The sequence below is a fragment of the Phyllostomus hastatus genome, unplaced genomic scaffold (genome assembly GCF_019186645.2).
Source record: "Phyllostomus hastatus isolate PE091 unplaced genomic scaffold, TTU_PhHast_1.1 phas_contig_198, whole genome shotgun sequence".
NCBI classification, from domain to species: domain Eukaryota; kingdom Metazoa; phylum Chordata; class Mammalia; order Chiroptera; family Phyllostomidae; genus Phyllostomus; species Phyllostomus hastatus.
Window position 1 is genome coordinate 7,509,489 of NW_025333715.1, and position 136,407 is coordinate 7,645,895.

General features: G+C 61.0%; 4 protein-coding genes across 7 annotated transcripts; 3 read left to right on the forward strand and 1 right to left on the reverse strand.

Annotated features, from left to right (window-relative positions):
• Window positions 1-1,990: 1,990 nt before the first annotated feature.
• Window positions 1,991-4,360, forward strand: LGALS2 (galectin 2; the record flags this gene model as incomplete). Its single annotated transcript, XM_045834864.1, has 3 exons — window positions 1,991-2,250; window positions 3,271-3,430; window positions 3,598-4,360. Coding segments are annotated over 3 exons (567 nt in total), but the record flags the coding sequence as incomplete, so codon positions are not given.
• Window positions 4,355-11,570, reverse strand: CDC42EP1 (CDC42 effector protein 1). 3 transcript variants are annotated; one of them, XM_045834861.1, is made up of 3 exons: window positions 11,418-11,570; window positions 6,441-7,201; window positions 4,355-5,524 (listed from the first exon to the last, which is right to left on the reverse strand). In XM_045834861.1, the coding sequence occupies exons 2-3, from the start codon at window positions 6,901-6,903 to the stop codon at window positions 4,899-4,901; spliced, it is 1,089 nt and encodes a 362-aa protein (XP_045690817.1). In that variant the 5' UTR covers window positions 6,904-7,201; window positions 11,418-11,570; the 3' UTR covers window positions 4,355-4,898. The 3 variants fall into 3 exon arrangements, with proteins under 3 accessions (XP_045690817.1, XP_045690819.1, XP_045690818.1); XM_045834863.1 differs by having other exon boundaries at window positions 6,441-7,130; window positions 11,418-11,553; XM_045834862.1 differs by lacking the exon at window positions 11,418-11,570 and adding an exon at window positions 7,734-8,327.
• Window positions 11,571-43,524: 31,954 nt separating this feature from the next.
• On the forward strand, window positions 43,525-68,386 carry CARD10 (caspase recruitment domain family member 10). Of its 2 annotated transcripts, none has more exons than XM_045835051.1 (21): window positions 43,525-43,722; window positions 43,871-44,122; window positions 44,994-45,131; window positions 46,613-46,938; window positions 50,748-50,945; window positions 51,827-51,982; window positions 52,590-52,715; window positions 53,867-54,058; window positions 55,278-55,412; window positions 55,710-55,825; window positions 56,622-56,650; window positions 57,083-57,209; window positions 62,250-62,409; window positions 62,841-62,952; window positions 63,411-63,654; window positions 63,845-63,914; window positions 64,927-65,029; window positions 66,164-66,322; window positions 66,418-66,533; window positions 67,057-67,172; window positions 67,371-68,386. In XM_045835051.1, the coding sequence occupies exons 1-21, from the start codon at window positions 43,575-43,577 to the stop codon at window positions 67,600-67,602; spliced, it is 3,255 nt and encodes a 1,084-aa protein (XP_045691007.1). In that variant the 5' UTR covers window positions 43,525-43,574; the 3' UTR covers window positions 67,603-68,386. The 2 variants fall into 2 exon arrangements, with proteins under 2 accessions (XP_045691007.1, XP_045691008.1); XM_045835052.1 differs by having other exon boundaries at window positions 67,060-67,172.
• A 2,370-nt stretch (window positions 68,387-70,756) lies between these two features.
• MFNG (MFNG O-fucosylpeptide 3-beta-N-acetylglucosaminyltransferase) lies at window positions 70,757-83,258 on the forward strand. The gene is made up of 8 exons (XM_045835104.1): window positions 70,757-71,272; window positions 76,292-76,340; window positions 76,654-76,756; window positions 77,166-77,319; window positions 80,162-80,247; window positions 80,499-80,664; window positions 81,357-81,442; window positions 82,473-83,258. Exons 1-8 carry the CDS (start codon window positions 71,021-71,023, stop codon window positions 82,537-82,539), a joined length of 963 nt encoding a protein of 320 aa, XP_045691060.1. The 5' UTR covers window positions 70,757-71,020; the 3' UTR covers window positions 82,540-83,258.
• The last annotated feature ends 53,149 nt before the right edge of the window (window positions 83,259-136,407 follow it).

A 136,407-nucleotide genomic window follows, 5' to 3' on the forward strand; every position in this document is an offset into this window, starting at 1 on the left:
TGCCTGTTTGTTCTGGGTACCTGGGAGGAAGGGACCAAAGTCTCCTTTTATGGCCTCGGGGGAGTTAATATGTAATGTCCTGGGGTATAAGCGGGGCCAGGCGGGGAGCGCCCGGGTCCAGGCCTCCAGCGGTCATAGCGCCGAGACCTGCCTCTGGGAGCAGCCACCATGTCAGTGAGATGCTGGCTTCCCCGCCACCCTCCTCCCGGATTCACCCACATCTTTGCCTGAATGGGGACAGGACGCTAGGGGAAGAGTGTCACTGGCCCTCTCCAGGCCTCAGTTTACCCTTCTGTAGAGTGGGGGAGTTTGACAGATGGTCTCCACAGCCCTTTAGCATTCCCGCTCTCTGCTTCCTCCGCCCGGCGCTGAGCCTGTCTCTTCCCTCTGTAGCCTTGCTGTGCTCATCCGTAAGATTAATAGCAGCAATAATAATAACTACTGACACCTACTGAGCTTTAGAAAGATAGAGAAACGGAGGCTTGGAGATTAAGTTGTCCAAGGTCATCATCTCTAACTTGCAGGGGGCTGAGTGGACACTCTGAGGTCTCTGATTCTCCGGCTCTGCCGTAGCTCCCTGTGCGGTTTTGGGCGAGTCGAGGCCCATCTCTGAGCCACAGGTTCCCACGTGTGGGGAGGATTGCAGACCCTCTTTTGGGCATTAGGGGGCATGTTAGCTTCCTGTGGCTGCCGCAACAAATCTATTCCCTCACACTGCTGGAGGCTGCAGGTCTGACATTGGGGTGCTGGCCAGGCCACGCTCTCTCCGAAGGCGCCTCTCTGGTCTCCTCCAGCTCCTGGCAGTGGCCGCACCCCGGGGCGTCGCTCCGCTTGTGGCTGCAGCTCTCAGCCTCTGCCTCTGTCTTCACTGGGCTTTCTCCTCCGTTTGTCTGTGTTTTTGGGTCCAAGGGTCTCGCTTCTTACAAGGACCCCCATCCTACTGGATTCAGGTCCAACCCTAAATCAGTAGGACCGGATCTTAACTGGGTTATGTCCTCAAAGACCCAAATTCCAAATGGGTCACATTCCCAGGTCCCAGGTGGACTTGAGTGTTTGGGAGACCCTATTCCAGCCAGTACAAGTGGGGTGCAGAGTGCGAGTGTGACTAACGTCGGGTGTGGGGGGGGGTCTGGTGTGGAAAGTTTGGCGCTCCCCCCCGACTCCGGCTCTCAGGAGGAGCTGCGGGGCCCAGACCCTTCCCTGACTCTCTTCTCCTCGTCCCGCCACCCAGGAGGGAGGTCCAAGACCTCCTGGGCCAAGTCTCACGTTAGGGCAACCAAGGACCAGGAAGGAGCGCAGCTGGCCCCAGGTCACTCAGCCAGTTGGGGGCGGAGCAGGCACTGGCTAGAGCTGGACCACTGACAGCCGCGCCCAACCCACCCCAGCCCCGCTCCTTCTCTCTGCTCCTCAGACTTTGTTGTTGCGGGTGATGGGGATGCCTGGCACTCCGGGCCGTGGCTAACAATAAGTCACCGTGATGGCGGTCGCCCCTCAGTGTGCCGGAGCCCGCGCCGGGACCTGGCTATGCATGGGGCTCCCCAAACACGGTCTCGAATTCTCCCAGCTGGCTTGGGGGTGGACGCTGTTACCCTCAGGGCCTCCATGCGTGCGGTCACACAGCGGGCACGCAGCCACTGGTGTCCAGCGAACACACCCAGTTAACCCATTTTGTGGGTGAGGAAAGGGAGGTTTGGAGAGGCACTTAGATGGATGTTTCAGACACATGACGTCTGGAATTTTATAGATTTCTACTTTTGGATGGACCAAGACCCACATGCCTCTCATGGTCATTTTCTGTTAGTAGTTGGCTCCCCGTCTGTGCGGGAACTAAACACGCCCCCGAGTTGGGGATCCCGCAAAGGGTGTCGGGCCTTTACTGCTTGAACATGCTCGGGGACTGTGAGGTCATCAGGGACCGCTCTCCCCACTTCGCAGATGGGCAGACCAAGGTTCCCTCAGCCGGGCCCTGTGGCGAGGCTGGGATGGATGAGAGCAAGGCAAAACAGGCTGCGTGGGGGGCTCTGGCTCTCACGCTCCCCCGCTCTGCACCCTCCTGTGGGCCGGGGGAGAGAGAGACCCCGGGGCCGGGCCGAGGTGGGATAAAACCCATGGAAAGCCCCTGGGTACTTGCGAGGTTGGTATTCTCTGGACTGTTTCTCTGCTGGTGCAGGGGCAATTTGAGATTATGAACATGGACATGAGGTGGGGGACAACCCTGACGATCAAGGGCAAGATCGCCAATGATGCTGATAGGTGAGCAAGGCGGGTGGGGTGGGGAGAGAGGGGGGGCTGTCCACAGACCTGGACCAGGCTGGGAAGGTGGGGACGGGCCGGGCGGCCCCATGGGATGGCCACAGAGGAGGGCGACCTCAGGCCAAAGGGGTCTTTTTTTACATACTTGCCCACTCCCACAGCCCTGCTGGCTTCGGGAAGCTCCTGGAGCTCTGCCCAGCTCCCCAGGGGCCAGGGGCCTCTACTGAAAGCCCAACCCCCCGCCAGGGACACCACCCTCTTTAAACAGCCCCGACGGCAGGAGGCCAGCAGTTCACACACGTTATACCAGAGGCGGCCACCAGGGGCGCCAGGAGGTCTCGTTTGCATCCTCTCTGTTAGAAGCAGGTACCTCTCTCTGTCCACCCGGCGGGTTACCGCTCAGCGCTAGGCTCTTACCTGTGTCCGCATTTCATGGAACTGATCTCCATCACCTTTTGGTTGGGGAGGAGGCAGGCAGACGCACCCCTTTCTCCCACTTCGATCCCTCAAGGTAACGGGAAAGTGGGGGGGAGCGCTGGCCTGACACGTCCCAATGAAGGCACCCCATGACCCAGAATGTCCCCCTCTCAGGGAACTCTGAAGGGCTCACGGGGCCCCTGCAGTGACCCTACCGAGAAATCCCACTACCCCTGATCGCATACTTCTCATGACAGGGAGCTCCCACCTTAGGTTGACAGCTGTTTGTGGCCAGACTTCATAGATGTTCAGATAGCTGAGGACAGCAGTTCCTCTCCCCCAGGAGGGACACGCCCAGCTCCTGAAACTGCCACCACCAGTTGCCCCCCTGTAGAGAGCCGCGGTCCTGTGCTTCTAACGCAGTGTGTCCTTCAGTGCCCAGCCTGACCACCTCGGCACCTCCCCTGCTTTGAGGCACAGACCTCAATGAATACCACCTTTTCTTGGTGATGCTTCCGGCTCGTGGCTAACAAAGGTCCTAAGACCCGAGCTGTTTTACCCAGGGCTATCCCCTAATCCTCACCTGCGACCCTTCCCCTGCGGGTTTTCGATTAATCTGGGCCAAGGGACAGACACGCTGGATCTGCATTTCAACCCACGTTTTGATGTATCCACCACAGTCTGCAATTCAAAGGATGACAACAACTGGGGGCAGGAGCAACGGAATCACATGTGCTTCCGTCCAGGGTCAGAGGTCAAGGTGAGGTCAAAGAGAAAAGGGGCCCGAGGACAATGTCAAAGGGGGGAGCCCGGCTGGTAGGGAACCCCTGCCGAGACACGCGCTGGCACTGTTGGAGCTGCCGGGCGCCGCCACAGCCCGTTTCCAGGGGGCCTCCTGCCCCGCTGACGGCCTCCCTCCCGCTGCAGCTCACTGTGACCTTTGAGAGTGACAAATTCAAGATCAAGCTGCCAGATGGGCACCAGCTGACCTTTCCCAACAGGATGTGCCACAGCCACCTGAGCTACCTGAGCGTGCAGGGCGGGTTCAGCCTCTCCTCCTTCAAGCTTGACTGAGCGGGCAGCACCTTGCAGCGGCGGGCCCCTGCACTCCCAGCCTCAAGCTCCTCCCCAGTCCCTTGGGAGCAGCAGCCCCTGGGTCCCCGGCTCCCCATCTGCACTGCCTGCCCCTCTGACCCCGTGTCCCTCCCCCAGTGCTAAGAATAAACGTAAGAATCCACCTTTATCCGGTCTTTCTGCAGCAGAAATTGCGGTTAGCGTTTCCCATGCACTTGAATGCTCCCGGCTTCCTCATGATACAGAGGACGAAGCTCAGGCAGGTCAGAGGACTGCCAAGCTGGGATTGCGACACACTTCCAAACACCTCTGAGCACCCACTCCCGCCTGCGGGTCCCCTGTTATCAGCAGAATAAGTGCCAAGCTGCCCCGCGGGATTAGAGGCCGGCGCGGGCTCTGGGCACCTGGTGCGATAAGAGCTCCCACCTGGGCCCTTATCTCAGGGACATTCATTCCAGCCAGGTTACTCATTACCCCTGTCTTGGCCCCTCTGAGCTGGGGCGTTGCGCTGGGGCCCTTGGCTTCCAAACCCAAAGCTGAGGGCACTTAAGCAGGTGTTGCTGCTGCTGTACCCTCAGATCCCTGAACATCTTGCAGGACACCTTTTACCAAAAAAGCCTTTTTTAATCAGAACCCAGAGGCAGGTCTTGGGTGCACAGGAAGGGGGGGAGGCCACACCTGATTTTCCTTTGAGGGCTCTGGGACAAGTCGGGGTTGGGGTGGGGATGTGGGGGAAGCAGCCCTAGTGAGGGCGGGGGGCGGCAGCTTCAGGAGGAGCGGGGCAGGCGGTCCCTTAGGGAGGAGACAAAGGCCCTGTGTGGTGTGCCTGCTGCCCCCCCCCCCCAGCACGGACAGCTTCCCCAGCACAAAGGCAGCACTGTGAGGCTGGGCTGCCCAGCCAGTGGGGGCGGGGCTGAAGGAATGGCCCCTGGGTCCAGAGTGGCAGTTGTGGGGAAGCAGGTCAGCCCAGCAGGGCCCTCGGGAACACCCAGGTCCCAGAGTAAGCCTGGCCTCCCTCCCAGGTCTGTCCGGCAGAGGCGTGGAGGGTTTGGGGACAACTCAGGTTCTCCCAGTTGTCAGATGAGGGGCTGGCTCTGCCCTGGGCTCTTCACGGTGAAGAGGTGGGGCAGGGTCCTGAGCCCACGCTCAGCTGCTCACACCTTGACCTCGTCGTCGTCGTCCTCAGCATCGGCAAACGCGAAGGCGTTTGTCTGCACCGTGCTGGGCACGGGGGCCCTGCTGCCTGCCTGGGGTGCATCCCACTCTTCGTCCAGGCTCTCCCAGGAGGCCCGACCCTGGGGCAGCACCTTCACCAGCTCCTGCCGAGCATCCATCTCGGTATAGTGCCGGCTGCCCCTGCCGCCGCCCCAGCCTGCACCCCAGTGCCTGCCAGGGGCCATGTCAGCAGGCGCACGGGGGCATTCTCCCACCAGGCTGGCCCTCGCCTCCGCCACTGGGCCCAACACAGCGGTTACCCCGTTGGGGCAGCGTCCACGGAGTGGAGGGCTTGAGGCAGGGGTGGGAGGGTTTGCGGCAGGGGCTGGGGGGTTTGCTGCGGGGGCTGAGGCTGGGGTCTCGGCTGCAGAGGCTTCTGAGAGGCTCATGACCCCCAGCAGCTCGCTGAGGAGAGAGGGCCCAAGGTCCAGGTCCAGACGGAAGGACAAGAGGGAGTCAGAGCGGTGAAGCTCAGGTTCGGAGGGGAAGGAACTGTCACGGTCTCGGTCACGGGGCTTTTCCGCCCGAGGCACGCGGGAGATGGTGCAGAACCCGGAGTCCAGGCCTAGAAGAGAAATGGGGAGTGGGGTCAGAGGCGGGCCCCTGACCATAAATCGGGGAGGGGAGGGCCAGGACCAACCCCACCTTGCTGTCTGGACTCTAGCAAGTCACTGCCCCGACCTAGACTTAGTTCTCCCACCTTTCCGACATAGGGAACCCCACAGTCTCTCACGTGATCCTCCCATCCACCCTGGAAACCGACAGTGCACATCATCCTTTCCCACTTTGCAGATGAAGAAAGTGAGGCTCAGCCGGGAGGGGCTTGCCCAGGGCCACGGTCTGGCGTGGTGGAACCAAGCCTGGAGCTCAGGTCTCCTGGCTCAGTTCCCACTGTAAACTTGGCCTTGGCCCCCTGGTCTTCCGCCATGACAGTGGCCAGTGGCTGACAGTGAGCCCACAGTATGTGAGCTGGTCACAGGGATGGAACCAGCAGCTGGGATCTGACTACATAGAAATCACGGAGTCAAAGGATGCCCTCCAAAAGTCCAGCTCCTGGCCCCAGGACAGTGGGGCTTGAGACAGCTGGGTTCTTGTGGACCAGCCCTCAGTGGGGTTCCCAACAGTGACCCGCAGGGGGAGCACAAGAGGTAGCCGCCGGTTGTGGGGCAAGGATGCAGAGCAAAGAGTGGCCACCAGGTGGCAGCAGGAACCCTGGCTTCCAGGTGAGCTGTCCTGCAGAGACCCACCAGGACAGGAATGGCCTGACTTCTGTCCAGGGAGCGGCTTTCCAAATTAGTCAGTGTATTTTGGGGAGTGGGCTGGTTCCCACCCCTTGACCTTTCCCCATTTACGGTCCTGACCTCCATGGTGATTACCAAACTACTGGTGGGGAAAAGACCTCACTTGGAGATTTGGTTGAATCATTAAACCCTCTGGGTCTCACAGCATCTGAAAAACGGGCAAATAACCCAGGCCCTCACCGTAACTGGAGTGGCCGTCCGTGGAGCCGGCTGGGCTGCTGTTGAAGCTGAGCTTGCTCACCACGAGGCTGTCGTAGGCAGCCTGGTTGAGTTGAGGGAGGGAGATGGCGTTCTTGATGATGGGGGAGACAGCGGGTGGAGCAGGTGAGGGCGACGGCGGGGAAGCTAACCGCCGGGGCGGCACCCCCACCCTGCGCACTTGCTGTAGCTTCTTGGCCAGGAAGCTGCGGGGTGAACGGTGGGTACCCCGGGAGCTGCCCCCGTGGTTGCTGAGGAAGGAGGTGTCGCCAAAGACGTCCCCGCCGCGGCCCACGTGCATGGTGTGCCGGAAGTCCCCGAGTGGGGGGCTGATCATGTCTGCAGTCAGCCGCCTCTTTCCCTGAGAGCTGGACACCCAGCCCACGGGTGACAGCTTGCCCAGGCTCATGACGGGGGTTCCTCCAGCTCCCTGGGGACCCGGCATCAGCTCTGGCTGATCACAGCTGCTGGTCCATGCCCGGCTGGGGCAGGCGGCGGGTCCACTTCTCCCTTCTCTCCTCCCCAGTGCCAGGGGGTGGACGGAGACCACTCCTCTCCTCTCCTCTCCTCTCCTAAGGTGCTGCCCCCAAATACTGAAGCTGCTGGAGGTCCATGGCTGGTCTCTCCCTCTGCGGCCTGGCTCCTGGACCCGCGGGATCAGCTGCTGATACTCTGTCCAAAAATAGAGCAGGTACAAGTCGAGCCTCAAGCGTGGGCAACCCCTCTTTCACTCAGGTGGAGACCTGAAAGAAAGGCAGAAAGGCGACAGTAGGCCTGGGGGAACCTAGTTCCCATTCGGAACAGCTAAAGAGAATACACCACGACAGCCAACCAGGGTGGAGCGGGGCTGGCAGGCGCGGGGCAGCGAGTCACCGACGCAGTGCGGAGCCGCGAGGGAGCCTGGGAAATTCGGGGCGGTGCACTCGCGCATGCGCGCCCATCGCACAGGGCTGGGTATGGAACACCTACTCCCACTACGTGCGGACGACTGGTGTCCGCCGCTCATTCCACCCACGCGACGGCCCAAGGGAAGCACGTCAGAGGGGAGAACCCAGGCCGAGGAGTGAAATGACTTGCCTGAGGCTACACAGGGGGAAACGGTGAAGCAGGGGCCCCTAAACCCAGATCCCGTGTGCCCCACGCTACACTGCCTCCCGCTGGCAGGTGGAAGAAGTCATCTCTTTCTCTGCGTGTTCAATTGTCTTCCACTCGGACTGGCCAGGAGGGAGGGGGCGCCCAGCAAAGCCCTTGTGGATGGCCGTGTAAACAACTCACGCAGAGGTTCCTCAGGGCCCTCCCGCCTTCAAGGTGCTTCCTGAAAAAAAGGATCCTGTGGCCCAGTGGCTTTTTCCAGATGTCTCCTGCATGCCTGGGGCTCTGAGAAGGCCCGCAGGAAAGAACTTTATCCAGGAAAGAACTTTGTCCGTTCGTCACAGGGAGGTGGGAGCCTCCGGTGGTACTCAACGCTATTCCTTGGCCAGTCCCTCCCCTCCTGGTCTCCCACCGCCCCAGTCTTCTCTGAACGCCTGTTGGTCTGACCCTGGCCTTGCTAGTGTCATAGGAAGTGCAGGCTGCAGGACACCGGTGGGCCCACGGTCCATCCCCGGTCTTCCCGTGGTGCAGAGAAGGGCCACACTTGCTCCAGGTCACATGAGGAGAGCTAGTCGAGACTTGAACTCAGAGCCTGACTCACGAGGCCTCTGACTGGCTGCTGGAGCCCAGTCTTGTCTCCCCAGATCGGCGGCGCCCTCGGAGGGTGGGGCGCCTGCCTGGGTTTTCTTCCTCCTTCCCAGCACCCGGCTCGGTCTCTGCACACGGCTCTGCGCGCGGTCTCTGCCAAATCAATGCTGGTTTCATCAGATCCCCAGGTTGCAGGGTAACGTTCATGCTACTTATCAGCCCTTGCTACCTGCCGAGGGAGGGTACGTAGGGAATTCAGCGGCCTCACCGTGTGACCTTGGGCAAGTCACTTACCCCTGTAGGCCCTACACCTCAGCTGATAAAAGCCGATAAGAACCCTTAACAAGAACACCTAGATCTGAGTCTCAAGTTTTGTTTTTTTTTTAACTTTGCTGCCACCTCCAAGCATAAAAATCCCAATACTGCCCTTTGAATGTTATTTGAAATTCAAAATAGGTTAAATAACAAGATAAAGACAAAGGAGGTGATAGAACAAAGCTTGCTTTGTTTTCTGACTGCATTCTCTTTCCTTCCCACCATCTGATCCTCCCCCATCCCTGACTCCTCCCCTGGGGGGGGTGTTCTGAATCATCCCTTTCCCTGGCACCCCTGGCACCCCTGGCACCCCTGGCACCGAGAAGCCCTGGTGGAATGTTGGCTGTAGTCAGGAGGCACGCGGCAGTTGGCCCGCCATGACGTGATGTCACCTGACTCCCCGACAGCCCCGCGGAGCTGCGGGGTTAGCCCATTTCACGGGCAGAGCCCAGGGGCAGAGGAAAGGGGCTCAGCCAAGGTCACACGGCAGGCGCATGGCACAGGCCAGGCTTCCCCGTTCTGCAGACGAGGGGTGAATGTTTGGAAAAAGAAACTGGGGTTGGGGGGGCCACTCTGAAATGTCATGTGGCGGGGTCACTGTGTCTGCCACATGGCCACCCCCACTTCTCTCCTAGCCCCACATCGCCCTGGCTTCCTGCAGCGGCCCCTCCTGTCTCAGCAAAAGGGGCTCCAGCTCCCCCTGCACCCCCGTGGCCGCTGTGACTTGGGAGAACAGCTTCTGTTCCAGCCTTTCGATGGCCCCACCTCCCAAATGCCCCTGGGCACCTCTGAAAGGTCTCCCACTGCCCGCTGCTATAGAGGGGCCCCCGCCATGCCGTGGGGCCCAGGGCAGGGCACTAACCCTGGGGACCCGTTTTCCCCGAGTGGAAAGTAAGAAAAGCCCCGAAAGCTGCTCCCCTCCCAGGAGGGCTGTAAGAGTGGAAGGTGCTGTGATCGAACCCCCAGAAGCCGGAGCAGGGTGGCTCTCGGTTTGAACCCAACATCCTTATACCAACCGCTCTCACTCTGGGGACTCTGGTGGCGGCTGTCTGGCCCTTGGTGCTGACCACAGGGTATGGCCAGCGACCAGGTGTGCCCCACCTGGCCCTGGAGCAAGCAGGACTCTGGGTGCCCTGGTGCAAGACCTGTCTGCCCTCATTAGCCCTGGCACGCCACCTGCTAATGCTCACGACACCGTTTTACAGATGAAATAAACTGGGCACAGGAGGGAATTAACTTGCCCCAGGCCGCACAGCAGAAGGGGCGGTGCGGCTGGGAACCTCCCGGGATTCCACCAATCAGCAGCACATGCCGGGGAGCGGTGAAGACCCCAGGATGATGAGGGAGAGTGGCTGGAGGAGCCCGCGCCAGCCCCTGAGCTGGGGAAGGGCAGGTGTGGGAGGCAGGGGAACTCAGCTCCGCAGACTCAGTGCGCCTGTGTCCCAGCCTCGGTGTCGCAGGCGTCCTTATGTTTACCCTACAGAAGGCAGGCCAGGGCCCACGGAAGTTTACTCAGTGGTGGTGACGACCGCAAAGACGAGGTTTGAGGCGCCAGGCCGGACCACGCATTGGGAGACCAATAGGGGCCGCTGTGGAGACGCCTGTGGCCGGGGGGTGAGGGTCTGGGAGGGGGCGAGGAGCGGGTCCGACTGCAGGGTGGGCAGAGGCCTTGGCGGCGGCGGCGGCGGCCGCACCCGGGTGCCCACCTGGGAGTCCACCGCAGGCTGCGGGGTCGGCCAGCGGCGCCGCCTCTCACCCTGGAGGCCTGTGGCGTGCTCACAGCCCCCTCCCCGCCAGCGTCCGCTGGGTGACACCACCCCTCCCAAGGGGCAGCGGGACCCTATCTTGGTTAGGGCCCTTGGAATAGGAGGTTAGCTCCTTGGGGGCCTGGCTTCTCACCCTTCTCAAATGCCAGCTGTTTGAGGGGGAGAGACGTGGAAACTGAGGCCGGAGAAGAGCAGCAAGCTGTCCGGAGTCGGCGCGGGGACTCCGGACTAGGAGCGGGTTAGGGAGAGGGAGCACGGCGGGCCGCAGGGGAGGCAGGAAAAAGGGGCGAGCGAGAGACGCCCCCAGCCCCAGCACCCGAAGTCAGCGCCCAGTCCGCCCTCCGCTCGGCGAGGCGCAGCGGCTGCGGGCCGGCCGACCGGCCGCCCCCCCCCCCCGCCCCCCAGTCCTGGGCTCCCGTCCCCGCGCCGCGCTCTGCGCCTCCAGGCCGGTCCCTCCGCCTCTCGGAGCCACCGCGTCCCGGTTTAGAACGCGGGCTTGAGACTTCGCGGGTCTTGAGTGGCTGGGGCAGGCACAGACCGTCCCGAGGGCGGCCGGGGCTGGAAGTCCGGGAGAGCCTTTGGCCATCAGACATCCCCTCGGGGGCAGCGGGTTAGAACGCAGAGGGTCGCTCCGGGGGAAGGGGACAGCCGGCCGCCTCGGCTGGAGGGGAACCGGACGGGATGACCTCATCCGCCGCTCGGGCCTGGAATGCAGCGGTTGGGGAGGGGGCAGGGTGCTTGGTCCATCTCCCCAGCGCTGCCCCCCCCCCAACACATACACTTCCCGCTCTGCGCGCCGGCCCAGGAGCCCGACATTCCAAGACATTGCCCCCTCCCGGTTCCTTCCCTTCCCTTCCCTTCCCTTCCCTTCCTTACCCAGGGAAGGAAGGAGCAAAGACGGCCCTCTGCTCGCCCCCTCCTCCTGCCACCCGGTTTACCGCTCCCCCACTTCTCTGCCGCCCTCCGTTCGCCGGCAACAGGGCAAAACCACCCAAAACTTGGGAGCGTCCCTGCGCGGCTTCGCGCCCGCGCCCCAGGCCTTCCTGTTGGCACCCGGGCGCCTTCGGCAGGAGGGCCCCTTCCCCCGCCCCAGCCCGGGGAGCCTAGGAGGGTGCAGAGTGCCCGCGGGCGCCGTGTCTCCCCCGCCGCGCCCACGCCCACCTGGGGCTGCGGGACCCGCGGGCCAGCGCCTGGTTACCTTCTCTCGGCGAGGGCCCCGGGGCTGGGGACGAGGGCGGACGCGGCGGCAGTGGCGGCGGAGGCAGCGCGTCGCGGCGCGCAGCCCGGGCGAGTCGCTGGGCCGGTCTGCGCCGCCCTGGCCTGGGGCTCCGCGGGCTGGCTCCGGGGCGGGGGCGGGGTGTGGGCGCGCGCCCTCCTCCCGCCCCCTCGTCCTCCCGCCCGCGGGCGGGGCCCCTCCCGGGCACCCAGCACGCCGCCCCGAGCAGCGGCCCGAGCTAGATAGAGGGGGAGTGGCGGGGCCGCCGGGCCAGCCGTCAGGGGCAGGAGGAGCCCGGGAATGTGCGGGTTGCCTGGCTGGGCTACTCGGGTTGCCTGCAGCCGAGCCCTGCCACCCCACCAGATCTCCGCGTGGCCTGGGGGCGCTCTGACCTGAGGCCTGGCTCCCGGGCTCTCCAGCCGCGCCCTGCGGGATTTGGGGAACTGCGAAGCCTGCCTCGGAGGCCTTGCAGGCCGGAGAGATCAGCTTAGACCTCGAGTTCTACCAGCGGCGGTGACCACTCCCTTTCTCCCAACCGCCGTTCCTTTCTACCCCATACACAAGCCCCGTGGGGGCCAGGATGCAGACTTGAGCCAGACTGGGGAGCGGGCCACGGCAGGCCACGGGTAGAGTGGTGTGGCCTGGCGGTCAAGGACATACTCCCTGGAACTCAGCGGCCCACCTTTCTATTCTGCCCCAGCCATTACGTGCCTTTCCCGGGCCTTAGTTTCCCCACCTGTAAAGTGGGAAGATAAAAGCCAGCTTCAGATCTTCTGTTGCTAAGTGCTCTCTACCCTGTCAGCACCTGGCCGGCTTGCCGAGCAGGTCAATGAGATCACACCTCAGACAGACGGGGTCAGAAAGGGTTATTGAGCACCTACTCAATCCTATTGCTGTGCCACTTGAGCAAGTGCTGGAGTTCTTTGTGCCTTGGTTTCCCCATTTCCAGCTGCGCAAATAACCTCCTCCCTTGATGGACCGCATGAGGATTCAGGAAGACGGCGAAAAAGGACCAGCAGTCTGTGCACAAACCCTTGTCTCCTGCACCTGTGTGTGAGCGCGGCCCCCAGCCCCCGGCCCCCAGCCCGGCCAGTGCACACCGCCTCTGAGGGTCAGGGGACCCGCTGTGCAGAGGACCCTGAGCCGCCCTGGGGGAGGCAAGAGAGGCCCCTGCTTCCTGCTTCCTGTTGTTTTGCTCTCCTGATACCCCCCTCGGACTGTGAGCTCCCCTCTGGCAGGCAGGCGGCCCTGGGGGGCTGTCTCTGCCCGGTGACCCCTAACAGGCTTGCAGGGGAGGGGAGGGGCTCACCAAGGACTCCTGGAGGAGGTGATACCCGACTTTCGGTTGTTGTAAAGGATACATAGGCAGAGGGAAGGGTGGTGGAAGAGCCCACACACGCTGGCAGGAGACGGCCCTGCAAAGGCTTGGAGCTGAGGGCCACCTGGAGGAGGCAGGCGTGGCTGGAGGGGACTTGGCCGGGCCGGGGGCCGGGGGCCGCGCGCCGCGCTCACACACAGGTGCAGGAGACAAGGGTTTGTGCACAGACTGCTGGTCTTTTTTTTGCCATCTTCTTGAATCCTCACGCGGGCCATCAAGGGAGGGGGTTATTTGCACAGCTGGAAATGGGGAAACCGAGGCACAGAGAATTCCAGCACTCGCTCAAGTGGCACAGCAGTAGGATCGAGACGGCAGTCAGTCGGCGCTCTTTCCCTGGGGTTCGGCTCTGTCCCAGGGAGAAGTAGGGGTCGTCTCGGAGGCGCTGAGGAGCGTGGGGGAACGGGGAGGGGGCTGCACGGGACAGGCAGGGACCAGTGGGTGGCGGGCACAGTCGGGGGCTGGGAGAGAACCGGGCCAGGTGCCCAGCCCCACCGGAGCAGGGAAGGGAAGCCAGCAGGCGCGTGATCGGGTGCGCATTTGGAAGCTCCTGCGTGAGCGCAGAACCGACCGGAAGGGCAGCGATGGAGGCAGGAACCACGCATAGCAGGAGTAACACGGGCATTTATTGGGTGTCTGAGGCATACCTGGCTCTACAGCCTCTTACGTGCGTCACCACCTTTAATCCTCATGGGAGCCCCATGAGACCGCACCGTACCTGCCATCGGGTCCCCTCTGCGGAGAAGGGAAGTGGCTAGTCCGAAGCCACCTACCACTGCAAGACATCTGTGCGTCCTGGTTTGCCTAGGACAAGCCTGGGTGAGGCCAGCTATCCCAGCAAAATCACTACTAGCACCTCCTTTCACTCTCAAAGGTGACCTGGTTAGACAATAAACTACATGTCACTCTAGTCCGAGGGTCCCCAGAGCAGCTGGCAGAGGAAGCAGTTTGGTGTGTCAGCGACCCGGAGCCCAAACCTTGGCCACCGGCTCCCCAGCCGCTGTGTGACTGCGGGCAAGGCGCTTGGCCTCTCTGGGCCTCCAGTTTCTTGTCTATAAAATGGGTATCATCTTTCCAGGGCAGATATTGGCCACTTGCGGGTACTTACCACTCCTTGTGAGCCCCGGAGAGACAGCTAGGAACGCAATCTTAATGAAAACGGTTACGACCTGGCACGCACTCCCACCGTCCCCTTTAGCTCTGGTCTGGGGGCGGGCAGGGACCTTCCCATTACGTGCCAGGCTCTCTGCCTCTATTAGCTCACCGCGGGGCAACACGAGAGCCAGGGATTCTTTGTCCCGTTTTACAGATGGGTAAACCGAGGCTGAGAGGAGCTCCCATCCCCTCTTTCCAGACAGAAGCACCTCTCTGTGCAGGCTGCGTTCCTGTTCTTGGAAGGTGGGCCGAAGGGAAGGTCTGGGCACCCCTGTGAAGGGAGCAGGGGCAGGCAGTCCCCATCTCCCATGGTTCCCTCCTCCCCCAATTTCCCCAGGGTCCCCTCCCTTCCCCTTCCACGAGGCTGTGCGCAGGAGCGCAGGGGTTAACCCCGGCTGAGCTGTAATCACCGTGCAGAATGCAGAACAAATGCTTGCCAGCTGGGACTGGGGGCTGCTAGGTGGGACTGGCTGCCTGAAGCTCAGGAGCCCCCACCTCCTCCCCTGTCCTGGAGGAGCCAGGCCCCTTGGGCCATAATCCCAGAGCTCAGCTGCCCCCTCAACGCACCCCTGCAGGCTGGGTGGGCTGAGGCCCAAGGCTGATAGGAAGGAGGCAGTTTCTGGGCAGGCAGTGCCCTGTGGAGCTAGGGTGAAGGGGGCAGGGCAGAGCTAGAGAGGGGAATTTCTCCCTTGGGGACCCAGGAATGCCAGTGGCTGCCCAGCAGGCTCCGGCGAGGCTTGGGGTGGGAGCCGTGAGCCAAACGGGTTGGCTTGGCCACGTCCCCCAGCCCAGCCCAGCCCAGCTCAGCCCACGTACCCTTCCCACTCCACAGTCGAGCTGCGCCTTTGGTCAGTTTAGGCGTCTGCCCACTGATGGGTCCGCCAAGTCCTCTATCTCATGAGTGTCCACTGGTCCGTCCACCCCCAGACGCAATTGCCAATCTGTCTGTCCATGCATTGCCCACACGTCTGTTTATCCACTACCCACCCCTCCACCCGTCCGTTCACCTTCCATTCATCCATGGCCCTACGACCCACCCATTCAGTCACCTGACCTCACACCCGCCCCTCCGTGGACCCACTGCTGACACCCCTGTCCGCTTATCCATTCAGTCCTACCCACCCACCCACCCACCTTCACACCCACGCACCTTCCCCCACCTCCCTGTATATCTGCTCACCCACTCTATCGGTCCAGCAACCTTTGATCCACTGCCCACACCTGCACCCACCTGTCCACCCACGCGGCCCGCCACGATCCACCCCTCCTCTCCCTGTCCATCCGATAATGCTCTTACCTCGACTCACACCGGCCTCTGCTGACCCCACGGGACTTCCTGCACACCCTCATCTTTCTCACACGCAGAATCTTCGCTCACCTTCAGCCGTAGGTCACCCTTGGGCAACACATCCTTGAAGCTGCTTTGAAATGTCACCTCCTCCTGGAGGTCCTCCTTCAGAGCGAGCCTCTCCCCTGCATCCAGTCCGTCCTCTGTCCTGGCGTCTGATGCCCTGCGAGGCCCTTCAACAAGACAGTGATGTCTGTGCCTGCCCCTGGCACGTCTGGGGAATGGATGGCCCCGGCCAGCACAGGAAGGGGGTCCCCGTCTGCTAGAGTGGACTGTAACCACTCTCAGGCCAGGTGTCTTCCCCCTGGGACCGCTCCAGGGACTCCTGGCAGGGGCTCAGACACACCCGGGCATTGCAGGGGGAAGGGGCGGTGTTGGTGTCTCCAGGTGGGTTGTGCTGGGATGAGTTCCGCAGCTAGGGGAGACAGGCAACAGGCCAGCGGAGCTACCCCCCCACATGCTCCCACCTCTGTTACCCAGCGTGCATTTCCTCTCGGGCAAACCCCAGTTCCAACCCGGGCTTGGCCTCTCACTAGCGGAGTGACCCTGGACAAGCTGCTTCCCTGCCTGGGCCTTATTCGCATCATCGTCTGCGGTGAACTCTGAAGTTCACTGCCTGACCTAAGGCTAATGGTCAAGGAAGGGGAGCTATCGCTGTCACTGTTATTGCCGTTTTCCAGGAGGCGACTGCACTGAACACACGTTACGTGAGTGCCTGCTGTGGGCCAGGGCTGGGCCGGGCGCCTGGTGAGGAGGGAGCGGTGAGAAATGCATAGTCCCCACTATCCAGACAGAGGCCGGGATATTGGCGGGGATGAAGGGCCAAAACAGCAGTAGAAGGGACCAGGGAGGCAAGGGATTGCCTGAGGAGGTCCAGGGAGACTTCCTGGAAGAGGTGGCATTTGAGTTGGGACTGTGTCTTGGGGTAAGATTGCTCACAGGTAAAGCGGGACTGGAGAGGTTAGAAGGTGACCTGGGAAGGGTCTATGTGGAGGAGGGGAGAGAGGCCTTGAACTCAGTGCTTTGGGAGGAGGGGCGTTGGGGGCCCCTTTGGGACATGGGCTAGGCTGGGCCACCGTCCTGCCCCCGGTGATGGCTGCCCTCAGGGGTCACAGGCCCTGGGGTGCCTTGGATCCTCGATAGGAGTTTCCTCATTAGCAGAGCCCGGGCAGCAGGCCGGCCCCAATCTTTTTTGCTTTTAGTTTTTTTTTTCCCCTTTTCCGGCTGACTCTGAGAACAGGAATGCACTGTGAGGGAACCTGGACGGAGACCCTTCTGGAAGGAACTTCAGCACTGTAGTGGCTCCCTCCCATCCCAGAGCCCCTACAGTCCACACCTGGTGGGGTTTCAGGGCCTCGAGAGCTTTGGGGGACACGGAGGCCCCAGAGGGTAGCGGGGCCGCACAGCGAGCCTGCAGTGGAGCCGGGAGTCCCAGCGGCCCGCCACACGCCCCGCGGCTGCCTTCAGAGTGTGGGTGGCATCTGCTGAGTGCCTGCTGTGTGCCACCTCCCAGCCTCCCAGCACCAGACAGACGGGCTCACAGGCAGTTAAAACTCGGGCAGGGCTTCCAGGAAGGCTGCCCGGAGGAGGTGGGATGCGGTTTTACACAGACGGCACGAAGCAGAGGTGTGAACGTCAGGCTGGGTGCACTGAGCCTGAGCATCTGGCATGAGTGTGTGTCAGCCGGAGTGATGACCCGGACGCTGGAGGCCAGGCGACGGCAGGCTGGCCCCTGTCTGCCCTGCCTGGCTGTGTCCGAAGGTGCCGCCTGGGTGTGAGTGGGTTCTTGGGAGCCACAGGGCCAGGATGGGAGGTAATCCCCAGGGTATTTTGGAGGGCGTGGCCCAGCAGGGACAGTGGGAGAGCCCGGACAGCAGGGGAGCGCGGTGGTTCCCGGAGGCGGCGGGCAGCTGTCAGGGCCTGAAACGCCCCTGAAATTCCAGGCAGGCTCTGGGACCTGGCCGGCCGGGTGGAACAGTTTTCTCAGCTGGAGCCTTCCAGGCCGCCTGCGCTCTGATTCCCTCGCTGCTCCGCAGGGAAATGGGGGCGGGGAAGGCACCCCCCGCCCCGCCCCCCCCCCCCGCCCCCACCAGGCTCTCCTCCTGGAGAAGAGGACAAGAAGTTAGACGGGGACCGAGGAAGGATGCAGGGGCAGTTCCTCCAGCCCACCCCGAGGACAGTCGGATGGATGGACGGAGGGGGTGGGGCGTGGGGGCCTGAGGCTCCTGTGGTTGCAGAGGGTGGGGAGGGAGAGCCCGAGGGTCAGGCCCAGGAGACCCCGTCCTCCCAGGGGTGATGGCTGGGTGGGGGGGCTCTGCAGCGCTGGGCCTGGCGTTGGGGAGCCCGGAGGGAAGGCCCAGGGGAGGGTCTGCAGGAGATCTTTGTTCTCAACGGGAGGGGGCGTACGGCGGAGAGAGGAGGGGCGGGGGGGGGGACAGGAAAAGTGTTTGAGGAGCAGAAACAATGGCCTATTCTCTGCCGTCCAGCCTGGCTCCAGAGATAGGCAGTGGGCGGGGGGCCAGCCCTGCCTTGCCCTGACCATCGCCAGCATCACCTCCTGCAGCGACCCAGCCCCTGCGGCTTCACGTGGTCCTCTCCGTGGGGGGAGGGGGGAACGGGGGCTCCTTCCTCTCCCCCACGACCACAGCCTTGTTCCTGGACACACCGGTCCGTCTGTCTGTTCTCACGAAAGCCGGCCGGCTTGGGTTGAGGAAAGTTTTTCACGTACACGATCTTGCGTGGTGAACGCGGAATCAGGAGGGAGAGCAGCCGGCGGTGGCACCTGCCCATCCCTGATGGAGCCGGGCGGCTGGGTGCTCCTGGTCCACCCCCCCACTCCTGCTTAGCCCCTGGTTTCCGTCTCCCTTTCCTGGACTGATGATAAGAGGAAGATGACCAGAAGGGAGGGGGAGCTAACACTTAAATAATTTTCAGGGCTTCCTGAGCGCCGGGCTGGGGCTAGGGCTCCGGGCTCATGCCTCACCGGCCTTGGCTCTAACCCTCACAGCTCAGTTGCGCAGACGAGGAAACCGAGGCCCAGGAGGTGCAGTTGCGTGCTCGGCCTCCCATCACTTTGACATGGTCCCCCTGGATTCCAGCCCAGGTCTGGGGCGTCCCTAGCGTCCTGCTGCCTTGAGGGCAAAGGCTCAGAGGCCACGAAGGGACCGCGGTGATCTCCGGAAGGACCTCGCGTGTTGCACACACGCCCGCCTGGGGCCGGACTTGCCCAGAAGCGCCCCTGGCCGACGGGTGCTGCCTGTACTTACACCTCTCTGGTGACGGGGGGCTCACCCCGAGGGCAGCCCTGCCAGTTGGAGGGGAAAGGGAGCAGCAACCAGCTCCTCATCAGCCCTGCCCTCTGAGCCCCCTCCTGCTGCAGGGGCTGCGAGCCAACACCCTGAGCCTTCTCCCTTTCCCAGTGTCTGTGCGGGAGCCGGAGACCTGGCTCCCGCTGGTCCCGGCTGTGGAACTCGGGCTAGTTTCCCTGTGCCTCAGTTTTCCCGTCTGGAACATGGGGATGAGAACGGGCGATGAATAAGACGGCTTGGGAAGGAGCTCCACAGACCCAGGCTGGGGGGTGTCGCCGTTCACACCCCTGGTACTTTCCTATGTTATTTCGTGAACTTAACTGTCACATCACAGCGGGCCCTCACTAAGCACCTACTCGGGACCTGGCAACAGGGCACAGCGTTGCCTGTGGTCTCAGGAGGTGGAACCCCAGCTCGCAGAGGGCGACTCGGTGGCTTGTACCATGTCACGTGCAGCAACCTGTGCGAACTCACGAAGACGCTGCCACAGCCTGGTGGGTGAGCCGAAGATCTCCGGGTTGGGGACCTGCCTCCAAGAGGCGGTGTGACCCACTTCCGCACCTTCTGCAGGGTGATGGCCAAGTCGGCTCTCACCGGGCTGTCCCCCAGCCCCGGGGGGACCCTCGGGAGTTAACCGGGCTGGCCGCAGCCCAGACAAGCAGGAGGGAGCAGCTCACATTGCCTGAGGGCGGGGAGTGGGCAGCCCCCCCGTAGGTCTCTGCCTCTACCTCTGCGGGCTGGTGGGCCACTTGCACCTCTGCCAGCCTTGTGTTGACTCAGCGGCCTCTCTTCTGCCCAGGCCTGCTGGCCAGAGCTCCCGTGGGGAGGGTCAGACCACATTCTTGTCTGGCTGGAGCCTGGGGGCGGCTGGCACCCGCTGGTGGAGCCTGCGTGCTGGGCTGTGGATACTGGGACAGACGCTGGGGTGAGACTGGAAAAGGTTTTTTGGGGATCGAGGCCAGGGACCCAAGGGGACACCGCAAGATGAATGGCTCATCCCGGGAACCCAGCCGCTGGGCAGGCGGCCCGGCTCTCCCACTGATGAGCTCGGTGGTCTCGGCGAGCTGCCACCACGCCCTGTGTCCGCCCCCTCCCTGCCTCAGTCTCCCTGCCCGTCAGATGGGTACAATGGCAATAAGCCTGGCTGCTTATTATAGCTTTCGGGAGGATCAAAGGAGAAGAACCAGTTGGGCAGGAGTGAACACCCTTTGTAGTTCGAGGGCCCAGATGCGGCAGCCAGCCGGGCAGCCCAGCCTCCCCTGGGCGGGGTGAGGGGAGGGGAAGGGACGCAGGGGCAGCTGGCAGCTGTGGCACGAGTCTGCCCGACACCCCTGCCTCCTCCCCGGGGCAGGCTTGACACTGTGACAATAGCAATAATGACACCACTTTCTGGATGTACAAAGCCCTTGAGGGTTGGCAAATTCCTTCCATACCTATTATCTCAGGTCACCCGCCACCCGCCACCTCCTGCCTCAGGGCCTTTGCACTGCTGTTCCTTCTGCCCAGCACACTTTTCCCCCTGAGGAGTGAAAGGCCGCCCCCTTCTCAGCTCAAGTGTCACCTTCTCAGAAGCCTGTCCGACCACCCACCTAAATCCCCTTCTCCCCCCCCCCAATTCGCCCCCCCCGGCAGCCTCCCTTGTTTACGTGACAGAACCGTCTCCCCCTGGACGTCAGGCTCTGTGAGGGGCGGTGACTGCCTCGTCCATCGCTCTGTCTGGAGAGCTCTGTCTGGAGATGGGCCACAGCCTTCGGGGGTAGCTACTATTGTCCCATCCTACAGGGGGGAGCGTGAGGCTCAGAGAGGGCAAATGACTTGCCCAAGGCCACACAGCCAGGAAGGAAGGGAGCCAGTCGGCGGCTCTTTCCAGAATTGCAGGCCCCACAGCTGCACTGCCTGTGCCCTCTGCAGGGCTCCCTGGTCCCGGTCACAAGGTGGAGGCCGCGCCTCCACCTTCCTTACGCACAGGAGGTGCGGTGCACACACAGTGTCTGTTTCGTGCACGGTGATCGGGACAAAGGTTTGCTTTGCAGAAGAATAAGCCACTGGGTCCCGCATACAGGGTCCAGCTGCCACCCCAGCAGGCCTCTGGGCTAACAGCTCGGGCCGGAGGGGGCACATCCCAGGGCCTCCTCGCCCTGCCCTGTGCAGGCAGCCCGGCCGGCCTGTGGCCCTCCCAGAATTGCATCGGCAGCTGTTGGGTGGCCGGATGCCCCACCCCCGTGCCTCTGGGCCCTGAGCCCAGGCCAAGGCGGATCTGTGGCTGGCACTGCTCCTTCGGTTTGGGGTGGGAACACCGCAGGGATTTTATAAATAAAGGGCCTTGAGACAGTGGCCTGGCCCAGCCGGCCATGGGGCGGGGTGGGGGCCAGACAGGGACAATGGGACGCTGAGGCTCGGAGGCTGTCTACCCACAGGGAGCAGCCAGGCCACGGGAGCCCCATTCTCCTCGCCCGCCAGTGGCGTGGCTCTCCTAAGTGCACTCCCTCCCCACCTATCCTAAACAATGGTCTCACATATACGGAGCACCTACTGTGTGCTAGGCCTCCCTGAACACAGGGTGGGAACCTCCAGCCACTCTTTCCTCCAGCTGTGCTGCTCTGCCCAGAGTGGCCCCTCTCCTCCTTACCCAACCGCAGGGCAAATTATTATTGAGCGCCTACTATGCGCCAGGCAAGGCTGGCCTCTCCGTGCCTTTCTCCTTTGCGCTCACACTCCCGCGGGCCTCTCCGCATCTCGGCCGTTCCTGTCTCCCTCTCTCTCCCTTGGCCCAGCTAACAGGAAGCAGCCGGAGAGGTCAAGGGCCGCTGGGGCTCCAGAGCCCAGCATCTGCACACACAGGGGCCTGTCTGCAGGGGTGGGGGGGGGCACTTCCTGTTTATGAGAATCACAAAGACCCCCGGGGCGGTGCCTTGGACGGGCGTCCTGGCAGCCCCTCTGGTCTAGACCTCAGTTGCTCCCAGAGAGGCCCCCACAGGTCCGCGAAGGCCCCAGGCAGCCCGCTCGGACCCAGACCGCTGCCCTCCCCCACTGCGGGGAGGGCAAGAGGGAGGAGGGCCGAGGAGTCTAAGGAATGTGGGAGTCGAATGTCCAGAATGTCCGCAGGAAGCATCCCGGCTCCAGGGCCCCGCCCCCCCAGTCTGGGCGCCCTGCCCCGCTTTGATGGGGGAAGGGCCGAGGGAGCGGGAAGGAGATGGCCAGACCCCATCCTGCCCCCGCTGGGGCCACAGGGCTGCGTCTCCGGCTGGAACAGGCCCTGGCGGCCGCAGCCTCTCATCTGCCGGGAGCAGCGGTGGGGCCGCGCGCGCTCCGTCAGCCTCGGTCTTGGAATTCCCCGGCTGCCTCCGAGCCCCACTGGGGCCAAGACGTCTCTTCACCTCCAAGAATCCCTCCGCTTCCAGGCCCCAGATCCAGGCAGGGGCGGGGGCAGGGGCAGCAGGAGGGGCGGGGCTGGCCGAAGGGGCCCGGGGTGGCCAACAGCCCTGTCCTCCCTGCCACCCCCCAGGCAGCCCTGGCCAGTCCGCTCCGTGGTTGCCCAACAGGTATTGATTGACCAAAGGCCTGAGGGTCAAGGCCGGCTGGAAGAGGCCATACAGAGGGAACCCCTTCCTGTCTCTCTTCCGCTACCTAACCCAGAAGGAGGTGAGCAACACCTGTCTGTCTCCGCTCCCCGCTCCCCCCGCACCTGGAGACAGACTCTCAGGACACAAGGTCGTCAGTGCTTGACGCAGTCATTCCCTAGAGGGTGGTGGGTGATGAGGAGTCAGAGAACACAGAGGAGGTAGTCAGAGAGGGCTTCCTGGAGGAAGGTGCCTCTCAACATAGAAGCCTGAAATTGGGCAATGCCCCAGGAAACAGTCTGGTTAAAGGCGCGGGATTCCCCGAGAAATGCTAGTAACTGGAAGAGGCTGGAGGAACATTTGAGTGAGGGAGTGAGGGAGTGAGAGATTTGTAGGAGTGCAGGGATGGGGTGGGGTGGGGTGGGGGTGGGGGATGAGATCATTTGTCCTCAAAGCCTGGGCTCTGTCTCTGGCTCTGGAGCGCCCTCTTTTGCCCCAGGCCAGGAGGTGGAGGGCAGTAGCGTCAAGAAGCCACCGGGACTTGGTGTGGCCGACTGGACATGGTGAAGGGAAGGGCCCAGAGCCTGGGACCGGGACCCTGGCCTCCCGCCCTGCCAGGCCGCCCAAACTGCAGGCTTTCCAGCTCCCGAGAGGCCTGCTCTGGGCTGGAGCGAGTAAGCGCCGCCCCAGGGCGCGGGCCGCTGGCACAGGCCAGCCTGTGGTCGGGAAGAGTCCTGCTTCTGCCCAGTTCCAGCTGTGTGACCTTGGGCAAGTTGTTAACTCCCCTGGCCCATTTATTTCCCCCTGTAAAATGGGGCCAAAGGCAGGACCTGCCTCGGAGGCCTGTTGGTGGATGGAATTGCTTCAGCAAAGCCCCTGGCACTCGCCAGCGCCTATTCCAGTGAACAAGTATTATTACTAATTGGGGAAAAGAGAAACTTGGTTTTCCTCCAACAACATGCTGACAGGTGGGCGGAAGGTGTGTCACCAGGCGTCTTCAAAACGAGGCTTGATACTCAGTCCCGGGATTTCCAGACTTGCCTGACCCAAGGGACCCCCTAGGCTCTCATTTAAAATAGCCGCTCCCCACCCCCACACTCTGTCCCGGCAGGTCCAGGCCGGACAGGCCTCGGGACTTATAAGGAAGCCCCAGCCGATCAGAGACAGGTGTGGGGAGCATTCCTCTCTGATGACAGCAAGGATTCACTCCGAATGCTTCCTCCTTGGGAACCCATTCCTTCTCAGGACTCTTGAAAAAAAAAGCCGCTCTTCACCGAGCCCTTCCTGCGTTAACTCCTAGGACCTTACAACGATGGACACGTAGGTACCTAGCGTTGCTCCCATTTTACTGATGGGGAAATCGAGGCCTACGGAAGCTAAGAAATTTGCCCAAGGTCGAGAGAACACTGTCCCTGACTTGTCAGGAGTTCATCTGAGATTTGAACTTGGACTTGGGCCCTTAACCATTGGGTTGTAGTTTCCCCACCTGCCTGGACCTTTGGGACACTGGATGCGATGTCCCCAGGTGGCTTGGGGTAGGAGCTGGGAATCGATACTTACTATACTCCTTTGTCCTCTAAGGCTCCTACCCTTGAATCAGAGAGTGACTGGTCCCGCTGTAGACTGCCCAGAGACGCGGGGGTGTCAACTTCCCGAGTCCTGCTTCCTTCCCACGGTGGTGGTCTCAGGGACTTCCTTCTCCCTGAACTGGTTTCTCTGAGTCTAAAATGGGGACACAGCACCTCCCTGGGCGTCAACCCTGAGCTGCCCAGACCAGGGCTTGGGAACTGTTTGGGTTGTTGGTTCTTGGCGACCTGGGAGTGGGGAGGGGGGGCAGGCTAGGAGCTGCTGAAACTCACCTGCATGCAGGGCTGGGCCCCTTTCCAGCCGGTGTCGGGGGAGCCTGCAGAGGCTGGGAGGTCATATGGGGATGGCAAAATTGGGGGTGGCAGGATTAGGGAAGGTGGATGAGGAGGTGGCTTCTCCTTTCCTGCCTGACACCCTAACACACCCTGGCAGGCCTGTGAGTGATTCATCAGCTTTAAGCCCTAGTTTCATCGGTAATCAGGAAGCAGGCCACTGGGGAGCCTGGGGCATTTTCAGGGGAGCCCCAAGCCCTCCCAGAAACCTGGGAGGGGGCAGGGGGAGGGGCCGGGAGGAGGCACAAGGTCTGGCTCCAGAACATTTGCATAATTTATTCTTCCCTTTGAGGGGGAATGAGAAACTCCGAACCTCCCCCCCAGACCCGAGAGCCCTGGAAACCATTCACTCATTCATTCTAGTTTATCAAACCCCTCACACTGTGGCAGTTAGCATGGACCTAGGCAAGTGAAGCGAAGTTTTCCAGGAGCTTCCTGGTGGGGAGACCACCCTGTACTCGTGTTGACGAAATTCAGCATCCACGGAGGACAGCGACGGATCTGGGACCGGGCGGTTGTGGCAGGGATACGGGAGGGTTCCAACAGTCCGGTCCCGCAGTTCCGAGGCCCCCACCAGGACCCAGACAGTGCAGGCTGGGTGAGGATTCTTCCACCACTTCCGGAGGGTCCTTCTCCCCCACCTGGGCGTGAGTTCTCCCACCTGTGAACTGGACACAGTAACGGTGTCGTCCTCCTGATTCTTGGGAGAATTCTAAGGGTTAACACACGTAAAGCAGGTAGCACAGCGTCCCGTGTGTGGTCAGCCTGGTGATGCGGTAGCTGTCGCCGCCGCCGACGGTCGGCACCGCAGTAGGGGCCGCCTGAGACACGGGTCGGAGCGGGAGCCTGGCAGACAGGGAGAGGGCATGGGGTCAAGGGCACGGCCTGTGCGAAGGCCCCAGTGTGCAGCTCATGGGTGGGCTCGGGTGAGGGCGGGCAGGGGCCTGCGAAGTACTGTCACTCCTCGAGGACATCCTCCTCGGGGCAGCAGGGAGCTGTGAAGGCTCGTGGGCAGAGAAGTGACCGGGGGACGTGAGCACCGAGGCCACAGAGTGCTGATGGACCGCAGGGGCAGGACTGGGGCGGGGAGGCCAGTGAGGAGAGGTGGCGCAAGGGTCCTGGTGGTGAGGGATGGGGGTGCCTGAACAGGGGAGGGACAGGCCAGGAGAGGGGGACTGGTGGGGACACAGAGCTGAGCCCGCGGTGATGGACAGCAACCAAGCAGACGCAGAGCCCCAGGTGGGCAGGGAGCCTGGGCGAGCTGGGAGCCGCTGGGGCTGACGCACTTGGGAGAGGGCGTTTAAGGGCGGCCTTGGAGGGTGTGCGTGCGGGTTGCCCGGGGGACCCACGAGGGGGCAGCAGCCCTGAAAGAGGGCCACCAACAGCAGAAGTTGAGAGTTGTGAGAGAGCCTGTGTGTGGAAAGCCGTGGGTGTGGTGGGTCAGGACTTGGGGGGCCCTGGGCGCCGGCTCTGTGTCCGTGGTAAAGACACTTGTCAGGTTCAGGGCCCACTGGGGACAATCCAGGAATGGGTCATCTTGAGATCCTTATCTTAGTTACATCTGCAAGGACTCTTGTTCCACATAAAGTCCCATGTACAGCTTTCAGGTGAACTGCTCTTTTCTGGGCCACCATTCAACACACTACAAGGTCCTAAAATAGAATCCCAAACTGTAATCCCAGATGGAGAGCATTTCCCCTCTCCTCTCCTCCTGGCCTTTCCAGCCCCTCCAGTCCTGCCTCCTAGAGCAGGGACCCCGAGTTCACCCTTCCACCCCGGCCCTGCTGTGGGACCTCCTGCGCAAAGGTACGCAGTTTCCTCCGGCTTCCCGGCTTCCCTCCCGCGATCAGAGCCCTAGGCGGCTGCGACCTCGGGGACCTGTGGGGAACGGGCGCCACCGTGCGTCCGCCTTGCAGCAGTGCGGGCGGAGGTTCCGGCCGCGTCCCTGCCCGGCTGACCGCAGGTGCCGGCCACTTAGCGCGCGCGGTCCGACAGCCGCTGCCCACTCTCCGGGTTCTGCTCCTCACGGCCTCAGCATGAGGTGGGGTCATTTCCCCCATTTTTTGAAGCGAGGAGGCCCTTCTGAGAGGGACTGTGACACGCAAAGGTCACACTACCTTCCACTCCCATCTGACTCCGAAGCCCCCACCCTGCTACCCACCAGTGAAAACCAAACACGTGCACGGCGTTGCGGCGGGACTGGCAGGCGCCTGCGTGCCCTGCGACCTCTCAGGGTCTCCGTTTCCCCATCTGTGAGGGGGTGGGTTGCACGGGAGCCCACCAGGATGCCCCTTAACAGTTCTTAGACCCCAAGAGAAACCCTAAGAACCCCAAACTCAGCCTTTTGCAGAAGTGCCCTGTGGATGGCGCTGCTTCCGCGTACTTTCGAACATTGGTCTTTTTTTTTCCCCCCGCAAAATTGTTTTTTTCTAAACGTTTTCATTTGTGCGAACTCTGATAATTTAAAACATATACTTACTGGGTAAGAACTTGATGCAGAGACCCCCTCTGAAAGGCAATAAGCTGATGGCAGTCTCATCCACGTTCTTCCAGGGATGTTGTATGCTAAGCAGATACATGAGTACACCCGCCCACACACGTGTAATTACCGCCTCTCCCCATTGTCTAAAACCAGAAGGCAGCAGCCCTGGCTGGTGTAACTCAGTTGGCTGGAGCGTCTTCGGGTAACGGGAAGGTTGCGGGTTGATTCCCAGTCGGGCCGTGCGCCGGGTTCCATCCCCCGAGGGGGCCTGTACCATCCTGGTTGGCCCGCCTGTGGGAGGCCACTGAAGGATGTTTGTCATATCGATGTTTCTCTGTCTCCCTTGTCCTGTCCCTAAAAGCAGTGAAAAAATGTCCTCCAGTGAGGATAAAAAAAAAAAAAGGTGGCTGCAATATATATTTCTGCACCTGCTTTGGTCACGTGATGATGTGTTCGCACTGACTTTGTATGACTACCTATAACCTATTTTGGGGCTTGCAATGTTCTGTTCAAATGTAACATATATGTGCACAAAAATCATACGTGTGTATGGAATGAACACAGCATGTACTAGTGCCCAGACAAAAAAGAACGCCTCGTGGGAGTCCCCTTGTGTCTCCTTCTAACTCCTCACAAAGGGAACCGTGGTGGGGACCTCCCCGCCCGGGATCTGTTTTTGCCCTTTATGGGACCAGGCCCTCCTCTCTGGGAAGCTTCTTTCTTTCAACATCATGCCTGTGGGTCCATCCGTGGTGCTGCCTGTAGTTTGTACAGTAGTTATTCGCCTTGCTGTGTGGTTCTCCACTGTGTGACTATACCAGGTTTTATTTGATCCACTCTACTATTTTAAAAAATATTTTTTAAAATTTATTTTTAAAGAGGGGGAAGGGAGGGAGAAAGAAAGGGAGAGAAACATCAGTGTGTGGTTGCTGCTCACACACTTCCTACTGGGGACCTGGCCCACAACCCAGGCATGTGTCCTGAGCTGGAATCAAACCTGTGACCTTTCTGTTTGCAGGCTGGCACTTAATCCACTGAGCCACACCAGCCAGGGCTGGTCCCTTCTACTATCAGTGCACAACTGGGTTTTGCAAAGAGTATTGCTATGAACGTTCTCGTGCGGTGCATATCCTTTGGTGAATGCGTGCGCAAATTTCCGTTGGGTGTATACCTAGGAATAAAATTGCCGGGTGAAAGGTCTGCGCACGTCCTGTTTCAGCCAAAGCTGCCGAAAAGTCTTCCAAAGCGATGATGGTAACAATGGATACTCCCCCCAGTATGCTGTTATCACCACCACACCCGTCTCACCCAGCGTGGGCTCATCTGCCTTTTTCACTGTGGCATTTCCGGCAGGCGCAGCGCCCTCATTGCCTCGTGGTTTTCATTCCTGTCTCCCTGAGCACTGACGCAGCCGAGCACCTTCCCGCGTGCCATTTGGCCATGTGGGGTATTCTCTCTGATCTGTCCAAGTCTTTTGCCCACTTGTCTATGGAGGCTTCTGCCTTCTTCCCGTTGACCTGCAGTTCTTTGTATCTTTCTGGTAGACGTTTTTTTGTTGTTGTTGTTGTTTTTTTTTTTTTTTTTTGCTGTGTGTATGTGTTGCAAATATCCTCTCCCACTTTCTGGGTTCTCTTTGAACTGTCCTAAGTGTGTCTTTCATTGAACAGAATTCTTAATTTCCATATAGCCCAATGCATCTCTTTTTAAAAAATGGTTAACGCTTTTGGTTTAAGAAACCTTTGCTTGTTCCAGGGCCACGAAGACATTTTCTTCTAAGGCTTTGTGGTTTTAGTCTTGCCCAGCTAGGTCTGGGATTTACTTCTGTTTAGGGTGTGCGGGGAGGTGTGTGTGTGTGTGGGGTGGTGTGGTAGGCTGAAAAACCGGCTCCTGCAAGATGGGCGCATCCTAACCCCAGGAGCCTGTGGGTGTTACTTGTGTGGTGAAGCGTTTGTCAGTGTGATTTAGGATCTTGAGAGGGGGCGATTAGCCTGCATTTATTTCCTAACTGGGCCCTAAATACTATCATATGTGTCCTTACAAGAGGGAGGCCCCTGGCTGGTGTGGCTCCGTGGATCCAGCAACGGCCTGTGAATCAAAGGTTGCGGATTCCCAGTCTAGGGCACATGCCTGGGTGGCAGCCGCGTCCCCAGTAGGGGGCGCGCGAGAGGGAACCACACATTGATGTTTCCCTCTTTCTCCCTCCCTTCCTCTCTCTGAAAAGAAATAAATAAAGCCTTAAGAAAAAAGAGGGAGGCGGAGGGCGTTTTTACACGCGCACAGAGAAGCCCACGTGAAGACGGAGCAGAGAGAGGTGGAGCGGTGTGGAGTCGCTGGCCTTTGGATTGGGCGCTACAGCCATTAATCAAGGAGCGCCGGCAGCCCCAGAAGCTGGAAGCGGCGGGCAGTGATTCTCCTCTACGGCCGCCAGAGGGAGCTCGGCCTTGCCGACGCCTCGGTTTTGGCCCAGGGACACCGACTGGGGACTTCTGGCCTCCAGAACTGTAAAGATAAAAAGTTCTATTGTTGTAAGCCACAAGTTTGTGGTGATTTTTTTTTTTTTTTTACAGCAGCACAGGAAGCTCTGATGGGGTCAAGATAAAATATGCTATCCTGTTGACCATTATACCATCTACCTATTCAGTTGACCCAGTGCTAGTTACTGAAAAAAATCGTCCAACTCCCGCTGCGCGGCACCCCCGCCTGGTCACCCCGCTCTAGTGCGGGTTCGTGTCTGGGCTCCCTTCTGACCCATTAGTTCGCGGTTCCTGTACCCACACCGCACGCAGTTCCCGTCCTTACAGTAGTGCGGGTGTCCGGTGCGGTAAGCTCTCTAGTTTTGTCCTTTACTCTTTTATATAAATGGGTTTGCCTTTCATCGCCTTGTCCGTTTTAGAATCAGCTTGTTCGTTTCAAGGAAACAAACTGGGATTTCCACTGGGGATGACGTTGAATCTGCAGAGTAATCTGAGAGGACCCGATGTGCTTATAACATTGTCTTCCAGCCCGTGGCAGGGATGCGTCCCCAAACTTACTTAGGTCTTATTCAGTTTCGCACGATGACGTCATTAACAATTTTAATTAAGATGTAATTCACATACCTAAAATTTTCTCTTTTTAAAGTGTACACAATTTAGTGGATTTTAGTATATTTGCAAAGTTGTACAATGATAACCACTATCTAATTCCAGAATATTTCCGTCACTCCCAAAAGATTCCCCAGTCATTAGGGGTAGTTCCCTATCCCACCCTCTGCCCCCAGCCCCTGGCGACCACCAGTCCGCTTCCTGGTTCCGTGGATTGACCTACTCTGGGGAGTTCATAGAAACAGAAACTACACTCTATGGCCTGTCGTGTCTGGCTTCCTCCACCCAGCGTGATGTTTTCCAGCTTCACCCAAGTCGTAACAGGTGTCAGAACTTTATTCCTTTTTTATGGCTGAATAATATTCTATCACACACATTTCGTTCACCAACACATCAGGTGATGGACATTTGGGTTGCCTCCACTTTTGGCCTTTTATGAATAATATTTCTATGCACATTAGGTGTGGGTTTTTGTATAGGCATATATTTTTAAATTATCTTGGGTATTTTACACTGGAGACTGAAATTACTGGGGGTCATATGGTAATCCCGTATTTAGCTTTTCTGAGAATCTGCTGAGCTGTTTTCCAAAGTGGCCACACCATTTTCCCTTTCCTGCCAGCGGTGGGAGAAGGTTCTGATGTCTCCATGTCCTGGCCAGCACTGATTGTCATTTGGATTATAGCCATCCTACTTACTGGGTGTGAAATGAGATCTTGTTGTGGTTTTTATTTGGGTTTTCCTAATGACTACTACACAATAATATTTTGTAGTTCTCCACGTAGGGGGACCTGCCCGCCTTTTGTTTAGTTTATTCCTAGGAATTTGATAGTTTTGATAATCTTATAGATAGTTTCATTTTAAAAAAATAGATTTCATTGCCATGACTAATGTGGTTCAGTTTGTTGGGCCTCCTCCCGAAAAATGAAAGATCATTGATTTGATCGCTGGTCTGAGCACATGCCTGGGTTTTGGGTTTTGGGTTTTGGGTTTGGGTCCCTGGCTGGGACGTGTAGGAGAGGCACCGGATCGATATTTCTCTCTCACAGTGATGTTTCTCTCTGTCTTTTTCTCCCTCCCTTCCCCTCTCTCTGAAAATAAATACATACAATCTTTTTAAAAAATTTTGTTTTAATCATTGTTCAAGTACAGTTTTCTCCCTTTTACTCCCATTCCAGCCCACCCACCCATCCCTCCCCACTTCCCTCCCATTACCACCCTCCCCCTAGCTTTTGTCCATGTGTCCTTTAAATTTGTTCCTGTAAACCCTCCCCATTCTCCCCTGAAATTCCCTCTTCTCTCCCCTCTGGTCACTGTCAGCCTGTCCTCTATTTCAGTGTCTTTGGTTATATTGTGCTTGTTTCTTTGTTTTGTTGTTTAGGTTCCTGCTAATACATACAATCTTTACAAAGAAATTTAGTTTTTTTCAGTGTCGTTGTAGGTTCACAGTGAAACTGGGTGGAAAATACAGAGAGTTTCCGTGTGTCCCTTGCCTCCACGCACGCGGAGCTTCCCCCACTATCATCAGCGAAACTACATGGACACGTCATCACCCAAGTCCATGGTTTGCACTGAGGGGTCGCTCTTGTTATTATATATTCTGCGGATTTTGGCAAATGTGTGAGGAAACGCATCCATCACTGTGGCACCACACAAAATAGTTTCCCCTGCCCTGAAAATCGTCGGTGCTCCCTCCGCTCACCCCTCCCTCCCTCCCACCCCTGGCCCCCATCGGTCCCTTTCCTGTCTCCATAGTTCAGCCTCTTTCGGGACGTCCTGTGGCTGGAATCACACAGTGGTAGCCTTTTCAGGCTGGCTGCTTTCACTGAGGAGCACACTTCGGGGGTTCTTCCACGCCTTGTCATGGCTCTGTAACTCATTTCGTTTCGGTGCTGAGTAATGCTTTGTTGTCTGGATGTCCCGCGGTGTGTTTACCCGTTCACCTATTGGAGGGCATCTCGGTCGCGCCCATGTTTTGGCGATTACGAATAAACTGCCATACACGTCTCTGTGCTGGCTTTTTGGTGGACACAACTCTTCAGCACAGTTAGAGAAATACTGAGGAGTGTGATTGCTGGACCATAAGGTCAGATGATGTTTAAGTTTGTAAGAAACTGCCAAATTGTCTTCCTTTAATGAAGTCTAGCTTATCCATTCTTGTTTTTAAAGAGTGAGTTTTCTTGTTTCCTCTTTTATTTGTTGATTTGAGAGAGAGAAAAAGAGAAAGGGAGAGAGAAAAATAGATACCTCGATTTGCTTTTCCATTCATTTATGCCTTCATTGGTGGATTCTTGTATGTGCCCTGACTCAGGATCAGATCTGCAGCCTTGGTTCTCACCAACGGAGCTTCCTGGCTGGGGCCACCTTGTCAGTTCTTCCTTCCACGGATCGTGCCTTTGGGGTCGGATCTAAAAACCCATCACCAAGCATAAGGTCGTGTAGCTTTTCTCCTGTGCTATCTTCTAGGAGTTTAATGATCTCAGTTTTAAAGTGTTGTTGTGTATTTGTGGCCAGTGGGGAGAATCTAGCTGCTTCTGACATTGACCCCACCTCTAGTGAGTTGGCTGCAGTCACTTGCTGAGCAGACGCGCAGAAGTCTGTCTGCCCCTCCTGTCAGCTCCCTTGTGTTCCCGACACTCTGAGGCTCCGCCGTTGCGTGCACACACACACTCGGGGTGTGCTCTCTTCTTGTCTGAAATGTGCCTTTTTTGTCGACAGCGCTGCTTGTCTTAACGTTGTCACCCGGTCACACTCAGCGACAACACAGTTCTTTGGTTATCGTGTGTGTGGTTTATCTCTCTCTCCTTTTGTTTTCTTTTTAATTAATTAGTTAGTTATTAGAGAAAGGGGAAGGGAGGGAGAAAAACATCAATCAGCAATCGTATGCACCCTGGGGATCAAAGCTGCAACCCAGGCAGGTGCTCTAACGGGGAATTGAACCAGCGACCTTTCACTTTTCAAGAAGACCCCTAACGAGCACTGGGTGACATAGCTCAGTGGATTGAGTGCAGGCTGTGAACCAAAGTATTGCAGGTTCGATTCCCAGTCAGGGCACATGCCTGGATTGCAGGCCACGGCCCCCAGCAACTGCACATTGATGTTTCTCTTTCTCTCTCTTTCCCCCTCCCTTCCCTCTCTAAAAATAAATATAAATAAATAAATCTTTTTTAAAAAACAGCCTTTCCAAATTGAATGTAATTGAAAAAAAAAGCAGAAGACCCCTAACCAAGTGTGCCACATTGGCCAGGGGTCTGCCCTCTTGTTTTCAACCCTTCTATCTGCTTGCCTGAAGTCAGGGCTCTTGTAAGCAGCATGTGGTTGGGTGTGTTATTTTTATCTAGTCTGATGATATTATCTTTTACTTGGAATATTAAGAGTAATTAAAAAAACCTGAAGGTTTCAATTTAATCAGCCTGACTTGACTCTTTGAAATAAAAGATGAATTAGGCTGTTTTACATTTTCCCCCACTTCCCAGTTACTATTGTTTATATTATTTTTGCTTTGTTGAAGTTGATAACATTTAAATTCTATTTTGTCACCATAACTTCTTCACTCGTTCAGTTTTTTTTTTAATCCAAACTGTGTTTCTTGGGGTGGTTCCCCACTCACTTGATTTGGGGTGCTTCTGTGCTGTTTTTGCCTGAAGGGCGCCCTCCTATCAGTCTCGCAGTGCCCCCTGCAGGCCGGTAGGGCACAGCGGACGGCCGGAGCGCAGAACCGCGGTCTGCCGTGGCGCTGGGAACGGTGCTAGGGCTGCAGCGCCCCCCTCCCCGCCCCCCGCCCCGGCATTTCACGCCCGTGAAGTAGGAGCCGGGACTGTGCACCAGGCGCTGCTTCTCGTGTTTCCTCTTCTCTTCTGCGGAGGGACGAAGGAGGTCCCCAGCAAGACGCACGTTGTCGCCGTCGTGATGGGGAGGTCGTCACCATCACCACCGGGAAGGCTTCGCTGGTTCAGTTTTCATTCTCTGTGGAAGTGGATCCGACGCTCGCCTCAGCCCCCTTCCCACAGCTTCTGCATTTCTGGGTTCACGTAGAGTCGGCGCTTAGTCACGGCCGCGTCGGTTTTTCAAGAAGGGCTCACACGCCGTAGTTACTGCTTTTCACTGAACAATGGGAAACCACTTCAGTAGCGACATAAACATGTGAAATAAAGCGAAGCCAAGTGAGTCAACAGCAAGACACGCCCAGGGTCTCCCTGTTGGGCATGGCACTCGCTTTCATCTCTCCTCTGATCCGTCTCAGCGACAGCAGCCCCTGGTGAGATTTTATTTGTAACGGTGGTCTCCACCTCATCTCCCACAGACAGGCCAGAGTTAGCTAGACCACTGAGGGTGCTGGTGGGGACGTGGGACGCGCACCCACCGTACAGGCACGCCAGACCTGCTGAGGTCGAACCACGCCGGCCCTACCACCAAGCAAGCGCACCCCTGGGAACGGACCCCACAGGGAGGGTGCATGCGTTTATCAGGAGAAGGGCACCTGGCTGTTCGCAGCCTCTGAACAGGAGCTACCCAAACGCCCATGAAACACTGCAGCCCCGGCCTCAGTGTGGCTCAGTTGGTTGGAGCATCATCCCATGCACCAAAAGGTTGTGGGTTCGATTCCTGGCCAGGGCACATACCTGGGTGGAGGGTTCGAGTCCAGTCGGGGTATGAGTGAGAGGCAATTGATTGATGTTTCTCTCTTGCATCAATTTTTTTTCTCTTGAATTGATGTTTCTCTCTCTCCCCCTCTCTCTTTCCCTCTCTGTGAAATCAATAAGCATGTTCTTGGGTAAGGGAAAAAAAAAAAAACCCAAACCCACTGGAGCCACACGATGGGACACTATTCGGTGACGAGAGTGGACCACGTATGAAGACGCACGCCCACACGGAGGATCTCACTGACACGTGAAGGAGAGATGGGAGACGAGGGAACGCACGCTATATGACGATTCCGTCCTCGTGGAGAACGGAAGCGGGGGAGACCAGTCCGCGGCCACGGACGACAGGGGGACTGGGGGAGGCCCAGAGCCGGGCACTGGAGACGTTCAGTGTCTTGACTTGGGTGCTGATCGCTTGGGTGTGTGCGTAGATGAAAATCCACTGAGCTCCCACGTGAGGTCTGTGCATCTTACTGTGTTTTATACCTGAGTAGAAAGTTTTGAAAAGCTTGGAGACCAGCCCTGGTTGATGTGGCTCAGTGGATGGAGCCCTGGCCTGCTAACCGCAAGGTTGCCTGTTCGATTCCCAGGCAGGGCACATGCCTGGGTTTCGGGCCAGGTCCCCAGTAGGGGGTGTGCGAGAGGCAGCCAATTGTTATATCTCTCATGCATCAATGTTATTACCCTTCTATTTCTTGCTCCCTTCCCTCATCTAAATAAATAAATAAAATATTTGAAAATATTTAAAAATAAAAAGCTTGGAGATCTGCTTTGTACAGGCAGAGCGGGCTCCCTGGCTGACACCTGGATCAGCCCCGGTCACTAGCGATAAATTTTTCTTCATCTTTTTAATCCTTATCCAAGGATATGCTTATTGATTTTAGAGAGAGGGGAAGAGAGGGAGAGAGAGAGAGGGAGAGAAACATTAATATGAGAGAGAAAACATTGATTGGTTACCTCTCTCACACGCCCCCAACGGGGGACCTGGCCCACAGCCCAGGCATGTGCCCTGACCGGGAATCAAACCGGTGACTTTTCGGTTCACAGGCTGGCATCCAACCCACTGGGCCACAGCAGCCAGAGCTAAATTTTCTAAGAATATCTGGTACAGCATTTTCCACTCCACGTGCTCTTCAGAACTCTGCCAGTCTTCCGTCACAAGGTGCAGTGTATGCCCCGCTGTCCCCTCCCCCTCCAGCCGGGGCCAGTCTGTGACTGCTTTGACCAATAGAGTGTGACAGGGGTGACACAGGCTGACATCCAGGGCAAGGTCCTAAAGGGCGATGGCCTCTTCTGGTTCTCTGGCGACATGCACCTTGGGAACGGTCACATGGGAAGCCGGCTGTCCCGATGCCACCGTGCTGCAGACAGCAGGCAGTGAGACCCCAGACAGGCAGGCACAGTTGCCCGAGCAGCCCCAGCTGCCAGCCACTAGCCGCCCTTTGGGCTGTGCCAGCCGCTGCCGTGTGAGCAGAGACTGGCTGTCCAACGGCGGCATCGTGAGCTGAGTGCATGGCGGTTGTTTTATGCTGTGTCCTGGGGGGGTTGATATGTACCTGTAGGCAACCGGAACACCTGGTAACCACCCCCGGGGCTTCCTCTGGGCCCTCTCTGCCCTAGTCCTGCCAGCTGCTCCCAGCCCACTGCGTTCCCTAAGGCAGGGATGGGCTTCCCTGTCCGTGGTGCGGAACCCGCCCCAGTTCTGCCAGGCCCAGTTTCTGGCCCACCTCTTCCAGGAAGGCTTCCTGGTTGCAGTGCTGGTCCGTGTTGAACAGCAAGTCAGTTGTGGGGGGGGGGACGGTGGTGATGAGGAGGGCTGTGCGTGTGTGGGGGCTGGAGGTACAGGGGACATCTCTGTACCTTCTACTCAGTTTTGCTTTGAACCTAAAACTGCTCTACAATAAAAAGTCTATTAAGAAAATAAAACAAGCTGACTCCAAAGCCAGACTGAGTCTGGGTTCAAATCCCGCATTTCCCACTTCTGGCTGGATTCCCTCGGGTAAGTTCCTTAACTTGGAGCCTCAGCTTCCTCCTCCATAAAATGGGATCGTAAGGGCGGCTACTTCCCAGGTCCGTTGTGAGGACAAAAGGGACAGACCTGTGGACAACACTCGGCATGACCCCTGACACAGCGAGCACTCTGCCACATGGACGATTATTGTTACTGCCCCAGACCCCGGCGTCCTGTCCCCTCTGAGCGCTGGGCGCTCACTCCGTGTGTGAGACGCGTTGGAAACCTAACACGTGCTATGTGCTCGCCCATTGGTTCTGCCTGTGTCTCTGGAGTGCCGGCGGGGTGCCGTGCACGGGGCTGGGCTCCGGGGGGTGCGGCAGTGCGGAGGTGGGCACCGCCTTCGCCATCCGCAGCTTACATTCTATTCAGGGTAGAAGCAGACAAATGCATCAGTTGACAGATTTTTGTGAGAGCTTCGGAGGGCGGAAATAGGAGGGGGAGACGGAAGAAGAGGGGGAGGCCGGGGAAACCTCCCCGGGGAGGGTCCATCTGTAAGCCGAGACTGGACGGTGAGAGAGGAGCCGGTATCAAGGAAAGGGGGCGGGGCAGGTGGTAAGGTTCCTGTGGGGCCAGGTGTGCTGGCCCTGAGGCAGGATGAGTGAGGGGGTGGGGGAGGCCGGGAGCGGGGCGGGGTCTGCTGGAGCCTGGGGGCTCCCTGGCACACAGAGCCCTTGTGGACTGCAGCCACAGCCGGCGCTGCACTGGACGCCTGCCGTGTGCAGGGCGCTTCCCGGGTCCGACCTTGTTTCAGAGCCCGTACTGGGCTGCAGGTGCACTTTATGCCGGCTGCCCCCACTGTGTGTGCGGAAAACGAGGCCCAAAAAGGAGGTCCTGCTCCCCAAAGCCCAGCACAAACAAGGGTTTTGAACCCGGCCCTGGAGGGTGTGGCTCAGTGGATTGAGCCCCGGCCTGCAGACTAAGGGGTCGCGGGTTTGATTCCCAGTCAGGGCAGGTGCCTGGGTTGTGGGCCAGGTCTCCAGTAGGGGGCGTGAGAGGCAACTGATCGCCGTTTCTCTCCTTCACTTTCTTCCTCCTTTCCCCTCTCTCTAAAAATAAATAAATAGAATCTTAAAAGAGAGAGGAAGACTTAAACCCAGCTTCCTTGTCTGTGCCGAGGCTGCCTATTCTCTCAAGAGCGTGTTGAAGTCCCGGGGCAGCTCTTCGGGGGGCTCTGCAGGGGCTGGGGCGGGGGGTGGCCCCCGGCCCTGCCTTCCCTTGCCCCCTCCACCCTCGGCTGCTGTGGTTCAGGGCAGGAGGGTGGGGCATAGAACGAGTGACTCACCCTCACCACTATCAGCATCAGTGGCAGAGAGATTTGTTCCCGTGTGTCTTTGGGGTTCCCACGGGGTTCGGAGCTGAGCGGGGCAGGGCAGTCTCCGGCCGAGGGGGTCCGGCCGAGGGGCCCGGCCTAGGCCGGGGGATGTGAAGAGCTGGGAGAAGACAGAGAAAGGGGCCAGAACTGAAGCCGGGCTTCTCTGCCCGGCCTCCCTCACTGTGGCCGTGTCACCTGGCCGCATCACGGGCCCTCTCCATGCCTCAGTTTCCCCCTCGGCACCATTCCATTATCAGAGGGAGAGGCCGGTCCCGTAAGTCACTGCCTCTCCCCCTGAGAGGAGACAGTGACTCCGAAGAAGACAAAGGACACCACGGTGTCCCCCATGGGAGCCCGAGCTGCCCGCCAGTTCTCTGGGGAGGACGCCCCAGCAGAGGCGGCCACCTGGGGCTGCGTCCTGGAGCCCAGAATTCCAGAGAAAGGGCTGGGGAATCATCCGGGCTGAGTCAGTCGCAAAGGGCAGACTGGGGGACCTGTCTGCTCTGAGTCACTGGGGCCCCACCGGCCTGAGGGCTTGTTTGACTCTCTCTCGGCTGCCTACTGGGACCCACTGTGAGACGGCGCAGACCACAGTTCAAATCCCAGCCCCGCCCCTTCAATGAGACCGTGACCCTGGGTGGGACCCAGCAGCGGAGACAATAGCGGTCGAGTGGCTCAGGGAACGGCTTTCAATGCTTGGCACCAGGCTGGTGCTCAGTGACAACAATAGCCAGCAGTTCTGAGAACATGTCATATACAGGGCGTGTTGTGTACGCGATTACCTAGAATTAGCCCCGTGCAATCTTCTTAATAAGCGCTGCTCCAAGGGATAAGAAGAAGGAAGCCTCTGCTCTGCCCGGGGACGTTGGAGACTGAAGCAGAGGGCGTGGCCACTGAGGGGAGGGCGGTCCGGGGCGGCAGACGCAGCCCTCTGCCAGGCCCAGGGTTGGGGAATCTCGTCTTATGCTCCCCCAGGGCCCCTCATTCCTGTCACTTGCTGGAACTTGCCCTGCTCATCGGCCCTGCTCACTCAGTCCTCATGACTCAGCCCCCACCCCCCACCCCGCCACATACACACAGTGTGTAGGGATGAGTGCGTGCGTGGGTGGGTCCTGCCCACAAGGCAGGTGAATAATCCTCCCAAGGGCTTCACTGAGAGGACTCCAACCCCATGCCCGGTGCCGAACCTATTCCGTCTCACGCAACCCCGGAGGGCGGGCCTGTTACTGCCCCTGGTGCCAGTGAGGAAGCCAGGCCCCCAGCAGAGCTGCAGCACAGGACTCTGGAGGACGGCTCCCGCAGGCCACGTCTTCCTCCACCGCCCGGCCCCGCTGTCCCTGCCTTGGAGGGCCCGGGGCTCACGCCGGCCACGGCCGCCTCGGGCCTCAGCGTCTCCAGTTCCTGCAAAGCGGTGGTGTTTCCCCCTCAGTTTTATCGAGATAGACCGGCATATACCATTGCATTTATTTCAGTTGTACAACATAATAATTTGATTTATGTATTTATACGGCAGAACAAGAGGCAGTAAGTTTAGTCAACATCTGTCACCTCACATAGTTACAAAGTGTTTTTTTTTTCTTGGGATGAGAACTTCCAGACTTACTCTCTTAGTAACCTTCAGATCTACAACACGATGCTGTTAGCTGTAGGCGCCGTGCCCAATGCCACGTTCCCCGAAACTGTTCACCTCGTACCGGAACTCGGGGCCTTTCGGCCCTCTTCCCCCATTTCCCCAACCTCGGCCACCGCCACTCTGTTCTCCGTTTCTGCGTTCATTTTTTTTTTTGTTTCGATCCCACAAATAAGTGAGATCACACAGGATTTGTCTTTCCCTGTGTGACTTATGTCACTCAGCAGAAGGCCCTCGTGGACCATCTCTGTTCTCACGAGTGGCGGGCTTTCTTTCTTTGTCACAGCTGCTGTCCAATGGTGGTCTCTTTTTTTAAAAAAAGATTTTATTTATTTATTTTTAGAGAGGGAAGGGAGGGAGAGAGAGAGAGAGAGAGGGAGACATCAATATGCAGTTGCTGGGGGTCATGGCCTGCAACCCAGGCATGTGCCCGGACTGGGAATTGAACCTGTGACGCTTTGGTTCTCAGCCCGCGCTCAATCCACTGAGCTACACCAGCCAGGGCTCAATGGTGGTCTCAAAGATGCTTCCGGCGTAGACGCCTGTCACTGATTACAGCAGAACTCCCAGCCCACCCCCTTCCGTCCCCAGCCCCACGGAACAGGTCCCAGGGAGTGGACACACCTCGCAGAGGCGCCCTGGGGGGGCACGGAGCAGTGGGGAGGGAAGAGACATTGAAGGGTGCATCCAGTTGAGCGAGGTCATTTAGATCGAGCCTGTGCTCCGGCGGGGAGAGGGAAGTTGAGGAATTTGCCCGGGATCACAACACACTGATTGCACTGGGATTTGAACCCCAGGCGGCCTGGCTTTCGTGGTGTGCAGCCCATCAAAAGGAGTTCTCCCCAGCCCTGGATCTGTTCACCAGTCTGCTGTTGAACACCTACTATGCACCAGGTCCTCTGCGGGGGTGCTGGTGGGACCCAGGCCCTGCTCTTGCTGAAGAGACGGCCAGAAAAGTGCAATCTGTCTGCGGCTGGAATGGGGGCCCGGGGTTGACCATGCACCCACATGTACATGTAGCAGGAGAGATAAGTCAAGGCTCTAGTGCCTGGGATGTGGTCAGAGGTTGCCGAAGGGGAAGAGAGAGGGGCCGGGGCCAGGGGCACCCTCGAAGGGGTGAGTGGAAAAGCAGATCCCCACCTCCGCGGCTCGGTGGGGGAGACAGTGGTAACTCCGCATGATGACTGACCCGAGGGCAAACCACAGCCGTGACCCTGGCCTTCTGTTCTGTCTCTGGCTCCTTGGTCCACCTCCTCTCTGCCCTGCTCCATTCCCCATCCCCGCTGCTCCTGGAACATTCCCGACCTCTTCTGCTGACCAAGGACCCCTCTGTCCTCGCAGTGGGAGCAGCGACGGACAGTTAGAGATGTGGAATGAGTGCTGGGGGCGGGGGTTGAGTGGGTCCGTGGGGACCGCGCAGGGGTGCTCTGCCAGTGCACACGCTCCTGTCCCAAGGAGGGAGGTGACACTTAGTGGGAGACCCGAAGCTCTAGAAGGACCCCTCTGTGCCAGGAGCCGCAGGGCAAGCATTTCGGGCAGAGGGAAGAGGCCGGGCCACGGATCAGCTGCAGGACAGAGTGAGGCCCGCGAGCCAGTGGGGCAGCGGGAGAAGGGGCTGGGGCAGCTGGCACTTGCGTTTCATTCCAGTCGGCCGGGGCGCCTTTGGAGGGTTTTAGGCAGGAGAGGAAACTGTCCTGTTTTTCGTATCTGCCATGACGAAGTAAACGCTTGAGCTAAAGCCGACCCCAAACTGTTGTGTTTTTAAAGGGATCCCTCTGGCTGAGGGTGGCCTGGGACCAGAGCCCCGTGGGTGGGCGGTGTGTGGCTTGGACCAGTGGGGTCCGAGGTGGTGGGATGTGGGCGGCTTTAGGACCCGGGCACCTGCTTTGCTACGAAGCAGGGAGAGAACTGGCGTCCGCATGCCCAGTTCCCAGATGAAGGGGCCGCAGCTCAGAGGCAGAGCCTGCCCTGGGGGACTACTATGCCCATTTTACAGATGTGGCCATTGAGAGGGAAGGCATTGGTCGACGAAGACACAGTGAAGGTCAAGGACAGGTCCCTAGGACACTTTCTCGGCTTCTAGACAGTCCCTCTCTCTGGGTGTGGCTGGCCTTTGCAGGAGGACATGGAGGCTCGAAGAACAGCACTCCTGGCAGCCAGCCAGCCTGGGACAGGACTCAGGGCCTCCGGCACGAGGGCTAGACCCCTCGTCTCGCCGCCACGGTCCTGCCTCCCTGGTGCGGCTGCAGCAGGCCCACAAGAGGACAGCAATGGAGGCGACGCTTACGTGCACGTCTCCACGCTCCGTGCTGTGGGTGCCCAGGCCCGGATGCCGGTGAGGAGGCTGGGCTTTGCGGGGCAGCGGGTGCGTCCCCACGGAACCCCCCCACGGCTGGATGTCCGCTCTGTGTGTGTGTGTGTGTGTGTGCGTGTGTGCGTGACTGCCTGCCTGCGAGCGAACATGTGAGCCTGGCACCCACGGGAACTGCAGCTTCCTTGGGAGTGTCGGGCACCCAGGGGCATCCCGCTGACCCCTGCCAGGGCTCCGAGTCCTCCCACTTCGCTGTGCCTTCTCTCTGGGCCCTGCTGAGGCTTCCTGATGAGAAAATAATTAACCGCGGCCTCTTTTTCTAAGGCTCCCACCCTGCTCTCCTGGCCAAGTTAAAACTTCCCAGGAACAGGGCTGCGGCTGGGAGGAGCAGGAGGCCGAGGGCACCGGGGTCACAGGGAGGAGGGGTGTGCTGGGTGGGGTGGGGGGGCTGGTGCGTGCCTGAGCCTGGGGCTGGGGAGCTGGCAAAGGGGCCGGGGCCGGCCTCGCTGTGTGTGCATCGGGGCAGTTTCCTTGCCCGGCTGGGCCTCCGCTTCCTCCTCTGTGGGCTGGGGAATTCGCACTCGACTCCAGCACTCCCAGAGCTGGATGGAAACAGGTAATCCCCAGGCACAAACAAACGGCAAAGAGCCCCCCCCGCCAAAGTTCTGTGGGCGATCAAGTTTGGGGAACGACACCAGGGTCTATCAAGTCAAACCAGTGTCTTCACCGCAGGGCCTTTCAGAGCTTTTGTTGGCTGAAAACTAATTTTTTTTTTGATAAATCATACACTGGTCCATGACAGTTCTGGGGCCTGGGGAAGGGGTTTGGGATACTTGCAGCGCTTTCCTGCGCCAGCTCTGCCGGCTCCCACGCTGCTGTCGGCGGCAGGCACGGCCGGCAGTTTCCAGTGCCCAGAGAGACGGTATCATCGCTCGTATCAGCAGACAGGGGTGCAGACTGGATCATGCCCAGTGACCGTGCATTTCCCAAGGGCGGAGGGGGGAGTGTGGGTGCAGCGTTTCTCACACTCACTTGACTTTGACCACACACTGGCTCCCGGGTGTTTGTGGGCCCGGCATCTGGGGGAACATTCTTGGGGGAATGCGGGATTCTCGGTCCGTGTGAGGTTTTGTGTAGGTGGGGAGCTAGCAGCGTTCTGAGAGTTCAGACTCCCCTTCCCCGAGAAGGTGGCGGTGACCTCTGTCCCGGGCTGGCCACCCCAAGGTGGGAAGGTGCCGGAGCCGGTGGTCCGTCTGGGGACACTGAGGCCAGCCCGGGGGAGGGGTGGGTCGGAGGGCCAGCCAGGGTCAGGATGCCATGCTCCCAGGCGGTGTCCCCACAGGCAGGGCCTCCGTGGCCCACAGCTGCGCGGGCCGCGGGAGAGCTTTGGCTGCGGGTGCGGTGGGGCGGGAGTTCTCCGAAGCCTGGGGGCCCTGGCCCCACTCTTCAGGGTCATTTCCTGGGAAATGGAGAAGTAGGTAGGAGTGTCACCGTGTGTGGCATATGTACAGGGTGGGTGCGGCGTGTGGGTCGGGTAGGACCACTGTGCTGTAGGAGCTCTGGGCGTGAGGCGGTGCGCCGGAGTGTCGCCGTGTCCTGGTCGGACACTGTCCTGGAGTGACCTTCCCGTGCGCGGTCCGGTCGCGTCCTTGCTGCGTCCCTGCCAGGTGCCAGCCTGAGCCTCCCGGGGGTGGAGAGTGGCAGAGGGGACCCTACGGGGCCCGCGGAGTGGCGCCTGCTGACCGGGAAGGTGTGTCGTGGCGTGCGGGAGGGTGTGAACGAGCGTGTCCCGCTCCGCCCCACGCTGAGGCCGGGCAGGTGTGGGCGGGCCGCCGACCCCGCGGAGCCTGGCCCGGAGAGCCGGCGGGAAACAGGAAGCTGGGGGAGGCGCGGCCGGACGGCGGGGAGGCCGGGCGTGCGGGCGGGCGGGCGGGCGGGCGGGCCGGCGGACGCGCGGGGGGCCCAGCCGGCCGGACTCTCGGCCCGGGCTCGGGCGGCGATGTGGGGAGGCCCGGGCAGTCCCGGCGGCGGCGGCGGCGGCGGGGACTGGGGCGGAGCCGGGGGAGCGGGGGACACCGCTCCCCTGCGCCGGCGGAGCCGCCGCCCGAGCGCAGAGCCGGGAGCCCGAGCCGGCTGCGGCGCGCGCGGTGAGTCGGGGCCGCTGGGGGCGCTGGGGCCGCGGACCGCCCGGCCGAGCGGGCGCGGGAGAGGGGCGCCGGCGACACCGGGCGGTCGGGCGGACAGGCGGGCGACGCCCCGGGCACCCTGCTGACCCTCGGCGCCTCTGACCGGCAGACCCCGAGGACGCGGCCATGCCTGCAGGGGCCGAGGTGAGGGAGGCCGAGGAGGAGGCAGGGGCCGGCTCCGGGTCCGAGGCGGAGGAGGACGCGCTGTGGGAACGGATCGAGGGCGTCCGGCACCGGCTGACTCGCACCCTCAACCCCGCCAAACTGACGCCGTATCTGCGCCAGTGCCGGGTCATCGACGAGCAGGACGAGGAGGAGGTGCTGAGCACCTACCGCTTCCCGTGCCGCATCAACCGCACCGGTGAGCCGTGGGGGTCGGGGTCGGGGTCGGGGTCGGCCGGGGCCCAAGAGGGCGGCGCCCCAGACCGCCGCGCACCCAGCCCTGGGCCCCAGGCCAACAGCCCTGGTCTCTCCAGGCGTCGAGGGGGGCGGTTGGCGTGCCCACCCTCCTGCCACCTCCCGAACCACCTTTACGACCCAGCAGGCCCGGGGCGCTCCAACCGGCGCCTGGGTTTTGTCTGCCTTGGGGCTTCCTCCCACTTCCTGGGCCCACGTGAAAGCCGGGGTTGGATGTGGTCCGCAGGGCACGGGAAGCCGGGGACCTCAGGCTCACAGCTGGTGGGCTTGGCATCTTCCCTGCCCTTTGATCTCAGTTCCCTCTTCTCCTCCCTCCGTGAGCCACACACTCCTTGGAGAGTCATTTCCCCCCCAAGTGCTCAGGACCCATCTCCGCTCAATGAGGGTGTCCTGGGCCGCAGGATGTGACTTTGAACCAGGGCAGGCGAAGGGAACGAGAGTCTCATGGACTTGCAGGAATTGGACAATGGGAGAGATATTTTACGTTGCTTTTGGGGACAGAGGGGGCTTCTGAGTGTCACTGGGAAGACAGGCAGCCTTTGCTGGCCCTGCGTCTGTGGGTTGCAGGCTGGGGGCAGGCTGGGTGCGGGGTGTGGAGGCGCAGGTGCTGTGGTGGGTGGTGGTGGAGGGGTCCTGTCTCTGCCGGCCGTGGCAGACGGACTCTCCTCACGATGTGCTGAGACAGGCCCCTGCATGTGTCAACGGCTTAAACATTTGGGGAACGTGGGCCCAGGGACACCGTGGGGGAGCTGGCCGGTGGGCCCCGCGGGAAGCTCTCCCCCTTGACCCCTGGGCACCCTTCTGCCTGGCCGCAGGGCGCCTGATGGACATCTTGCGCTGCCGAGGCAAGCGGGGCTACGAGGCCTTCCTGGAAGCGCTGGAGTTCTACTACCCCGAGCACTTCACGCTGCTCACCGGCCAGGAGCCCGCCCAGCGCTGTTCCATGATCCTCGGTGAGTGGGTCCGCGGCGGGTGCCGCGCCTCGGGTGGCCATGGGGGGGCCCCTTCCCCGCCCCATCCCTGTCGGGGCGGCACTCCCGCTGTCCCCGTCGCACAGATACGGAGACCGAGGCCCGGCAGAGGTCTGCCCGAGGCCCCTGGCAGGCTGCGTGCGGGGCTGAGACTCTCGTCCCGTCAGTGCGGGTTCAGAGCCCACGCGCTAACAGGGCCCCTAATATTGTTTGTGGACACGCGTGTGTGTCAGGCAGACACGGGTGTGCCGTTTCTCACGTTAAAAAGTGGAAGTGCTCCGGTTGACTTGAATAGAAAGGAAAGTTCTTCACTCTTTCCTTCAGCCCCGCTCTGCTGGCCACACGTTGACGAGTCTCCCGAGCCTTTGTGTTTACACACGCATGCACATGCATGCACACACATGCACACACACAGGATTATCCTACCTGTGTTGCATTCTGACAAAATCTATTTTCTCAGGACAACTTTTGTGATTTCCCCACGTCTGTTACCTTGTCCTAGGTGACTGCACAGCGTTTATTGGTGACGTGGGGCCGTAAGTCATTTACCCAGTTACCTGCTGAGGGACATCGAGGTTGTTTCCAGTCCCGCGACATTACAAATAGCTGTGGGAGCACCCTTCTGCCTGCGTCTTTGTGCACGTGTGTGTGTGTGTGTGTGTGTGTGTCTCAGGAGGAGAGGCTCTGAGAAGTGCTTTTTCTCAAAGACTGTGTGTATTTTGAGGGTTAAGTCAACATACATCCCATCCGCAGTGTGTGTCAATTTTGCTGCACCCTCATGCATCTTGGGATATAAAACATTTTTACTAGTTTGATATGTCAAAGGTAATGGCACTATTTTAAGTTTGAACTTCACAGAAGGATGTAGTTCATAGTTTACTAATTAGGGATCCTTGGGCAAACAACTTGACCTTCCTGTGCCTCAGTTTTTCTGTCTTTAGGGTAGGTCCAGTAACAGTAGCTGTCTTAAGTGTTGTCTTGAAGGTTGAATAAATTAATATAGGTCTCTAGCCCACAGTATACAGTGAAATGTTAGTGGTTGTTATTATTATTATTATTATTGCTGGTGAGGTAGAACATTTTTGTTTTGGGATGCATCTACTGAGTTTTTACCCATGGTCTTATTTGGTTGTTTGCTTTTTCTTATTGGTTGACATGAGCTATTTATATATTGTGGCTCTGAGTCCTTTGTTATATTTTTCTCCTGCTCTGTTGCTTGTCTTTTGACTCCATTTGTTGTATCTTTCATTATTCAGAAATTTTAACGTTGTTATAATGATCTGTCTGCCTTTTCTTTGATAGCCTCTGGTCTTGTGCCTTATTTAGGAAGGCCTTCCTTACCGCCAAATTATAAAAATGTATTCCAGAATGCTCCCTTCGTGTTTTTACGGTTTGGGTCTTTCAGTGCAGTTGGCTGTCGCCCATGGGTTTTATTTGCCTGACTCGACTTTTCTCCCTGGCAGATGAGGAGGGGCCGGAGGGCCTGACCCAGTTCCTGATGACCGAGGTGCGGCGGCTGCGGGAGGCGCGCAAGAGCCAGCTGCAGCGGGAGCAGCAGCTGCAGGCCCGGGGCCGGCTCCTGGAGGAGGAGCGGGCGCGGCTGGAGCAGCGGCTGCGGGAGCAGCAGCAGGCGCAGGAGCGCTGCCAGCGGCTGCGGGAGGACTGGGAGGTGGGCAGCCTGGAGCTGCTGCGGCTCAAGGACGAGAACTACATGATCGCCATGCGTCTGGCGCAGCTCAGCGAGGAGAAGAACTCTGCCATCCTGCGCAGCCGCGACCTGCAGCTGGCGGTAGGCCCTGGGAGTGGGGAAGGGGCGGACTTCTCAAAAAACGACAGTGATAGAGTAGCCTGCTCCCATCCATGGGCGAGTCCTTTCACCACCCCGTGCCTCGGTTTTCTCATCTGTGATGTGGGGGCGTTGGTGGCGCTTATTTCACTGGGTTGTGACGGTGGTCCTCAGCTGGGGGAGGTTTTGCCCCCGGAGACAGTGGCCGTGTCTGCAAACACTTGGTTGTTACAGCTGCGAGTGGGCCGTTGGGTAGAGGCCAGGGATGGTGCTGGACCCCCTACAGTGGACAGGACAGCCCCCCACAAGCGAGAACTGCTTAACCTGGAATGTTAGTGAATGCCGAGGCGGAGAGGCCTTGGGTTACGAGTTGCCGTCAGTTGAAGGCGTGTACAGGGCGTGGCGTGGAGTTGTGCTCACGCCTGGGTCGCCGTCAGCCACTGTTGTCGCTGTTGCCGTTACCGCGCCTGCGGTGTCCACGCGTCCCGGCACACGGTCCCACGGAGCCAGCGCGCACTAGGTTCTCGTGTCCAAACCCAGACGCGGGGGCTTAGATCGGAAAGGGACTTGCCCATCACGAAGCTGGGAAACGGAACCGGGTCTGCCGGGCACCAGGTGGAGACACCGAGCTTCACTTCTCGGTGGCGCTTAGCGTGAGGATGGAGCTGGTGTTTTCCTGCCCCGGGGAGCTGTTCCAAGGGTGTAAGTAACCGTGCCAGCAGCACCCGGGAGGCTCTGACCGTGGGACCTGGAGCCCTGGTCCCGCGAGCCTGGGCGGGGACCGCAGCTGTGCAGGCCGGGACGGGTGCCTGGGGGAGGCTGTCGGCGTGGGCGCACAGGTGAGCGGGAAGGAGCCTGCCGCTGTGCGTGCCAGCGTGCCGAGGTTTGGGGAAGTGAGTCCTGCTGAGGCCGGCGGTTGGAGGGCCCGGGCTGCCGGGCCTGCTTGAGGGTGTGGGAGGCAGACTCATGGGTGTGAGGGGTCCAGGAGGCTGTTTTTTTTGAGGGGCTGCTTGGAGTTTGGCGTGAGGCGGGGCTGTCTGAGGCCCAAGACTGGCTGCAGATTGAGCGCAGGGTGGCCAGGGCCAGGCCTCCCTCTCTGCCCCGGTCTCCCCATCATGCTGGAGGTGCGAGGTCGTGGGTAAGGATGGTGTAATGCAATGGCACCTCCTGTGCGCCGGGCGCGGCCCTCACTGCTTGCCCTGTACCTGCTCCTTGAGTTTTCAACAACTCTGTTGAGACGTGGGTGGGGGACCCATTGAGATGGGGACTGTTATTGTCCCCATTTATGGATGAGGAAACTGAGGCACAGAAAGGTCAGTTAGAGCACTTTCCCAGGGTCCCAAGACTGAGAATTTCTGACTTTGCTCTTGGCACTGCTGGGGTAGGGCGGGGTGGGGGGCAAGCAGGGAGAGCTGGGGTACCCTGTCTTCGTCCACGTCCTCTTTGTCTGAGATAGACCCGTGAGACTGGCTGTGCGGCTTTTCCTGGGAGAAGGGCTCTGCTGCTGGGAGGGGACAGCGTGGTGGCTGCCGTCCAGGGTGTTGGGGGTGCTGGGCCAGAATGGCTTTCGTCACCTTTGGGTTGGGTGTAATTATGAATTGGGTCCCCTGAAGTGGTAGGTGTGGGTGGGTGACGGGGGAGTGTTCTGTGCGTGTGTCAGCCAACTGGGGTCTCCTGGGGTGGGGTAGGGGGTGAAGAAGAAGCATTGGAGGTGTCTCCAGATTAGCCAGAGGTGCACATAGTATGACCACGTAGGCGTAAGGTGATCTGCCACTAGGCAGGGAGTGGTTGCTTTTTCTCAGTTTAGGGGGTAGAGAGTAAGGAGTGAAATTCAACTAACAGATACATTTTTCTTTAAATGTAGCTACTGTAAAGTTGCCTACATTTTTGGAGCTTTTTTTGTGTGTGTGTGTGTGTACTACAAAAAGTAACAAAGGCAGGGCAGATGGAAATGAACAGAACAGCTGAGGGTGTCTGTCTTGGCAGCTTGGGTCCCCCTTCCCCATGGACAGGTGTGTGGTGGCTGTGATTTAATACTGTGTTTTATAAGGTGCAAATTTAATGAGCTGTTATTTCTAGGCAACATAAACTTGAGGAACCAACGCTATAATTTTGTGCTCAGTGAATTTGTACACCAGGATTAAATGCATCCGTGTTTCCTGGCACTCAGCGGAGATTCCCAGGTGCCCTGTCCCCTGAGCTCATCGGGGGAGCTCGCCGGCCAAGGGTCAGGTGGGAGGCCGTGGTGTGTGGCTGCGGTTTGCTGACGAGGGTGTGGCCACGCTTGCCCTCATAACTGGCTGTCTTTGTCCGGCGGCTCACAGAGCATGTTTTGTGAGGCGAAAGGAATGTGAGAATCATGAATTTCTTTCCGAGTCCCTTGTGGAGGAGGAACTGATCCCGCCTCCAGGCCCGTGTGTGTGTGTGTGTGTGTGTGTGTGTGCGTGCGCGGGCGTGTTGCGATGCTGGGCTCTGAGCGGTGCGGGGCTGCCCACCCATCTCCAAGGGAGGCCGGGGCGCTCCCGGGGCACCGGACGTTGGCACGCCGGAGGGTAGCGCCAGAGGTCACTGTGCCTTTTCCCAACACTGACTTCATTCTGTGGCTGCCACCTGCAGTTCCTCTTGTCACCGTCCAGCCAACTGGGACCCCACATGCATTTGGAAAAGAGCTCAGGCCGAGTGCGCTCGTCGTCCGGCAGACTGATCACGCCTGTCTGTGCTCAGCCAGGCGGCGCCGCTCAGCCGCCCCCCACCCCCACCCCGGCCAGCCTCTGGCTGCATCACTGAACAGGTGGCAGGTCGGGATTTTGTGCGAAGCTGTGAAGACAGCCGCTGTCACACGCCGGCAGCTCTGTAGCCAGCCTCTGCCGGTGTAAAGGTCTCTGCCCGCCTTCTGTCCCATTTCTTTAACACTGTTTTTTCCTTCTTTTTTTAAATTTAAAAAAATATTTTATTTATTTCTAGAGATGGAAGGGAGGGAGAGAGAGAGAGAGAGAGAGACATCAATGTGCGGTTGCTGGGGGCCGTGGCCTGCAACTCAGTCATGTGCCCTGACTGGGAATCGAACCTGCGACGCTTTGGTTTGCAGCCTTTGCTCAATCCACTGAGCTATGCCAGCCAGGGCTCTGTTTGGTTTTTGCAATGACTTTGGGAGGCTGGGGGTGGGACGGGGGTTGAACGGGCCTGTTTTCCCTACACGGAAGCTGAGACCCTGAGGAGGCGAGTGCCTTGCTCAGGATGACGGGGGTCAAATGGGACAACTGAGACCTGCACCCTGGGCTTGGAGTGCTCGTTGGGGCTGAACTAACAGCACGACCTTCTGGGGGAGGGGGGTGGCTGGGAACCCCCTGACTCTCGGCCTGGGTGAGACCCTCAAAACCATCCTCTTCCTCTTCTTCCCTGGGAGGCGAGGAGACCGAGGAGGCACAGAGAGGGGCCGTGGCTCGCCCAAGGCCGTGCTGAGTGAGAGGCAGAGCTGGGCCCGGACTCTGGCTCCCCGTTCCTCCTTCTCCTCCCTTACGCTGGTGCTGGGCTCCACAGCCTGTGCCCTGTGTCAGACCTGCGGGACGGATGGACGGACAGACGGACGAGGGCATTATGGTGCAGAGTCCCCTGGGGGGCGGCTTGGCCCTGCTGCCCCGCTCCTTCCTCGTCGCATCTGCCCAGCCTGCGCCTCCTTCATGGAGCAGTTCAGGAGCACTCCCAGCCTGGCGCCTGGGGGTCTGGGGGGCACCCAGGAGTGAAGAGCCGGGCGTCTGTCCACTGGCCTCGCATGGGTCCCGCCCTGGGCTGAGCCGTGTGTCTGCCCCCAGGTGGACCAGCTGAAGCTCAAGGTCAGCCAGCTGGAGGAGGAGTGTGCGCTGCTGCGCAGGGCCCGGGGGCCGCTGCCCGGGGCCGGGGCCGAGGAGAAGGAGAGAGAGCCAGACAGCGCGGACCTGGTCTCCGAGCTGCGGGCTGAGAACCAGCGGTTGACGGCATCCCTGCAGGAGCTGCAGGAGGGCCGGCAGCAGGTAAGGGGGGTGGCCCCGGGTGGGGGTGCGGCGGTCAGAGGGTGGAGAGTCCACACGGGGCGGGGGGTGGGGGCTGAGGTCTGGGCGGAGCCTGGCTGGCCTGCTGTGTGTGGTGAGCCCCCAGCGCTCTGCCCTCTCCGGCCTTCAGCCTGAGGTCCCCAGGCGGCCCCGGGAGGTCTCTGAACACCTCGAAACTGTGCGCCTGATTCTGTGTGTGAGCTTTCTCCTGGGGCAGGGCCCCCAGCTCCTCTCGGATTTGTAGAAGAGTCTGTGGCCCCATAAGGGTTGAGACCCCTGAGGTCTGGGTGGCATCGGGCTCGCTGGGTGTCCTATGGCAGGTCAGTGGCAGTGCAGGCTGGTCGCCTGGCCGTTGCCCCTCGCAGGAGGTGGGGGGTGGGCGCCAGGGTTCTGGTGTATTTCATAGGGTCGGGTGGGTGCTGGGCTGGGATGTGGGTTTGGGGGGCCGGATCCTGGGCCCATGGTCTACCCGCCTGAGCCAGGCTCAGCCGCCATCGGAGGAGCAGAATAGGCTTGGGACTCGCCTCCCATCTGCCGCCCTGGGCGGCGGGTGGGGACCAGAGCGAGAGAAAGCGCGCCGAGTTCCTGTTCAGGAACGAGGCCCTGGCTGAACCTGTCCACGCAAGCCCGCATCCGCTTACCTCATGCACGCCCAGGCACTCGCCGGAGGGTGGGCAGAGCCGGCGGAGCCCTGCTCACTCTGCACACGGGAAACCGCAGTCCCCAGAGGGCCAGGCTCTTGGCCAAGGTGGCAGAGCTAGTGGGGCGGGGGGCCGAGGGCTGAGGGCCGTGTGTCCCCTCCCCTGACACCTGAGGTGGGCCTTGGGCCAGACACTGAGGCAGCCCTGACCTCTGACCCTCAGGAGGCGAGCCAGCCGGGGGCCCCAGGCTCGGAGCGCATCCTCTTGGACATCCTGGAGCATGACTGGCAGGAGGCGCAGGACAGCAGGCAGGAGCTGTGCCAGAAGCTGCACGCCGTGCAGGGGGAGCTGCAGTGGGCCGAGGAGCTTCGGGACAAGGTAACGCCACAGTGCACCCCCCTGCCCCCACCTTCCTTCCGAAAGCAGCCTGCGGAGGCTCCTGGAGGGGAAATGGTGGCCCGTGTCACCCGTTCCCTGGAGCCGACCTTTCCTGCAGGGGTGCCCGGCACTGTGCCGGGAGCTGGGCCTTCATTCGGTCTCGAGCATTTATGGGGACACGTGGTGAACAAAGCCACGTGTCTGTCCCTGGGGAGTTCCGTTCTAGCAGGGGAGACGGACCGTAGGCCATGCACGCAGCCCAAGTCAACCGCTTCCTACGGGAAGGAGCGGAGGCTGCTGAGGGCTGAGGAAGGGGCAGAGCAGGGCGAGAGGGCAGACTGCAGTGAAAATGGGGAGGCCCTGATGGGCTGAAAGGGGGGGGTCGTTATTATTGTTAGTCCCATTTTACAGATGAGGCCGCTGAGGCCCAGTGAGGTGCGGTGAGGTCAGGCCCATCTGGGGAGATGGGATGGGCGCTTGTTTGGGGGGCTCAGGCCTTTCTCCCTGGACCTGCCGGGTGCCTGCTGGTTAGCGTCCCCTGGTTGCCGACCCGGGGGGTCTCACCTGGGCGTGATGCACCCTTGCTGCCCGGCTGGCCCGCCTGCAGTACCTGCAGGAGGTGGAGGACCTGCGGCTGAAGCACCGCACGCTGCAGAAGGACTGCGACCTGTACAAGCACCGCATGGCCACCGTGCTGGCCCAGCTGGAGGAGATCGAGAAGGAACGGGACCAGGTGAGCCCAGCCTGCTGTGCTGTGCTGAGAAGCTCTGGTCCGGTGGGCAGTGGGTGGGGGTGGGGTGGGCGGGGGAAGCGAATGGAAATAGAAGTGCAGAAAGTGACTTTCTGGGGGCACGGATGGTTAAGGAGGGAGCAGGGAGGCCGGGGAAACACAGATGTGGGGCCTTGAGCCCTCGAGATACGCCGGCCTCACCCCTGAACACACCTGCCTCACCTGAGCCCCGGGGACAGGCGGGGAAGTTGGTCCCGGCGCTGTCGACTCTGAGTCCCTATTCTCTCCACGTCAGAAAGAAGGCCTTCCCAGCGGAAATATTTGCTTGCAGATATTTGCTGATGAAGGAATTCTCCAAAGTCCTGGCTCCCAGGCTCTGGGAGATGCCCCTGTCACTGTCAGAGGCCACCTCCCCTAGGCCCCCAGGCCTCCTGCGCGAGGCTGCCGTGCAGCGGGGAGGGCGGGAGGCTCGGTCCTCGGACCGAGCGTGAGTCCCGCTGGAGCCGCTGAAGCCTGCACACTGGAGTGGGCCTCGGAACCCCCTGGCCGGCTTGGCGACCAGGCCGATTCGAGGCCTCATCCCGGACATTCCGATGTTGTGGTCTCGGTGGGCTCAGGGCTCTGCAGGTCCGCCCCGTTGCTCCTGGCTGCCGGGCCTCTGGCCCCAGCTCTCCTGGAGGCAGTGGGCGGTGGGCCCGGTGCTCGGAGACCCTGGTCTTCACGGGGCAGCGGGGGGAAAAGTGCTGGGACGCAGTGGCTGGCTGGGTTGGAATCCGGCCTCCTGCACTAGGCCGGGCTGCAGGAAGTGAAGACGGCCCCACACAGCAGGCCTCGAGGTTTTAGGTTGTTCTTGGGAAGGGGCAAGAGCCTGGACACTGCAGCCAGACCGCCCCCGGGGGGTTTGAATCCCAGCCCCGTGCTCGCTGCCTCAGCGCCTCCTCTGTAGGGTGAGAGTGACGAGACTGTCTCAATCAGGGAGCGAGGGCGCTGACCGAGTGAGCCCAGGGCCGGGCACGCAGGAAGCGCTGTTCCTGCCGGCACCTGTGTGTGTGTGTGTGTGTGTGTGTGTGTGTGTGTGTGTGTGTGTGTATGTGTGCGCGAGCGCGGTCGGGGGGCCGGGACGGCCCAGTCAGCGTGCTGCCCGCTCCCCGCAGGCCATCCAGAGCCGGGACCGCATCCAGCTGCAGTACTCGCAGAGCCTCATCGAGAAGGACCAGTACCGCAAGCAGGTGCGGGGCCTGGAGGCCGAGCGGGACGAGCTGGTGACCACGCTCACCAGCCTGCAGGGCACCAAGACCCTGCTGGAGGCGCAGCTGCAGCGGGCTCAGGGCGGCCCCTGCCTCAAGGTGACAGGGGCTGGAGTGGAGGGTCCTGGTGGGCACGCCGGGGTCCCGCGGGAGCTCTTGGCCAGGGCGGGGAACACGTGGGACCTGGTGGGAGGTCGCAGCTGAGGGTGGGAAGAACTGGGGGAAATATGGGGGAACCGGCAGGAGCCCTCAGCCGGCTGTGGGACTCGCAGGGCTGGGTGGGGGGCTTTGGCAGGAGTGGGATCACGTGGGAACCCTCACCTGGGCTTGAGAAGCCACAGGTTTGGGGAGGGAAATGTGTGGGTCTTGGCTGGAACCTCACCCTGGCTTTGGGGGCAGCTCTTGGCCGGGGTGGAGAATGTCCCCAGCTAGGGGGGGTGGCGTGTATCAGGGACCAAGACAACGGGGCTTGCTCCTGGGGCACTAGTTTGCAGGCTGTCTTTGCGTACCCTTGGAGAAGCCAGCTGCCCCCGGGCCTGGGAGCGTCTTGGGATGCAAACCACGGGCTCTAAGAGCTGTTCAGAGACCAGCCAGTCCAATCCCCTCATTGCCCAGGACCCAGAGAGGGTCAGGGGCTTGCTCAAGGTCACATGGCCAGCAGACACTGGAGCTGTGCCCCTGAGGCCCCTTGTACACTATACCCTAGTCCTTGGACTTTTGCCAGGAACTCTGCCTCTTCCTATCTTGATTTTGCTTGGAGATAATCACCTGGCCGTGTGTTTAACACCTAGGGGAACAGGACAAGGACAGCGTGAGTCATGACTTCGCAGTTTTTAAACCCTCAGTGGGTTGTTGTTTTTTTTTTAAATTGAGCTCTTAGGTGAAGACAAAGCCCTTACTATCCTCCCCGGGCCTGGTTCTCTGGGCCTCAGCCTTCGAATCCTGGAACGTGTCCTAGTCCTGCCCCAGGGCCTTTGCACACACCGTTCCATCTGCCTAGACCCCCCTGCCCCCCAATTTCATCTGCACAGCACCCGCTCACCCTTGCGTGGCCAGGTCAGAGCACGCTGCCTCCAGAAAGCCCTCTGATGCCCCAGGCGGGTGGCCCTTCGAGTGCCTTCCCGACTCCTGGGCAGTGTGGGGCCACGTCCTTTACACCTGCCCGCTTGTAGTCTGTGTCCTCCGGGCTGAGCGCTCCGACAGGGAGCCTCTTCTCCGGAGGTGCATGCGGCAGGCGTTCGGCAGGTGACTGTGGCCAGCCTGGCCCCGGTCCCCGGCCCGGTGCTGCTGACCTCGCCCCTCCCCCCGCCCCTCCCAGGCCTGCCCCTCCTCCCATTCCCTGTGCTCCAACCTCAGCAGCACCTGGAGCCTGAGCGAGTTTCCTTCCCTGCTGGGAGGCCCAGAAGCAGCCGGGGAGGCCGCCGTCACGGGGGCACCTGAGCCCCACACCTTGGTAAGACACCCACCCACCGGAGTGTGAAGGTTCTGTAGCGTTCACACAATGACTAGCATGTCGACTGCTCTCCAGTGTGCCAATGGGCCCGTGTCCCAGGGGAGGAAACGGAGGCCCAGCGCCTTGTTTAAGCTCGTCCAGAGCCACCTCTGTGCTGGGAGTGGGCACCAGGAGACCCAGGGGGCCGTCACAGTGCGACCTCAGAGAGCCCACTCCTCTGCTCTGGGCCCCAGTTCGCGTCTGTGGGGTTGTGGGAAGGTGCTGAGGGGGTGACCGGGCCCTGTTGTGACGTTGCAGGAGGAGGCCACAGACAGCGAGAAGGAGATCAACCGCCTGTCCATCCTGCCCTTCCCACCCAGTGCTGGCTCCATCCTCCGCCGGCAGCGGGAGGAGGACCCTGCCCTGGCTAAGAGGTAAGCGGGCCCCTCCCAGAATCCCGAAAGCCGGAGCCAATGCCAGACAGTCCCCTGCCTTTACTGCCTTTAAATGGCTAGAGCGCTGCACACCCGGGCCCTGAGAGTCAGGCGGGACTGAGGTCAGGGGTTAAGACAAGGCCAAAGGGCAGAACCAGCGTGTCCCCAGCCCAGCAGGCTGGCAGGAGAGCCACTAGGAGCTGAGCCTCAGAGTTCGTGGACCCAGGAAAGCTGGATGGTTTGGGCTGTGGTGTACAGAGGGGTCAGGGCCCCCGGCCACAAGGCTGGCCCTGGGTTTGGGCATCCGCAGCCAGCGGGCCCAGGAGAACCGAGCCCCCTCTACTGGCGGCGGGGCCAGGGCTGGGGGTGACCTGCCTCCCTCCTGGCGTGCGTCCCAGGCGCAGGCTTGGTTGCGTGAGTCAATCTGCTGTGAACGGAGCGTGTGATGGGGGGTCGTAGTCTAGATTGGCAGGCCGGCCTAGGAGCCCCGAATGACAACGTAGACGTGAGGGTGAGAGGTCAGGGCAGGGTTCCTAGAGGCCGCGGCATTAGAGGAGGGGCCAGGGCACTCCAGGCGGAGGCCCCGGGGCTGAGGTCAGGAGGTTCACTTCTTGCCCCATGGGTTTGGGGGAGCCATGTGGCCTGAGTGCCCGGTGCCTGGGCCCCCACCTTGGGTCGAGCCTGCATTTGCTCGGGGGCTGCGGGAGCTTTTGGTGGCATGGGGGCAGGAGGAGGGAGTGGGGCAGATGCCCGCTGAGCCTCAGCTCCTGCTCCTCCCCGCCCTCTCTCCTCCCAGGTCCTTCAGCAGCATGTCAGACATCACAGGTGAGGCCCCCGGGGCCCCATGGGAAGGGCCCACCCGGGCGTAGCTGTTCAGCTCCCCTGAGCCCTCTGCTGCCCGTTCTGCTCTTGGCCCGTGTCCCCCTCCCCGAGGCGCTGCCATGCCCTGGCCAGGCAGAAGGCTCTGCTCAGGGGACCTTGGGGGTGGGGGCTGCGGTACCCTGAGCTCAGAGCTCAGCCCTGGTCCTGGCCAGGCTGTGCGGGGCTCCTCCTCATTTCTGGCCCACCCTTCCCCCTCTTCGAGGGAACTGAACCGTCACCCTGGCAGGCCCAGGCCGGCCCTTAGCTCGGGGGTTCCAGAGTGTTCTTGGGGTCTCAGGCCTGCCAAGGCCACCGCCGGCCTCTGGGCCCCGAGTTGTCCTTGGTCCTCCCCCGTTTCTCAGTCCAGCACCCCTGACCTGCACCCCTTCCCCTCAGACAGCGTAACGCTGAAGCCCTGGTCCCCCGGCCTGTCCTCGTCCTCGTCCTCCGACAGCGTGTGGCCTTTGGGCAAGCCGGACGGTCTCCAGTCCAGACCGGGCGGCGGCCTGGACTTTTTCAGCAGGTACCGAGGCTGCGTGGAGGGCGCTGCGGGGGACCATGGGGGAAAGGAGGGAGGGAGCAGCAAGCCGGGCCATCGCTTTCTGTGCTGCCAGAACGGCCAGGTTTTCAGACACAGGCCGACGTTGGGTCCAACCCTGTCACCACCGTTTAGTGTCCGTGTGACCGGCCACTTCACCTCTCTGCGCCTCAGTCCCCTCATCGGCTGGAGGGGACAGCGGTCCGTCGCTTCTGCACGTGGATGTTTGGGGCCTAGGACTCATGTCAGTAAAGCACCTAGCTTTGCCGGGCACATAGTAGGTGCTTAGGAAATGGTAGTTGTTACACCGACACTCTGCCTGTCCTCCCGGCTCTGAGCCCCCGAGAGACTGCCCCGCCCAGCGGAGCTTCATGCTGCGCTGAGCGGGGTGGGGCCCCCTCGGCCAGGGCTGGACACAGCCCCGCGATGGCAGTCACGGAACACGCTGGCTCAGGCTGCGCTGCAGGCGGGGAGCTCTGCGTGTTGGTCCATGGGCGGCCTCCTCTCCCGCCAGGCTCCCAGCGGACCTCAGACCTCCGCGGGGGAGAGGGAGAAGGCAGGGCCGAGCACGTGACCTTTGAACTCAGCCCCGGTGAGAGAGCTGGTGGGGAGGGAGGGCAGCTGGAGGACTGGAAGAGAGCGCAGAGGCTGTCCGGCCGTGGGCTTGGAGTGTGGCCTTGACTGGAGCACGCGGGGGAAGGCTGGGGGGCCGAGCGCAGCAGGCTGTGTGAGTCAGGCAGGCAGAGCGTGGACTTGGGCTGGTGCCCTCTGGGAAGCCCGCGAGGGCTGAGCCGTCCCTGACTGCAGGCCCGCTGCTGCCGGCTGCCGTGGGGCCCTCTCTCCGTCCTGGGAGGCAGGCAGCGGGATGACCATCCCTGTTCCACGGAGGAAGAGTCCGGGGCTCAGAGAGGCGAAGGGGCTTGCCCGAGGTTACACAGCTGGAGAGTGCCCTGGCCTAAGTCCACGCTGACCTGACTGGACTTGGGCTTTGGAAAGGGCGTAGGAAGCGCTGATGTCAGAGCTGGAGAGTGGGGGTGCCAGAGATAGGGAGCAGGTCATCAGGAAATCGGGGCAGCGCAGCACCAGGGGCCTCCCACCTCCTGGAAGCAGCTTGGCCAGGCCTGCGGCCAGGGCCCTGCCCCCACCCGCACCCCCGGCGGCGGCATCGGCATCGGGCCCAGTGTGACATTGTTTCTCCCTGTGCAGGACGTGCTTCGGGGGGAAGGGGCGGAGACTCCTCCCTTCCTGCCTGACTGGGCCCTTCCTCCTTCCAGCTCAGGCCTGCGAACGGGGTCTTGGCTGTTGTCCAGGGGGCTCCGGGATGTGGCGGAGGGGCAGAAGCCGCGTGATCCCGGGGCCAGCTCTGCAGCCCATGCTGCACCTGAGGAGGGGGGAGATGGGGAGAACGCAGATGTGGGGGGACGCAGGGCTGGTGGACGGGGAGAGAAAGAGGCCGAGGGGCCGGCAGGGAGGGAGGCGAGGAGCCGGAGCCTGTGTCCTGGGGCCGCGGGACAGCACAGTGGGGAAGACGGACCGTGGGAGTCAGCTGCAGTCCCGGCTCTGTCACCTGCTACTCTGGAATCGTGGGCACGTCACTCAGTTTCCTGGTGCCTCAGTTTCCTGCTCTGTGCAATGGGGCCACAGTGGTGCCTGGCCCCTTGGTCATTGCGGGGGCATCCCGTGGAGTGCTTGGAGCTGCGCCCGGCTCAGCACGAGTGGGAAAGTGAGCGCATAGCGAATATTGTCGCTCAGCCCCGAGTAGCCTGCAAGGCTGGCATTTTCAGCCGTGTCACTCAGATAAGGGGAATGCGGCTCGGAGTGTCAGGGATCTGTCCCAAGGCCAGTTCAGGGTGCGGTTGGGGACTTCATGGTGCCTTCCTCCCATCTAAGTCACTTTAAAAAAGAATTTATTATAGAAAGAGGAAGGGAGAGAGAAACATCGATCGGTTGCCTCCTGTATGCGCCCTGCCTGTGGGTCAAACCCACAGCCTAGGTATGGGCCCCGACCAGGATGGAACCTGCAACCTCTTGGTGTTCAGGACGATGCTCCAACCAATAGGCCACCCGGCCAGGGCCCAGCTGAGTCACTTTGACCCTCACACTCATGTTCAGTACTCGCGATATACTGGGTATTGTCAGCCCCTGTCTCCCCTGCTGGGTTCACAGGTCTTTGGGGCGGGGCAGGGGAGATGGTTGGTGGGGGTACTGGAGTAGGCTGAAGGACAGACGGACAGGTGGACGGGCTGGGCGACAGTGAGCACTGAGTGGGGTGGGGACAGCATCAGGTGCTGTGGCCCTGGCAGGACCCGCCCCCGCCTGCCCCTGTTCACACAGACTCAGGACCTCTGGCGGCGGGCCTCGTCCTTCCCCAGGGGTTTGAATAGCCCGTTGCCTGACTCCACCCCTAGCTGCGGTGCAGCCCTTGTTACATTGTAACTTCCCTGGGTCGCAGTTTCCCTGTTCTCTAACATGAAGGAATAACAGATGTCTCCTCTGTAGGGTTGCTGGGAGGATTAAAGGAGGTAATATGTGTGACTTGCTCCAGTCTCTGCTGCAGAGGTCTCTGACCTGGGACACAGCAGTCTACACTGCCTAGCGGTCTCCCTCAGCGCCCTGGGGTGGGGTTGGAGCCCTCACCCAGGTCCCTCGGGCTGTCCCTGCTCTGAGCTGGCAGAGTGAAGGACCACCCCGCCCCCCCCCCGTTTCCCTGTGGCCTGATCTCCTGGCCCCATACTGGGGAGGGGAGCTGGGAGCCCTCACCTGCTGGGCAGGTTACCTCATCCTTCACGCCGCCTGCAGGCAGGGTCGGGGGTCCATAGAATTGTGTTGCTGGAGACCCAGGAGTCCCAGGAGGTCTCTGTCCCCTGCTTCCTGTTTGTCCACGGAGGCCTGGGGCGGAGAGGGACTTGATGGGGACCCTGCCCTCGGCCAGCCTCCAGGTGCTGGGAGTTGGAAGCGGGGGCGGGCTGGGAGCCTCAGGGAAGTTGCTGGGTCCCTCGGGGGGAGGTGGGAAAGGGGGACCCTGGAGGGGGCCTCCTGAGCCATGTCTTCAGGAAGCGGCGGGAGTTGGCAATAAGCTGGAAAACTTTGGGTTTGGAGGGTCCTGTTGCCCTGACGTTGGGATGGCAGGGAGGGGAGGGCTGTGCCGGGGTGGGGGCAGGGGTGTGGAGCCCTGGTGAGGGGAAGCTGCGATGGGTTCGAAACAGGTGGGGAAGCGGTGCCCTCGGCCCCGGGGTGATGTGCCCTGAATGACACCGAGAACAGTGGCTGTCTAATTTCCACCAGGCACTCGGCCCTTACCGGGCGCTGCTCTGGGAGCACCCCCTGTCTCGTCTCCCTGCATCGTGCGGTGGGATAGGTTGAGGCAGAGGGGCCGCTGAGGACTGGAGGGTCAGTTGCCAGGCCGTCTGGCCCCGGGGTTCCTGCTGGCACCCTCCAGGACACATTCCCGAAACTCTTTCATCCGCAGCCCGCGGTGAGGGAGACCCCATCATACACACGTCGGAGACACACGGGGCGTGAGACAGGGGTTGGGTTTACTTGAAGGGAGACAGGCTTACATTTTCTGTTCCATGGCGTTAAAAACCAGAATTTCACTTCCCACTTAGGAACAGGCCTGCAGTGTAGGCCCCCCCCCACCACCCGCACCCTCTTTCCATTCATCTGCCAGTGTAGCCAGGCCCAGCCTCAGCCTCCCGGGTCTGCACAGGCCCTTCCATGCCACCTCGATGCTGAGGGACAGCCCCGGGGCCGAAGGAACCTGTGATGGCAGCTCTGATGTCTCCAGCACCCATGTCCAGCCCCCAGTCCCCCCTGGCTTGGCTCTTGGTTTTGACAGAGGGGGCAGGAGCCAAGATGGGCTCCCCAGGGCCAAAGTTTCCCCCCCATCTGCTTGGGTGCTGATTGGGTTAAGGTCCTTGTAGTGTTGCTGACCCCCAGGCTGGCAGCAGGGGGCAGTATGGCTGTGTGCTGCAGCTGGAGGGTGGGTGGGGAGGTGGGTGCATGCCTGGGCTCTGCCCTGGGCCACTTCTTCAGCTGGGGCCCACCCACTGACCCTGGCCTCTCCCTTTCCCAGTCCTGGGGCCAGGGGGTCTGTGAGCCTGGCCATCAGGCCTCACCCGTTCTCACCCAGGGACAGGCAGAGAGCCCTGCCACGCTGGGTACCTTGCTGACTCTTTGTCTCAACCGTCAGTATCTCCCGCTGTCCACGAGAGGAAGACCAGCCGCTGTGCTCTGTGTAGGCTGGCTGCCGCTCGCCTTTCCTGGGCGCTGTTTCCCGGGAGGCATGAGTGGTTAAGGAGGGCTTGGAGCTTCGCGTGGTGTCTGCCACGTGGGAAGCCCCCGGGAAGAGTCAGCTGCTATTGTTATCATTGTGGTCATGAAATTCTGCCACCGCCCGCTGTTCTGTCCCTACACCTTTGCTCATCGCGCCCGCCCCCCCGCCCCCAGCCTGGAACACCGTCTCCTCTGTTACTGAAGTGCTTCTATTCTTGACCGTGGGGCAGCCCAGCTGCCGCTTCCTCTGGGAAGCCACACCCTGTGTGCCCCGGCTGCTGGCTGCAGCCATCTCTGATCTGCGCTGTGTTCTGATGGCGACCTTCCTTCCTAGTCTGTGAGCGCAGCAAGGTTTGATTCATCACCTACTATGTGCCAGGTGCTGGGTTTGGTGCTAGGGATCCGGAGTGGAATGTGGGAGCCGCCTGGTTCCGAGGGCGTCCTTCCTGACGGAGGCAATGAAAGGCGACCTTCGAGGTGCAGGTGGGGTGCTTCTGCAGGAAGCCCCACCTCGCCCTTTGCAGGGGTCCGGGCGGGAGAGGTTGCTTTTGGCCTGAGCCCCGGAGGATGAGCAGAGTTTGCCAGTGCGGGGGCGGGGGGAGTGCATTCCAGGCAATGGCACGGCAGGTGCCTCGGGCAGGGGGTGGGAGTCGTGGCATACTTGGGGAGTCGCTATCATTTTCCAAGAATGTGGAACTGAAGCAAAACACTGACTGAACTCTGATTGCCATCCCCCTTCTCTCTTCTCAGGTCTCTGGCTATCCATGTGTCTGGCCGGAGCCCCCCTGGGGGTCCCGAATCCCAGGACAGAGGCCCAGATGGCCTGCCGTTTCCTGGGGACAGCTTGTCTGGGGCTGTGGTGCGCAGGGTGCTCTCTGGGCCCGGGTCTGCCAGGGTGGAGCCGAGAGAGGTGAGGCAACTCTTCTACTCCAGGCTGGGGGCGGGGTTAATGCTCTAGCCAGGGCTGGATGCCTTTTGATTGGTGGATCTAGGTCACTGGGCGGAGTTACTGGGGATTGGTCAGAGAGGAGACAGGCTCACTGATTAACTGCTGGTTGCCCCGCCCCAGCCAGCATCAAATGAAATTTGATTGGGCAGGGCTTGGGAGGTGGGGCAGAATGACAGCACCTTGACAGAATCCTGCTTTTAAATATGGGAAGGACCTGGATAAACCCGCGGGGTGGAGAACCCTGTTGAAGGGGGCAGTCTGCCTGCCCGCTGAGGTGGACATCTGAATCGTGAGGCATGGTCAGCCCCACTCCGTCTTCCGCCAGAGCCAGGGCTGCCCTGCCTTGCTTGGGAAGCTGACTTTTCTCCCTTCCTGCCTGGGTTTTCTCCCAGCCAAGGGCAGAGGCTGCTGGTCTGGAGGGGGCAGGTCTGGAAGGTGAAGCCCAGCAGAGAACCTTGCTCTGGAACCCGGTGTCCACACTCCCCTTCCTGCTGGACTCGAAGGGTAAGTCTGGCCTGGGGGGAGGGACCGGGAACTCACCAGTTCTAGAGGGTCAGAGCTAAGGCTGAGGGCCCACGGGAGGGCTCATCCAGTCTGTGGAGGTGGGGCAGCCGAGGCCCGAGCGGGAGACGCTCCGTCTCCTGCCTCTCGGCCGAGCCCCTGTCCCGTGTCGCCGCCTCGTGCTGGCTGTCTGTTCCCGTGCCCTCCCTCTGTCCTCTGGAAGCAGCGAGTAGTGAAAGGCACACTGGCCAGTAGTCCAGACTCTTGGGTTCGAGTCCTACTCCTGTCCCTAGTGGGCTCGGTGGCCCGGGGCAAGTCCTGCTCTCTCTGGGTCTCGGAGTGTCCCTTTAAAGAGAGGAAGGTGGGATGCGGGCAGCCTGGGCTTTGGGAGGGCCACATCCAGTCCCTGACTTCATCCTCTTCTTGTTCTCCCTGCTGCCCCCTGCCCTGTCCACGCCCAGCTTGCCAGTCTTTCCACGAGGCCCTGGATGCTTGGGTGAAGGGGCTGGGCGCTGAGCCCTTCTACATTCGAGCCAACTTCCCCCTGCCTGAACGGGCGGACCCCCATGCCCTGTGCGTGAAGGCCCGAGAGATCCTGCGGCTGGTGGACCCCGTGTACAAGCGGCGGCAGGAGTGGTTCTGCACGCGGGTCGACCCCCTCACACTGCGGGACCTGGACCGGGGCACGGTGCCCAATTACCAGAGGTGACCCAGGGCTGGGAGCCTGGGGACGGGGTCGCACTGGGAGCCGGGACCGGGGTGGGGCCCCTTTCTCCCTCTGCCATCCTTCACCATCCTCTGGAACAGGATGCAGAGGGGCGGGGCTAGAGAAGAGGAGGTGAGGGGCTCCCTGTCTTCTACAAACATATGACGTGACGTCCCCCTGCTCCCCCAGAGCCCAGCAGCTTCTGGAAGTTCAGGAGAAGTGCTTGTCGGCCAGCCGGCACCGAGGGTCCCGCAGTAACGTAAGCAGGGCTGCACCAGCTGGGTGCGGGTCTGGGGAGAGCGGCTGCCAGGCTGGGGTCCAAGAGGGAGAGGCCAGGCTTCATTTTCTGGGGGCCCTGGGGGAGGGGAGGGAGGACACCCCCACCTTGTCCCCCTCACCTGGACTCGGTCGATCATCTGTGCGCCAGCAAATAGAACTAGTAGGGTGTAGGACCAGGGTAGTTGAGCGGTTAAGTGAGACCCAGTGCCTGGCGCTCAGGGCCATGCCTGGCTCATGGTAAGCCCTTGACAGAACAACAGTCATGCCCCCTTTTCCGGTCTCTGGGCGAGGACTGGGCCGGGCCGTCCTCCTGGGCAGAGTGAGGCTGCGGCTCTGGGGAGGGGCTGGGACCAGCCTGGGGCTGCGTCCCAGCTCTGCCATGGACTCAGCCGTGTGTCCTCGGTCAACCTCCTGACACTCCCTGGAGGCTCTGTGTCCTCATCTGTGCGACAGGGAGTGACACTGTCTGCCTGGCCCCTTGGCGTAGGAGGCCGCAGTGGTTCGTGCATGTCCGGGGCCTCCTTAGTGTCCGTCACGTTGCAGGCACCCAGCACCTGCCAGCTATTGGTATAATGAACGCTGCCGTTACTGGTTCCGTTACTCTTCCTCCCCCAGGCCACGCGGCGAAGTCATTGGAAGAGACCCCAACGTGTATCTCTTCTGTGACCTTAGGTTCCTCTGGTCTCTGGGCCTTAGTTCGCCCATCTGTAAAGTGGGGGAGGGCAGAGCTAAGGCTCCCCCAACTTTAGCTGGTTGACAGGTTTGCTTCCCTGGGCCCTTAGGGATAGTTGTCCTCGCCTGTCTGGGGAGCTGCATTGGCCTGGGGGTGGGGGGACAGGAGAAGGCCCAATATGAAGGGGCTTTTCCACGGTGCCTGAGCAGTGGTGGCACGGGGGCCCCCTGTGCCTGGGGTCCCATTCACTCTGCCCCCACCCCGAGGGTGGGGTGGAGCGGAGCTCACAGGCGCCCCTCTTTCCCTCTGCCCTCCCCAGCTGAAGAAGCGAGCCCTGGATCAGCTGCGGCTGGTGAAGCCCAAGCATGCTGGGCCCGCCGCAGGGGACCCCCCAGAGCAGCTGCTGCTGGAGCCCTGCTCAGGTGAGTGTGCAGGTGTGAAGGTGCGGCCAGCACTGCCGTGGAGCTCAGGAATGCACCTCTGGGTGCACCTTTGGCCTGGAAGGGTCTGTTTTGGGAGTTCCGGTGGGGCGGGGCCCATGCCAGGGGCCTGGGAAACACGGCTCCCCAGGGTGGGGACAGGCCTCCGGGGTTGAGGAAGCCACTCAGCGGGGCGGGCGCACGTGTCCAGGTGTGTTCAGGAGTCTTTGTGAGCGTGGGGTGCGTGTGGGCTCCGGCCTATCTTGTCTGGCAGAGTGTGTACAGCTGTGCAGCGATCCCAGAGTGGGCTCCTGGGGGCAGTAGGGTGAGGCTTTGGGCCGGATCAGGGTGAGGGGGCTGGGGGAGCCCAGATGGGGGAGGGGTAATTCCGAGGGGCGGGGAGGAGGGGGCGGTGAGGGAAGCCGTGTAGGAAGGGAGACTGACTGAACTAGGGCTGTGGAGGATGAAGAGCAGCTTGCTGCAGGCAGGAGGCAGCCCAGTGCAAAGGCCCTCGAGCGCAGCAAGTGGGTATCGAGCGCCAGCTCCATGTCGTGCCTTGTTCCCGGTCCAGAGGGCACAGTGGTCCCCCCACCCCCAGCTTGTGGTGGAGGCACTTGTAATGGAGACCTGGGTGCCAAGCTGGGGCCCAGCAGGCCCTGTGGCTGGAGGCAGCAGTAGAGCCTGTGATGGGGCCTGAGGCTGGCTGCTCCCCAGGCTCCGGCAGGGCTGGGGCACCCACGTGGAAGATGTGGCCTTCTCCCTGAGAGTCGTGGGAAGTCACTGGTGCATTGAAAGCAGGGGAGTTACAAGATGGGACCTTAGTGTGAAAACTTCTCTCTGGCTGCAGAGTGGAGAATGGCCTGTAGGGGGCAAGAGAGAGGCAGAGGTCAGGGAGGAACCTCCTGGATCAGCCTCACTCAGGGTGGGCAGTTCTGCTGTGTGTGTGTGTGTGTGTGTGTGTGTGTGTGTGTGTAGGGAGAGCAGCAGCAGGACTTCAGGAATTAATGGGAAAGAAGGTGGAGGGACTTGAGAGGAGAGGGTGGGGTTTCAAGTATTGAGGGGGCTGGCTGCCCCAGGGAAGAGGAGCTGGGGCCCTGCCCACACCCTCATGTCCTCGGCACCCCTCCCCTGCCACAGAGCCCGAGTGGAGCCCCAGGCCCTACAGCCTGGTGCGGCCGCTGCTGGTGCCCTCCCTGCGGCCCGTGGTGCTCTTGCCCGAGTGCCTGGCGCCCCGGCTCATCCGGAACCTGCTGGACCTGCCCAACTCCCGGCTGGACTTCCAGGTGTGCCCGGCAGGTGAGCCTTTGTGCCCGGAGAGGGGGAGGCAAGGTGGCAGATCTGGGACGGCCAGGACCACTGGTCCTCTGATCTGGCTTCTCTCGGCTCTGCAGAAAGTCTGTCCGGGGAGGAACAGGGCGCACCCTCAGCGCCCGGAGCCCCCAAGGCCCGGCCTGCCACCCCCGGGCTGGGCAGCAGGATCCGTGCCATCCAGGAGTCTGTCGGGAAGGTAGGGGCTGGGGTGGGGCTGCTCTTCCGGGCCCGAGCACCAGTCTGAGTGCCGGCGTGTGCTGCTCTGGGCCAGTCCCTTTCCTTCTGGGGCTTCCCTTCCCTGAAACGGGTGGGCTGGGGCAGCTGGCTTCGTGTGGCTCTCACCCTTGAGGTGTTTGACTGATACCTTTCGCCTTTTTGCCTCCTTGGCCTCAAACTCTCCGCTTTCTTGGGAGCTGGCAGGGACTGTGGGGGGTGAGGGCAGGGGGTGGGGCTAATTCCTTCCTACAGATGGGGAGGCTGAGGTCCGGAGGGGAAGAGTGACTGATTTCCCCAGGTCTCCTGCCTTCCCTTTGGGCTCTTCCCTCGCTCCCAAGGTCTCCCCGGATGGGGAAGAGGGACCCTGGAGGGGGCTGTGCTTGCTATGGGGCCCCAGGGTCAGGGTTGGGGTGTGGCATAGGGATGGGAGGTGCAGTGCGGGTGGAGGGGCAGGGAGGTTAGTGTCTCTGGGCCGCAAGTAAAATGCAGCCTTGCCCCCCGAGAAGAAGCACTGCCTGTTGGAGCTGGGCACTCGGGGCGTGCGGGAGCTGGCCCAGAACGAGATCTACCCCATTGTCATCCACGTGGAGGTGACCGAGAAGAACGTTCGGGAAGTCAGGTGAGGTGGGACCCCAGGGCCCCCTCCTTTCTGTGGACGCCTGCCTCTGTTTCTCTGTCTCTTCCCCATCTCTCTTTGCCATCTGTCTCTTTCTGCCTTCCTCCACGTTCGTCCTTTCTCTCTGACTCTCCATCTTTGTCTGTCTGTCTGTCTGTCCGTCCCCCACTCTGCTCACTGCCCACTCTCTTCTCTTGGCAGGAGCCTGCTGGGCCGGCCGGGCTGGCGGGACTCGGAGCTGCTCCGGCAGTGCCGCAGCTCCGAGCAGGCGCTCTGGGGGCTGCCCTGCTCCTGGGTGCAGGTGCCCGCCCACGAGTGGGGCCACTCGGAGGAGCTGGCCAAGGTCGTGCGCGGCCGGATCCTGCAGGAGCAGGCCCGCCTCGTGTGGGCAGAGTGCGGCAGCGGCCGAGGCTGCGGCAGCAGTGAGGCCTGAGGGGCCCTTTCAGATGCCTGTGGCTTCCTCGAGCACCTTGGAAGCCACCAGCGGGGACCCTGGTGTCTCTGGGGTGGAGCTGGGTCCTCCCTGTCCTGAGCCTCCTCCCGCCCTTGGCCTTGGCCCTGGGCTCTCTCCGAGTGATCCTGCTGGAGCCCTCAGGTGGACCTTCCACCTGCCTGCCCCAAACTTGCTGCTCTGGGCCTTCCTGTGTGTTCCCGTGTCTCTGCATCCCCACTCGTGGGTCCGTGTCCCCCCGTCATTGCTCACCCTGGAGCGTCTGAGTTCTCACTCCTGTGTACAGTTTTACATGCCCACGTTCTCAAGGGGCAGGCTCCTGTCGGCCCCCACCCCGGGCGCAGCAGGGCGCCTGGCTCTCAGCCTGTTCTGCTCGCGGGAGTCCGGGCCTGCCCTTCGTGACTCCCGCCCGTCCGGCTCACGTTTCTTGTATGTATGTCCACACGTGGGCGTCGTAGCCGCCCTTGTCCACTGTCACCCGTGCCCCCGTGTCTCGTCGTCACACACACGTCCGTGGTTCTCTCTCCTGTGTAAATGTCCTGTCCCCCACCCCCATGATACTCGGGCACTAACACGCGTGTGTTCCAGTGAGCACACCAGGACCATGTTCTCACGGCGCCCACCCCCCACCCTCCCCCCGTTCGGAGGGACAGGCGGGGAGGGGCCTGGCTGCTCCGTCACCAGAATGTACGGCTCGTGGGTGTTGCACGGGCCCTTCTCACTCAGAAGCTGCACATTATGGAACATTAAACAGTTTGTCATAAAAGTTGCTGGCCTTTTGCTCGCTTGCGTCCCTGGTCTGTGGTCCCTCTTCCCTCCCCTCACTTGTCCCCCCGCCCCCAGCTCAGGCTGATACCACCTTTCAGGTCCCTGCTCACCCTTGGGGAGGGTCAGATTTCACTCCTGCTCATCCCAGAGCCGCCCGCCATCTGGGCCGGCATCACCTTACCTGCCCCTGAATGACCAGAGGAGGCCCCACGGATAGGCCACCCCCACAGTTAGCCCGGCTGTGGCTGACATCAAAGGACTGTTCCCTGAGGTGGGGACACCGAGGCCAGCGGGGTGTGGTCGGGGGTGTCAGGGGCCCGGCTGCTGAGTCCAGGAGACCAAGAGCAAACCATCGGTGTGCAACCAGGTCCCTGAGAGCTCCTTGCTCCAGGGAGAGGAGGGTCACCTCCAGTGGGAGAAATCCAGGCAGGCTTACTGGAGGAGGTGCCACTTGAGCTTGGGGCTTGAGATTCCTTTCTTCAAGAAGCATTTCTTGACCCTGGGTGCCTATGTGCTGTTGTGAGTCCTTCTATGACTGTTCTTGGTAACGGTAATGAACTTGGGCAGTCCCCTGGGAGGTGATGGGGGAGTGGGTCCCTGGGTGGAGGAAACCTCAAGAGCAAAGGCTCAGAGGCAGAAAATGGGCCGAATTTGGCCACCGGGAAGTAGGAGACGAGGCCGGGAAGTTCAGGGGTGGGGGCCGCCTTATTCTCAGTGCCTTTTGAGGTCTGTCTTGGTCGCCCCCTCCTTGGAGCCTGCTTGCTTCTCTCAGCCCTTGGGACCTCTTGGCCATGCCACGCCCTGCCTGTGGCAGGAAGGCAGGTCACTGGGGGTGGCGCTGGGCTCCTTGGGTGAGGTGACTGGGTCCTTCTCACTTGAGTGAGTGCACCCCTCCCCTCCTTGCTGTGTGTCCAGTCCATGGTCCAAGGACCCGTGTGTCCGGATGACGATGTGGGGACCCAGCGGCTCAGCTCTGGGTCCCACGGTCCTGATGTAGGGCTGGGCCACAGCAGGCCCGGTTCAGTCCACACCCACTGCAGTTGTGTTTCACTAACAAGTATTTATTGAGCTCCCACAGTGTGCCAGGCACTGTCCTATGTGCCAGGAGTCAGTGGGTGCAAACAGAGGAAACCTCTGCCCTGGTATCCGCGGGAGGAAGACGGACAGCAGAGAAGGAGACCCCACAGGGTGCCGGGAGATGGAAAGTGCTGTGGAGGGGACATGGTCGGGAAGGGGGCGTGGGAAGTACAGGCTGGGGGGCCTGGGACCTGGCTAGAGAGAAGGCATCACAATTTAAACAAAGTGGCCAGGGAAGGCCTTGGGGTCAAGGTGACGTTCGTGTCAAGACCTGACGGAGGCGAGGGAGTGGGATGTGTGGCTCTGGAGGGAGAGGCGCTGGCGGGAACAGTGCAGCGTGTGCAAAGGTCCTGAGGCGGGTGAGCGCCCCGACTGGCCAGAAGCCCAGTGCGGCTGGGGAGGAGGGGGCAAGGGGAAGGTGGTAGGAGGAGGTGGGGCTGGAAGTAGTGAGGGGTCAGCTCACAAAGGACCTGTAGGAGTGTGTGGTCTTCGGCTTCTGTTCCAAGAGGGAGAGGGGAGCTGGTGCAGGGTTCTAGCAGGGGAAAGATGAAACGTGAGTGACCCTGTGCAAAACTAGATGGGGGCGGCGGAAGGAGAAGCCCCCCTGTCTGTCCACTGGCCTGGCGGGGAGAGGCAGCAATAGTGACCGCTGAGTGAGGTGGGGTACGGCAGGCCACAGCGGGACAGGCGGGCGGCCTCAGGGAGCCTCCTGGGGGCCAGGGACCCGGGCCCCTCGTGGCTCTGTGAAGGAGCTGCTGGACCATTCTAGACCATTCTGAGCCTTCCGTGTTCAGCTCTGACCCGGGAAGAGCGATCCTAGTGCTGTGGCGAGGACCAAAGGAACTGAGCAGACTACTTGGAAGCCCTGGAAGTTGTGGCGGGGGGGCATCAGAGAAGGCTTCCTGGAGGAGGAAACCCTTGAACTGAGCCTGAAAGTCCAAAAAGAATTAAGCCTGGTGGAGGGAACGTGAATGGGGGTGGCAGGGGATGGGGAGAGCATCCGGGAGGAGGAACCTTGTGAGCAAAAGCTGTGAGTCCAGATACCAGGACACCATCAAATAATGGGGTCGGCGGAGCTAAGCTGCCAGTCTTTGGGGAGTGGGAAGGGGGGTGCTCCGTCCCTTCCATTGGCCTTGGAGGGTTTGTCGTTGCCCCCGCCCCCACTGCAGCTGCTGGCAGGGATGGGGCTGTCCCTTCAGCTGCCTCTTTTTCAGCCACCTCTGGGGCTCCCTGGGGCCGGCCCCGCCTCTTGGGCTGTGCTGGAGGGAGGGGCGGGGCCAGGAGCCCCAGAGCCCGCTGGGCTGCCGTGGGAGGGCAGCCAGAGCAGGTGGAGGGCTGGCTGGTGGCAGGAGGTGGAGGCGGAGGGGCTGCCATGGCTCCGCCTTTGGGGCCAGAGCACCAGTTCCCACCTGTCCCCTCCTCGTTGGCCCCTGGTGCCTGCCAGACGTTTGCCTTTGGCGGGGCCCCTGCCTGACCTGCCTCCCCGCCTGCCCTATCCAGTTGGGATTTGGGGGCTGAGCTGTGGGGCTGGGGAGGGGGGGGTGTCTCAGAGCCAATGCAGTGCCGGCTCCTCAGGGGCCTGGCCGGAGCCCTCCTCACCCTCCTGTGCATGGGGCTCCTCTCCCTCCGGTACCATCTGCGCCTGTCCCGGAAGAGGGTGGAGACCCCCGGGCTGAGCCCACCAAGCCCCCAGTTCCACGAGCTGCAGCTGCAGGACGTGTTCATCGCGGTCAAGACGACCGGCGCCTTCCACCGCTCTCGCCTGGAGCTGCTGCTCGACACGTGGGTCTCCAGGACCAGGGAACAGGTGACACGCTGGTCTCAGCGGGCCCCAGGCGTGGCGCCGGGCCTGGGGGACTCATGCAGGCCTTTCTGCTGGGTTGGGGTCCCTGGCAGTCTTGAGGGACAGGCTGCCTGCCCACTCTCCCCCTTCCTCCAGGATCCAGGGAATCCCGTGGCCCTGGTCGTGCCCCCCTGGCCCCGGAGACGCGGCTCCTCGGGCCTGCTGCTCTGGCTGTTTCAGGCGCCAGGCTGGGCTCCTGCCCCAGGCTTCCGGGTCCCTCCTGGGGATTCCTCTCTTCCCTGCCTGTTCCGGTGCGGGCGTCACTCCTGTGCAGCCTGAGCCAGCCTGGCGCGGGGGGCAATCGATGGTGGGCAGCTGGGGCAGAGGCTTCGAAGGAGTCCTGGCTCACATGACCCCCGCTGGGGTGCCCCCCGTTCAGGCCCTGGGTGCTGTGAGCCCCTGAGCCCCTGAGGCAGGGGACGGTCTAGGTGGGGCCTGCTGGGGAGGGGGCCGGAGTTGGGGGTGTCCTTTCAGAGTTCCTACAGCCCCTGCCCTCATGACTCTGCTGGCAGGGTGTGCCAGGGGAGTGCCACCGCGGTTCCTGTGCTCGTGCCCCGTGGCACCGGGTCCGAGGGAGGGAGGAAGGGTGTGTGCTGTGACTTGGTGGCCGAGGCGGACGTGGGCAGGAGGTCGGGGCAGGGCCTGCCCGGCGGGTGGGACTGGGTGTGTGTGTGTGCACGTGTGTGGAGCCGAAGTGGCGGTGCTGGACACGCTGTCGGGAGGCAGGAGGGTGACCGGGGCTCATGGCTCCTGTCTTTCCCCGGAGGTGGCTCTGACACGCTGGGTCTGTCTCTTCCCCCACCCGCTCCCAGTGCCTCCTCCAGCCAAGTCAGTGACTTGGGGGTATTGGGGACCATGGCCTCTGGGGGAGCTGGAGGGGCAGGTTTACACACACACATGTACATGCACACACACGCATGCGCACCCGCGCACACACACGCTGTCCCCACACTTTGGCGGGTGGCTCAGGAAAGGAAGTGACTGTGCCTCTAGAGGGGATTAGGGACTCCCGGAGACCAAGGATGGTGGGGGGGGGGTGATGCCTGGCAGAGGCCGGGGACCCCTGGGACGAGGGCACCTCCCTGTAGCGGCTTCCTGGCCCCGATGTCCTAGCACCCTGGGTTAACCCTTTCCCCTCCAGGCCCCCAGCAGCCACTCCAGGCTCTTCCCTGGGGTACCCCTCCCACAGCTTCTCCTTGCAGGGCGATCTGGTGTTACTTGCGGAAGTCGCTGAGCCCAGCCCTCCCCACAGACCTTCCTGTTTATGGCGCTGTGTCTGTTGTGCCCGGGAGCACGGCCTCACGTGGTCTGAGGCCCTTTCCTGTCTCGCCCTGGGCGCCAGGGCAGTGCCCTTGCCCTGGATGAGGAAACCGAGGCCCGGGAGGAGGAAGCACTCTCCTTCTCTGCGGAGACCCGGGGTCCCAGAGCTGCCTGGGGAGAGCCTGGGTGGTGGGCCTGGCAGGACCCGGCCGGCAGAGGACAGGCCGGCAGCCGGCCCCTCGGAGTCCCTGCTTGAATCCCAGATGCCAGCCAGGCAGCCGGAGGGGGGGCCTGGTGTCCCAGGGCAGGGCTCTGCTGAACCCTCGTGATGACCCTGGGTGGTGGCCGTTACCCGGTCGGCGGTGCATTCTTGTCTCCCCAGAACGTGCCGCCCCGGTGTGCAGTTCATTTCAGACAGGAAGCAGCGAGAGCCAGCAGGCTCAGGAAGAGGCTCAGACCTCTGTCTTTCCTGCCTAAAGGGCTTCGGGCAGAAGAGCCTGCTTCAGGAAGGGGCCCTGGCTTGGTGGCCTGGCCTCCTCAGCACCTCCGAACGGAGTGTGACAGGTGGTGGCGGGGGGGTTCGAGCACTGTCTGTTCGCTGGATCCCCCTTCCGCCCCACTCTTTCTGGGTGGCCCCGCGGGGATCTGTTTACCAAATGCCCCCTCCTCCTCCTCGTCCACCTGTGAATTGCCTGTCACCCCCTTTTCAGTCCAGAAGTCTCCTTATTTTTGCAGTTTCCCTGCTCATGGGAGCTCCCTGCGTGCAGGTATTAAAATTCGATTTTCTCCTGTTAATCTGCTGTGTGTCCTTTGAACCACCGACCAGGCAGGGGAACGGAGGCAGTGACGGGAAAGTGTCCCCAGCCGACACTCTCGCTCTTCCCATCTCACAGGCGGGAAGACCGAGCACAGTTAAGCAAGCAGAGGTAGCACGTGAATTCACTCAGCTGAACACCCGCCCTCACCCCCCCAGTGCAAGGGGCGGGGTCTAGAATCTTGTCTTTGGAGGCAGAGTTGAAATAAGGAAGGATCCTCAAAGGGAGAAAGACGAGGGGCCCAGGGGGACCCCCGTGTGCCGCCGCATCTGGGCCCCCTCTGTCTCCGCCTTCAGCTGGTCTGTCTCTGACCTTGGCTCTCAGTTTCCCCATCTGCGCGGGAGAGGCGGGTCTTGGAGCCTCTCTCAGCTCTGCCGTCAGGATGGGGCCTGAGCTGGTTAACTCCGGGGCTGCGTGCCCGCCCCAGCTGGTTAAGGGCGGCCTGGTGGCAGGTGGGCCTTTGTGGCAGTGGGCTGGAGCTCGCGTGCGGGCCTTTGTCCCGGGCAGAGGGGGTGGGCTGCAGGAGGAGGCCTGTTTTGTGATCCGAGAGGAGGCTTTCTCTTCCCCACGGTCCCTCCAAGGCTGGGGAGGGCTGGGGCGGGGCCGGGGTGGGAGGGGTGGGGGAGCGGGCGCCCTGCGCTTCCCCTGCTCTGGAGCAGATGGCCCTCCAGCCAACCCCGCCCCCTCCCCCCAAGGCTGCCTGGCCCTTTGTTTTCCTGCAAAGTTTTAACCATTGTCAGAGGCCCCTCTTTAAACAAATCACATGTAAACCTTGCTCAGAGGACACTGCCCACTGCTCCGTGCCAACCTCAGGGTTCCCATGCGCCCTGCCCAGGCCCCACGCCCCGCTGTGGGACCCCTCCTTTCCCGTTCCCCCCGCCGGTTCATTCCGGCTTACTGGCCCATCAACAAACATTCCCTGGCCCATTTGGCTCCTGCTCCAAACTCTAGAAAGTTCCTCCATCTGGAGGCCGTTTGGTGGTAAAAGTTCGTCAGGGAGTGGGGGAAGGAAGGCCTGACGTATTTTACTGGCTCCCTTGGGGGCTGTGTTGAAACAGGCATGCGGTTGGGGGCCGTACAGAGCCCAGGGAAGAGGTGACCGCCAGCAAAGCAGGCGGGAGGTGACTCGGGCGGGCTGGGCCGCAGCGTGGCTGTGGAGCCGGTGGGGAGAGGTTGCATCCTAGGTCATTTACAGGTTGGCTGGACAGGATTTGCTGGCAGACTGGATGCGGCGGGGGGGAGCGGGGGAGAAAGGAGGCATGATGACCCCGAGGTTTTGGGCCCCCTCAAGATGGGGAGACTGAGAGGAAGTGCAGGTCTGGGCGAGTGGGGAGCTTGGTCTTGAGGCTCGAGTCTGAGGAGCCCCCTGTGGGTGGGGTGTCATGACAATGGGGGGATTGGAGGGCAAGGGAGAGGGCCCAGGCCTGTGGGTTCGAACCTCAGCTCAGCAGTCTCCGGCTGCACGGCCTTGGCCCGTCACTCAGCTTCAGCTTTGCCGTCAGGGACGGGCACAGGTCGCAGCACCTGTGTCCGTGCTCCGTGAGTTTGTCAGGGACCAGGAGGGTGCACACTGCCGGTGCCTGCCCAGCCTGGGAGAGCAGGACCGGGTCGGGAGGTGAGATTTCTGCTGCGTCGGGGCCCTGCTCTGGGAGTTGTGGCTGTCTCCCGAAGTCGTGCGGGATCCCAGCATGGGGGTCCTTTCACAGTCTGTCTCCTGCCAGTGTGTAGGGTCCGGTCTGTGCGGTAGCGAAGGAGCCAGATGGGACTCTGTGGGGCGGGGAGGGGGGGTGTAGGGGAGGGGGAGACTCCGCCGAGGCCGTGTGTGACCGACAGGCGCCCTGGGCCGGCTCAGCCAGCGGGTGTGGGTTGGCGTGCAGCATGCGTTGTGTGTGTGTCAACAACAGCTGGGTTGCGAAGGGAACTGAAGCCTCACCCCCCGGAAGCTGCAGTCTGGGATATTGATTTGAAGCTGTTTGTGAAGAAATGAGACTCTGAGGGAGCCTTCGACCCTACCCCATTCCCTGCATGAGAACCCTGCTCTCGGAGGGGCCTAGGCTTAATCGCCTTAAGGATCTTCACCCTCCTCCAAGGAGGAGCCCAAGCTCTTAGCTAGACACCCCGGGCCCGCTGCTGCGAGCTGCCCAGACGGGGATCTTCCTGCCCCCTGGGTTTCGCTCTGCATCCACTGCCCACAGACGGCGGTTCTCACTTCCGAACTCCCGAGCCCATCCCCCGCTCTCTGCTCCGTCCGAAAGTCGCCTGTGCCCAGCCTGGCTGCCCCGTCTCTGGAACTTCCGCACCTGTGTGGACTTCCCACGCGCGTGGATTAAAATTTTGATTTTCTCCCATTACTCTGTCTTGGTTAATTTTTTAAAAAGATTGTATTGATTTATTTTTAGAGAGGGAAGAGAGGGAGAAAGAGAGAGAGAGAGAGAAACATCAATGTGCGGTTGCTGGGGGCTGTGGCCTGCAACCCAGGCATGTGCCCTGACTGGGAATCGAACCTGCAATGCTTTGGTTCGCAGCCGGCGCTCAATCCACTGAGCTACGGCCGGCCAGGGCTGTCTTGGTTGATTTGGTTGGCAGCCCAGCGAGAAGAACGTAGAAGACGGGAGGAAGGGTATTAGCATAGCAATTTTTAGCACCACCGTTGTGTATGTGTGCGTGCACGTGGGCGTGCTTTATGCGGGTGGGGGCATGGCTGAGAAAGGCACGTTGTCCTAAGGGAGTGTGTGTCTGTGAGAGGGTGTGTGTCTGTCTCCGAAGGGCGGCAGAGGCCTGCTGGGTGTGCGTGTGTCTGGACGGGTGTGTGTGTGTGTGTGTGTGTGTGTGTGTTTCTGGGGGCTCCCCTCCCACCGCGCCACTGCCCTTGGCGAGCCCAGTGCTGACCCCCCTCTCTCCTCCCCAGACATTTGTCTTCACTGACAGCTCGGATGAAGGCCTCCAGGAGAGACTGGGTAACTGCTTGGCCTGGGTGGGGTGGCTGTCTCCTGGCGTGGGAGTCCCCTGCAAAAACAAGGGCGCTTACGCTCAGCCTGTGGGGATTCCCCTTCACCCAGGGGGAGAGCAAGCTTCTTCCCTGGAAGTGGGTGTGGGGCGGGGCGGGGCCGTGGCAGGCAAGACGCAGGACACCCGGGTCCCAGTGCAGCCCACTGTCCATCAGCTCCGGGGGCCCGGGCAGGTCAGCCCTCCCTGACCTCAGTTTCCCCGTGTGTACACTGGGAGTGTGTGGACTGCTCCAGGCCCTCTGACCTGTCCTTGCTCCTCCAGGGCCCCACCTCGTGGTCACCAACTGCTCCGCGGAGCACAGCCACCCAGCCCTGTCCTGCAAGATGGCTGCTGAGTTCGATGCCTTCTTGGCCAGCGGGCTGAGGTGAGTGTGGCCGGGTCTCCGGGGGCAGGTGTGGCCTCTGCCTCAGGCCACTTCCTGAACGGGGTGCTATATTGAGAGAGGGGAAAAGGGGAAGTGGCTGGGTCCTGCGAATGTCGTCATATAGGGCCTCCTGTGGTTCGTCTCTGGGCAGACGGTCGGGGTTCAGATCCTGCCCTTCACTGGCTGTGTTGCCTGGGGCGAGTGTCTGGACCTTTCTGAGTCTCATTCCCCCTGGGCTGAACGGGTGCACCTCCTTCAAGGGCGTACACAAGGGCGTACTCACTGCCGGCACAGAACAGTGACCCTCATTGTGAGCCCTGTAGCTGTACATGCGTCGGTTAGGGGGCGCGGTGGCCGGCAGCCCCGGGGAAGCCCCCCCCAGCTCACTGCCCCCCTCCCGCCCCCACAGGTGGTTCTGCCATGTGGACGACGACAACTACGTGAACGCGAGGGCGCTGCTGAAGCTGCTGAGGACCCTCCCGCAGGCCCTCGATGTCTACATAGGCCGGCCCAGCCTGAACCGGCCCATCCACGCCTCGGAGCCGCAGCCGCACAATCGCTCGGTCGGTCCCTCCTGGCAGCCTGGGGCAGGAGACACTGGCCACGGGCCGGGGTTGGCCCACGCCGGGCGGGTTTGGGGCCGGGCCGGGCCAGGCCAGGGCTGAGGAAGAGCTGGTGCATCCTCTGGGCCTCGGATTTAGCCTCACGGCTGTGTTTTTTGGGCTGGTGGCTTCGCCTCTGACCCTCTGCCCCCTCCCCTGTGGAAGGGGAGACTGAGATGATGTCGGTCAGGCAGAGAGACTGTCAGGGAGCAGGGCCTCGGTCCTTGAGGAGCTGTGGCTTGTCCTGGTCACACAGGGAGGGTGGAGATGGGCTGGGGCTTCCCGATACCACAGCAGGGCTCCCGGCCACCTGCTGTGTCCTGTAGTTGTGCAGGGGGTCACAGGGCTGGACACCGCTGGGCCAGCTGTTCGCTGCCTTGGACTCAAGTGTCCGGACACTGCCCTCCCCTAGGTGACCCCCACTCCCTCCGGACCTCACCGACCAGCACTGAGGACCTGACACCAGGCACAGCAGGGTCCTGGGGCCAGTTTCCGCCCCAGACCCAGGTGGGCGCCGGTCAGGGGGGCCGGGTTTAGAAAACCAGTAAACAAACCCCAGGGTACCTGTTGAATTTGACTCTCAGATGAACAAAGAGCTTCTCAGTATGAGTGTGTCGCGTGGTTTCCCACCTGTCCCCTGGATGCCACTGGGCTTTGGGTGTTGGGGGGCCAGGCCTCTAGGGCTCCCTCCACCCCCTGGAGAAGGCAGGCCTCGGGGGGGGGGGCGGCCGAGTCTGGAGGCATTGCCCGCTGCAGGAGCTGAGCGCGCGGTGGGGCTACCCCCCTCCCTAGGTCACCATCTGCCTCATTAGAGAAACCAAGAGAGCAGGAAACACAAACCTTAATTACCAGCAGCTAATGAGCCTCTGAGTCCTAATTAAATCTTCCTGGGCCCCAGGGTGTGAGTCTGTGAGTGGATTTCAGGTGAGCTGAGGGGTCCCCCGGGCTCCCACACCGCCTCACCCCTCCTGACCTTGCAGACGGCGAACTCTGCTCTGGAGCCAGATGCCCTGGGGTCACACCCCAGCGCTGCCACCTCTTGGCTCTGTGACTTTGATGGAAGTCACCTCCCCTCTCTGTGCCTCAGTTTTCTCATCTGTGAAATGGGCGGCAATAGCCCCTTCCTCATAGGGTGGCCGTGAGCAGAAAGAGAAAGAGTTAAGTGGCATATAGCCAAGTGCTTGGAGCGGGACCTGGTTTGTAACAGGCGCTAGAAGAATTAGCAACCAGTCCCGCCCCTGCTCAGCCTTCGCCTCCGGGCCCTGTTCTTCCCTTGCAAGTTCAGCACCTGCAGGGCACACCCAGGCTGGGTCCTGCACAGTGCCCATAGATGGCACCCCCCGCCCCCCCCGCCAGCGGGATGCCAGGACTCTGCCCCAGGGTGCCCCGGCCCAGTCAGACCCCGGGGGCCCTCCAGGGTGGCCCAGGAAAAAAGGCAAGAGCCCTGCCTTGGGGTCAGTCCCGGCTCTGGGGCCTGGGGCTAGTGGCCTCACTTCTGTGGGCCTGGGCACCCTGTCTGCTGCACGGCCCTTAGCGAAGGGCGGGGTGGCTCTCTTGTCCCTGCCACAGTCACTGTGTTGATCTGGGGACAGACGCCAAGCACTCATTAGTTCACCGAGCACTGCTCATCCGACACCTGCTGGGTGCTGGGTGCTGGAGAAGCCATTCCTTCTGCCCCGCTGAGCCTTGACCCCTCTCTCTAAGAGGCAGTGCTTCCAGAACCCAGCCCGTAGAGGTTCTCAGCTGCAGAACACCTCCGGGCTGGGGGAACCATCCGATTTCAGAACTTGGGGCCAGTGCTGCCCTCGCAGGTGACAGCTCAGGCCCAGAGCGGGGCATGACTTTCTCAAAGTGAAGGGAGTGGGGGACCCAGCACCAGGCTGCCCAGCTGCCCACCGAGGGTTCTCCTCTCCGCTGCATTGTGGGAGGTGCAGCCTGATGTGACACGCATCAGCGAGGCGACAGCTGGGTGCTCGGGAGAAGGTAACCGCAGGGAGCTCGTGTGACCACGAGACGGGGCAGCCGAAAGGGTGCGGGGTTTCTCCGAAGCCCCAGGGAGATTTGTGGCCGAGTTCACCGGCCTCAAAGAGGAGCCAGAAGAGGCCTTGGTGTTACTGGGCAGGCATGTAAAGTGTTTTAAATCCCAAAGGGGTGTTATTGGTCCCTGAGATTGAGAGGTCAAGGGGCGTGCTGGCCCCCAGGAGTTACGACTGGCAGGACAGTGTACATGTCCCTATGTGGGTGGCATCAGGACTGTGGCTGTGAGCCTGGTGGGAACCTGTCTCCCTCCCAGATAGTCTAGAGAGCTCAGGAAGGGACTCTGATTGGCTGGCCTAAGTCATGTGCCTGTTCCTGAGCCAATCATGGGGTCAAGGGGTGTGGGTGGCCCTGTGGTCATTTCTGGGGCACCTGCCCACCTCTGTGGCCTGGGGGAGCAGGCGCTGTGTGGCAGCCCCTCCTGAACCACGCGGGCTAAGGTAAGGCATTTCTCTGGGGGACGGGGTGAGATGTGCAGGACCATCAGACAGCATGCACGCCCCCTTAACCAGAACCCTGCCAGATTGGGGTCTAATTGGTGTCCCCATCACTTTTAATTAGCTAGGTGACTTTGGGCCTCGGTCTCCTTGTCTGTAAAATGGGCACAATAATGTTAGGCTGTAGAAGGACTCTGGGGCAGGACGAATAAAAAGCTTTGGAGCCATGCTAGCTGGAGGTGAGGGGTGGCCTGGTTGTTGCCCCACCCCCCACTACCCCCACCCCCACCCCAGGCTCACTCTACACCTCTCCCCTCCTCTCCCCCCAGAGGCTGGTGCAGTTCTGGTTCGCCACCGGGGGCGCCGGCTTCTGCATCAACCACAAACTGGCTTTGAAGATGGCCCCGTGGGCCAGGTAAGCAGAGACCCCAGGTGGGTGGGGGAGGGTGGGGGGTGCTGAGAGCAGGTGGGGACTTGTGTGTGGGGACTTGGCAGCAGCAGGGACCTGAGCGAGAGCTCAGGAGGTCCCAGAGCAGGCAGGAGGAGGTGGACGCCAGAGCTGAGCCCCGCTCTGCCAGCCGGCCCCTGAGGAGGGCCGTCTGGGCGGCGGGAGGCCGCTAGGTGTCGAGGGTGCAGGCCGGCGGTCATAGCTCACTCTGTCCCCAGTGGCCGCCACTTCGTGGACACCTCCGCGCGCATCCGGCTGCCTGACGACTGCACCGTGGGCTACATAGTCGAGTGCAAGCTGGGGGGCCGCCTGCAGCCCAGCTCGCTCTTCCACTCCCACCTGGAGACCCTGCAGCTGCTGCGGGCTGCCCAGCTCCCGGAGCAGGTGAGCGGCCTCGGCGCAGGTGGCCCTGGGGGGGGGGTGTGTGCATGTGTCGGGCTATCCCTCCTGACAAGGTCCCCTGGAGGGCATAGAGTGACTCTCTACCTTCAGACCTCAAGGCTGTGATGCCAGCCTTCTGTGGTCTGGTCCCCAAGTGCCAGCTGGAGGGCCTGGGCAGACGAGATGAGGTGGCCTTCAGGTTCAGATAACCTTGCTCCCAACCTGCTACCTCCTGTCCCTCTCTCCTTCCTTCGATCCTCCACCCTCCCCGCATCCCTCCAACTTTGCGGGTCAGCAGCCCCTCCCTCCGCCAGAGCTTTCCTGCTCGGTGCTTTCCCTTCCCACCCAGATGTTACTGGGAAGGACCAGATCTAGGGTGAGGACGCTCAAGTGCAGTGTCAGGCTGGGGAAGGGGTGGGTGAAGGGTCTTTGCAGCCTCCCATGTGACCAGGCTGCTGGGGGCGCAAATGGGGTCTGGGCCTGAAGGTGCTCTGGAAGCTTAAAGTCCTGGGAGGGCGGGCTGGGCTTCCGGGTGGGGCGCCCACAGCTGATGGGGTTCCAGGCGCAGAGGCAGGCTTTCTGTGCCCTCAGGATGCTTTGTGTGCATGCCTGCTTCCCCCAGTTCTGCCCCCTTGTGGGGTCCCCTGTAGATCGCCCCCAACACTTCCCACTCTTCTCTGCTTTTCCCTGTCCAGGTCACCCTCAGCTACGGCATTTTTGAGGGGAAGCTCAACGTGATTAAGCTACAGGGCCCCTTCTCCCCCGAGGAGGACCCTTCCAGGTGGGTCTGGGGCTGAAACTGTGGAACGGGAGGAGCGGGGGCTGAGCCTGGGGCCGCAAAGGTGGGGGAGCCAGGAGGGGTGGATGTGAGAGAGGCCCCGGGGCTGACAGCACAGAGCTGGGAGGGAAGGGCGTGGATTGCGGTTCCCGCTCCACCACTGGCTTGCTGTGTGATCTTGGGCAAGTGCCTTGGCCTCTCTGGGCCACAGTCTCCACATTGTGTAATGCAAGGAGGCTGGGCGTTGTGGATCTGAAGGGCTCCCCCAGCTCTGACCCTGTGGGACTCCTCAGGAGCCCCCAAAGGACTGGAATGTCTTTGGTGAGTAAATTCCCCCTCCTCCCAAGGCTTCGTGTCTGGACTCTGGGTTTCTCTGAAGCACGGAGGAGGTGGGGGAAGGCAGGACCCCTGGCCCTTACGCTCTGCAGAACTGTCTGTCTGGGAGCAGAGGGCTCACAGCTGTCCGAGGTCTGTGGCGCCAGGGAGCTGCCTTCTAATGGGGTGAGCTCCCCATTGGTGGAGGGGTGCCGGCCATGGCTATCCTGCCAAGAGGCTTAAGATTGATGTTAAGTTCTCTAAGCCTGAAGATCCTAGCCTCCCTGGGTTTCTGCCCATGGGGCTAAAGCCAGCTGGAGGCTCAGCTCTGTAGGGTTGGATGGTCCAGTCTTAGTCCAGTCTCAGCTGAGGTCTCTTTATGTCTTCGCTGGCCTTCGAAGTCTCTCTGAACCAGCGGGTCTCAGCCAGGGCCCACTTTGCCCCCTGAGGACACGTGGCAACATCAGGAGACATTTTTGAGAGTTAGGACTCAGGGGGATGCTGCTGGTGTCTAGTGGGCAGGGTCCAGGGATGCTGTTCAGCGTTCTGCAAGGGACGGGGCAGCCCTCCGCGAAGAATGAGCAGGCCCCAGAGGTGCAGAGGGCTGAGGTGGAGAGGGCCTACTCAAACCATCTCTGTGACGTGCGCCCCCTAGGGGCCCACGGTGGTGTGCATGGGAACGGGGTGACCACCCTGTCCGTTTCTGCTCTTTCCGCAGGTTCCGCTCTCTGCATTGTCTCCTCTACCCGGACACTCCTTGGTGCCCGCAGCAGGTGGCCCGATGAACCCTGGACTGCTGGGCCACTGTGCGGCTGAGCCTCTGGTTGTCCCTCGCCTCTCAAGGCAGCCCAGGGGGCCTGTAGCAAGGGCCTGGGGCTGAGTGGTCCCTGGCCGGGCCTCCGAGTGGTGGGCAAGCCCAGGACTGGGCAGTGATGGTGGGGTTAGGGTCATCGCAGACTCCTGGGAGGTGGGAGCCGGGGGCCAGGTGAAGGCCAAAGAGGCCCCAGGGGCTGGGCTCCCACGGGCCCTGGGTCTCCACCAGCTCTGGCCTCTCAGTCGTCCCCCTAGGCTCAAGCACTGGGCCACCCACCCCCTGAGTCCCGTGGCTGGGTCCCCAAGCACTGAGGGGACGTAGGCGGAACAGGGACAGAAGGTGGGGCCTGTGCAGGTACTGTCTTTACTGCCCCGTCTCCAGCTCCTTGCCCCCTACCCCTGGCCAGTGGAACCCGGCTTTGTTCGCTCCTCGCCCCCTTGCCCAGCTGCCCTCGCTGCTGGGAGCTACCACGCCTCGCCCCAGCGCTGCCTGGGGCCAGAGCCGCCCGCCAGAGAGGATGCTGGGGAAGTTCTGCAGCCCCATGCTCCGTCTTCCTGCTGTGAATGTGGGTGTGATGTCTGGACCCGGGGCAGCCGCCCCGCTGCCGTGAAGGAAAGGCCAAGACCGTCATCCGCACCTGTCTTGTCTAGCGTCTGGGCTTGAGAGAAGATTAAACCCCTATTTGTTCAAGTCTCTCTCGGCCCAGCGGTATGTTTTGTTACACATGGGTCCCCAGCTCTAGAGCCTTGCTCGGCCCTCGCTGGCTGTGTGACCTTGAGGCGCCCCCTTGGCCTCTCTGGCCTGTTTGGCCAGATGCTCCTGTCCTTGCAGATGAGAAAAAGAATACTTTCTCCATGGGTTGGTACCTGGAGGAGACAGGACCGTGTTTGTAGGGCACAGCACGGAGCCTGGCGTAGAGGAAGTCGCCTGGCCCAGCGAACGGTGACCACCTTCGGTGTGTGAGAGTCCTGGTGTGACAAGGAATGAGTGTGGCAGGTACCCTTCTACACGTGTCTGTGCATAAGGCTTGTGTGTGGGGTGTGTATGCCCCGTCACATGTGTGTGTATAGGTACACGTGTGTGAGTATGCGTGTGCCTTGAGGTGTGCAGGAGCTATTCCTCCACTTCTCTGCCCTCAGGGCCTGGGTTGCGGGCGGCCAGAGAATCGGGGGGGCAGGACAGAGACTCAGAGCTGCGGGATTCGGCCTCTGGTGTAGGATAAAGGGGCGATTCGACAGCCAGGGTAGGAGCTGGATACATGCAGGTGCCTTCAGCATTTCAGGTCCCAGGGAGTTGGGTGAATGCATGAGGTGACCGTGGGGAAATTTCAGGCCGGGTGGTGCGTGGTCCGGGAGGGCTAGGGATGGGAGGTCTCCTCCCCATTCGCATCTTGCCCGGTGATGGGGGCAGTCGGGGTCCCAGCAGGGCTCTGGGCTGGGGGAGGAGGGAGGAGACAGCCTAAGGGAGGGAGGGAGGGGGCCCCTTCGGAGCGTACCCCCAAGCCCTCGGAGGGCCCCGTCCCTCCTGCAGCTCTGTCCGCCACCCGTGAGCTCCAGCACCTCAGCCCTGCGAGGGCCCACTGTGCACTGGTGGCCGTGCGCGCGCGCGGCAGGTCGGATGCTGAGCCAGAGTGCTTGGGCTCTTCCACAGCCTCCCTCCTTTCTGGGCTGACCGGATCCTGGGTTGGTGGGATGTGAGCTGAGGAGGAGGAAGAGCGGCCCCTGGCCCTGCAGCCCGTGGGGGTGGCGTGGTGTCCTCCCCACTCAGTGTGTGGAAGGCTGCCCACTGGCCTGCTTTTAGAAGCAGCCGCAGATTCGGGAGTGGTGCCCGAGTCCGAGGGTCGAGTGGCAGGAGCAGGCCATCTGCTGCCCCCGTTGTCCCAGAATGGCCGCCGGAGGGAGGGCAGTGGCGTCAGCAGGGATCAGGACTGGGGTGGAGGCAGAAGCCTGGCTTTAACCCTGCGTGTGTCCGCACTCGAGAGTGTGCAGCTGCCTGTGCTGTGTGCTAAGGTGGCCCGTGCGGGCTGGGCGTCGGGGGCAAGGTTGAACTCCCCTCCTTGGTCTTGCTGGGCCCCATTTTACAGATTACAAAACTGAGGCACAGAGAGGGAGAAGTTCCTTAGTCAAGGTCTCAGGGCTTCTGGGTGCCAGAGCCAAGATTTGAGGCGACCTGGCCCTGCAAAGATCATCTCAGTGTGGGACGACTCCGGTGGGTTGGGGACCCTCACCGCCCTCCTTTCCTCCTGTTCTATACCCTTGGGTGGGCGACTCCGGGGCTCAAGGGTCTCACCTGTAAAACAGGCACAGTGACTTGTACGCAGTGAGCTGTCGGAAGACCTCACAGAAAGCTCCTGGCACAGCCAGGGTCTCCACAAACACCACCCCCTGCCCCCTCTGAGCTCAGGGTCCTCAGCTATGAGAGGGGTGGCAGGGGTGCTGGTCGGGCGTCCCCTCCACTCTGCCACCCAGGCCCTAGCCATCATCAGTCCCGCCTGCTTTACCAAAGCGGCCTGCTCGCTGGCCTCCCCACTGTTCCGCTCCGGCACGCCGGCCCCTGGCCTCTCCCAGGGGCTGCCCGGGCTGTCCGCCTGCACCAGCTCTTTCCTCTCCCGGGGTCGCACCCTGTCTCTGCACGGCTGGATGGAACTGCAATGTCCTCTCCTAGGGAGGCTCCCCAGTCGCCCATCACTGAGGGGCCAGCTGACAGCCATCCCTGTCTGTCCCCTCGCTCTCTGCAAAGTTCTCAGCTTCTCAGCAGACATGTCTCTGGTTGGTGCCTCTGCTCACTCATGGACTTGCTGTCCTCTCCCGTCTGACTGTCGGCTCCACGGCCCCAGGGACTGTATCAGTTCTGTTCACCGCAGCTCACGGCCTGGCCTGTGGCAGATGCTCAACAAGTACCCACAGGACAAGTAGAAGACAAGTGAATGGGTTTCTCTGAGATCGCTTGCAGCTCCGTCAGTGCTGAAGCCCCCGGGGCAAGGTGGCAGGGAGCTCCCCAATGGAGGACTGGGCTGGTGACCCTGATCGTTTTCAGTATCTCCCCAAACAAGAAACTTTGACGTTAGGTGCTCCCGAGAGACGCAGTAGGAAGGACGCAGTGCCGCCCTGGAAATCTGCCTGTGGAAGTAACGGACCCCGGACAGCCCCGCCCCCTGGATCTAAGTGCCAGAGATGTTTAGTTTCCTGGAGATGGGGTGGGGGCAGCGGAACGTGTGAGTGACGCCGTGACGGCTCGATCCACCCGTCAACAGTGGAGACAAAGGACCTTGTTTCTGGGACAAGTAAACTGGCGGGAAAAAGGAAGGGGGTGCAGACTGTCGGGGACCCGGGGAGACCTGAGAGTCCTGGTGGCACAGTACAGTGCAGGGGCCTCGTTTTGGTCCTGGTTTAAATAAATGGATCCTGAAGAGACATTTTTTTGGGGGGGGAGGGCGGAAATGAGGAAATTTGAACATGGACTTGCATTCAATGGGTATTAAGAAGTAGTTAATTTTATTAGGTGTGGTAGCAATATGGAGATTTCCTCGAATGTTCTGTGAGAGACACATTCTGAAATACTTATGGATACAGTGATAAAACAGCTGGAATTTTCTTTAACAAGGTGCTCGAGGGAAGAATGAGATAAGAATGGCCACACGGGGACGCTTGTTGGAGCTGGTGAGGGGCACAGGGGGACTCATGACGTCACTCCTTTTTTTTTTTTTTTTTGCCGCTGCGCGCGCGAACACTTCCATGATAACACGCGAAATGAAGGGGACCTGCGGATGCTCCGTTTCGCTGGCTCAGGCGCTCCGCCTTCCCTTTCTCTCCCCCCTGCCCCTCCTCTGTGCCCCACATTCAGGTCCGGAGAACATCTGTTTTCATCAGAAACAGCTGACCCGACTCCGCTTCCTGTGCTCCCCAAACACCCAGAGAAAGGAGAGGCAGACCTTGACCCCGCCTGGTCTGCATTTGGCTGCCTGCCTGGCCTCCCCGAGGCCCACCCTGCTTTCTTTGGGTTCTGAGCACTTGTCCCAGCTGCTTTGTAACCAACACAGCAGCACTTGCCTGGGGAACAGTCATTGGACACATTCCTCTGCCACTCACCACGCCCCCCAGCCAGCCAGCCAATAAGAACTTACCACTCATCCCCTTTGCGGGGTGGGGGTGGGGGGTGTTTCCCTGCAATAGAGGATACACAGGGGAATCAGGTGCAAGCCCTACAGTCAGTGGTGAGCTCCAATACCAGTCGGGACAGCATGTCATGTAATCGATAACATGCAACCATGGGGCATGAGGAGGGGGGACTAGAATCTGGTGGGGATGGTCTGTGGGGCAGCGGGGGATCAAGAAGACTTGATGTGCTCAGTGATGTTGGGTCTGGGTCTTGACGCACGAGGAGGTCAGAAGGAGCAGAGTGCGTCACACACGGCCTTGCAGGGAGGGCTGTGGAGGCCCTAAGGCAAGATACAGATGCTGTGGGTATGAATGCAGCTGTCTTCATGCGCCCTCTTTATCTCTTGCAGGATAAAGGGGAGCGATGGACCTGGCTCAGGGTCTGCGTAAAACAGAGGCAGTACTCCCCCTGCTCCCCTCCCCACGTGTCCTGAATGATTTTGGAAACTCCCCCCAGAGGAGAGACCCTGGCTGAGACGTCTCTGTAGCCACAGCAGCTGGCACAGTGCTGGGCACCTAGCAGGCGCTTCACAAAGCTGACTGCTTAGGCGAGAGAGTGAACCTCAGGCCAGGACTAGGAATCGCAGGTGCTTGGTACAGACATGTTCCAGAGCCCTGAGCTGTACATCTTCAGAACCCAGATCTCCAAAGGAGGGGCCAGGGAATCTGGAACCAGGTATTTCCACCTGGTTCCCCAGGAGGCTCTAGTTGCTAGGCTAGAGAACAAGGTGGGTTGGAAGGAGTTCAGCACCATGGACAGAACCCTGCAGCCGCCTCCGCTCTTCTCCCTGGGACTAGCTGGGCCGAGGGCATTCATGCTCCTTTTGCAGGCGGCAGGGTCTAACCCACATGCGGTCTTCCCTCGATGGGGGCCAGATGGCACCGGTGGCCTTGACCCCCACGTGCCACAGCCCTCGTTTCAGCTTCAGGAGTGGGTGTCAGGGCAGGCCCTGGTCCTGCTGTGGGGGACAGCTCTCACTCTGCAGGGGAAACGGCCCGATAATAAGTATCTCCTCCACTGCTTTTATACGTTGTCAGTGACCCCCATACCGTGCAAGAAGCAATGCATGCAGCCTCAGCCGGTGTGAACAAATGAATCCCCCAAACATAGTTTGAGCACCTACTGCATTCAAGGGCTGTGCCGGGAGCCTCAGGGCACGTAAGGATGAGCAGGTGCATACAGCTGCTGCCCCAAGGAACCCACAGCTCATCAAACATGGGTCACTGGTTGCTAGAAAGGAGGGCCGCCCTGAAGGTGACGAGACTCTGGTTAGGGGGCATACGTCCCGGAGAGCAGCCGGGGGCATGGAGAGAGCAGGCAGCTGGCAGCAGAAGCTTCCTGGGTTCGAGGCCTGGCCCTGGCACTGACTAGCTATATGGCCTGGGCTCTCAGAGCCTCGGTGTCCTACACTAGCAAATGGGAGTGGCTACACCTACTCTCAGCTCCCTTTCTGGGCATTTGTAAGGAAAGGGCCCATCAGCCCAGTGCCCAGAACCCAGCTTGAGCACCATTCATTCACTTATATAGAGTTTGCACCTGGGCCAGGCATGATGCCAGGCATCTTATACTGGGGATTAGGGCAGAGGTGGCCCCCAGCTAGACTCCATTCCCAGCCTCCCTTGCGGTAAGGGTGGCCATGTGATGCAGCTCGGGCTGATGGATGCCCCACGTGGAGGCCTGGCTCATAACCCCTCCCCTCCCATTCAATAGGATCTCTCTGTCCTCACCACTGTTTAGATGGAGGGAACTCTAGGATAGGGGAGGGTGGAGCCTGGGGATGGCAGGAGACCAGCTCCCAGAATCTGCCCTCAATCTTTCCCCTTGGTGGCAGTCTGTGCACGAACAGCTGCAGCGAAGTGTCAGAAGGCCCAGAGACACACTTGCATTGCGTTGAGCCCCTGCGTTTGGGGGTGTTTGTCACAGGGCTTAGCCTGCCCCGACTCACACGGGAGACAGCCCACGGGGAGACAGACGAGTGGGAGTCCCAGTGAGTGATGCAGGGATGGTAACTGTGCACGGGAAGGAGACAGCGGAGGTCTTGGGGGGCGCACACGTTGTGGGTTTGTTTTTAAATTCTTCTAACGTTGCCCTGGCTGGAGTGGCGCAGCGGCTTGAGCGCTGGCCTGAGAACCAAAGGGTCACCAGTTCGATTCCCCGTCAGGGCACATGCCTGGGTTGCGGGCCAGGCCCCCAGTAGGGGGCGCATGAGAGGTAACCACACATTGATGTTTCTCTCCCTCTTTCTCCCTCCCTTCCCCCCCTCTAAAAATGCATACATACATGAAATCTTTAAATGTTTCAAAGATTAATACATAAACCTTCAGCCCCTCAGTGGTCCTGGTCTGAAATTCTCTTGCTTGGACCCCTCACCTCCTCTCCAGCTTCTTGAACCCCCTCTTGTGTGGTACACGGATCCCTCACACAACTCCCCCACCTGCTGGATTTTACTTCAAGAACCTGCTGACCAGGTGCGTCTCTGACGTGGCCCTGCTGGGTTGGGAACCATGCTGTGTAGCCCCAGCGGCCTTCCTCTGTCCCACCCGTAAAGCATCTCTGTACCTGTAAGGATTTTCAGGCTGGGATTCAGACCAGGAGAGTGAAAACACCCCATTTACCTGTGGGTTTTCGAGTTATGCAGCCCAAAGCTGTTTTATTGGTATCCGATCATTTTGAAATTAAGTGGAAATACATTGTAACACATAATAGGCCCACTATTCCATTCGTCCATTGCTGCTCAACAAACCACCCCACCACTTACTTTGCTCTCGAATCTCTGATCTGGGCGGGGCTTGCCAGACAGGTCCGCCTCCTCCCTGCACTCCTGTGTCAGCTGGGGCGGCTCCAGGTGGGGCTAGGACCGTCCGTCTGCAAGCTCCTCCTGTGTCTGACGCCTTGCTGGCCCCCCTCCCCGTCTCTGTGGGTGCAGGGGAGCTGGACGTCCTACGTGTCGGCTCAGGGCTCCCAGCCGAGAGCCAGGTGGACGCTGGATGGCCTCTCGGGACCCGGCCTGGGAGTCAGCCTGCATCGCTTCCTTAGAAGCCAAGAACCAAGGCTGGTCTGTGTTCAAGGAGATGGGATTTAGATTCCTTGCAACTCCCTTTTTAAAATTACATTTAAAAATCATGTTAAAAATCTATTAGATAAACTTTTCCATTTTAACCATTTTAAGCCCTCCACTCAGTGGCTTTAATTATGTTCACAATGTTGTGCAAACAGCACCAGAACTTTTCCGTAATGCTTAAGCATAATGTCTTCAGGGTCCACCTGTGGTCTACTGTGTACTGGAACCCCATTCCTTCTGATGGCCGCATAGCATTCCATGCACATGAGTGTCGCACCTGGTTTATACATGTGCCCACCCGAACACGTGGGCCGCTTCGGTCTGGGGGCGGTTGTGAGTGGTGCTGCTATGAGCATAAGTGTACAAGTGTCTGTTTGCATCCCTGCTTTCCGTTCTTTTGGGAATACACCCAGGAGGGGAACCACTGGATCTGCTGGATCATATAGTGATTTTATGTTTTTGTTTTTTTAAGGGATGGCCATACCGTTTTCCACAGCAGCTGCACACTTACCTCCCCGCTGGCAATGCACAAGAAGTCTGCTTTCTTCCCTCCTCACTAACATTTGTTATTTTCTGTGTGGTTTTTTTTTTAATAAGAGTCCTCTTAATCAGTGTGAGGTGGTATCTCATTGTGGTTTTGATTTGCATTTCCCTAGTGGTTAGTGACATTGAGCATCTTTTCATGTGCTTAGCGACATTTGTATGTCTTCTGTGGGGACATGCCTGTTCACGTCCTTTGCTCAGTTTTTAATTGTTTTTTTTTTGTTGTTGTTGTCGATGAGTTATCATTCTTTTATACAGCCATGTCGTATTTCAAAGGATAGTTACATAGTTATTTATTAACCAGTCACCTACTGATGGATATTCAGGTCATTTGCTAACATGTGGAACTTTTTCCGACACATCATTGTGCACGCCGTGAGTGTACGGGAGGATACATTTGTAGCAGCAGGATTGGGGAATGAAAGAGATGGGGTATTTATCATTTAAGTCGACACTGTCCAATTGCCCTTGAGACGGGATGGACCGGCGTGTGGTCCCTGTAGCTGTGTGGAGAGCCAGGCACAGCTTTAAAGCTAACACATATGTTCTTGGCATCCTCATGCCACAGATTTCTTCTTTCCTGGGGACGCTAATCTGACGTGTCCTAATACAGATTAAAATATTGGCCTAACACTGCACCGTGTTAAGGGATTTGCGTCTTAATGGCATTGGTTCATAAGATGGAATTAATATCGAATAACTTGCCATCGACAGAACTAATTCTGACCCTGTGCTATGAAAAAGCCATTCATGTTTTATGCCTTAAAAATCTGTTTAAAAAATTGCTCTTTGAATACCATTAAACTGATATAAAAAATCAGGCTCAATCTTCAATCTCGATTTGGATGTTAATCTTTCCAAATAGTACAACATTTCTTCTTTTTAAATCAAGCCTTTCCAAGAAGCGTAGCCATGAAAATTCATGACTGGGAGTTCTTGTATCAATCGTATCTAACGAGATAACAGAACGACTCACACGTCAACTATGAGCTCCACCCGGATGCTCCAGACCACGGTGGGCCTAGCAGCTGACAGCAGGCACCCCCGGCAGAGCCAAACGCTCGCTGCTCCGACTTCTAACCGAGAAGTAACTGAAAATTGTTAGGAGCGCATTGGAGCCCAATGAACACAGGTGCATGGATTACAGCCGCGTAAGTGACGTCGCATTAATACCTGCTCCTGAGGAGCCTCTCACCGTTTTCAAGCAGGGGAGTGTTTTTAGGGGAGGAAATTCCCCTAAATGAAGAACCAACCCGTACATAACCTCGGGACGGCAAACTCTGCGAGCGCCGCACAGAAAGTGAGGTCATACTCACACTAGCCGATTCACAGGGACAGACGCCACAGGAGGCACGGCGTGCAGCGTGAGCGAGTGAGAAATACTCCGTCAGCGTGTTCAGACCGACACACACACACACACACACACACACACACACGACCTCTGCCCCGAGGGTCAGTTCTGGGGCTGGTGTACGCAGAGATCGTCAGCTCGCTTCGCTTTCCTCACTCGGCACCTGTGCGCTGGGCACCTGCGCGCTCGCTCGTCTGGCCCAGCCTCTCACCAGCATGGGGGCTCCAGGCCGCCGGAGAATGGCCCGCGTCCTCTGAGGACCTTCGAACGAAGCAGCCCGACAGCTGCTCCTTAACCAGGAACCTAAGTTGGGTGCTGTGGCTCCGCCCCTCCCCCAGGGGGCGTCCTCCTCGGCCATCCCGATCCAGGGAGGCTTACCCGCCCTGGGATGTTTCGTAAAAGCTCTCCAGGTGATTCCGACCTACGGCCAGGTTGGGAAGCTGCTGCTCTGTGAAGGTCATCCCCCATCTGCCTGGTCGGACACCTTGTCACTCCTTCACTCACCAGCATTTACGGGACACCTTCGACGCCAGGTCCTGAGATGCCCCCGGGCTACTCACCTCGTGTTTTCCCTTACAGGGGCCCTTTTTACTTGAAGACCTTGTCTTAAAATCATGGGTCTGAGGGGCCAGATATGTTATGTCTCACACACATCAAAAATAGGTCTGTAATTTTTTAAATAAACAAGTTCATCACTATTGTCTAAACGATGCCTTGTATATTACCTGTGATATTCACAACTACGTTCAGGAAACTACAGATTCACTTCTTTGTTTATTAACTCACTCCTTCCCACATTTCATCCATCCCACATTTCCTGAGCTCCTCCCATGGGCCAGGCTGGATGCCGGGCATCCTTCTCTGCCCTCCTGACAAGCCATGCCTGGAGTCCAGCTCTTATGCCCCCTGCCGCTGGAGCAGGGGTGGAGCCGACCCTAACTTCTCCAGGCCCCGAGGAATCTCGGTCTCAGGGCTTCCCCTCCTTGGCCTAGCCAGGCAGTTCTGGAGGCGGGGTTACCGCTGGCTGGCGGGAGTCTCAGTGGGCAGTGCAGGCCAGCACCACTAGGGGGCACTCCCGCATCACCGCTGGCTTCCCGCCCAGGCTGGGTCCCGGCCAGAGCCTGGCTGGGGAAAGGCCTTATGGAATAAAGGGGCACGAAAATGAACCCTCTGAACTCAGATTCTGAGCAAAGCGCCCCTTCCTCCCTCCCAGCACACAGAGCATCCCTTTACCAGGTCCCACGAAACATGACAAGTTGGGGACAGCAGCCATCAATTAATCCTGAGGTTTGGTGAGGGGCAAGGTCGCCCGTGTGTAGATGCTGAGAGCCCACTATGAGCACCAGACAGCATGCCTGTGGCCCGATCCCCGACCTGCCTGGCACCTCGACCCTTGGCTGATTCTTCCCAGGAGAGGGGAAGGGCAGAGAGCAGGATCATGGGTCACTGGGGCCGCTCCTGGGGACAGCAGGCACTCTTCAGCCAGGAAGAGCAGTTGTCAGGTGGACAGGGCGACTGTCCTCCTCCAGCCCCCTGGGCTGCAGTGTTCCCCCGTCTAACATGGGACTGAAGCCACTCCCGCCCTGCCTGAGAGCGTGGCCGGGAAAGCGGCTGCAGACAGGGGTGGGCGGGTCTCCACCCAAACAGGAGAGTCCAACAGGGAGCCTGGCCGCCCGCCTCCCGCCCTCCTGCCTCGGAGTCTGTGCGGATGCGTGTTCTGTGGGGGGGCCTGGGCTTCGCCGCGCCTCCTTGCTGGATGGTTCGGGGCGGCGGGGGCTCCTGCCGGCCCTCCAGTGACTCGTGTCTAATTGCTCTGATCTGTGTCTTCACGTGCACACGCTGGAAAGTGAGAGGAGCCGGCAGCTTCCCAGACAGAGGAGTGAGCCTCAGGCAAGGGGAGGGTGGGTGCAGCCCAGCACCCCCTGTACCCAGCTCCTGGGATAGGGGCTGCGGAGGCCACAGAAATGCGGCAGGGGGGTCCTTGTTCCTGGGTTTCACAGGCCCTGGGGCAAGGAGGGGGGTTCATGGAGGATGTATGGGGGAGTGAAAAGATCCCTGGGAGGGCGTGAGTAGCAGGAAGGGGGTAGGGGATGAGGGAGAACCCTGGTGGTGTTCGGTTCCCAGGGAGACGACTGGGGGCTCCCAAGGGCGCCCCGCCTGCCTGTCTGTGCCTGGGTATGTGAGTGCGTTCCCACAGGTAGCTGCCGGCTCCGTTGCATTCAGCTCTCAGCCCTGCAGGGTTTCCTTGCTCAGCCTCTGGGGTAGCTCCCACCCCCTTGGGACAGAGGGGGCTGGTGCAGCAGGGGGGAGGGGGTGGGGCTAGCCTAGATAGCAGCTTAAGGCCCCTACCGCTGGGATAAAGCGATTACAGCTGGTGCATGTCAGTGATTGTATGTGTGTGTCTAATGAGTGTATGCTTGTGTAGGTGGGTGAGACTGAACTCACGGCCTTTGGTGGCTGCAGAACCCTCAGCTCCCCCGGGAAGGTCCAAAGTTTGCCTGTGATGCAGCTCGTCCTTGCCCTGGCTCCCTCCCCCTGGCTGATCTGGCTTCCTTCAAGATGCCGTGCTTCCTCCAAACTGCTTCTTTTCCTAGGGGTTCTCTGGCTCTCAGGGTGTCATTTCAGCCAGGGTCAAAGGGGAGAGAGTTTGGGACGCAGGGAGCTTTCTGGCACTACCTTATGACACGGACAAATTGAGATTCTTGACTTTGCGCTTGGCAAATAAATGACTTGTAATCCCCGCTGATACTTACCTGCACCAACCTAAGTGAGAGCAAAGGCCCTGGGTTGCTCCCTCTGGTGCCAGGAGACTCTCCGCAGGGTTGGTTACGGGGAGTGTGAAGCCAGCAGACACCACGTGCCGAAACTGGTGGGTGAGTTCAGTGTCCTCTGACAAGCGGACAATAAAGAAAGGACGTTCTCACCGCAAACGTGACCATGGCTGCTGACCCTCATTGCCCCTCCTGTGTAGCTGGCGCCGCTCCAAGCTCTCCCCAGGTCCGCTCCTGTAATCCTCCTCGGGGGCCCATTTAACAGATGGAGAAACGGAGGCACAGAGAGGGTAAGGAACTGCCCTGAGATGACACAGCTCACGGAGCGGTGGTTGGAACCCAGGCTGCCCATGCCCGTGGTGACACTGTGCCAGGCGTTGTCGGACAGCCCGGCCGGGAGGGTGGTCCTGCTGGGGGTTTAGAGCTCTCGCCATCGGCTCAGTTTCACAGGGTGAAGGCCGATGAGGAGAAGTCTAAAGGACACTCTTTCACCACTTGGCTAGTATTTGTTTTGTTTGTTTGCTCTTTGTAGCCGTTATCCGCTTGCCCCTTTAACTCTCCGGCAGGCGCGCTGTCCGCGCTTTGCCGGCTCTCCAGCACTTATGTCAACAGCGGCAGCCGCAGGTCGGCAGGTCCGCCTGGAATGCCATTACCACGGACAGGGGCTGGGAGCCGGGACTTGGAGGCTGGTCTGTTAGTCACCTGGACGTCTGAGAGGGAGGCAGGGAGGCTGGGGGTGCCTCTCTGACATGGGGGGCAGTGGGGTGCACAGTAGTACCACCTCCCAAGGCTTTTCTGTGTCCGTCAGGGATTGCGTCCCATGGCTGGCAAGAGGCTGCAGATAACAGCGAATCAAGGCAGCCTGACGTCTCTCTCTCCCCCTCTCCCTCTCCCACACATACACATAAAAGATGTCAGGGGGTAGGCATCCAGGGTTGGTGATGGTGCAGGGGTTCAACAGTGTCATTAGTGACCCAGGCTCCTGAGCATATGGCTTTCATCTTCAAGGTCACCTCATGCTCCAAGACGGCTGCTGGTTCTCCACCATCACACCTACTTTCCTCGGAGCGGGTGGGAAGAGACCAACGGAACGATTCCTTTTATCCTGCCTAACAACTTAATGTGTGCACCTTGTTGGCCTCTTCTAGCTACAAGGGAGGCTGAGAAAACAAATCTTTTGGCCGGGGCACATTGCCATGTGAGTGCTTGTTACTAAGGTAAAAGGGAGACAGGATATTTTTTAAAGGTTCTATTTATTTATTTTTAGAGAGAGGGGAAGGGAAGGAGAAAGGAGAGAAACATCAATGTGTGGTTGCCCCTCACGCACTTCCCGGCCCGCAACCCAGGCATGTACCCTGACTGGGGATCGAACTGGCGACCTTTTGGTTTGCAGGCTGGCACTCAGTCCACTGAGCCACACCGGCCAGGGGGAGACATGATATTTTAAGGGTACCCTATGATCTCCGCCAGAGTTCAGTAGAGTCCCAGGCACCCCAAGGTGAAGCTTGTGCTTTTTTCTCCGGGTGCTGTGACTGTTTCAGACCAAACAGCCAGAGTGGGTGAGGGGAAGGGGCCCCGGCAGGGCCCAGGCCTTTCCGGGCTGGCTAGTGTGGGGTATAATTTCCCCCTTAGCGTCCTGCAGCAGTTCCAGCCTTGGGGAAGGGGGTCTGCTGGGCCACTGTGGCGGAGCTGGGGGGAGAGGGAAAGGCTGCTGGGCAGGGGCTCTGTGCCGGCAGGTGAGTGTGGTGGCGTCAGGGGTGGTACAGCTTGTCACTGAGCTGGGGCGTCTGAGTGGCCCAGCTCGGGGGGCAGGAGAGGGGAAGGCTGGGGTGCTGGGAATGAAGGTATATCCTAAACGCAGGTCCGGCTGCCTGCAGCTACGGAAGCCGATACGTGAGAGGTGGGTGCTGATGTAAAGGAAAGCGGTTTATTTTCAGGCGCCGGCCACCTGGAAGTTGGGGGACTCATGTCAAAAGCCCATCTCTTGAGAAGTTGGGGAACTTGAGTCTCAAAGCCCATCCCCTCCCTCCCCGCAGGCAGAGGTTTTTATAGGGGGGGGGGCTGAACACAGAGATCAAGGGAGGGGCTGCAAAGTTCTCCGCGAGCAGAAGAGCACAGTGTATTCTGACAAGACAGGCGATGGCCGGTGTGTGTGTGTGTGTCATCCTGGCTTAGTCACCCCGGCTTCACGTCATCTCAGCTTCACGTCATCTCTGCTTCGCGTCATCCTGGTCCCTCGGCTGAAGGTCAGCAGGTGTCCCAGAGCTGAGATGCCTGGAGGTCGGAGTTTGCATTTTGAAGTTAGTTCCTGGGATTCTTATACAGACATGCTGTTTCTCCGCAAGCTACTGTTAGAGCCAGCACTTACAGAAACAATGCCAAAAGAATGGTGGGTGGGTTACAACTCCCCAGTGTTACCATTTTCCACCGCTACAAGGGGGATCAGCAGAGGGTGGCCCTTCTGGGGAGACCTCGGGACACTCTCCCGCAGACCCAGCCCCACGTGACCCGGCCCAGGGACCCAGTCCATGCCCCTCCCCCTCCACATCCTTGGGGCCCTGTGAGGGCTCCCCCACACCCCTTCCCAGCCCCTAACCCTCCCCAGAAGGCAACCGTTCCCCCCGGCCGGGGTCAGGAGACACCGCCTCGCACTTCTCGTAAACACCCGGCCTGCTCTCTCTCTCTAGCTCCTTGCACGCAGCCCAGTGCCTGCGGGAGGCGCCAGGTACGGCGCTGTTGATTCTTTTAACCGTCTGAGTAACTTTCCATTGTGGGGTCAGACCACCGTGGGTTTTCACTCACCCGTGACGACACTCGGGTCGTCTCCTGCCCAGAGCTGTCACGAGTGAAGCGCAGTGGACATTCGCCGCCAAGTCCCTGCGCACACAGACGCCGTCGCTTCTCTGGGGTACGCGCCTAGGAAAGGAAGGGCTGGGTCACAGAAACGGTTGGCGCTCAACTTGGCGGGGAACCGCCGCCCTGTCCGTCACCCGGGTTGAGCCCCTCCCACCGGCTGTGCGGGAGGGTGGAGCCTCATCGGTCCAGCCCTGGGTGGTACCGTCCCGTCCTTCCGGTCTGGCTGTCGCTGTGGGTGTGAAGATGTGCCTGCCGTCGGCGCGTCTCTGATGGCTGCTAATGTCTAATGTCTCTTCGTGTGCACGTAGGCCATTTCCATGTCAAGTGCAAGTTCACATCTTGAGCCGATTTAAAAAACCATGGCTTGTTTTTTTACCAGGGGTTCTTTACATATGCTAGGGCACTAGTCCTTCTTCAGATATGTGCGTTGAATCTGTGGATTGGCTTTTCCTTTTCTTAATGGTGTCTCTTGCTGAACATAAGTGCTTGATTTTAATGAAACCCAATGTATCATTTTTTCTTTCATGGCTAAGTTTTTTTGGTGTGTCTTGTTAAGAGAGCGTTGCCTCCCAAAGCAAGGTCACGACTCCACCTGACCTTGGCCTGCCTGGCTGCTCTCTGCCTCCTCCTCTCCTGTGAGCAGTGCCAGCCCGGGGCAGGGGCGAGGAAGGCAGAGATGGGACACCGGATGAGAGATCTGTGGGGACGTGGGGGGTTAAAGCCCAGATCACTTGCCTCCCCAGGTCACTGGCTCTGTGTCCCGCCACCCCCTTGGCTTCCCACTGTGTGGATTTGGGTTTATGCTGGGCTGCAAGCTTAAAGCCAAAGAGATTAAAAGATTACCTTTGGCTGGGAAGGCAAATTCCGCCTCTTTGCTCCTGGGGCTGTGGGGGGATGGGTGTGGAGGGGGGTGCTGGTGCTGGTCCTGTTGCTCTCCCCATCCTTCCCGGGCCTGGGCCACCCGCACTGTGCGTGGCCTTGAGCCGAGCTGGACAGTGAGCACCCACCCGGCTTCCCTGGGTTCTCAAAGTGTGGCCCCCAGACTGGCCTTCCCAGCATCAGCTGGTAACTGGGTTAGAAATGCAACCTTTAAGTGGACTGAGTGCGGGCTGCGAACCAAAGCATCGCAGGTTCGATTCCCAGTCAGGGCACATGCTTGGGTTGCAGGCCACGGCCCTCAGCAACTGCACATTGATGTTTCTCTCTCTCTCTCTCTTTCTCCCTCCCTTCCCTCTCTAAAAATAAATAAATAAAATCTTAAAAAAGAAAGAAAGAAAGGCAACCTTTAGGCCCCTCCCGGACCTGCTGAGGCCGAAGGGTTGCAGAGTGAGGGTGGGGGGCGGGCATCGGCCTGGGTCTGAAGCCCCCCAGGGGGTTCGGGCCACACTAGATCCTGCCGAGGAGCGCCTTTAATTAGGGCAACACTTGCTCATTTTTCGACATTGACTGTGCCTGCCAGTGACTCTTCTAAAGAGTGTGCACCCGTTCACCTGTGGTGCGGGTACGATTCCTCCCCCCACTCTGCACAGAAGAAAAGTGAGGCACAGAGAGGTGAAGCAGCTTGCTGAGGGTCACACGGCTTCTAAGGCGCCGAGGCTGGCTCCAGAGGCCGAGGCCCTGACCGCTGCTGCAGGCCACTTCAGAACCTCAGCACTGTGTGCCCAGGACCTTTGCGGAAGCGTGCCGTTTTTGTCAGCTGCTCCGAGGGGTGGTGGCTCCAAGGGGTAACGGCTCGTGGGGGCCCTGGCTCTTAAAGGTCCTTTCCCGGCCTCCTCCAGGGCCTCCTGAGTCTGCTCTGACCACACAGGGCAACTCACGCATTCCTCCTCCCGCCTCCCGGGCCACGGCTGCTGGGAGGCCCTGGGTGGGTTGAGACGGAGGGAAGGGGCTGATGGGAGCAGACCCCCACTGCGCAGTCGGGCAGACTCAGGGACAGGGACCCACGGCGCTCGGAGGCTCAGGGGTTCATTCGTGGCTCCGTCACTTCCTCGTCCAGTATGCAGGGGCCCCGCAGCCCGAGAGAAGTCAAGGCGGGCAGGAAGCCCAGGCAGAGAGAAGGAAGGTAGGGGAAGAGGAAACCTGTCCATTAACTTGACGATTCTCCCTGCCAGCACCCTCCCGCCTCCAGGGATGGTGAAATGCCCCACCCCAGTGCTGGAGAGTGATCAAGGCCAAGGCTGAGAGGAGGAGGTTGATTTATGGGGGGGGGGTGCTGGGGAGCGGGAGTGAGTGCACCTGTGGTGGGGGGAAGCAATTCATCACAGCTCCCTAGGAGAGCAGAGCGGGCCAACGCCCAGCTCCTTGGCCTCGGCCAGGAGGCCTGACCAGCAACCCCAACCCTGGCCTCCCAGCCTGCCCTGCTCTCTGCCAGGTCGCCGAGAACCCTGCCGTCAGGGGCAGGGGCCATGCCCCGGTAGCTTCAGGGCCCCAGCGCCCCCTGGCAGCCCCCTCCCACTTCTCTCCCCACTTCTCTTGGGCCCCCAGCCTCTTTGAACCGATGAGTGGGGGTGGGATGCGGAGGGCGGACCCTTGGGTACGATCCTAGGCCAGTCCCTTCTCGGAGCCTCAGTTTCCTCATCTGTGAAATTGAAAGGGGGGCCTCAGCCTCACAGGGTGGTGGTGGAGGTAAAGTGGTGTGACTGAGTGCAAAGCTGTGTGCCACTGAAGAGGTGACAAGTGTGAGGTCAGAATGACGGGCTTGTCTCCTGCTGCTGTGCTCCTGGGCGTGCGCTGGTCCTCGGGCGGGGAGAGCGTGCTGGCCGCAGGGGCTGCTGGGTGCGGGTGGGCACACACACAGCGAGTCCGAAGCCGCATGCGTGCTGTGTATGTGCAGGTGTGTGCATGTACGGGCATGTGTGTGTGTGTGTGTGTGTGTGTGTGCAAGTGCACTGACAGCTGTGAGCTGGAGCTCTCACGCAATCCCTCCACCCCGGCCAGTTTGGGAGGACCCCGCTGGGGTGGCAGTGGGGGTGTGGCTGCGTGCTCAGGCCCAGGCCCCATCCAGCTGGTTATTTATTGATTAATTCTGCTGCCAGCTGATGAATGCCAAGCCCAAGCCAGGCGCAGGCCCTGGGCTGATTTACATAATTAAAAACCATCAGTAATAGAGCCAGGCCTCACCCGCCAACTGCTTCCTCTAGCGTGACAACGGGCTGGGCCTCCCTCCTCCACCCCACCCTGTGTGCTGCACCCAAAGGCTTCCTCGCCTCCCCACCCCTCACTCTCCCGGCCTGACCTGTGTCGGCCCCCTGCCCCCCACCTGGGCCACCCCAGGGCCATTATGGAGAGACCGCAGTGGCCTGGGATTCTCCAGTCGGTGACTCTGAGATTCTATTAGTCGATGGTTCCGAGGTTCTTTGATGGAGAGCCTCAGATTATAAGATTCAGCTGTGATCCTCTGAGTGTGTGATTTTTCAAGAGTCTATTACTCTCTGTGACAGAGGGGGAAAATATTTGCTCTCAGCAGGCCCGCCTGCTCTCAGGGAGGTGGGGCCGGCCTCGGAGGGCCAGGCTCGCTGTGGAGGCCGCCATGGTGGCTCGGCGTGCCAGTCTCTGCTTTGCAGGGGGAGGAGGAATTCGTCACTGCAGAGGGCTGAGGCTGGGGGTGGGCGCTGCAGGCATCTGGGCAGAGGGAAGGAGGACCCACGGACAGCGGGGGATGGCTACAAGAAGAAATCCTTGGTGGCATCCTAGCCTTCAAGAGGGACTTCAGAAAATGTTGGGTCCTGTGGAGTGCGTGAGGTCTGGGTCACCTTCCGTGTCTTCAGAAAAGGCGCCTGCGTTTAGAGAGCCAGTTTGGGGGAAAGAGCGTGGTCTGTCCCACTGGCCAGCTGTGTGATCTTGGGGAAGCTACTCAGCCTCTCTGGGCCGTAGTTACCTTCTCATCTGTGAAATGGGGCTTGTTGTGAGTATTAACTGTTAATCAGCATCCAGTCCTTCGAGTGCAGCCAGCGCCCCGGGGAACCCCTCGTGAACGGGGGCTGTTACTGCGTGGGAGTGGGTTTTTCGGGGAGAGCTTCAGGGGCTGGAGCGAGTTGGTGAAGACAGACGCACAGGAGGGCTGGTCTTCTATCTCCGTAGTAAACCAGCTCCCAGCAGTGCTCAGAGGATGTTTGTTGAGTGAATGAATGTTTTTCTCTTCTCTCAGCTGTTCTCAACCGTGATGCCAGCCTGCGGCCAGTTTAGGCAGGGGACCTGGGACACAAGGCTTCGCTCAGGTGGGTCCCCAGGCCTTGCTCTCTTCTCCTCCGTCTGCCCCATGTCTGCCTCCTTCTCTGCATCCCCACAGCCTGGCTCTGCTGCTCAGCAGGAGTCCCTGCCCCTCCCCAGCCGCCTCCCCTGCTGTTCGGGGAAGACGGCACTGCCTGAGCCCACGTCCACCCATGGGGCCTGGAAGTGCACGCCCAGGCCCTGTCCCAGGTGCCCAGCATTTCAGCCCTAGCATCTCCGTCCTCTGACCCAAGACCTCAGAACCGACAACCGCCAGAGCAGCCTTGCTCCGACCTGTGGCGTCTTGGATTGTGTAATGGCACAAGGCGCCCCAGGTGAGCCACCCATCTTAGGTCAAGTTAGAAAAGATCTGTCATAATTTAAAAAATCTAAACAAGCTATGTTGAAAGTTAATGATAGAATGTAAGTCAGTGCAGCCGCTGGGGAAGACAGCCTGGCACCTCCTCGGACAGTGAAATGCAGAGTTGCCGTACGCGCGAGCAGTTCCGCTCCTAGGTACACGTTCACAGGGGTTTGAAAGCGCCCAAAAACCAGAGACACAAATACCTGGTACCCCAGGGTTCATGAGCGTTATTCACAATAGCCTCACAGCCTCAGCATCCCTCAGCAGAGGAGTGGGTAAACCAGATACAAACCCACGAAGCAAACACACACCGTGGAATATTATACAGTCTTAAAAGAGGAGTCACTTCTGATGCTACCCCATGGATGAATCCTGAGGACATCACACTAAGGGAAAGAAACCAGACACAAAACGACCGAACAATCCTGTGTGGTCCCGCTTCTCGGAGGCACCCAGAGTAGTCCGATTCACACAGCCAGAGAAAGGAGAACGGAGGGTCCCAGGGGCCGGGAGAGGGGAGTAGAGAGGTTAGTGGGTCATGGAGATGGAGGGTGGCGATGGTTGCACAACTGCGTGAATGTACTTAATGCCCCCGAGCTCTGCGCTTAAAAATGGTCAGTTTCGTTGCGTGTATGTTACCACAGTAAAAAGGGTTTGTGTAATTGAGAGATGATTTTGTTTGAAATCCTTCTCTGTGTTTTATTGTCATTGTTTAGTGTTCACCATTGACTCCCCAGGCCCCTGTGTTCCCGGCACATAGTAGGCCTGCAACCTTTGCTCGCTGAGTGGACGCATGGGCCAGGCCCCGCCCCGCCCAATGTGGCCGGGCGACGAGCCAGCTCGACCAGCAGCTCGTGGTTCCTATCTGGGCAGCTGCTTCCATTTCGCTCTTGAATTCCCAAGCCCGAGCACCCATCGTCACTCAGCCACAGGTTGCCAGAGACGGGGGCACAGGTGCCTGGCTCCAGGCTTTGGGGATTGGACACAGTCCCTGAGGGGACAAAGAAGTGATTTCTCGAGGAAGCCTCTTTCCAGCACCCGTCAGAAGAGAAAAGCCATGCGCAGCACCCTGGGGAGCTGGAACGTCACCGGGACCCGCCGCCCGCACTCCGCTTTGGTCGCATTTCACACTGGAGAGGATTAGGGTTCCTCAGTGGCGGAGGCTCTCGGACGGGGCTTTGATATGCTCATGGCCATGGCATTGATTTCTCCCCCGAGCAGTGGAGAAAATCATCAAGGGCTGGGACAGAGTCAGCCTCCTGGGGATCCCGAAACGTGGCCCACAGCCCGGGCTCACGAAGAAACCTGGCATCTCTGCATCCGCTGTGAGAATTCTGACCCGGCCCCGTGGCCGCAGAATCAGAGGGTTCGAGGTGCCGGCTGTGCAGCTGAGTCGTGTTTCTTCAGATCACGTGAGTGGCTCTCCCTGGTGTTACCGTGTCACAGAGACTTCTGATCCTGCCCCTCATTTACAGACGTCGGACGTGCACGCACGCTCACGCGCTGGTGAGGGCTGCGCGAGTCTGGCCCGTCTCCTCGGACAGCTGGCTCCGAAGACGCCCGCTCGCTGGCCTTGGTTTGATGGCACCAATTTTCTCCATCTCGGTGCTGAATGAAGGTCGGGAGGCACATTGTTGCCCGCCAGCTGCTCGCCGTGAATAGCTCGGAGTGTTGGCATGCCCGAGCGGGGGCCTCCGTCCTCAGGGCGGTGGCTGTGTCCTCCCTCCCACGCGGGCTGCAGGGTGACCGAGAACCAGCCCGCTCTCAGCAACTCTTTCCGGCCTCCGTGGTGGCTCATAAAGCAATCGTCAGCTGAACCGAAGGTGTTCTCCCCTGCGGCGTCCATGCTGCGTGGTGAACAGACCCCAGTAGACAGACCGTGGGGTGCACCCTCCATTGTGTGTGTGCGGGGCAGGCTGCCGTGAGGGGAAGTCCAGCCACAGACACCTTAGTAAGGAAAGGTGCAGTCCTGTCCGCTGCTGCAACAACAGGCAGAATAACAGTGGTTTAAATAAGATAGAAGTTCCCTCCCTCCCTGCTCTCTCTGTCTGCCTTGTTTGAGCATAGGGTGGCCAGTGCTGATAGGTGACAACTTTTTACTGTGTCGCCTGCCTTCCTTAGCCCAGGGGCGGCTCCCCCGTCGGGGTTAACATGGCTGCCCTGGCTCCTGCCGCTGCACTCCCGTTCTGGCCTACAGTATGGGAAGGAAAACGACGGAGAGGTACACACTTTTCCTTAGGAAACTGCACTGTTCATCTCTGCTCTCATTCCATTGGCCAGCGTGCAGCCAAATGGCCACACCTGTCTGCACAGTGAGCTGGGAAATGTAGTCTTTTTTTTTTTAAGATTTTTATTTATTTATTTTTAGAGAGGAAAGGGAGGGAGATAGAGGGAGAGAGAAACATCAATGTGTGGTTGCTGGGGGTCATGGCCTGCAACCCAGGCATGTACCCTGACTGGGAATCGAACCTGCGACACTTTGGTTTGCAGCCCGCGCTCAATCCACTGAGTTACACCAGCCAGGGCTGGAAATGTAGTCTTTATCTGGGCATCCACGTATTCGACAAGTCATCGATTTAGGTAGAAAGGGAGCTCGGACCTTGGAGGACAGCCAGCAGTCTCCTCGTGCATTCAGGGACCAGCGCTGACCCCCACAGGGGTGCAGGGATGCTGAATGAGACAACACACATCCTTCCAAAAGGTGCGAGGGCAGGGTCCAGGGAAGGGGTGGTCCTCGGAGGTGTCTACTGTGGCAGACAGGACCAGTCAGAGGTGAGGCGAGGGCCTGGTGGCCTTGACCAGGGGTGCGGGGAGGGACAGGGGCCGCCTGGGGTGAGCGAACAGAGATGGGTCTCTGGGCGTTTGTCTTTCCATCAAGGAAAGGAGAGAAATAGGGATGTGAATGCAAAGTGTACGGATTTTTTAAGGTGGGGAAACAGCAGTGTGTGTGTGGTGCTGCCAACGATCCTGGAGAGGGGACAGGGGCTGTGAGGGTGCAGGAGGAAGAAGGGACATGCAGGAGGGCATCCTTGAGGGCGTGAGAGGGGTGGGGTCCAGGGCACCACGGAGTCTCGGCCTCGGGGGAACGGGGTCACTGGCGGAGCCTCTTCTCTCATTGCTTCCGTTTCCTCGGTGAGTCGGAAAACAAAGGCATCGCTGGCTTGGGTGAAAACGGAAAGGAGAGACTGGCGGTCTGGGAACAGAGGAGAAGATACGTGCCTGCCACCCACCCAGGAACTGTTTTCCTCCTGTGACAAGCGGCCTGGGGGAGGGGCAAGATGGCTGCCGCAGTTGGCTCCAGCCTTGTGCCAGAATCCCAGGCCAGACGGAGGGGAGGGAAACGTGGGGCCCCACCCGTCGTGCCCGCCTTCTTTTAAAAGAAGAGAAATGATGAACTTTCTTAGACACCCACCAACTGCCTTTTGCTTCAGTCTCATTGGTCAGAAGTGGGTCATATAGCTGCCCCTAGCTGCAAGGGAGGCAGGGAACTCAGGAATAGGATTCTCGGGATTGGCTGAGCGCAGGACACGTGGCCTCTTTGAATGCAGCCAGGGCTCAGCTACGAGAAAGAGAGGGGCTTGCTGGCCACACCCTCCCTCCCACACGCCAAAGTCTGAGGTGCCCTCCCCAGCCATGGTCTTGTGCATCCGTCAAGGGAAACACCCGCCAGCACGCATGTGAGATGGTTGCTGATCTTCAACATCACTGGCCATTAATTTCACGGAACCCCTGTCCCCAACACTCCCCACAGTGCTATTCGATGAAAACCAATGTTGTCAATAGCTGAATCATTTTTTTTTTCTCTGCCTTGTCGCTCACTTTGTGGCTGGCTTTATTTTTTTTATTTTTTAAAGATTTTATTTATTTTTAGAGAAGGAAGGGGAGAGAAACAGAGAGAGAGAGAAACATCAATGTGCGGTTGCTGGGGGCCGTGGCCTGCAACCCAGGCATGTGCCCTGACTGGGAATCGAACCTGTGATGCCTGGTTCGCAGCCCGTGCTCAATCCACTGAGCTACGCCAGCCAGGGCTGTGGCTGGCTTTATCAGTGTCCTGGCAACAGGATGGCATGTGCCTGGCTGGTCCACGAGGCCGGCCACCTTGAACAGCACCGCTGTGGTTTCGGTCCCTTCGCTGCCTTTCATGATGGAAGTCATCAATTTTGCGTTGGAAAGCTTTATTTTGTGCTTGTTCTAGGAACACGCCACTGGTTTTCCGGGGCAATGCCTTGATTGTTTTGTGGGGAGAAAGATGTGGACATGTCAAAGGCTCCCGACCGGCGCCGGGTGAGCCGACGTGAGAGACCCCCGCACTGGTCCCCGGGATGACGCTACTCCATTTTCGGGTATTTGGGATCATACTTCCTATTTTTACTTTTCTCCTTTGCTTCTGCAAAATCCTACCTCTCCAGACCAGCACATTCCACAGGCGTATCCAATCCTATTCACTGCTTAGCGTGATGCCTTCCTCGGGATGATAGAATTTTTGTTAATATTTTCATTCCTACTTGCACGTTTCAATAAACCATTTTGCAGACCAAACCCTTTCTTCCGTTTGGGGCTGCGACGCAGCAGCAAACACGTTGGAGGGCTCTCGAGGTGCCAAGCCCGATTCTAAGTGCTCGGTGTATATTGTGGCCGTTTGAAAACAGGCTCCCGGTGTTCTGACACTCCTCCTGTTGAGAGGCGGCCTCTCTGCCCCTTCCACTGTGATCTGGGCTGCATTAGTGGCTCATCGATCACCAGCAGAAGGCAGTGGAAGCGATGTGTTGTGATTGCCAAGGCCAGGTATGGAAAGGCCATGTCACATCTGCCTGTTTTTCCCAGGATACTCCTGGGGGGGGAGCCAGCCGCCACGTAAACAGCCCACCTGCCTTGACACTGCCAGGCTGGAGGCAGACACCTCGTTCCCCAGCTCCGACAGAGCCACCAGCCTGCAGTGGACACCAGGTGCTGGCCATGTGAGTGAGTCACCCTGGGGGTCCAGTGCACCCCGGCCAGGTGTTCAGATGGCCGCTGCCGCCGCCGTGGGCATCCGTCTCCACCTGCATGAGGACCCCGAGCAAGAACCGCCCACCTGAGCCCTTGCAGCACTCGCGAGCCACGGCATTGTGAGCCCAGTACCACGGTTCTGTGCGCGCTCTGTTGTTTTGGTGTGCCACTCGAATGTTTAAGCAGCGACAGTAATCAGAAGATATGGGCCTCATTTGGTCCCTGCTCTTCGCTGAAGAAGCAGGGCCCCGGGAGAGTCAGCAACGTGCACGGGTTTCTGTGGCGGAGGGAGGTGCCCTCGCGGGCAGGCTGACGCCAGCGTTCGGCCTCGCGACCATCAGGGAGGGGGAAGCAGAGTCAGCAAACAGGCGATAATAACGCACAAGATGGAAACTCGCGCCAGGCTCGCTCACAGCGCCCCGGTGAGGGCAGGTCAGTGCCCTCGGACCCGCTGCTGGGGGCGGACCAACAGCCTTTGAGCCCGTGGCGCCTGTGAGAAGAGAGCAATTACTGCAAACGTCACAATTCATTTCACACTTGATACTGGCTAATGGTGAGTGAGCACAATTCTCCCAATCCTCCTTGACTCATCTAAAGCCTCCCCAGTGCCCGGGGACGTCGGGGTCTGGAGATCACGTGAGGGAAACCCTGACCTGTCCACTCTCGGCCTCAGAGGCACAGCAGCTCAGGAGCTTCCTGGCAGAGGAATACGAGAGTCATGAAACTCAAGGACATCCATTGTAACGGCTGGACGCGCCTTGGAGTTCATCTCATGCGACCTTTCACCCCAGGCGAGCTGGGGAAAAGCCACGTGAGAGCAGAGCAACCGCTCGATGCGCTTGCCCTGAGCAGGGTCGGTGGGCAGCTTGCGATGAATGGCCGAGGGAGTGTCCAGAGGATGCGGCAGTTGGACCCCAGGGTGCCGGTGGTCACTAGGGGCTGGGGACGGGGCCGGCCTCCTGGCATGTGGCCGGCGCAGTCCTTCCCATCGTCCTCGGGCAGAGCCCGTACCCACCCCCCCACCCCCCAGCCCTGTGCCGGTTCACACCGGGTTTCTGTCACGTGCCACCACAAGGCCTGACTGATAACTTCCTCTCAAGTTCTCGTGAGGATTTGCCGGCATGATCTGACACAGGGCAGCCACCTGTACACGGTGAGGGGGACTGTCGTCTTCTCCCAGGAGTCTGGGCCTGGCCTCGAACCCGAGCCTGCTGCTCTGGGGCCCTGATGCCGGCCAGCCTTGCTCCCCTCCTGGCTTGTCCTGCCTCAGATGAGGAGCCCACCTGGCTGCAGACGGGCTCCCACCTCCTGGCGCTGGGAGGGGGGTTTGCGGCTCTGGTTTGGTTCTGGGAAGGGCATCGGGGAGGAGGAAACGGAACTGGGTCTCTAGCAGAGCCTTCCCTCCTCAGAGGTGGGGCTCTGCCAGACCCAGCGAAGTCAAGGTGAGGCTGGGTGCCTGGGGTGCTGTTCGTCTAGTGCCTGCTGTGAGAATGAAATGCGGGGCTGTGGGGACGGAGGGCCCCACGCGTGAGGCGGGTGGGGGAGCAGGGCCCCCTCGGGGAGGCTTCAGAGAGACCACCGATGGAGCGATCAGAAGGATTCGAGCGACAAAGGGCAGAAGCTGCTCTTTCATCTCAGGTCCGGGCTGCGGGCCAGGAAGAGAAAGACCCCACCAGGGAAGTGCAGGGCCTGTGCGGAGGGCGTGCGGCCACCTTGCCTGGTGGGCGGGGCGGGGGGCGGGGTGGTGGGGATGAAGGGGCACCTGGACCTGGGTGGGGAAGGGTCTTCTGAGCTGGAGGAGGGACAAGGCAAGATCTGAGGTTGCCTTCCTGAGTCTCAGTTGGCCGTGCCGTGCTGGCCATTTAGCTCCTGTCCCTTCCAGGTGCCCTGCTTGCCTGCCCCTCCCTACCTGTCCGACTGGCCGGCTTGAGCATCTCTTCTTGTGTGAGGTTTCTTCTGCCCAGTGCCCCAGCCCTGGCCCTCAGGGCAGAATTTGTCTCCCTTTTTCCTTCCTTCCTTCCTTCCTTCCTTCCTTCCTTCCTTCCTTCCTTCCTTCCTAGATTTTATCTTATTTATTTTTAGAGAGAGGGGAAAGGAGGGAGAAAGAGAAGGAAACATCAATGTGTGGTTGCCTCTTGTATACCCCCTGCTGGGGAGCTGACCCACCACCCAGGCTTGTGCCCTGACTAGGGATCGAACTGGCGACCCTTTGGTTCCCAGGGTGGTGCCCAATCCACTGAGCCACACCAGCCAGGGCCAGAATTTGCCTTGCTGCTCTTCGGACATTTTCTTTCCTCACCTGGTAACCACCCCTCCCCCTCCCTCCTCCTCCCCCTCCGGCCCCCTCCCCCTTCTTTCCTTCCTTTACTCAGGCAGGAACTCGATCACTTTACTTAGCTAATATTTTGGGAGTGCCCGCTGCCCGCCAGATCCTGAGCGGAGGCGAGCAGGACAGACCGTGCCCTTGTCCCCATGCAGTGATGGTTGGGAAGGGGGCTGGGTTAGGGTACCTTCTGGAGGCGGAGCTGATGAGAGCTGCTGATGGATGATATCTGGAGGCAGCGCAGGTGGCATCAAGCTGACCTCTGGGGTCTGGGCCTGAGTGACTTGGTAGCGGCCACACACCCCTGTCATCCCCCACAGAGCCTTGGGGACACAAAGGACTCGCCCACGCACAGGGACCTTCAGATGCTCGGTTGCTAGACCAAGAGAACGTGAGCTACACAGGGAAGGCTCTGGGAATGAGGAGCTCCGCGGGGGCCGAGAGCAGGAGGGCACCCTAAGGACCCCACTCTGCAGTCCTGCAGCCACGGCGTCTCCGTGAGCAGGGACACCTGGCGGCCTCGTCTCCTCCTCTCTGTGCGCTCTTGCCCAATGGCTGGACACCTCCGAGCCCCATCAGTGACGTGGGGATAATAACACCAAGTCCCTTGTAGGATTGTTGCCATTATTTGCTGAGACTTTAGTTCATGGGGAGCACTTGACATTGAGACTGAAGGAGAGAGTAACCGCCCCCCTCCCCGCCTCCCAACTTCGAGCTATTATTATGACTCTGGGTAGAGTTGTGGCCGGCTTGCAGAGAACTCCAGATGTCAGTGGAAGGGGTTGGCATTCTCCTCCCTGGAGTCAGAGCCTGGAAGTTCCTGAGCGGAAGGAGAACGGAAGGATACCAGCCAGTCAGCGCTGCCGCATCCGGAGCCTCGGAGCCGGCCCCAGGTCAGCAGTGACGAGCCCGGCCACGGGGCCAGAGAGCGCCAGCTCCCGGGGGCCTCCTGCTGCCCCAGTTCCGGGCCCAGGCAGTGGAAGTGAGCCTGCCCCCCGCCTCCGGCTTCCCTCCGAGCAGAGCCAGATAGATGGTTTAATAACACAGGCTGCCCGGTTGACCTCATGGCCGCTGAGCCAGCTGAGACGCACGCCACCCCCTGCGGGGGCTGCAGGGCCCAGGCCTGAGGCTCCGGCAGGATCCCTGGACCGCAGAATTCTGGAGCCCTCCATGTCAGGGCTCTCAGACCCAAATGGCATGCTTCCCCCACGTGCCAGGCTCAGTGGCCTCTGGCTAGTGGGCAGCAGAAGTGAGGTGTCTGCAGAGAGCTCGGAGCTGCCCCCAGCCCCTCCACCTCAGCCCAGGGCTGTTTCAGCAGAGACTCCCGGCTCAGAGGCCTGGGGGCCAGTGGTCTGTCCCACGGCTGTGTGTGGCTGCAGACCCCACCTGCGCTGGGGAGGGGACACTGTCAACCTGGCCCTTGCACCATCGGGTGAGGAGCTTGTGAGAGCCCTCCTCAGCCACCCTGGCAAGGGGCTGGGCACCCAGGGCATGGACGGAGTCAGACATGGCCGGGTCTGGGGGTTGCTCACCAGGACAATCAGCAGGGGGACTCCCGCCCCTCCCCTGCCCCAGGGCCACTCCGGGCCTGCTCTGCTGAGTCTGGTGGTGAGGCAGCTGGCCCCCCTCACCATGCAAGAATCTCAGCCTGGCAAGCCCAGGCAAGCAGGGCACCTCAGGGTACCCCTAATGAGGTTCCCTCCCTAAGGACCCTCCCATAACTGGATGTTTTGGTCAAAAGGGTATCCACCCTGACGCCCAGGGGGCGACCTTGGCTTCCGGCTCTCACAGACACCCTCTCATGGAGGGTGGGGGGCACGGCGCATACCCAGCCACCCTTTCCTCTCATCTAGCCTCATCAGGAAACGTGCACATGTTCTTCATGCCCCACTGGCCTTGGACTGCCCTTGACTCTCAGAATTACAGGATCTCAGGTCCTCCGGCTGGGGTGCCCACGCCCCTAGTCCTGTGTTTGCCTCTGCCCGTCTGGAGGAAGAGCAGAGACTGTCCTCAGCTTCCCCAAAGGTAATGATCAATCTCAAGCCTCCCAGAATTCCCTCCTGTGTTGTCCCCTCCCACCGTGAACGGGGCGGCCTGTGTGACCAATAGGAAATTGCGAACAGGACAGCAAGTGACTTCGGAGGCTCGGTCACGCAGGACGTCGTGGCTTCCGCTCTGTTCTTGTTCTGCGGCAAGCGGCCACCACGCTGCGAGGACACTCGAGTGGTCCTGCTGAGAGGTTCGCGTGGCAGCGAGCTGAGGCCTCCCCCAGCAGCCCCACCGGCTTGCTAGCGGCGAGTCCGCGCCGCCACTGCTGCCGGGGTGGAAGCGGACCCTCCAGCCCCAGCCCGAGCCCCAGCCCCAGCCCGAGCCCCAGCCCCAGCCCCAGCACAGCCTTCCGATGGGCAGAGCCCCGGCCGAGCAGCCTGACTCAAACTTAGGCGAGAGTTTGAGCCAGCGCCACCACCTACCTACTCCTAAATTCCTGACCACAGGAACTATGAAACAACTTTTTTTTTTCTAATTTAAGCCACTGAGTTTGGAGGTAATTTGTTGCCCAGCAACAGATGACCAATATGATAATCGTGCAGACTTTCCTGGGGAGGGAAGATGTAGCGGGGCTGAAGCGGGGCTGAAGCGGGGCAGGGGTTCGATTGCATGCTCCACAGAAAAACAGCTTTGCAATCCCTTCCAGAATGTGTGTGTTCTCCCCAGTCCCTTCACAACCAGGCCTCCTCTGGGGGCTTCCCTTCCTGGCTCCTTCCTGCTGACCTGTGGTCTCCTTTCCTGCCTCCCATGCAACGCCCAGCTCCAAATCCTCTCCTGCCTGTGCGGCCCAGGGGTTGTTTATGCCTTCAAGCTAGTGTGCCCTGACCTGTCACGGAGCCCGGCAGAACAGAGCACGCCAGATGAAGGGTCCACCTTCCTGAGAGGCGGCTCCGTCTCCTTGTCTCCGTATCCCATTGGGAGTGGTTCCGCAGCCCGCAGGGGGCAGGGGATTTAGGAAGGCAATCTTCATTTTCTCTTTTCCCTCTGGGTTCAGTGTCTCCTCATTGGTGCGTGTCCCCAGTGATGGCAGCCCCAGTCCCAGCCCTGGAGGCACAGCAGAAAATCTTTTGGGTCTGGATGTAAAACAGGGATGTGACGCCCAGTACACGCTCCCGTGTGTGTGTGTTTCTCCGAAAGAATCGCCTCACCTAATTTTCTTAGCGTCGGTGCGGAATGCCACGCAGGCCCAGCGGAACAAAACTCACCTAAGGACCCAGGGTGGGGCTTGTTGTTCGCCCTAAACAGTACACGCAGCTTTTAGCATCTGTGTGTTCCTCTGGCCCTGGCTGCTCTGTTCTCTAAGCTCAGCAGAAATGCATTCTCATGGCGACGTGCCTGGGGCCATGGGGTCATCTGGATGTGAGCTGAGGCAGTTATTGGTGGGCTGGTGGAGGCAGCTCCTGAGCTGGGGGACCCCAGAACAGATGGGGGTCTGGGATTCAGGACAGGGGTCCAGGCAGCTGAAAATACCTGCCTGTCCCCTGGCACGGAGGCTTCTGGGATGGCTGTTCGTCCTGGTTACATGTCAGCACTCCACCCAGGATGCACCTAGCCCAGCTGGAGGCAGGGGGAGGGCCTGGATTGACATTCCCGGAGACTGTACGTGGCAGTGGGGGGAGAGGAGATGGGGGTGCCGGTGGGAAGGGGAAAGCTGCTGGGTGTCCAGAAGAGCCGCCACCCCCAAAGTCCACTTGGGCGACTCATTAATGAGAGTAATGCATGAAAGGGCCCTGCACGATGCCTGGCCCCGAGTGGCCCTGATGCACGGCGCTCCTGTGACGGAGGTCCTGGGGTGAAGAGTGAGCGAGGGGAGGACCCGTGAGCGTGAATAATAATGGGGTGTGGTGTGCGCTGTCATTAAGGCCTGCATAGCGTGGCCTGGGAGCCAGTGCAGGAAGGAGAACTTAGCCAGCTTCGCTCAGGGGTGGTCGGGGAGGCTTCACGGAGGAGGCGGCCTTTGAGCGGTACCTGATGACAGACTGGAGGTAGACAGGTGGGGAAGGAAGATGAGGCAGGGAAGAGCTTCCAGGCTGAGGGCACAGCAGGATCCGAGGCACACAGGTGAGGAGAGTATGGGAGGAGAGATTCAGGGCGTGTTCTGGAGAGGGCAGGCCCTGCTGTCGCTGGGCCCCAGGGCATGTGTGGGGTGAGAGGAGACGGCGCTGGAGAGGTAAACAAGGGCTTGACCGCAGAAGGCCGGGGTTTGATTCCCCGGCAGCGAAGGTGCGAGGTCGTCTCTGTCGCACTGGGGCAGACATCACCAATGGATCATGATGCGGCCTGCCGAGGGGGCGGCTGGGCAGCTGCTTCTGATCCTTTGATGTCGTGAGAAGTGAAACGTGCTGCATCCCTGCGTGGGCCCTGGGGAGCGAATGGAGGCTTTTAAAAAGGGGGTGGGGGGGTTGTTGCAAGCATCCAGGTGAAAGGGGGTAAGGCCTAACCTAGGACAGTGACTATGGGGAGACAGGATGCCGCCCACAGTTTTGTCTCAACCTACCCGACCACCTAGAGAGTCCAAGCAGTCTCCTCATCACGCCCCCCCGCCCCCCCACCTCCCGCCCCGGCCCGGGCAGGATGCTCAGGGTCCCGTGTGCGGCGTATGTGCACGCCCCGCCCCCCCCGGGCTCTGTTACCGAGGAGGTTGCTGTCTTTCTGGACCCACACCATCTACCCTGGTTGCCGCTAGCCACATGTGGCTATTTAAATCAGCATTAATGAAACAAAAATTAAAAACGTAGTTCCTCAGTCCCAATAACCACGATTTCAAGCACTCGATAGCCACGCGTGTTCGTGGCTGCCGCATGGGACAAACAGTTACGGGGCACGTCCACTGTCGCAGAAAGTTCTGCGGGACAGTTTGGAGGAAGCCCAGTTGGGCATCCGGACGGTGTGGTCCACCATGACCTGACCCAGGCCGGCTCCATCCTTTCTCTCCGGGGGTGTCTATTAAGTTACGAGTTCGAAAGGCTGGCCAATTTATGTCTGCCTGGTAAGGGGAATGTCTCCAAAGGGAGAATCTTGGAAAGCTTTAGAGCTCCAAAGCAGCCGAGAACTCATCCAGCCAGACCTGGAGGTCCCAGGAGGGAAGGCAGGGCCCCCCGAGGCTCAGGGAGGGGAGCGACTTCCCCTTTGGCAGATGACTGAGAAAGTCATGCCAACAGAACCAGAAGAGGCCTGTCTTGCCCCCTGCTACCTGGTATTCCTTGGGATCATTGCTCAGTTTCTTGGTCGGAGTGAGGGGGCAGGGGTAGGGAGTGGGGGGATCTCCACCAGTGCCCACCTCTGAAGGTAGAGCCGCAGGTCCCTGGGGGTGAATCGCGGAGCTCTCTGCAGTTGCACCCAATGTCCGTCAGAGGGCGCAGGGGCCGCTGGGTCTGCGCCCGAGGTGGGCGGGGCAGTGGGGAAGGCTCTTGGAGCAAGGACTCTGGGCTGGGCCCCTGCTTCAGGCCCGGCCCCACTCGAGAAACATCCATTATGATTCCACACGGCCCCTACCCTCTAGGAGCGCTCAGCTTAGAGGGAAGAGACAGCATAATGTCTTGTCTGGGCCTGCAGCGAGGGGCCTTGAAGGGTGGGTAGGAGTGTGCCAGGCAGTCTGGAATGCGATCGTGGAGAGCAGAGGTGGACGGCTTAAGACTGTCTCCTTTTGGGAGGAACGGTGTCCCGCATCCAGCCATTGCCTCACCTCCGAGCGCCACCCTGGACTCGCTTTCCTGTTTTCAGATGGCAGGAGAGAGAGGAATTTCTGACCTCGTGGAGTCCCTGAGCACCTGCACCAGGCTGCCTCACACCCCCGTGCCTTGGCACATGCTGTTCCCGCAGCCCGGGACATCCTTCTTCGTCTTCTTCGGCTGACCAGCGCCTGCTCCTCTGTCGAGATTCAGCTCAGACAGTGGCTTCTTCTGGGGAGTCTCCCCCATTCCCGGCCTAAATAAGATTCTCCTGCTGGGAGTTCCTGCAGCCCTGGCTTAGCTACCTGGGAGCAGGCGCTGGTGCATGCGGCTCCGTCAAAGTGATTGAGATGCACAGGGCCGGCTGTAGGCAGAGCTTCAGCGTATTAGTTACTGGTCCCAGGACGGGGAGAAGGCGTTTGTTTCTTCCTGCATTCTCCCCACCGGGAGGGAGGAGGCAGAGTGCACCCCGCACTGTGCCCAAGTGCAGGGGTGCAGGCCCCAGATGCCAGAAGTTCTCTCTGCATCTCTTCCTCCTAGTGGTCACCCTTTGCAGGTGGTGTGCATGTGTGGGTGCCAGTGGCCAGGGAAACGCCAAGGCATGAAGGCCTTAGGAAACATCTCTGGGCTGCAACAGAGCCCCGTATACCGCGGGGCACACTCCCCAGTTGGTGGGGAAAGGCAGTGCGCGGCAGCCAGAGCCACAAGGTCTCTGCCATCTAGCCCATGCGTGACCTTGGAGGTGTCATTCCTCTCGCCGAGCCTCAGTTGTCACGCCTGTAAAAATGGGGACGCAGCAGTCACACTTTTTGGGTTGCCAGCGGTTGAGCACCGGACACGGGTAGCTGGAGATGGGGGTCAGCAGGGATTGGAGGGGTCCGCCTGTGGCGATGGAGCCCAGGGGGCGCGGACGTCCTCTGGCGGGCGCTGGGGGGCGCTGCGCACCTCCCTCGGCCCGCCCCACGTCAAGTTTGTTTTTAGCTGTTGAATGCGCCCGAGACCGTGGCAGCTGGACCGGGACCCTGAGGGGTGAGCGGGGCTGGAGAGCGGGATAGGGCCGGGGAAAGCTCCCGGCCAGTGACCCGGGCTCCGCGGTCCGTGCGGGACCGCCGCCGCCGCCTCTCCTGGCGCTGCAGCTGCGGCGGTGGAGCCGGGCGCTGTCCCCGCCGCGCGGGTGTGTGTCTGAGAGTGTGCGTGTGTCCGTGGAAGGATCCAGTCGGGAGAAGGGGCGGAGGGGCCTCGCTGCAGAAAAGCCTGCGAAGGGAACGGGTGCGGGGGCCGCGAGGGCGGACGGACAGACGGCAGGCCGCGGCCCTGACGCCGGCTGCGCTCGGCCCCCCTCCACGCCGGCTGCGCTCGGCCCCCCTCCCGGCAGCGGGCCCCGCCGAAGCAGAGGCGCGGCGGCAGGAGGCGGGGGTGGCGGTGTCTGCGCGCACACGCTCGCTCACAGACACACACACACACACACACACACACACACACACACACACACACGGGACACGCCACAGACACACGACACGCGCCGAGCCCGCCGGGCGCCGCGCACACCCGCACCCGCGCTCACACTCACACTCACACTCACGCGCAGGCCCCGCAGCAGCCGCTGCTGGAGGCGGCGCTCGGCCCGGATCCCGGCTGGGGCTGGAGGTGAGTGAATTCCTCCGGATCTGAGCGCCCGCGGCCGGGGGAGACGGGAAGACGGGGAGACGGCGGGAGTGGGGGCTGAAACCGAAGGGCACCCCCTCCGCCAGTAGGGGTGAGGCTTGGAGGGGGACACAGCAGGGGGAGAATGAGACGGGGAAAGCCACCCCCACTGCCTCCTGGGTCTGGGGATCCCTGTGAAACCCCCGGGGACCGCCCTGTGCGGGTGGCGGGGTCGGAGTGGTGGCGGTGGTGGTGGGCGGAGGCGGGAGGACGAGGAGGACGGGCGGACGAGAGGACGGTTGGCGAGGTGAGAATTTCTGGGGGGTGGTGCAGAGCCTGGATGGTGGACGGCGGCGCCAGCCAGTGCCACACCGCACCTCTCTGCCCTCATCTTTCCGAATCAGGGGCTCACGCCCCCCTCTTTCACGGAGTGCCGCCGGGGTCGAGGAATTCATCTTCATAGCTGGTAAGGGGGCTTTGATCCGTGCCGGCTGGCCGCTCCGGTGGGCGGTGGGGTCGGGTGGGGCTTTATCCCCTCCCCCCTCAAGGAGGACAAGGGGCTTGGTAAAAGGACTGGAGTTGGGGAGTGGGGGTCACCAGGGGCGCGGGGACCCTTGTGAGGCTTTGCCCTTTCCCTGGGGCGCTGGAGTGGGGCAGTCGGAGAGGCAGCCCCCCGGGAAGCAGCGGGAACCGGCAGAGACTGCGGCTCGGGCTCCGGCAGGGCCGGGGCAGGGCCCCGCCGCGCTGTGAGTGCATTTGCATGTGCGGACTCCAGCAACTGGCAGAGGAGGGGGCCGGGGGTGGGCGTGTTGGCTGGGGGGTGCTGTGCGCACGTGGGGAGGGATGCGTGTGCACACAGGAGGGGTGGCCCTGCTCCCTGTACGCGCACAGACACCCAGTCCGTGGTCCAGCAGGGTTCCCTTGGAATGTTCGGAGGAGAGAGCGCTGGTGTGTGCGTGCGCGGGGGCTGGGGGGCACTCGGGAGCCTGTGTCCGGGACGGCAGCAGCCCGGCCCACATGTGTCAGGCATGCCAGGGAGGGGGACAGACGAGGCGAGGCTGGCGGCACTGACCCTTCTCAGCCGGGGAGGGCATGGTACTCGAGGCCACTTTCTGCCGCTCTGGTCCCCTGCCGCGCGCCCTCCCCCGCCCCCTCCCACCGCAGGGGCTGCCTCTGGAGGGCCCTGCCTGGGTCCCCGCCCCGAGGGACACAGGTGCGGGGCTGGAGTGCTTGTGTGCCCGCGGTCTAGCTGCGGCGGCCGCTGTGGGCAGGCCCGGCTGTGGGAGGGAAGCTGGGGGAGGAGCGGGGTGCGGGCAGCACCTGGAGGAATGTCTGGAGGCTGCAGGCCCCAGACGGGCCGCTGTAGCGACTGAAGGACGACTTCCTCTGGGAGCTGAATCATGGATAAGTGTGCGTGTGGCTGGCTCCCACACCTGTTCCCAGGGGCACCTGTGGGACATGTGTCTGGCCATCAGCAGGGCATGTGGGCCTGCACGTGTGTGGATGTGTGTCCTGTGAGAGGATCATGCACGCGGGCACACAGTTGTTGTCCGTAAGTGCCTGTCCTGGGGGAGCTGCGTGCCCTGGAGCCGTGTGGGCGGGCGGGCGGGGCCTCCGGGCCACAGCCCCGGGCCGGAGAAGGAGGCGTTATCGGCAGAGGGCAGCAGGGAAGAGTGTGTGACGTCAGCGAGAGCCTCTGGTTGTTCCGTCAGCTCCAGGTTGCCAGTGACGTCACTGGGACAGCAGCGCGAGGGTCACCCCCGCCGGCCGGAGTGCGTGATGTCAGTGGGAGCGTGGGAGGTGTCACTGCGTGTGTGGCTGAGTGTGGTCATGTCCCCTGTGTGGCGAGGGGCCAGAGGGGGGGCTTTAGAGTGAGCAGTCCCTCCCAAGAGGCCCCACTTCCTGAGTGGAAAGGGGTGTGGGACCCCTTTCCTTAAAGCCTGCCCCCAACAGTGCATCTCCTCTACCCCCCATAGGCTGTCCCCCCTCCCCTTCCCCTGTCTGCACCCACCGGTGCCTGCTCTGGGCCCTGTGTCCGCCAGGTCGCACAGACCCTTGGGTGCGTGTGCACTGGTGAGTGTGCGTGTGTGTGTGTGTGAGTGCACGTGACAGCAGAGAGTGGCCACAGCCAGGGAGCCAGAGACTTTTGGTTCTAATCCCGTGTCATTGCTCTTTGTGTTTTGTGATTTAGGCGTCCCTGTCGCCTCTCTGAGCCTCAGTTTCTCATCTGTTCCCTGGGGGGGGTCGTTAGAGAAGTAAGGGGGGATTGCAGGCTCCCGGCACACGAGGGGGCTCAGTCTGTGGGAGCCCCACCCCCTGCCTCCCGTCCCCAGACCGGAGCAGCTGCCCTCCCCTCCCGCCCCACCCTCCCATTTTGGTTCAAGTCCGATTTTGTAGGGAACTTTCTCTTTCCCCCGGGACCCTCACGGCAGCCCTGCGAGGCGGGCAGGCTGGCTGCTGCCATGTGGACCTTTGACAGGTGAGCAGCCTGAGGTCTGGAGGGGAGGGGAGGGGAAGCTGCTGCCTCTCCACTCCTCACTGAGAGCCTCCCCACTCCTGTTCCCCTCCACGGGTGCACCCCACTTCCCGCAGGGACGGGGAACTATGGGAAGTGGGGGTGGGGGTGGAGGTGCCAGGGTGAGGGGCCCAAGCGAGAGAGGTCACCGGCCACAGGGAGGATGCCCTTGACTCCCAGCACGATGCTTGCTTGTTCTTCCACGTCACAAGATCCAGAGTTGGTCACGGTGACAGAGACCAGTGCGTCCAGCTGCCAAGCCTTATTTAGTGGAACCAGCCTGGTGTGGTCTTTGGAGGCTCCCTCGTCCCCCGAGGTCTGCAGAATGGGTTCCAGTGACGCCTCTGCCTTGTCCCATGCGTGACGAGCAGTCAGCCCCTTCTGACTCTCCAGGGCCATGGCTGCTTGCCTTGCAGGCTTGACGACCCAGTGTGAGAATGTGGCACCCACGTGCAGGGCCCGGCTGACACCCATCGCAGCTGCCCTCACCTGTCGCAGCCACGGTGCCTCTGGGCCCAGGTCCTCCCTCCTGCACGCTGCCCCCCCCCCGCACCCCCCAAGTCTGTTGTGATGGTGCGCTCTGCAGAGCAGGCAGCCAGGAGGCAGGGTTGCCTCGAAGCCTAAGCCAAAGCCTCCCTAACAAGGGGCAGCGCTAACAGTGCAGAAGGTTAACTCAATCCTCTGCCTCCTGCTGTCCCAGCCCAATCCCCTATTAAATTAACCTTCTTCCTGCTCAATTAGCACCTGGGGCAGCGGCATCGCCATTATTACTGGGGACGTGTCTTTGGGGGTTTGGAGTAATAGAGTCCCCTCCGCCTCCCCCCTCAGCTCTGCAGACCGTCCCCAGGGAGGCTCCAGAGAGCCACCTGGGCAAGCTCGCCCATGGGGTGCCGAGGAAGGGCTCTGGCTGCAGGATGCCGCTGACAGCAATAATTATAATGATAACAATACTGATGCTATGAGCTAATATTCATTGAGTCTGAGAGCCAGGCCCGGTGGGAGGCCCTCTGTGAGCGAGCGGCTCTCCTCGAATGCCGCCAAGCCTCCTGCAGTGGAGCTGCTCGCAGGCCTCGCTCACAGGCGAGGAGCAGAGAGGTGGCAGACCAGCTCAGGGCCACACGGCCGCGGAACCAGGACTGGACGCCCCGCCGCGGGGCTCCGGCATCAGCACTTAACCACTGAGCTTCTTCGTCCGGGGACCCTTCCATCCTGGGGTGCTGGCTCCTCGCCGGGGGATCGCTGGGGCCTTCCCTTCGCTTCTCTGTGGGTGGGGGCAGGGACCTGGCTCCAGGGAGCAGTGGGTGTGGCGGTGGCTGCAGGGACAGAGGGGCAGACGGGCTCCAAGGCCTCCAGCCCTGTCCCCACAGTGACCTGTGACGGTCAGAACCTGCTCCTTTGTCGTTTCACAGCCCCCCCCTCACAGCCCGGGCACACGGGGGGCACCCCTAGGGCACAGGTGGCATACACAAGTCCCGTGGGCCGAATCCGGCCCTCCACCTTGTTTTATCCGGCCCCGCACCTTGTTTCTACCCTGTGGCAGCGCTGAGCTCCTTGCCCCTAGTTAAGGAGTAGTTACATTTATACAGTCCTAAGATTACATTCGGCCCTTTGAGGCAACTGTGTGAGGCTGCTGTGGTGCTCCCCCCCTCCCCCCCCGCCCCATGAAAGTGAGTTTGACACCCCTGCCCTGGGGGAGGGGAGGGACTGCTCCCTGTCACCTTCTTTTCCGGGCCCTCATCTGTCCAGGCCCCTGCCGTGGCCCCTGGGCCGCTCCGCCACACTGTGTCTGTCTCACTTCTGGCGAGGGCGGGGGCTCGGGGTCCAAGTGTTGCCTTGTCCTCCTGGTGTGTCCTGGGCGAGTGAGTTCACTTTCATGCTCTACAAGGCCCCGTCTCCTCGATGTGAAAGGGGGTTCATGGTACCCAACCCCCAGCGCTCCCATGTCGGTTACGTAAGAGAATGTTCGGTAGGTAGCCTTGTGTCTGGCACGTAGTAGGTATCCGTTAGCTGAGTGCCCGCCCCCTTCCCATCTGTCTCCTCAGTGCATTCCTGGTTCCCTGGAGTGGGTCTTGGGCTCGGTGTGTGTGTGTGTGTGCGTGCGCGTGTGTGCGTGTTTCCTTCTCTCTCTTCGGCCCTCACGCTCACTCCCTGACTGTGGAGAGTTCCTCCTGGAGCCGAGCCAGGGGCCTGAGGAAGCTTGTGGAGGACGTGGGAGCTGCCTGGCTGCCCCCCATGAAGTGTGCGGAAGGGGGGGCGTGTCTGTGTGTGCACCTGTGTGTGACTGTGTGTGACTGTGTGTGTCACTTCTCTCAGGAGGAAGTGAGCAACAGTTCCCAAGGGCTGCCTGACCATTCTCTGGGCCCCGTCCCCAGACTCTGGCCTGACTCCGTTTCCCTCATCGGCTTATCTCTATCATCTCCCCCCCCCCACACACACACAATTCTCCCGGGATCCTGGGGACATAAAGGCTGTGGGTGGGCATGCCCTCTCTCCTCCCTTCCTTGCTCGCCTTTCTAACTGGTGGGAGCGGGGAGGGCAGGCTCAGCTTGTGGGGCCCTTTCCCGTGTGCCTCCCAGCCCCCTGCAGGTGGAAGCTCACCTGGCATTTGTCGGACAGCTCCCTCTCACCTGCACGCGGACCGAGGGCGGACTCACGGGTTCTGCATGCAGCCCGCACGCACGCCCGTGTAACAAGCATGTCCCACCCGGGGGCGGCTCCCGTGCTGGGGGCTCAGGCAGGAACCGCAGGCACGAGCCCGTGTGCTGGCGGAGGGGCACGTGGGATGTTTGCCGAGTGCCCAGCGTGGGGCTCACACACAGGAGGGCACGCATGATGGTGGTTCTCTGAGGTCCGTGGCCCTGCAGAGGGTGCTGCTGAGGGCTGGAGGCCTCATGCGGAGCAGCCCGGTGCGCAGGGCGCAGGGCTGGAGCTGCTTCTGCTCGGGGCACCTGCTGAGGGCCAGGCGCAGGAGGGCGACACACCCTGTGACCTTGTTTCATTTCGGCTGGAGCCTGTGAAAGGGGTCCAGGGGCCTCTGGCCGGGGCAGGCTGGTGGAGAGAACACTGGAGCCGAGGCCTGGAGGTCGAAAAACCTGGAGTGGATTTGGGAACATACGTCTGGAATGTAGTTTGGGGATCAACCACATGAGACCATAAACTCTGGACTGAGAAATGGGGCAGTATCCTTTTGACAGGGAGAGCCAGTCTCCGGGTGCTTGTTAAATGCAGGACATTGGACCCTGCCTGCTGAGGTTTTGATTCCCTAGGGCTGATGTGGGGCCCAGGAACCTGCATTCTCAGTGCATTTCCAGATTAATTCACCCCATGTTGGCTGGTTGGATGGCAGCCCAGGAGGCTGCTACATGCTCCCGGCATCTCTGGACTCCTCCCACACACATCCGGAAGCAGCAAAACCACCCCCACTTTCCAGAGGAGCCGGAGCTCAGGGAAGCGAGGCGCCGCACAGTGGGTGACGGAGCAGCAAGAGGGAGGCTGATACTGACTAATCCTGACTGATACTGACTAATGGCCCTCTGGGTTCCCTGGCTGCCGTTCTGAGTCCGTTCAAGAGTCCCTCCTTGGATCTCAGAACCACTCTCTGCATCGTTGCTGTTGCACAGATGAGGAAACGGAGGCAGAGTCTGTGGTCACGGGTTCAAGGCTGCGCAGCGGGTAAGGGTATGGAGCGCGGTGGGGATGAGTGAACCTGGAGAGGGCCTGGCCCTGCGTCTTGGACGGAGTGATGCCCTCCCTTTCCCTTCCTTTGGTGCGAGGGCGAGGGCGCAGGTGGAGCTGAGCCTGCGGCTGTGCGTGAGAGCAGGGGCCAGAGGACAGAGGGAGGGGAAACGGAGAAGCGTGGAGGAGAGGGGCGGAGAGCCCGGAAGGGGACGCAGGGTCGCGTAGGGCGGCGGGGTGTGTCTGTCCCCGGTTTGCATCCCGGTCTGGGCCACGTGGTGCACCTGGGCGCCGTCCTGGGGTAGGATTGTGCACGGTGGCTCCGGAGGGAGGGCTGGCGGGCAGGCTGGGCGGGAGCTGCGGGGGCGGGAGCGCGCGCGCAGAGAGCCCCAGCCCGGGGGCCTTAGCCCCACGCCGGCCCGCTGCCCCTGTGGGCTCACTGCCCCAGCTGACCGCGGCTCTACGGGGGGCCCCCGCCCCCCGCCCTGCGCCGCCGACAGGCCGGGTTTCCGCCTTACTTCCCTGTGCTTAAAATTTGCAGCCACATCCCCTGACGCTCCCAGCCAATTTCACGGCCTCTGGGCTCCTCGCGGAGCGCGGGTCGGGCGGGGGCTGGCGGCGGGTCTCGGCCGCACGGGGGGAAGTGGGCAGAAGGCGTGATCATGGCGAGAGACCACTGAGTTGTTTGCAAGGGGGTGTGTGTCAAGGGGCTGTGGACGGGATGGGGGGAGGCGCCTCCGGGAGCTGCCCTGGGTGGTGTGCACGTGCGGCCATGTGTGTGCTGGGGGCGGGGAGTAGCTCGGCTGTGTGGCTGCATGCCTGGGGCATGTATGTGTTGCCGTGTGAGGGCCTCTGTGCCCGGGGCAGCTTCGTCTGGTGTGTGTGGTGGGCCCTGCGAGTGTCGGGCGGTCGGCAGTGGGTAGGGGCCAGCGTTTCCCTGGGCGTGTTGACATGCGTCCATGCAGTGTTCCCAGGCATGGTGGCACCTGTGCGGGTCCCTGTGTTGGGGTGAGCCCCCCTCTGTCTGGGTTCTGTGGGCAGCTGTGTGCAGTGACTCTGGGGCTGCGTGCACATGTGTGTCTGAGGGAGTGTGACATTCTGGTGTGTCAATTGCTGTCCTGGTACCCTGTGGGTGCAGGTGTGTGTGTGTGAGGGTCTCGTGTGCAACCTGGGGTGCTGTCCCCTCCCTGCTGGCCACCAGACTCAGGGTCGAGGGTGAGCCTTGTAGCTGGGGCTGGGCATGGGGTGCCACCCCTGGGCCTGGGAGCCCTTTCCAGAAGCGAGCCTGCTGCTTCCCAGCTTTCTGCCCCCAGGTGGGGGTCGGGGGTCGTGGAGTTGAGACGGTGCAGGGAGCCGCGTGCTTCTGCTCTGTCGCCGCTGCTGGCTGCCAGCTCTGGTGGGCCTACCTTTGTGAATGGCAACGTCAAGGGGCCGAGGTGTGAGCCCCTGCCTGCTGGGGAGGGCCAGGAGTACCATCTGGGCTGCTGGAGTGGGGTGCAGGGCCAGACCGAGAAGGGGGCCCCCGGGGGAAGGGGGCGCGTGTATGGCTGTGCGTGTGTGCGCACAGATGGAGGGAAGGCTGGGCCACGCACGTCCGTCTGGGCACGTGTGTGTCTGTGCAGGTGAGGCCGGCAGGTACGCTGCTCTGGGGGTGGGCCAGCACACACGGCAGGAAGTGGGGTGCAGGCAGTGGACGCATGGGGGAGGGGTGCGCAGGTCCGGGCAGAGCCTGTGTGAGAGATGCGCCCGGGAGACGTGCACCCCGGGGGCACCTGCCCGTTCCCTGCAGCAGAGGGCAGCGGCCGTGCTGGTGCTGGGGCGGCCCACGGCAGAGTGGCTGGTGGGGCGCGAGAAGGGGGGCGCGGAGCGTGTGGGCGCCGGGCGTCAGGTCAGCGTGAGGCTGGTGCGGCCGTCCCCACCTGGGTGTGACCTGTGTGTCCACGACTGTGAGCGAGGTGTGGGACTGGGACTGGGACTGGGACTTAGGAGAAAGCTCCAGGCCGTGGGGCTCGGCAGGGAGTGAGGGACACGGGCCAGAGTGTGGGGGCGTGTGAGAACCCTTCGGCTCTTGGAGAATCCACCCATCTGTTGCTTGCCGCTCCGGCCCAAGGGGCCAGGAGGGATTAAAAGAAGTCCTTTGGGCCCGGGCCCCTTCTCTCCACCCGGAATCCTCTGGGGGGCTCGGAGCCCCCAGCCCGCCCCCTGGGTTTTGAGGCCCTTTCCCTCCATCTCTCTCGCCCCATCATCTGTCTCCATCTCCCCACCCCCGTCTCCCCCGTCTCCCTGCCTCGATCTCTCTCCGTCTCTGCCTCCATCTCCCTCTGTCCCCTCCCTCTTCCTCCTCCCTCTCTCACACTGATATTCATTTGTGGTATATTCGGTTGCCATGGGAAACCTAAGAAAGAAGTGAGTGTACCCTTCAAGACTTCAGCATTTTCCCCTCCTCCCTCCCTCCCTCCCTGCCTGCCTCCCTCCCGCTGTCCCCTCCCTCTCCTTCTCTCCTCCCCTCCTCTCCCCTTCGCCTCCTCCTCCTCCTCGCAGGAGAGGACCTGGGTGAGGAGCCGCTGCTGCCCGAGCTGGGCCGGGACCGGAGGCCCCGCTGGTACCGCTGCTGTCACTGCTGCTGCTGGGGGGACCTCGCTGAGACCAGGCCCGGAAGAGAGCCTTGCTGCCAGAGGACCCCCTGTGCCCACAGACGTCTGGTAAGGACGGGGTCCTTCTGGGTGTGTGTGTGTGTGAGTGTGTGGATGGATGCGCGCCCGCTCACACGACCTGGCCTTGCCAGCCTGTGGTGCGGCCCAGCCTCTGCCCCCTGTGTATCCCCTCCTGCCTTGCCCAGCTCTGCCCCCAGCTGCGGGCACCCCCGCCCTGCCCCTCCCCGGCTTCCCTTCCACAGGGCCCGTGAGGCAGCTGGCAGAGGGCAGGCCTTTTAGGGCCTGGTCCACGGAGGAGGGTGGGGAGGAGGCTGCAGCTGGCTCGGACACCCCACTGCTGCCCCTGCACCCCGCTGAGAGGCCGAGCCAGGCCTGCCTGCACCCCAGCAGGGCTGGGGGCATCTGTGCACCTGCTGGGGGTGGGGGACCCGCTTCCTGGGGTGGCCTGGGAGAAGATGGCCTCGTCTCCCTCTGGGGGCGGGGGAAGCTCTCTGTCACAGAGAGGGGCAGACAGAGGGGCAGGAAGTGAGCTGGGGGCAGGGGAGTGCTGGGCAGACTCGGTCCCTGGCCTGATCCGGTACCTTGAACTGGGGAGGCATCAGGGAGAGTGGTCTTCCCCTGGTGGGTCCTGGGCCGGCAGGAGCCCTTCCGTCCTGGCGGGGGCCGGCGGCTGCCCTGGAGAGGAGAGGCTGAGGCTGTCGCCGTCCCTGAGGCTGTGTTGGTGGTGGCCACGTGGAGGAAGCTGTTGTCCTGACGATTGCTGAGTGACGTGGTTGCTGTGGAGAGGGACCCGCCTCTGTGGCATTGTGGTCTCCATGGAGAGAGGAGGAGGCAAGAGAGGAGGCTGGCGGTCCGGCTGGTGCTGGTGGTTGCCAAGGGGAGGGCAAGGCGCGTCTAAGACGTGGTGGTCCCCACGTGGAGGGGCTGTGGCAGCTGCGGGGTGGAGGTCCTCAGGGAAGGGCTGGGGACGGGTGCTCTGGAGGGGGCTCGTGCAGGGAGAGATGGGGGTGGCGTGGGCCCCAGGAGGGCAGCCGAGGTGCCACAGGGCAGTGCCAGCACAGGCTGGAGCGGGCCGCAGGGAGGCTCCGGGGTGGGGGGCGCCACTTCCACTGCTCGTCCTTCCTGTCCACGCGGCCGGGCTGGTGACCCTGCTGCACCATCAGCTCCCTCCCGCCAAGGTCCCCTCCTGTCTGTCCCCCCACTGTCACCTCCGTGGCCAGCTTCTCCTGTCTCTGCCTCCTGCGGCCCTCGCCCTCCTCGGGGCCTTTGAATGTAAGAGTGCCCGGGCGTGCGTACGCTCCCTCCTGGCCCCCAGAGGACTTCTTCCCCGCCCTTCACGTCGGCTGTGCTCTGGAAGGCCTGGCGCTGTGACCTGCCTTTGAGGTATCAGACAGGGGGAGCGACTTGCCCAAGGTCACACCGTGGGCACGTGCTGGGGCCGGGATCTGACCCTGGGGCACCTGCCTCCCCAGATGTCCAGCTCACCAGGCCTGACTCCTCCTCCCCCGGCAGCCTCCACGGCCACCCCACTCAGAGTCACCTGGCTCTGGCCCTTACAGCTGTGTGAGCCCATGCCTCAGTTTCCCCATAAGTGAGACGGCGATGGCGTACGTGCCTCTTGAGGTTGCTGTCACTTGGGGTAATGTCTGGGGTGCCCTCGGCGTGGTTCCTGAGTAGAGACTGAGTAAGTGGCAGCCGCCACTGTCGTGATTCCTTTTAAACGGGCTGTTGAGTTGGTTTTCTGACGGAGTGCCTGGGGGGGACAGCGGTGCCTTCTCGCCAAGGCCTGCCTGGCTGCGCCCTTTTCCCCGGGGCCCCTGGGCAGTGGCGGTGCTCAGTCGACCTCGCGGCAGCAGGAGGCGGGGCCTGGAGGGGGGGCCTGCTTGGTCGCAGAGCCAGAATGGAACCCGAATGACTCGATCCCCTCCCGTGTCCCTCCTGCCTCCTGCTTGCGCCAGGGGCCTGTGTGTGCACCATACCCCGGTGATCCTCGTCCCCGTGCTGTCGCCTGAGCCCCCTGCCTTCAGGCTGTCTCCATCGCACACAGGGTGCGGGTGCCTTGGGAGTAACAGAGGCAGGGGAGGTCGGTCCTGTAACCCTCCTTGACACCACCAGGGGACAGGCCAGGCAAGGGGCTGAAAGGATGTCCAAAGGGGGACATTGGAGGGTCTTGGGGAGTGATGATGAGCAGGAAGGCTCTGCCACTTTCTGTGTGGGTGGCCCTGCGCACATTTGTTTGCCTTTCTGGGCCTCAGTTTCTTCTTCAGTACAATGGGGACGATAAGGATTCCTCTTTCACCGCCTTGAGGTAAAGCAGGGGATGAAGTTAGCGCACAGGGCTGGCGCCTAGGAGGGGCCTCCTGGAGCAGTGGCTGTTCTTGCTAACGCGTCGGACTTCTTCACGTGAGCGGGGAGGGCTGTCCTGGGTGGCCCCCAGGGGCAGACGTGGGACCCACCAGGCACAGACTCCAGTCCATCCCAGGGAGCAATGGTCTAACAGTGAGAGCTGCGGCAGGGTGCGGTGGAGAGACGCCGCGAGAGCCCGGTGTGCAGCGAGAGCGCAGGGGGCTGGCAGGGGCACACGCTTCGGGGTTCTGAGACTTGGGTTCACATCCTGATGTTGCCATTGATGGTCTGTGGGATCTTGGGAGCCTCAGTTTCCCCACCTGCAAAGTGGGAGGCATAACAATGGAGCAAACGTTACTTTAAGTGCAGTCCCATTTGTGGGAGAGACCTGGGAGTCCCTCCCTTGAATCTGCGTAGCATCCCATTTTCCAGAAGAAGAAAGCAAGGCACCAGGCGCTTAGGGTTTTAGAGCAGGAACAGCAGCAGCTGCGCTTTGCTGGGCGTCTGCCGTGCGTGCTCTGTCCTGCGTGCTCCCGGTCTCATCCAGTTCTCCAGCCTTTGCGCCTGTGGTTCCTTCTGCAGGAGTTCTGTTCCTCCTTTGCCCATTGCTGCTTCCCGGGCTTGCTGCCTGGCTGTCTCCCGTTTCGGTTTGTTATCACCTCCTCGGGGAGGCCCTCCCTGACCACTCTGTTTGATTTGGGCCTGCTCCTGCTGTGGTTCCTTATCGCCCCTGACACAGGCAGATGCTTTCTGTTTATCTACTTCTTCCCCACCCGCCCATGGCTGTCAAGTGTCATCTCCCTGAAGAAAGAGCTTTTCCTGTCTTGTTCCCTACTCTGTCCCAAGTGCCTTGAATGGGGCCCGGCACATAGTAGATGTTCAATAAATCTGTACAAGTGATTGCAAGGGTGGTGACCTGGCCGTCCACCCTGGGAGGTCAGTCTTGTCCATTCCCGTTCTATCCGTGAGGAATGCAGGTCCTGGGAGGCCTGGCGAATTGGCTCCCAATTTACCTCTCAATTTACCAAGGTCGAAGTAGGTGGCGGGCCTAGCATTGGGTCCCAGAGGGGGCTGACTGAAGGTCAGCTGCTTTTTCTGCTGCACCACCCCACCCTGCTGGGGAGCCTGGCATTTCAGCCTAGAGGGTTTGGACTTCCTTCCAGACACAGAGGCAAAGCTGTGGATAAGGCCCTTAAGTAGGGAAGGCTCCTGCCACAAGGAAGAGCTTTGGGTAGCAGCCTAATCGCCAAAAGAAGTCAGTTCAGCTGCCCACTAGCCGTGAGACCCTAGCTAAATGACTTAACCACTCTGTGCCTCGGTTTACTTGTCTGTAAGATGGGGATAATGCCTTGGCTGGATTGCTAATCTTGGCTGGCTTCTGGGAGGCGGTGGGCTCCAAGCTTCGATTTGCAGGCTTGGCTCCCAGGGGGGAAAAACAGCCTTTGCCGAGTCCCCCCGGCTCTGGGAGGCCCCGCCGCCCACACTGGAGGGATCTGAGGTTTTGATCTCTGAAGAGGAGACATCCTAAGGGGTGGCGACAGGCCATTCTCTGCCCTGCCAGCCTGTGCCGTCTCGCCCCTTCCCCGAGAGAAAGAGAGAGAAAATCGGAGAGAGAGGAGAGAGAGGGAACCTGGTGTTAGCTGAGTGCCGGTGATGTCCGGGGACACCCTGCTGGGTCCCCTTGCGCCGTCACACTGCTGCCGCCCGTGCAGAGTAGGAGTCCTCACGCCCATTTCACAGATGGCCACACTCAGGCTTGGGGACGTCCTCTGTAGAGAGCCGAGCAGGGGTTTGGCCCCGGGCTCTGGGGCTCCTGCCTGCACGTGCCAGGGAGCTGGGGGGTGGGTGGGTGTGTGGACAGTGGAGGCTCCTGGGTGGGTGTGCCCAGAGAGTGGGCTGTTGGGCCCAGCCCTGCCAGGGTGGCCCCGATTTCAGAGGCTGGACCTACAGGGGCTGTGGAATGAATAGACTGCTCCCCCCAAGCCTGGGTGCCGCCCCCGACCCCCGCCGTGGCTGGCGGCCACGCTCGCCCAGGGAATAGATCTGGCGTTGTGTGCGCGCCTGCCCCAGTGTCTCGCTCAACAACCCCATTTGTCTGGGGAGGAGAAAGGGGGGTCTGTGGCGCCCAACAGAGGTGGGATTCATGGGCAGGCCTGGGGGCAGGGTGGCTGCCTGGTACGGGCTGGCCTGAGCTCCAGGAGGGAGAGGAAGGGGCCGAAGCGGGGGTCCTGCTTGTGCCCCTGGGGCAAAGTCTGTGCTCTGCGTGGGCGGAGGGGCAGGAGGCGGGAGGAAGGGGTCTTGCCCCCGTGACTTTGTAGTCTGAAAGAAGGAGAGCGTGGTGACGCTGTCCTCAGGGAGCCCCTAGTCTTAGGGGTGTGGGGGACAAACCGGTGCCGTCAGTGCAAGGGGGACGCAGCCCTGACTTCAGGGAGCCCCGGCCTGGGGGTGCAGAGCCCCAGCTCCAGGAGCCCTCGTCTCAAGGTGGGGGCTCTGTGGGTTTGGGGGCTCACTCTGCTCTCTGCATGTACGGGAGGATGGTCCCACTGCATGGAGGCCCCCTGAGTTCTGGGAAGACTTCTTGGAAGAGGCCGTCCCTGAAGACTGGGAAGGGGCTGGATTTGGGGCGGAACTACAGCAGGGACTGGTCTTCGGTCGGAAGTGGGACACAGCGGGGTGGGTCCCGAGTCTGAGTGGTTCCGTGCACCTGGACTCCGTTTGCTCATCTGCAAACTGGCAACACCGCCTGGGCCCTGCCCGGCTCCTGGGGGCGGGTTGGAGGGAGGAGTGCTTGTACACAGTTGGCCCGCAGGGCTGCCGGGGGCCGCATGGTTGGTAAGGTCTGAGGAGTTCTAGAAGCTGCCTCAAACCCATTCCGCCGCCCCTCCGCCGCACCAGGCCGCCGCTCAGCCTGCCCAGCTGTAACCTTCCCGGGCACGGGAGGGAGGGTGGGATCTGCGCTGAGCTGTGAGGTGCAGACAAGGGTTCCTCCCTCCCTCCCTCCACCTTGCTGTGTGACCCTGGCTAACCCCACACCGTCTCTGGGCCTCAGGCCGAGACCCAGACCCTGTCCTGGAGGACACAGCCTGAGGTCTGTGGGAGGTCAGAGCTTACCCCGGCTACCCAGGGCTGGGCCTCAAGGACAGGTGGGGGGCTCACCAAGGGCCCCAGGCTTCCTGGGAGGAGCTGGGCCCCACAGAGGGGCTGGCAGAGGAGAGAGCAGGTGTCTCAGAAGATTGAGCTGTGCGGAGCCTCCGGGAGTGGGGTCTGCCTGCAGCTGCTGGGCACCGGGGTGCTGGCTTTGGGGCAGCGGGTCACAGCGGAGGAACTCCTGGGGCTGTCAGGTGGGGTGACACGGCAGTCAAACATGTGGGCCCAGGCCTGGGTTTGGCTCCCGATTCTACCCACGCCAAGTTGTTTCACCTTTGTGTGCCTCAGTGTGCTGAGTCTGTAAAATGGGAATGAAATGGTGCTTAGTGCGGCGCCTGACATGCGGGGAGCGCTCGATAAATGCCGACTGCATGCTGGGTTTCCTGGTGGTGGGAGCAGGTGGGCAGGGCTTCAGCGGCCATCCCAGGAGTCCTGAGGCCCGGGATGCGGGGTCAGGTCAGGAGATGTGGGTGTGTCTGCCTTTCCGGTTCCTCCCCCCACCCAGTGCCTGCCGGACAGGGTGTGCAAAGGGCTGAAGAGTTTCCTGGTGGGCAGCATGGGTTACGTCCCAGCTCAGTCATGCCCTCGGTGGCTGCATGGCTCTGAGCAGATCGTTCCCTGAACCTCAGTTTCCCCACCTGTGAAATGGGACCGAGGGCCGCTAGGAGGGCGAGGGGAGGTGACGCAGGAAGACAGCACCCATCCTCTTCCCCACAGGCCCGTGCTGGGTGCCTGCTGTCCCCTGTCACCGCCCTGCCCTTCCCCTCTCTGCTTCAGTGCTGGGGTCGATGGCAGGAGAGGGGCTCTGGGGACTGGGTGACTGGCTTGGCCCAGATGGCAGCTGACCCGGACATTCTGTCCTGGATTCAGGGGAAGCTTGGGGTGTCGGGGGCCAGGGACAGGCCTTAGGGACCACCTGGGCCTGCAGGGCAGCTGCAGACACGGAGGGGCGTGGCAGGCGGTGGGAGCCCGGCCTGGGCAGGGAGTCAGGGCCTCGAGCTGGAGGGTCAGAGCCTCAGGGCCTCGTCCACTCGCCACGCCCACGGGCAGGCGGCGCCCAGAGAGTCACACTGCAGCAAGTGGCAAGAATGAGGGTGGAGCCCGGTCCGGCCGCTCTGGGCTCCAGCGCTGTCACTTTCCACAGCGCCTGGGCCGGCCTGAAGTGGCCGTGTCACCTCTGCTCCCTCTTCCTCTCTGGCCTGCCCTCCAGTTCCCAGCGGCCTTCGCGTGGCTCCCCGGGGCCCCACAAGGAGGCGGAGGGACTAAATTTGGGCGAGCGTGCGTGTGTGTCCTGTGATGTGTGTGTGTGTGTGTGTGTGTGTGTGTGTGTGTTGTGGGTCGGAGAGTGTGTGTGTAGAACATGTGTAAGTGTGTACACTGCCTTCTGACTGGGGAGCCAACACGTGCCCTCTGGATACGAAATGGGGAGCAGTGAGCTGCACCCCCTCCCATCACCAGCAGGGCCCTCCCCTGTGTCCCTGGGCCCTGCAAATGCATGGACGCCCCTGTCTCTACCCACGTGGGATTCACCCTGGCTCTTCGTGGGGCCCCTCACCCCGTACCCCAGGCATCTGTCCTCGGGCACATGGGGGCCATCCTGACCCACCTTGGTGTGGGTCCCCTTGCTGAGCAGGTTCCCTGTTGCATCCTGAGTCCAGGGTTTGAGTCTCAGTGCTGCCCTTTACCCTCTGTGGGCCTCATTCTCAGACTGCCCGTACAATCAAAGGGAATCGTTTATTCCTTTTATTAAACAACACTTAAGTAACACCATGTGGTGGACACTCTTCTAAGACCGATACAGAAATGAAATCCTCATGAGAATCCAACAAAATAGCGTATCCCCATTTTACAGATGGGGAAAGTGAGGCCCAGAGAGGTTAAGGATCCCACCTGTGGTCACACAGCAAGTCAGTGGTGAGACCAGGATTTGAACCTGGGACACTGGTTTATGAGCCGCCGTCCTAACTGCCTTGCTGTGTTGAGTGCCCGTGGTAATCCACAGAGAGGCGCTTGGGCAGGGCACGCGTTGAAGGACAAGGGACCGTAGGCACCACCGCCCCCAGCTCTCCCGTGCAGAGTCTGAACTTCAGTGGGGCAGGGCCTTGCCCCGGCCTGAGCAGGGAGTTGGACCCAGGCCTCCCGCCTCCCGGTCTTGAGCCCTCTTGCTTGTGCGCTCGTGTACACGTGCAACACACACATTCACACACACACACGCTATGCTGCGATCCAAAAGCTTCCCTCTGAGCACTGCTCAATTTTCTAGCCTAAAAGTGTCCATCTGTCCATCTCGCTGCCAAAGCCGTAGGCTGGACACCTACTGGGGCATCTGTTCAGGGGCCTCCCCACAGCCTGGGTCTGCCTCCCCTCCGCCCCCCGCTGTGCCCCGCCATGGGGCAGGAGTCTTGGAAGGGAACCCTGGGAAGGTGGGGCTAGCCCAGGGGACACCGCCTCAGGCACATTTCCTGCAGTGTCCCCTGCTTCTGGCCACATGCACCCAGTCCCACCCCAAAATCTCACCTGCTCAAGCCTCGTGGTCCCCCCCACCCATCATCCTCCCTGGGCTGGCTCAGGCTTTGGGGGAGGAGGTGTCGTTCCCAGGGACCAGCCACCCCCTCTGCCTCCCCCAAGAAGTCTGCCCCACTGCCCTGGGAGGATGGTAATTAGTGTGAGGCAGGCTGATTAGCTCAGAAATTAAGTCTTTGTTTCCCTGGCTCCCCAGTTTCCCTAATTGAGCAGATGCAGAGCAGGGAGAGGTGGAGGGCGGCCCGCTTGGTCACGGGGGCTGGGTAGGGGCACACGTGGCTGCCGCAGAGGTTGGCAGGGTGCGGGATTAGCATGGAGGGGCACAGTTTGGGGCCCGGGTGGGGGAGTGCAGGGGCACGGTGCCCAGGCTGCAGCCCTGGGCGGGTGCTTGTGGGGCTCGGGGGGGGCATCTTCCCCAGCACCCCACTCTGAGCGCTTGTCCATATCCGCTTGGCCCCCAGACTTCCTCTCCAGTTGCAACCGTGACCGCTCCCACTCACTGGGCGCCTGCTCCCGGCGGCCTGAGGCTGGGCACCTTTTGCATATTGCCTCATTCTGCCCTCAGAGGGTGGCGGAGGGAGGGAACTCCTCATCTTTTCAGAGGGAGAACCTAAGGCTCAGAGAGGTGAGGTGTCTTGCCCAAGGTTGCACAGCCTGGAGTGGCCAGGGCAGGGTTCAGACCCAGACCCTGTGCTGGAGGGAGGGAGGGAGGGGCCTGGTGACCAGATGGGAGCCAGCCCAGGTCCTGCAGGCCAGGGCTGGAGAGGCCCTCGTCCTCATTTGCCGCCTGCCTGCGTTGTTGGGAGGAGCAGCAGTGACAGCTGCGGCAGTGACAACAGTGATCTGTGCCAGGCAGGTGACAAATGCTTGACATGTTTTCATGTTTCCCACTCACAACAATCCCGGGAGCCATGGGTGGGACCGGCGGCGGTACCCCCATTTCACATTCGCAGAAGCCGAGGTTGAGGGAGGCGAGCCCCACCCCCTGCCCGTCCCACAGTCAGTGAGCAGGGGACCCAGGATTCGGCCTGGGGCCGCCTGGCTCCAGGCCCCTCCTCCTGGAGCGCCCCTCTGTGTGGTCTACCACACGTTCAAGGTACCTGGCATGTAGTAGATGCTCCACAAAGGCTGGTGTCCTGCCTGCCCCCTGGCCCTGCAGGTCCCCGGAGATGCTGCATCTCTGGGGCTTCACCTGGGGGTTCCAGAGGGACAGCCCTCCTCGTACCTCTGGGGAGATATTGCTTTTACTTCCGCTTTACAAATGGGGAAGTTGAGGCTCAGCAAGGAAATGACGTGCTCAGGATCTCACAGATGATGAGGTGTAGCAGCCGGGATTCGAACCCGGGTGGTCTGGCTCCAAGTGCCGCCAGGCGGAGCACCTGCTCTCAGCCACACCTGTCCCTGAGGGGCGATCCCTCCCACCCTGCCGGACTCTCAGCCCCTGCTCTGGGGGCGGAGCCTGTGCCCCTGCCTCCTCCCAGCAGCCGTGTGCCTGGGATGCCTGAGGCTCCATCTCTGCTGTGCTCTGCCTCTGGCTGTTGGGCACCAGGCATGGCCGCCTGCTGACTGGACATGACCTTCGGGGTGCTCCTCTGGCCCCTAAAACTCAGCTCTTCCCACACGAAACTCTTCCTCTCTCCAACTCCACCCCGGCCTATCACCCCTTCTCTGAGGCCCTCTGTGCCAGCGTGGCCGCTACCACTGCTCAGACAGCCACGGGGACCCTGGGAGTCATCTCTGACCTGCACCCCCGGTCTCCTGTCCTCGTCCTGGAGGCCCCCGAGTTCTGCTCTCAGAGCCCCCCATTGCCTGCCCACTGAGGCCCTCGCCTGCACCAAATCCCATCCCGGACCTGGGCCGTCGCCCTCGCTTCTCCAATTCATTCTGTGCCCTTTTGTCGTCGGTATAAGCTCCCCAGCACGTCACTGGCTCCCGCTGTCCTTGGGCTAAGATCCAGAACACTTCCCCTGGCTCCCGAGACCCACCGGGACTTGGCTGAACCTTGGGGCTGCTGCCCGGGTCTCCGTCTCCCTCCCCGATCCAGTTCCTTAAAAGTGCCACCCTCTGGGCACCATGTAGGCAGTTCCTTGACCAGGAGCACCTTCCACAAAGCCTTCCCCCAGGACAGACAAGACCCCGCAGGGGCCCCTACACGGGGGACCTCCCTCTAGCATGCCTAAGACCCCTTTGGGGGCAGTGGTGCTGCCAATTTTGCAGATGGGGAAACTGAGACTCAGAGAGCTGAGCTGGCATCTGAACCCAAACTTCTCTCACTGTGGAGTCCGGGTCCTCCCGGTGTGTGCGTGTGCGTGCACACGTGTGTACACACCACAGGCACTGCTGTCTGCCGTCCGTGACAGGCGCTGTTTGGGCTGGGCTGAGCCGCCTCTGCCGGGAAGGTCTGGGGTGGTCTCCGGAGGCCGAGCCTGCCTCTTCCTTCTGGGGGTGGGGACGCTGCGTGTGAAGGGGGTGGTGTCAGCCCCTTGCCAGCCCCCAGGGGACCACAGCCTCCCAGTGCCTCCCGCTCCTTTCCCCTTTCTTGAAAACAAACACCCGCGAGCCCAAACCACCCATCCAGCCAAGGCACAGATGGAGCTGGAGCTGGAATTAATTAGTCCTGTTGCTAGGGCAACCAGGACCGGACGAGCTCGAGCCTTTTCTCTCAGCCCGCCCCCATCTGCCAGGCCCCACCCCTGCCTCTCACGGCCCCGCCCATCCCAGGCCCTGGCCCCACCCTCTCTCCCTGCCTCAGCTGGTGGTTTCCGGAGGGAGAGGATGAGAGTGTCCAAAGACTCGGTTCGAGTCCCTACTCGGCGCTTTTGGCTTGGTGGGAGCTTGGGCAAGGCCCTGAAGCGCCGGGAGCCACACTTCGTTTGCCGCCCGCCTGGCAGAGGCACGGAGGGGGCTCGTTGAGACGGATGAGAGGAAGGGGGAAGCGGCCTGAGTTTGCGATACTTAAGGCTAGCCAGGGCCACGCAGGGCTGCAGCGG

What these genes read in the sequence shown, in the direction of transcription:
- CDC42EP1 (XM_045834861.1), bottom strand. Translation starts at nt 6,903, where the DNA reads ATGCCGGGTCCCCAGGGAGCTGGAGGAACCCCCGTCATGAGCCTGGGC. An exon ending in GGACGGCCACTCCAGTTACG is followed by an intron (nt 5,525 to 6,440) that starts GTGAGGGCCTGG and finishes TTTCTCTTCTAG; the next exon opens with GCCTGGACTCCGGGTTCTGC.
- CARD10 (XM_045835051.1), top strand. Translation starts at nt 43,575, where the DNA reads ATGTGGGGAGGCCCGGGCAGTCCCGGCGGCGGCGGCGGCGGCGGGGAC. An exon ending in GTGCCGCATCAACCGCACCG is followed by an intron (nt 44,123 to 44,993) that starts GTGAGCCGTGGG and finishes GCCTGGCCGCAG; the next exon opens with GGCGCCTGATGGACATCTTG. An exon ending in AAGAACGTTCGGGAAGTCAG is followed by an intron (nt 67,173 to 67,370) that starts GTGAGGTGGGAC and finishes TTCTCTTGGCAG; the next exon opens with GAGCCTGCTGGGCCGGCCGG.
- MFNG (XM_045835104.1), top strand. Translation starts at nt 71,021, where the DNA reads ATGCAGTGCCGGCTCCTCAGGGGCCTGGCCGGAGCCCTCCTCACCCTC. An exon ending in AAGATGGCCCCGTGGGCCAG is followed by an intron (nt 80,248 to 80,498) that starts GTAAGCAGAGAC and finishes CTCTGTCCCCAG; the next exon opens with TGGCCGCCACTTCGTGGACA. An exon ending in CTGCCCAGCTCCCGGAGCAG is followed by an intron (nt 80,665 to 81,356) that starts GTGAGCGGCCTC and finishes TTCCCTGTCCAG; the next exon opens with GTCACCCTCAGCTACGGCAT.